Source organism: Vicugna pacos, chromosome 19, assembly GCF_048564905.1.
Source record: "Vicugna pacos chromosome 19, VicPac4, whole genome shotgun sequence".
Lineage (NCBI taxonomy): Eukaryota > Metazoa > Chordata > Mammalia > Artiodactyla > Camelidae > Vicugna > Vicugna pacos.
Window position 1 is genome coordinate 24,273,416 of NC_133005.1, and position 141,379 is coordinate 24,414,794.

The 141,379-nt window shown below is 54.9% G+C and overlaps 1 protein-coding gene and 1 long non-coding RNA gene across 9 annotated transcripts; one reads left to right on the forward strand and one right to left on the reverse strand.

The window, feature by feature from the left end:
- Positions 1-867: 867 nt before the first annotated feature.
- On the reverse strand, positions 868-118,610 carry NOL4L (nucleolar protein 4 like). 8 transcript variants are annotated; one of them, XM_072944013.1, is made up of 12 exons: positions 77,331-77,836; positions 76,936-77,120; positions 70,895-71,050; positions 64,788-64,899; positions 56,731-56,840; positions 25,143-25,284; positions 9,126-9,403; positions 6,632-6,817; positions 6,363-6,554; positions 5,972-6,094; positions 5,289-5,490; positions 868-1,538 (listed from the first exon to the last, which is right to left on the reverse strand). In XM_072944013.1, the coding sequence occupies exons 2-12, from the start codon at positions 77,005-77,007 to the stop codon at positions 1,318-1,320; spliced, it is 1,794 nt and encodes a 597-aa protein (XP_072800114.1). In that variant the 5' UTR covers positions 77,008-77,120; positions 77,331-77,836; the 3' UTR covers positions 868-1,317. The 8 variants fall into 8 exon arrangements, with proteins under 8 accessions (XP_072800114.1, XP_072800115.1, XP_072800113.1 ...); XM_072944014.1 differs by lacking the exons at positions 76,936-77,120; positions 77,331-77,836 and adding an exon at positions 118,112-118,610; XM_072944012.1 differs by having other exon boundaries at positions 76,936-77,836.
- Positions 9,983-10,976, forward strand: LOC140687410 (uncharacterized). The gene is made up of 2 exons (XR_012061689.1): positions 9,983-10,265; positions 10,772-10,976. It is a non-coding gene; the product is annotated as an uncharacterized lncRNA (long non-coding RNA).
- Positions 118,611-141,379: the final 22,769 nt, after the last annotated feature.

Below are 141,379 nucleotides of genomic sequence, written 5' to 3' on the forward strand. Positions count from 1 at the left end.
TTGTGAGGTCTGGGCAAGTCCCTGGTTTTAGCAGCACTGGTAGGTATTGCACTGAGCAAGAGGAAGTGCCTACTGGGGAGGAAGGAAACCAGGCCAGCCTTTTCTTTTTGCCCTTTCTCACACTCCAGGGTTTATGGGTTTCTTCCAGGATTGGCCCCTTCAGAAGGGCTGGTCCTAGGAGAACCCAAGTGGCTTCTCCACTTCTGCTAATCATCCCTTTACTCCAACCACAGTGGGAGGAGACCGGGAGCTGCAGTCCACTGGGAGCTCACAGCTGCCTTTCCTGTTCCATGGTTGCCTGACAGCCAGGACTCACCCTGGAAGAAACGGGCCCTTCCCGGCAGGTGTCCGAGGGGCCCGGACCTGGCTCCCTGGGGACAAGGTGAGGGCGAGGGCCCTGCTGACCGGCTGCTGTCTCCCAGCACTCTGTCCTGTCAAACACCGAGGCTGGGGAGGGCAAGCTGCTGCTCACGAGGGCCAAGGTCCTCTCTGGGCTCCAGCTCCTGGCCTCCCACCTGGACTTACCTCCCAGGAGACACACAGTGTGAGGGAGCTGGGAGACAGCCGCTCAGAACAGGCTCAGGACACATCCTGGAGAAAGCCCACGCTGGAGCGTGAGGTAGAATACAGGTGACCATGTGACTGGGGCATCTGGAATGGGGGTGGGGGAGCCGTTTGTTTGTCTTTGCTCTGCAGCGGGTGTGGGTGAGGCCCTCCTGCCTGCCGGTGCTGGACATTCAGAGGGCAGCCAGCCCAGTGCCCCCAACAGCCCCCCGCCCTGCCGGCCCGCAGCCCGCGCCAGTGTAGTGATATGGAATGTTAGGTCACAGGGACACATCCTTCTGATCAGACAGACACAGACTGGCAATCTGTACAAACACAAAAGAATCCATTTTCAGAAAAATAAATTACTAAGGGGAGAGGAAGAAAGGGTCCACTTTGTTTTTCTCAATAAATATGCAATTCTGCTCACCTAAGACTTGAAAGGTAATTATCTGGGGGTGGGATTCTAACATCAGGGTCCACGAAGATGATTCTAAATAGAGCTGCGGCCCCAGCGCCTTGTTGGGGGAGCCCCAGCCCTTCCAAAGCTGCCCCGTTGGCCTCTTCCAAGCAGGTCAGAGCACCTGTGTGGTGAGATTCCAAAAAAAAGTGTCCTTGTGCCCAGAGTCTCAGGCGCTTGGAGTGTGGCTAGAAACAGCTCTTCTGGATCCACCTCTTTCAAAACACAAAAAGTACCAACTGGTGAGGCGGGAAGCCGGTCCGGGGCTGGGAGGGCCTCCTTCCCTAGGGTAGTGCACTCCAGGTGCCGCGGGGTCAGTTCTGCTGTAAAATGAGGTTTTCCAGTTCATCTGCCGAGCGCAGCAGAAAGGCAGCAGACTCCCGGTAGCCGGCGATGAGCTGCCGCACAGCACTGATCTCCGTGGGGCTGAGCTGAGCGGTGGGCATGGTCCGGCTGGTGCTGTTGCTGGAGGGCGTGGGCGTGGGCGTGGTGGAGGTGGTGGAGGCCCCGCCTTTCATGCTGAGGTCTGTGGGCCCTGCGGAGAGGGAGAGGGAGGGTGAGGAGGGGAGCGGACACCTCAAGTGGCACCCTTCACATTATCCTGGGGGCCTCAAGCCCTAACTGTTGTACCCCTGGTGCCTAGAAGGGGGCCTGGTTCCAGCAGATGAGGTGTGGGGTTCTCCATTAACCCTCAGAGTTATCCTGCAAGGAAGGGGACATTATTGTCATTTGTGACAGGTGGCAGCAGCTGAGGCCTGGAGGTGAAGACGTCTGCCTGAGATCACGCTGCACACGTGCTCACACTACTCTGCAGGCAGGGTGAGGAGCGACGAGGGGCCAATCTTTGGCCTCAGGGGGAGAAGGACTCTGACCCCAGCTCCCTGGCACTCATCACACCTCAGATGCTTTCTGAGAACCGTCAGGCCCCCCTCGCTTTGGTCTCCAGGTGAGGAGGAGGCCTTGAGACAAAGAAACTCCCTGACTCTCCTTAATGTAGTGAGCAGAGCACTGAAGGGAAACTGACAGTTTGTGCAAACCAGGTGAGAGAGGCTGTGGGTGGGCCCGGGGGGCGGCACTCCTAAGTGTGCTACTCCACCCCCACGAGCCGGCTGCCATGGGAGATGGTGTTTAAGATGCCACCAGTAGGTGGGGACTCGATGCCCCCAAGAGGGACGGGTGTGTGGAAGGCCCTGGGGTCCCAAGTGGAAACACAGAAAGCCAGGAAAAGAAGCACCTGTGGATGCTGCGACAAGGAAGGAGCTTCTCACCCACTGGGGGAGAGCAAGAAAGAGGCCAGCTGCCCTGCTTGGTTGGCTATGGGACAGAGGCAGGGGCTGAAGCAGCCAGACCAACCACCTCTCACAGGAGAGGGACTAGAGGGGCAGGTGGAGGAAGGTGAGGGGAGTGCTAAGCTCTTCCTAACGGGCCATGGCACCTCAAATCCCCCTGACTCGGAAAGTGTCCAAGTGAGGTGGAAGGTTAATGCTGCTGGGAGAGAGAGGGGTGGGTGTACGGGGGGCAGACAGGTTAGGACAGGACCCAGAGGTGCTGTCTAGAGAAATCACCTCCCCTTAGTGCTTGAACTGTAGCAGCAAAGAGGGAGCTGAAGTCTTACTGAACCGTTCTCGGGGTGTGTGCTGGGGCCCCCAGGCTGGCTCCTCTCTGCCTTTCCTGAACAGCTCCACGGGGTGGGCCATGGCCTTGGGGCCAGGCGAGCCCGACTGCCACTCCCAGGCACAAACTCCTGTTGCTGAAGACATCCAGACCGGAAGCAACATCTTGGGAGAAATGGTGGAAACTTGACCACTGCTGAAAAGGAAGCTGGTGCAGCCCCTCAAATGGGGAAGGAAGTTAGAGTCTAAGATGGGGTAGTTTGTTACATGGGGTTATTTCCTCTCTAACCAGAGAATGTGGATGTCAAGCAGGAGGCCCAGTCATGGGAAGTCTGTTCAAATGAAATGCAGGAGGAAGGACTAGGGCTACGAATTGCTGGAAACAGCAGCCAAGCAGGTGGCCGTCTCCCACACTGGTGGCTGCTGGGATAGGCTGGGAGCAGGGGCGCTTCTGCTCGCTCCGGGTCCCCTCCGCACACTGCCTGGGATGGCAGAGCAATGCTGGAGCTGCCTGCTCTAGTTGGCATGAGCTGGCCCTGGGCTTTCTCTCTTTCCTCTGTCCACTCCCAAGCCTTGTCCGCTCCAATTCTGTGCTCAGAGGTATCCCTGTCTCTCCCCCGGGGCTACAGTTATAGGCAGATGCCCAGGTGGCCGACTGGTTGCTAGAGGGGCAGGAGCGGCACGGACTGCCCAGCACCCCAGGCAAGACAGGCAGAGCCCGAGTCTTTCTGGGCAGATGTGCGTTTCCAAACCCACCCATGAGGAGCTCTAAGCCACAAATATGGCCGCCCAGCCAAGGGCTGCTGCTGCGAGGGCAGTGGGACTGGGACCACCTGTGGTGTTCTTCCCACTGCTGGAGTCAAACCCAGTGCTCCCAGGACACGCCCTGCCCCAGGCGAGGAGGTCAGGAGCAGATCTCTGCCTCTGTGATCTCACTACCCACCTCGAAGGAACCAGAAGACTGAGGCACAAGAGCACAGCCAGTGGCCTTCCTTGCAGCCTCTTGGGCAAGTGTGAAGAGGGCGGGGAGGGCAGCAGACCCAGCGCCCTCGAGAGAGGCTGGTGCTGCCCCGGCAGCTGCACCCGAGACAGGCCCTGCTGCGTGGCACCAGGTGGGGCTTATCACCATCTCCCACCTCCTGGGAAGGACATGCCTGGTGCACAACCCGGGACTCTCACTTCCCTGCCCTGGCACCTGTCTCCAGACACACTCTGACCGGGTCCCCACTCAGCAGGGCTGTCTAGACAGTGCTGCTTCCTGGGGGGATGCAGCCTGCCTGGGGCAGCCATTCTACCCCTCACTGCAGCTGGCCACTCTGGCCTCAGCCTCAGGGATTAGGGCCAGGCAGCCTCTTATTTTAGGTTAAGAGGCATTAGGAAGGGATGAGAAGTTAAGCCCAGGCAGGAATCTTCCAGGCACCCGCACACCCTTCCTGGTGGTGGGGGCAAGGTGAGCGGAGGGTGCCTGGGCTTTCCGCCATGGGGAGGGAATGGCCCTCTCCCTCGCTGCCCAGGGATGGTGAGGGGTCTCCTGCAGCCAAGGACAAGGGATTGAGAGGAATCCTCAGGCGTGTTCAGCCAAGACCTAGAACCAGGATTCCTGGCCTGAAGGCAGCACCTTCCTCTAATCCACTCCTCAAGCAGCAACTTGCTATCACCCTCAGCATGACCCCCCTCGCCCTGCTCCTGCTTCTGCCTCTCGTCCTGTCCATTAAAACTCACCACAAGGACAGACAGCACAATTCACAGCCTACTTGGCTTAAAACCTACCTGTGTCTCCCACTGCCCACAGAACAAAATCCAAATGCCTGGCCCAAGAGACCCTGGTGTCACCCCTATCCATCCCCTACGGCTCCCTAAGGCCATCGGGCTGCTCTCCACCAGTGGAAGCCACTCTAACCCTGCCACACCCACCACCCCAGCCTCTGTATGAAAGGGCCTGAGGCCCCACTCAGGGCAGCACCTAACTCCATGGGGAGGATTGTATCTTTCGGGGACTTTTCTCCAATATTGGTTTGTGTCCTGTCTGCATCAGAGTCACAGGGAGAACCTGGGTAATCACCAGCTCATGAGGGTAGAGTTGGGGGACAGATGGCTAACCATCACCCCAGGTGACCTACATGGGGCCCCAAAGAGCAGGGAGGGGCAGGGCTGAGGCCCTGCACCCAAGTGAAAGAATCTTCATCTCACACGTGAGGTCGTGAGCTGTGACCTGGAGATGGAGGTGCCCAGAGTCCCTTGGCAGGCTGCCCAGCGCCAGATCCTGGCTCTGCCACCAACTCTGTGGACCTGGGCCATTGAGAGACTTGGTCATTGTGGTAAGATGGGGTTGTGAAGAGGCTCAACTTAGGTAAACAGCAGGGCCTTGGCCGGGACTCTGCTTGTGGTGACCCTGGGGTTGGGGGCAGAGGGGACTAGGGAGAGGCCCAGCCAGCCTCCTAAGAAGCAAGGAAGGAGTGATAGGCTGTTTGTTTTAACCAGCTAGTTTTCCTTGCCTTCCAATCTAAGGACTGGCTAAGACAAGATGATGAGATAGGGTGGGTCCTTATGCCGCAGAGGGTCACTGTCCCCAGCCTCTGCTGCCCTACCTGCCCCGCCCCTTTCCCAAAGCTGTGGTGCAGACACAGCCAGATGTTGGTCAGGGAGCCAGAGCCTGGGTCTCCCACACTCACCGTTACTGTGATTTCCTGTTTGGAGGGAGGCAGGGGGCTGCAGGTTGCTGCCCAAGGCCCCATAACTGCGGTAACTGTAGTTGAGGCCACCGTTGACGTAGACAGGGTCCTGGGAGTAGGAGGAGGCTGGCAGTGAGTAGGTGGAGTGGGTGATGGCTGCGGAGTCCCGGGAGTGCTGCTTGTCCAGGGCTATGGGCTCGTCCTGCAGACAGGAGGGAGGCGTTGTGGAACCACAGAGGCAGTAAGCCCTGACCCCTGTCCCTGGATGGGGGGTGGATGGAGGCTATGGCCCCAGATCTGCTGGGACCCAGTGTTGTGCCCTGTGGGACTCTGCCTGTCCCCCTGGTTGCCTTACCCAGGGCCTCCCCACAGCCCCCCATCAGCTCATCTCTCCTTAGGGCAGATTTCATCTGTTCTTGCCCCTCTGGAAACCTTCTCAGGGCTCGGGGTGAAGTCCAGACTCCCATCCTAGGTCTGCAGGGCCTTTGTGTCCAGGCTCCTCCGACTTCCACACCTGCCTCCCAGCACTTCCCCGAGGTAGCTCCATCACTGTCTGAGGACGGTCCTTCCCGTTCCCTCTGCACCAGGGGCCCATGCTACCTGCCCTGCAGGAAGTCTGGGGACCCCCTCCCACCCCCGCTGGCCTGGGAGTGGGCCGGCAGGGGCTGGCAGCGAGCAGGCACCTGAGAGGACTGGTAGATCTCCAGGCGCATCCTTTTGGCTGCTTTTCTTGTCTCGCTCTCACAGGCAGCTGCCAGGATGTTTTCTGCCATGGCCGAGGTCAGGTGGGGTGGTGTGGGTCTGGTCTGCAGGCAGAACGAGGATGGAGCCAGTGTTGGGGTGTGCAGAGACCCTGCCCTAGCGGTGGGCGTGGCAGGGCTGGGGTTGGGGCTTGGTGCTGTTATCTGCAGAGCTGTGTGATCTTTCTGGGCCTCAGTTCCCTCCTCTGTGAACCAGGGACCGCAATGCCTGCTTCCAGGGGTAGTGGGAAGGCTGTGGGTAAAGCATCTGGCTGGGAGGACACCCGAGGGCCCTGGGGCTGGTGGGTCAGCGGGCCAGGGTTGGGGGGCCTACCATCTCCATGCCGTTCTTCTTCATGCGCCGGCAGGACTTGAGGTACGTGCGGATGCGCTTGCGGGCCCGCTCCTGGAACTCAGGGAACTGCCGGCTGCACGACTCGATGATGGCCTGGATCTTCTCCTTGGGCTGCTTGGAGATGGGCACCATGCGGTCCAGGTTCTCGTCCACGAAGAGACGCACGAACATCTGCGGGAGACACAGGCTGTGGGCAGGCCGGCCGGGCTGTGGCCCCCAACCCGTCCCCATCCCTTGCTGGTGCTTACATTGAAGGCCTTAAGGCGCTCTGGGTCCATGCCTTCAGAGTCATTCATTTTGTCATTGTCCTCATGGTCGTCGTGGTCATCATCATCGTCATCTGCGGTGGGGGCCCGGCCCACCGTCAGGTCCTCAGGACAGCCACTGACTTCGGTTTTGATGGAGTCGTAGCTCCCCGAGCTGTACGGTGGGGACTGAGAGAGGGCGAGGGGCGGAGGGTCAGACCAGGCTCTCAGATGGGCCATGGGCAGTGTGGGGACCGGGATGGCGAGCATACCCAGCTGCCACATGAGCCAGGGCTGTGAGGCCCTGAGCAAGTCACTTCCCTACCTGCACCTGTGACTTGGGGAGAGCACCCGACCCTGGGTGGGGGGTAGGAAGGGCTGTCTGTGATAGTGCAAGCAGAGGCCTGGCACCTCAGAGGAACTCTGTGGAGGGGGTGGCACCCACACCAGGACTTGCCTCATCGTGCGAGGGAAAGGCAGATACAGAAAGAGTTCCCACCCCCAGGCAGCCTCTCCTGGCTGCCAAGATCTGTTCTGGCTTCAGGGTTTTCCTCCCTGGTCCCCAAGGGGCTGCAACTTTGAGTTGACAACTGAGCTGTCACGAAAGCAGCGAGTGTGCTGTCTGCTGGGGACAAGTAACAGATGGGCTGGGAGAGAACCAGCCAGGGAGACAGGGCCATCAGGCAGAGTGCATCCCCGCAGCTCCCGGCGTGGGCTTCTCCCGTCTGCCGCCACCCCCCGAAGTCACACTCGATGAGCGTGTGTGTAGACGGGAGGAGAGCGAACCTGGCCCAGCCTGCCGGGCAGTCCCCCTGTCCTACAGCAGAGAAGTGACCCACCCCAGTAGGCCCTCCTGGAACTAGCCCCTTCCCCAGTTTCTCCTTGAAATGCGCTTCCCTCGTCTCTCCCCTGCTTTCTTCATCTTTTTCACCCTCCGTGGCTCAGTTTCCACCCTGTCTCCTGCCTGCCACATGTGCTCTGGGAAGGCTGAGGACCACTGTCATTTGCCTTTTAGAAAACTGACAGCTTTGGCGAGTCCTGACTTCACTCGGTGGGACCCTGGCCAGCAGCATCCTGGATACACGGTCTCTGCCCTCAAGGAGGTGGGCAGCCAGCAGGCAGTCAGGCCCAGGAAACAAAGAACCGCAAGGCAGACCCTACGGGTGGCCACATAGGGGCCCAGACAGTAATACACAGCTCTTGCTGATGAACAAAGACATGAAGATGGACACTGCCTGGCGCCTGTTCCCGCAGTGGCCGCCACCACCAGCTTCCATGTAATCACACCCACTGGGGTTGACTCTTCCAGGTCCCCTGGCCTCGTGCCCATCTCTTGATCCACACTGACTCTGAGAGTGCAGGGACACCCAGGTCCTCTGGCCTCCCACTGGGCTGTGTCAGACACAGACGCCTTGGACAAGTCCCCTTCCCAGGCACTCCCCGCCAACCCTCTGCCGGTGTCAGAGGGGACAGCCGAGCTGCTGGTGGCACTCAGGCTTCCATCTCACTTCTTGGTCCATGTGGGTAGCCTGACGCCACCGTGGCAAACCCACCCTCTCCAGCTCTTTGCTGTGGCAGCAGCTATACCTGCACCACGGGCTCGGTCAAAGAGGGAACACAGCGCACTGGCCAGTACCTACCCTGCAGCCTGGGCTCAGACACACAGTGACAATCACACACCTGTCATTTGTGTAGAAGCTTCCCATGAGACATGCCATCGAAGGCCAGCACTGGCACCCACCCCACCCCTTCTGCAGAAGAGAAAACAGGCCCTGGGAGGGGAAGAAACCTGGGCAGGGGTCCATGGCTGGAGCCCAGGAGAGTAGGGCTCTGAGAAGGCATCTCAGGCCCCCAGACCCAGCAGGAGAAAACCGGCCAGGAAAGCTGCTGTGCCCCGTGCTGCTCTGCACCTGCAGGAAGCCTTAGAGGCCAAGAGGCGGCTTGCAGAAGCCAGAGGGGGAAGTGGCCCGAGTGCCAAATGGTGTGGTATCTGCCCACCCACCCTCACCCCCATCAGCTTAGTCTATTGAGTTTTGCACATCCACATCCCACGGGCCTCAAAGGCCTCACCCTTTTCTTGCACCATCTGTAAAACGGGGCAGGCATGCAGAGTAGCCAGGAAACGTGAGGCCCAGACTTCTGTGCTGGATGTGGCCACTTGCTGTTGTCCTTCAGAGCAGACTGCTCTGGAGGTGGAAGGACCAGGCCGCACATCACCCACCACCTCGGCCACAGCAGGGCCATAACCCCACTTTACAGATGGGGACGTGGGCTCAGAGAAGTGAGGGCCTTGCTCGAGGTCACACACTGACTGACTGACTGGTCTCCCAGAGCCTCCCCAAGAAAATGACGGCATACCAGCTACAGCCACCGCCCTGACTTAGTGTCACAACTCCGGGTACATGTGATATCATTTCAACCTCACACAACCCTGACATGTACAGGAGCAGCAGAGGCTCACAGCTCAGGTGGGCCTGTGGCCCGCAGCCCCACACACCTCGGGGGTGGTCTTCACCCCGTACTTGACGCGGCTCCGCAGTCCATCGGCGCCGCAGCCATCTGAGGGGTAGGAGGGCGTGCCGAGCGCCGAGCCCTGCGGGAGCTTGTCACACAGGTTGATGGGCTGATCCTCGGCGGTGGTGGTGAAGTCCATGGGAGCCACGGTGCCGTTGCCATTCATCTCGGGGAAGGTGGGGTCACCCTGCGTGCTGCTGGAGGTGGACGGGTTCAGGGTGGAGGAGCCATTGCCGCTGCCGCTCTCGGAGGAGGAGTCGTCTGGAATGAAAGGTCTGGGTATGAGGCCCCATCCCAGCATCCACTGTCCTCTAGGACCCCCAGGTACTGTGGCCACGGCAGCTGCAGGGAGTACTTGCCCCGTGCTGTCCTCAAGAACATCCGTGGGCAGGAGGTGAACGCTGCTGTCCCCACGAGGCGCCAAGAGGCTCTCCTTGCCCCAGACTGAGGTGGGGGCAGGGTCTCTCTGCCAGAAACCGGGGCCATCAGGAGTGGAGCAGCCAGGGGGTGTACAGGATGTGGTGGTCTCCTGCGCTCCACGCCCATAAATGCCACACCCTGCTTCAATGGCCTGAGAACAAGTGGCTGTGGTCCTAAGTCTGAGCCGCCTGCTGCCTGCCAGAGGTCCTCCAACATGCCAGGGGCTGCATGGGGCCTGACCAGCACCCTCCTCTTCCTCCGGCTCACCGCTGCCTTGCCCCTTCACACCTTCTCCCCACAGGACCCCCTCTCCCCAGCAGGCCCTGGAATTTCTCCATCCTCTGCCTGAGGAGGGAGGGATGGCTCCATTGTGACATCTTCAGCCCAGTTAGTCACTCCCTCCAGCAAGGAGGGGGCCAATCCTGGCAGACACAGATCTGCCCTCTGTGTGTGGCCATGTGGCACTGGACACCCAGAGCCGGGGCTGCAGGGTCTGGGGTCTGCAGCCCCTGCACCTCAGTGGGCCATCTGTGCTTTCTAGAGATGACAGCCTAACAAAGCTCTGTGGAGGGCGCCCCCTGCTGCAGAGAGCACAGCATTGCCTGGGAGATCCAGCAGGACAAACTTTAACCACCCGGCTACAGATTTCAGATAAATTCCAGGCCCCTTTCCCCGACCCTGCCCAAGACTCCTGCTTGATCAGGTGAGAAGGCAGAGGCTGAAGCTACACTCAAGCTCCCGGGATCACAGTCAGGTGAACATCGCGTGGTTCCTGGTCGCGCCCAGGTGCCAGAGCTGTTCTGCACCTGCAACCAGGGCCGGTGGGGGAGGGGCGGTCACAGTGAGCCCTGACCGCATCCCAGGCCACCCCTTCCCCCAGCCAGGGTCGTGAACGACCCCACCCCCACCCTCCAGCCGGCAGATTATGAAGATTTAGTCCCTGGTGCTGGGCACTGGGCACGCGCGCCTCCGGAGCGTCCCCATGGCGACCGAGCGGCTCTAGCGCCCCAACCAATCGCTGGCCTCCTGGTTGCCCAGGGGCGGGGCCGGGCTGCCCATCAAACAGCCAGGGCCCAGGGCAGAGGGGGATGGGAAAGGCCTCAACACAGTGGTACCCCTCCCCCTTGGCTGCCGCAGGTCCCCTGGGCCAGGCTGCCCCTGCTTCTCCTCTTCCTCTGGGCAGCCACTGCTCTCTCCAATCTCCTGCAGGGCAGCTCCAGACTCTACTCAAAGCCGCCCCACAGATTCCCATCCCTACCCCGCACCCAGCTACACCGCAGAATCCCCAGGCCGGCGGCAGGCTGGAAGCTCCTTCTCAATCACAGACGGGTCTGGTTTCCTTCTGGCAGTATCTCCACCGACCAATCTAGACATTTGTGGAATGAATAAATTACACAGCAGTAGTTCCTGAGCACCTACTGCGTGCTGGCCCTGTCCCAGGCTGAGAAAGTAGTGACTACAACCAAGATGCCAGCCCTCCTGTGGGGACAGATGCACACTACTGGAACACATGTAAAGTGAATGGGCCACTACCTTGCCAAACCACACTCACCCCCCCACCCCATCCAGCCTTCTTGGCTCCTCCCTCTTCAGCACCCCAGCTCCCCTGGTCACCTGTCTCCCCTTCAGGCTTTCCCAGTACCAGCCTCAACACCATTACCATGTTCCCCACAGCCTGCCCCAGAAGAGTCTGCACTCTGGCCAGGTGTGTTTTGGGCCCTTGGTCCTCTGCAGCCTCCCCCAGCCCAGATCTCACATACTGGCCATTGCTGAACCTCACATCTCCAGGCCTCTGCTTGGGCTCTGCTGTCTGCTTGCCATGTTGCTTCCAGCTCAGTAAATTTCACTCCACCTTCAAGGCCTGGCTCAACCTTCTCAGAGCGGGCTTCCTTCCTCTGCTGTCCCTGGGAGGACGTACTCACAGCCCTGACACCAGCCTGATGCCTGACCTTCCGAGGGATACTTCATGCCTCCTTCACTGGCTCAGGGTTGGTCCTGAGAGCTGCCCACCTCCCACCAGGGCCAGACCTGTTGCCGAAGAAGCCCTGACACCCAGGGCCCAGGAGGCTTTGCAGGAGAGCTGGAACTGAAGGGCAAGGACTGACACCCATCCTGGCCGACCGAGCTCCTATGAGCACTGGCTTGTGCCCACAGCCCACTATGCAGGTGTGACTTCACACCCTGGCACCACCCCCAAAAGGTCACTTACTTGACCTCAGAGGGCCTTGTCTTCCTCCTCTGGAAGGAGGGGTTGCTAGGCAGGTCACCTCACACCTGGCACAGAGGGAGCCAGCTGTCACTGCGCTCAGTGTGGGTGGCAGGCCACGGCTCCTTGCAGTGCCACATGGCGCATGGGCCCCAACCACCTGCCTCCAGATTTTCTCCAGGGAGCATGGACCTTCTTGCCCTATGTGTCTCCAGGCATGAGCATGAAGGAGGCTCAGGTGCTGTGAGGATGCGCATGCGCTTCCAGGGCCCTTCCAGCTCGTGAACCCAGGGTGCTGGCCCAGAGTCTTGAGCTGCCAACACCCTCACCTAGGGCTGTGCACCTGGGCTGCCCAGCCAAGGAGCCATGGCCACTGACTCCAATGGTGGCGCACCCCTCCTACTAAGCAGAAGCCACCCCGGTCTGGTAGGGCAAGTTGCTGGGTGGAGGGGACCCATGAGGCCAGGAGCCCAGATCTTGTGTGGCTATGCAGTCCACGTTTTTAGAAGAAACTGGAAATCTGCACCATTATGTAAATATCCAGATTTTTGAATACTGGTGACTAACATTGTTTATATTTTCAAAAACCTTGCAGGATAAACAAACAAAATGTGGTCTGCCTATGCAATGAAATATTACATAACCATAAAAAGTAATGAAATTCTGATACATGCTATCACATGGATGAACTCTGAAAACATTATGCTAAGTAAAATAAGCCAGATACAACAGGACGAACAGTAAATGAGTTTGCATGTATGCACTATCCAGAACAGGCACATTCACAGAGACAGAAAATACATTCGGGGTGACCAGGGGCTGGGGAAGGGTGGAATGGGGAGTTACTGTTTAATGGTTACAGTGTTTCTGTTTAGGGTAATAAAAACTCTATTTTGGAAATGATGGTGCTAGTTGCACAACTTTGGCAACGTATTTAATGCTGCTGAATTGTATGCTTAAATATGGCTAAAATGGCAAATTTTATGTTTTACAAAATTTTTCACCACAAAAAATTCCCCCCAAACAAAACAAAATTCCCTGAGCAGGCCATTGGGCCCCAGTTGACAAGCTCCATTTGCTCCCATTCCATTTACCCACAGTCCACGCCTCTCCTGCCTCCACACCGTGTCCGGGTTTAGGGAAGGCCAGCCACACACACAGCCTGCATCAGAGGCACAAGCGGGTCACAGCGCCTCACTCCCCAGTCCTTCTGCCCTCAGCCTGGCCTGCCTGCAGCAGGGGCCACCTCGTGCCCACGAGGGAAGCCGTGGGCTGTAAGCAGAATGCAGGGGATGGGAGGGCATGCATCCTTGAAGACACTGCTTCCCCTCCTTTCAAAATGGGTGTCATGTCAGTAAAATAGGATTTATAAGGTACAGACAATACTAGGTATGGAGAAAAGGCGCTTAAAGACTTGTTCCCTGCCCCCCACGCCTTCTCACTTCATACCGCACTTGCTTCCTGTGCTGGTCTTTTCCAGACTGAAACAAGGGAGCTCCTGGGGGCCCCCTGGAGCCCAGCCTGGTGCCAAATCTGAGGTGGGAACAGAGGGCAGAAAGTGGGGAGAGGACAACGCGTGAAGATGCTGTTCCTGACTTTGTCCCCTCTTTTCTTGAACACCTGCTGAGGGTGGGGCCTGTGCAACCAGGGGACAGGACACAGCGGTGAAAAGATAGGGGTGGTTACTGACCTGGGGGCTCATACTCTGGGACAAAGAAACCAAACATAAGGGTTCTAGAGGATGCGGGGCTCTGGAGAGAGAGTTTCTACCCTTGATCCATGCCTCCGGCCTCCACACCCTCTTCCTCCTTGGGGAAGCCCTCTGAGTGTAGCTCCCCAGTTTTGGACCACCCCTCTGCAGAATTCACCCCAGCGAGGGTGGGACTAGGGTCAACACTGTGCAAGACTGAGGGCGGAAGGGCAGGCTTTTTGGAAGAGACAGTCTATGGAAGCAGCCTCCATGGGCAGCACTGAGAAGGCCTGGGGAGAGGGATGAAGCTCCTGACCCCAGCAGGGCACAGGTGCTTCCCAGGGAGGGGTGGTCGTATCTGTCCATCAGCGCCCCAGACAGTGGCTCTGATGCAGCAGCAGCCTAAGGACTGAGTTCAAAGCTCCAAACTCTCCAGGTCCCCTGGGCCTTCCTGGCAGCCCCCACCCTCTGCCGTCAACCCATCCAGCCCTTGCCTTTGCAAATGCTGTTCCCTCTTCTGGTGACACTCCACATTCCCTCCCCTCCAGGGCTTTTGCTGAAAGGTAACCTTCTCAGTAAGACCTCCCCGCCCCCACTGTGACACGATGACCCCTTTACCCATTTTTTTTTCAGAGTATTTATTACCTTTCCACACATTATGTTATGTCTATGGTCTGTGCCCAGCCCCCTGTAAGCTGCCCCAGGTCGGTCCTGCCTCTCCGGAAACCACACCCCCTCCTCTGGGGAGGGCACCCTGAGTTTTCCAGGGTGAGCCTGGCCTGGCAGTCAGCACAGCCCATCCCAGCGATCCTGATGGGCATGTGACCAAGCCGCACCCACAAACATCAGTCCAGGGGCTTCTGCAGAAGAGACTGGGAAGGTGTACTCTCTCCCCACCCCCAGGGGTGGCTGAGCCCACTCAGTGGGAGGCCCACACCCAGAAGGCAGGGCTGCCAAGCTGACCCAGACAAATCCCCCCTAAATCCATCCATGCCTAAAGCCAACGGGGGCCCTAGACTTTCTGGTTATAGGAGCCAATGGTTTCCTTACTGCTGAAGCTGGCTGGAGGCAGGTTTGCATCACGTGTGTGTGTCGTTTGGTCTCTGAGTAACACAAGGTCCTGCCCCTCAGAGGGCCCGAGGGAATGGAGCCCTGCTGGGCTCTCTCCTTACCTCGGCCCACCCAACCCTAGGAGGGCTGGCTGTGGGGCCCTCTCCCAGCACCTGGCACAGCCCCAGCCCAGAGAGCTGCCAGCACTATTTGGGGAAAGAAGGACGGAAACCCAGACTGGGGTAACTTGGGTTCCGATCCCACCCCTCCTCTCAACTCCATCTCAAAAAAATGTGACTTAGGGAGACATCATCATGCACCCAAACCCATGCCCAAAGGAGTGGGTCCGGGGGAGCAGGTGTGGGGCCTCGCTGTCTCCCGACCTTGGGCACAGCCCGCCTCCCTGGCTCCTCTTATCTGCAGTCTAGGGAGTTGCCGCTGACGCCCTCCTGGGCTCTGACACTTTATGACCCTGTGAAAGAACCCAGCTGGCCCCATAGGCACCAAGCGCCCAGCACACGGAGTACAGGAGTCAGGCCTCCGGGGGCGCAGGCCTCCAGGCACAGGACCCAGAGCTAGACGTGACCCTCTTGCCTCCACCAGGTCCTTATCTGCGCGGCTGTGCTGGGAGGCCCCTCTAGGATGGGCACCCACTCACAGCCAGCAAGCCGGAACCCAGAACCATGTCACCAGGGCAAGGCTGCCCCCAACCTGTGACTCTCTGAGTGACAGGGACAGTGCACCAAGGGGCAGAAGGGAAGCGGTGGGGACGCACCCCTCTGGACCACTTCCACAAAAGCAGGCCTCCCCGGCTCTGGCGAAGGGCTGCTCCCGATCTGGGCAGGACACAGGCCCACCACCTGTGCTGGGAATGCCTGCGGGCAGGGAAGGACTGTGTGCCCATCTATGTAACGTGGGGCAATGTGCTGCTATTCCAATGGGGGAATTAGCAATGAATGGGGGAAATTGTTCCTCCCTCTGTCCAGTCTCCAGGAGGAGACAAAAACCCCTTTTACCTCGGCAAACAATGCCCTTATGTGGGCGCCAGCGCCCCGCAGCCCATACAAGCCCGGCTCTGTGCGAGCCGCCAATGGCCACACCGGGCTCTGGGGCCACAGCCAGTGGTGCCCTCTCCCAGGGGGCGACCCCGCCAGCTCCCGAGGAGGGCTGGGCCAGGGCGGGAAGGTCCCCCGGCCCTGGGACCCCAGGCTGCCATCCCGCCCAGCCAGTGCCCGGTGCAGCCCGCCCGCTGTGGCCAGAGGTGCAGAGGTGGGAGGCAGCACGTCCCTCCTTTGCTTCCAGGCTGGGGGGTGGGGGTGGGAGAGGGGACATCAATAATTCATACACACAAGAGATGAGCCGGGAGGAGGCGGGGAGGGGAGAGTTCTGGAGGTGAGGACACCGGGCAGCCCCCACTGGATGTTGAAGAGCCAGCCCTTCCTCCTCGGCCATGTAGCGCTGGGCTGCGGTCTGGGGGCACTGACTCTGTGCTGAATTTGGGGTGTGCCCCTCATCAGGCCTGGCCTCCGCCTACTCTGACAAAGGCCAGTGGTGGCCTTGTTTACATGATGCATGGTTCCCGGGAGCACCAGGCTCCTGGCAGGCTATCCTGCTCTTCCTCCCGGAAGGAAAGGGGAGGGCCCTGGGGTCAAACAGGGGACACTGAGGAGCTGGGTGCCACTGGGAGCCCACCATCCTAGATGGGGGAACCACACTGAGCACCTGCCCCAAGGTCTGGCCTTCAGACCCCACCACCCACAGAGCTGTCCCTCCTGAGTGCCCCGCTCCATTTGTCCTAGTGGTTCCAAAGGCTGGCCCGGCCCCTGCTCCCCATCTGGGCTCCACTCTTGCCTCCTCACACCCCTAGCACCTCCACACCACAGCATCCACCTTCCTGCCTGACCTTTTATGACTCATTCCTTAAGCACGCATTAACACCTGAGGCCCTCAGAGTCCAGAGCAGCGCTGTCCAACAGAAAGAATGTGAATGCGAGCCACATATGGAATTTTCAATTTTCTAGTAGCCACATTAAAAAAAAAAAAGGAAAGAAACAGATAGAATGAATGTTAATAATCTATTCCACTTAACCCAATATATCCAGAATATTATCATTTCAATAAGTATTCAATATTGTGTTAAACTGGGTCTTCGAAACTTAAGTGTGCATTTCACATGTACAGTACACCCTGACTTGCACACAGCTGTCTGTGGCTCCCGTATTAGGCGGTACAACAGCCCCAGGTTTTCATGACTCTCCCCTAAAACGGAAATCATTTCTCTCAGTGCAGTGACCCTGGGGTCTTGGCCCCTAGAGAGGTGTCCAAGATGCAGATGAGAACTGGGGTCTTGGGGCAGGTGGCCTGAGCGGGGCTGTGGTGGGGCACTGGGGATGAGCACACTCATTATGCCTGACTGGCACAACCACCCCCAGCAGACACCAGGGAGGAACCAGAGGATCCCAGAGGCAAGTCATCGGCCAACACCCAGTGTGAATGGCAGAGCCCAGAGGGGCCCTCGTGCTGCCTGCTTCCCCGAAGTACCCACCCCTGGTGCTCTTTCTTCTCTAGGCCTTGATTGGCCCATCTGTACTATAGGACAGCCTCCCAGCCCAGCCACTGCCCCATGTTCTGCAGCCCCTCCCCCAACACACATTGGCCAAATCCACCCCAGGGAAAACACTCCCGATATGGACTGCCTGGGTCCCGGTCTTCCCAGGCCTGACAGTCTCCCTGGCTCCACCCTCAAGGCCAAGCACAGGCAGTGAGAACGTGATGCTAATTCAGGGTGCAAAGCTCTAGCTGAGATGCCCACTGTACCCTACCCCTACTCCAACCCCAAAACAAACTGTATGTTCTGAGAGCAAATAGAACCACTTTGGGCAACCATGTGTGAATAATTCACGGGGCAGGGCCCTGGCCCCACAGCCTGTGTGCGTGTATGTTGGGGCCCTGAGGGCCCTCCTGGAAGCCAATCCAGGTTCAGTGCATCCCAGTCCTTAGGTCAGAGTGATGACGCCAACGTGGTTCTGGTTGGTGGGAAAGTTGCCCTTGGACAGGCTCGGCGGCGATGCCTCTCAGGTGCACCCCTCCCCTGGCCTCCTCTCGGGCACAGTGGGACTTACCTCCATAGAGAGTCAAGAGGCAGTTAGGTCTACATGTGTCCCGGGTTGAGGGGGTGGAGGGAAGGGCTGACTTCTCTGACGGCCCGGCAGGCCTCGGCAAACCTTCCAGGTGAGTGGCATCTCCCTCTCCCTTTCTCAGTAGGTGAACTTCACCTCTAGGGCCCTGGAGCTTGTCCTGCCCTAATGTCCTTACCAGGTGTCTGGAGGCCTGTGAGGGCCTAAGGCCCTGGCAGCCTGCACAAGGCCAGGGCTGTGCAGGCCTGACCCGCTCCTGGGATAAAGGGATCTCTTGGTGCTGTCTCCCAGCCTCCCTTACTCCGCGGCGGCCAGAGGCTGGGACAGCCCAGCATTGTCTGTGCCGTCTGCAGCCCAGCTGATGTTGGACACTTTCCTGTGACCTGGGACTGCCAGGGTGGCCCATGGCCAATCCCCGAAAGGGCTTGGGCCCTGGTTCTCTGCTCCTGGGGGAGGGGAGGGCAGGAGGCCGCCGCTGCCTCTTTGTCTAGTATGAATGTTTGGAGCCTTGAATAGGAGCAAACAGCGATTGCTCTAGAAGGAGGGAGTATATGACCTGTAGCCAGAAAATGAGGCCCAGACAGCCTACAGTCTCATCTGAGCCAGGTGGAAGTCAAGGGGATAAAGAGGACCAAGATAAACAGGTGTTGGGGAGAGAAGGCTCAGTTTAAAAGCCCCCTGCATGAAAAGTCCTTCAGAAGCCATCCCAGGGGGGCTGTAGGGAAGGGGCCACAATCGTTCCCCCGTGTGTCAGTGACCAGACATGATGCCCAACCACTAATGTCAGTTCCACAAGCAGCAGGGAGTCCTTGGGGCCCCTGCCGGGGAGAGAGCTGCTCCAACCCCTGAGATGGGCCTGTGGGAGGGTGGGCGCCCATGCGCAGAGAACACGAGAAGCAGCCGAGGTTCAGGAGTAACGAACTGTGTGACTGTCTCTGAGCCCGCATGGCCTGGTGGCCCTAACCCCCACTTGCCCCTTGCCTACCAGCAGGGCAGCCTCTGGCCTGTTCCCATGCACAAGCAGTCTCCAGCCCTGGCCTGGGACTCCTGTGGCATCCTCGGAGCCCAGGTGAGTGGCCAGCATACAGGAGGTAAGCTGCTGCCCGGGCATCTTCCCCTCGGACAGCAGAGTTAACTCAGCCTGCTGAGCCGCCTGCCAGCCTGGGACGGACCTGGGATTTGCAGATCAGGGAGCAGGGTCTTGGGGGACTTAGGGCCCCCCGACAGGCCCTGGCACAGATGGGTGGGATGAGAACTGATGAGATGCTAGAACAAGCTGGTCCTCCCAGCTTGGCTCCCTTTCCAAAGATGACTCTGAGGGGCTGGTCAGAACCCCACAGGGCTCAGTAGGTAGAGGGGACCAAGAGGGACCTGGACAGATGACGAGACAGGACTGGGCCAAGTGGGGCAGTAAAGGGTCCAGAGGCCTGGGGCGAGTGAGGAGGACTTCTCAGTCTTTCAAGGGAGTCCCTAATGCACCTACAGCCCCTCAGCCTACAATGGCCAATTGGTCATGGACCCCAGCCTCTCGCCTCTCAGCACAGCCCCCTGCAGCAGCCTGGCCACTAAGATTCTATCCCTGCTCACCCAGCCTTCTGTGTACCAGGTGTGTGCTGAGCCCTGTCCACACTTCACCCAGTCCTCACCCCACCATCCAGTGAGGGAAGGCCCAGGCCACACAGCAAGGAGAGAGCAGAAGCAGAATCTGAGCTGGGGCTAGGGCAGTGTGGATAGGTGTTGGGGTGCACAACCCCACGGACCCACCCTGTGGAGCCGGGGGAGAAGGGCACATGGAGGAAGGCCTGGGCTGGTGAGGACAGGAGGCAGCACCACTGTAAATACCGAGCCCTGGGCAAGCAAGTCTCACACCTGCTCCCCAGGTGACCGCCCCTGCCGCCCAGTTTGCATTTCTGGGCAGTGGAGCGCCCCACCCGAGGGCAGCAAGAGCCAGGACCTCGGTCTTCTCACAAACAGCTCCTGAGACACACCAAGATTAATGGCCACAGTCACTCAGGCCACAGTACAGACAAAGCCGGGATCAGAGGTGAACAACTTGCTTAAGACCACACTGCAGGGCCAGGGCAGGCCAGGACACACACAGGAGAGCTGCAGCTGGGTGCCAGGGACCACCTGCAAGGAGCCATGTCCCTTTGAGACCCCGGGCCCATAGAGGAGGACTCACTTCTCTCCATCCTCCCAGAATCCTTGCAGGCCAGCCCCTAGCCGGGCTGTGGCCCTCTGTCCTGGTTGGAGCTTGGGGTCACAAGGAGCTTCTGGAGACATGTGACCCAGGAAGCCCCCAGCATCTTCCTCCCTTCCGAGCCTCCTCCTGACAAGTGGCCCAAGCTTCCCAGGCTGCTGTACACCTGCCCTCAACATTGCACCAGGGCAACCTTCTCCGAGATGCTTTCGCTGGTCCCCTGTCTCCGCCACCACCTGCTCTGAGCTGAGGGCTGGGGAACAAAGCCCAGAAGAGGACGCTCAGGCCCCGAGGCTGCCCCATGCCGCACTGTTTGTGATGACAAAAAAGGGGGATGGAACATCCTTCTCCATGAGTGGCCCAAACGCAGGCTCTGGGGTCAGAGACACTCTTGTGGTCACTCGGGGTCCAGGCAAGTCACCTCTCCCTCAAGAGACGGCGTTTCCTCTTCTGTAGGAAAGGCCTAGTCATAGGTCTGAGCTCTCAGGCTCACAGCCAACCTGTCACCAGCTCAGAGCTGAGAACACAGAGGGCTCAGGGATGGGGCCTCCAGTCACTGGCATGACCCGACAACCTTTACAAGTGCCACATCTGTGACAGGGACAGGTAAGACATCATGTGGGAAAAAAGGTGTCTCTAGCACTACACTTTCCCCCTGCCCCTTTCCAAGAAAACAAGACTTTGATTTTACATGCAGAGAAGGCTGAGAAAAATATGCTCCAAACATTGGTTTTTTTGATTGTCCTTTTTTTTTTTTGCTCCTGTCTTTTTCTTAAACTTTCTATAATGAGTGAAATACTTGTGAAATAAGGGGAAAAAATTAGATACGTTTCTTCAAAGACACACCTCCTGCCCTCAGAAAGCCCTGCAGTTCCTGTGTTGCGTGTGCCCGTCCCTCTCCCACAGGCTCCTCGAAGGGACAAAGGCAGGGACAGGCTAATCAGCCGCCCCTGCCACGGGGCTCAGTACTCACAGGACAAAACAGGTGGAGAGCGAGCCCTGAAAGAACCAAAGGCTTAGCCAGGACCCTCAGCACCTTTGTCCGGCCTCAGGACATGGTGACAGGCACTGGAGGGGAGGCCCCAGGTGTCTGGTCTGCAGGCAGGAAATGCTGGCACCACGTCCCTGGAGGGAGGGAAGCTCTGAGGTCCAGTGGGTCCCAGAGGCCCGAGGCTGGAAGAACTTCTCATCTGAGAGGCACAAACAAGAGGCCCCCAAATGCCCCAGGACGCGACACAGCTCCTGCCCAGCAACCCCCACCATGATCCTGCAGGAAGACGGAAGCAGGACCCTCGGTTCTCCCCTGGCGCTGGCTTCCTGTCTACCCGGGAGGTGAGTAATGTCCGCTCCCCACCCCCACGCATCCCTTCTGGAGGCCAGGCCTCACATTTTCCGTTCAGGAAGGGGCAGAGCAAGAGGCCTAGTGAAGCACATCATGGGGAAATGGAGGGAGAGGGCCCTGGCCCGGCCCTGCCTGCTGTGGTCCGGACCCTGGCTGAGCCATGCATCTGATGTCCAGAGGCCCGCTGGCCCACCTGCCTGGCGTGTGCCCTCCTTCATTTTTCCCTTCACTTATTCATTTCATACTCTGCCCACCTGCTCTGTGCCAGGTGCTGTGCTGGGCCCCGGGGAATGGGCTCTCAGGGTGTTTACGGTATCTGGGGAAGAGACGGACGTCAATCAGATAATCCCACTGATGGGGTGTAATTACAGACTGATGTGCTGTTCCATCCTAAGTCAACGCCAGACTACACTGTCTGTAGGCAGAGTCTCAGCTGTTGGCTTCTTCCAATTGTCCTCTTTCCACCCCTAAAACGTAGCCCCTGGGCCAGAGTGTTTTTCTAGGCACCAATGATGAGACCAGGGCTCTGTTTGGACTCAAAAGAAAGCCCAAGCCTCAGCCAGGGCTCAGTGGTGGGTCTGGAGAGGACTTGGCTGTACAGAGGCTGGAGGCAAGTGTGAGTGGCCTGGGTCACTTGGCCCAAGAAGGCAGTGCTCTGAGTCTGGGGCGGGGAAGCCTCCTCTTCTTCCTCGGATCCCACGCCCATCTTCCGGGGAACCTCACATATGGCCTCGATGCCTGCCAAGTAGGAAAGACGAGGGGAGCAGCCTTGGCACTCCCTCAACTCTGGCCAGATCACCCTACCTAACTCTCTCACTAATCAGCAGTTCCCTCCCATGAGACAGGACAAGAGCCATGTGTTCCCCCACGGCAGCTCCAGCCCCCCAGAGAGGAAGCCCCGTGGTGGTCCTCGGCCAGCACGCGTGCTGTGGTTTCAGGGAGCCGGGAATGAGGCCCATAAAAGAGACCCGTGAAGTGAGGCCTCACAGGCAGGGGCAGGCTTGGGGACAAAGCACAACCGTGATCAGGGCAGGCACACTCCCACCCCTGGTGAGCCTCAGACAAGCTTCTGGGAGTGAGAGCTGGCCTGCTGCTAATTCATTCCTGGTCTCAGCCCTGGGACCTGCCCTGCCAAGGCCCAGCCTTCATCTGCCTTTGTTAAAATTTCAAAGAGGAAGACGAGGAACGGGAGGAGGTGACGGAGGAGGAGGGGGAGCCTCAACATCCACCAGCAGGCGTGAATCTGTGCAAACTGCCCAGCTTCTTGAAACGCTCATTGCTGGCCGGCCGGGGCGGGGTGCTCCCCCGGCCCAGCCTCGGGAGTCTCCACACTTCCTGGTTCCGGGAAAAGACCCAGGTGCTCAGGAACAAAGAACCTGACTTGTCCCCAACAAGGGGGCAGACCTCTCTCTCTTCTGGATGGTGTGCTCGGGGGTAGGTCTCAATAAATTTTTGTTCCTTTATTCATTCAGGCAACAAATATTCAACAGGCTCCTCTAATGTGCCAGGCATGCAGCTAGAGTCACCGGAGACAGAGCAGACAGCAAGACCCATGTGGTCAGCCCCTCAGAACTCACAGAGGGGGGCCTCAGACATGGAGGACCAAGGGCCAGGGACTGTAAACCAAGCCACCCTGGGCTTTGGTGGTGTTGGGGAAGCTTCTGGATGGAGACACATGAGCAGGGAGTGGAGACCATGAAGGGCTGTGGCTGGGTGTGAACAGAACCCCTGCTTGGCCTGTCCCCTGCCTAGTCCTTTGTTAACAAGAGGGGACGTGAAAACACTCTGAAGCTCCCGACAGTCTCCCACTGACTCAATGGGAGCGGGATCTCAGCTCGCATCTGCACTGGGACAGCGGCTGGCTGCACGCCACTGCGGGGCTGGACGAGGGCTCCAGGCCGGGTCTGTGTTCAGCCAAAACTCTTTGGGAAGCCACTGGTCTGGATAGACATGCCAGTCACCAACAGATCCAGGACCATAAAGGGCAGCAGAGACCAGACCAGCAGGTGTCTCAAGGCCCGTGACCCCCAGGTACTGGGTCTAGGTCGGCCAGCACATCAGCCCACAGCCTCCAGACACAGTCTCTGATTAAATAATTAAATTGATGGTATCGTGGTCAACACCATCCTCCCTGTCTCCAGCTCTGGCTGCCCGCCCTGATGAACACCCTCGTCCTGTCATAAGGCCAGCTTGCCTCGGCCCTGGCGCCCACGGCCTGGAGGGACCTGGGTGGCAGGAGTGGTGGGGGTGGAGTGGGGGATTTGCGGGACTACACCCAGGTGGGCTCCCTGATCCGGCTCCTGTTGGACCAGCTGCAAGACATGCTGACCCCAACAGCCTCATGGCTGAGGAAGCCCTGTGACCCCCCACAGAAACACTCCTTTCTGCTACCTGATCCTGAGGCCTCCCAAATCACCACATCTCCCTGGGAAGTGTCTCCCACAGAGATCAGACCCTCAAAGGATGGTTGTCAGCAACAACAACACAAGACTTTTTTGAGAATGAGTTGGGGGGACAGGGCGCCCATTCAGTCCTACTACTCTGGGTTTAAAAAAAATGTTCTGGATCCTTCTTGGGAAGGTATAAGTGACAACCCTGGGCTGGCATGGCCCTTGGGTGTGGCCCTCAATCAGCTCAGATGAGGCTGGAGGTCAGCTGCTGGGCACTTCCCAGCCCCAGAGCCCCCACAGCATGTGGCTGCCCCCACCCCCACCCCGGCTCCCCACCCCGTGGGAACGCTGGAAGGAGGTTTTGGTCTGGGAGGCTCATAGCACGAGGGGCTTGTGCTGACCTCACGAGTCATCAAGGGACAAAAGCTTTTTCTTTCCCAGCAGCCTTGTACCCCAGTCCTCACAGAACCACACCCTGGGCTCCCTAGCCCCTGGCCCAGCCACCCCAGCTGCCTCCATGCCCGGTCTCCTCCCAGACAAAGCCGGATTCAGGACTGCCAGGGCCACGGGGAGGCAGGCGCGCGGGTTCTGCCATGGAGACGAACTTTGACCCAAACTACAAGGCTCCTACCCCTTATTTACTCTTTAAGGCTAACCCGTTTCACAGAGTTAACATTACACCCCTTTTTAACCCTGCACCTCCCTCCCGCATTCCAGACCCCGACCTTCGACCCCTCCTAATTGCGGCTCTACACCCCAGTTCTCTCTGGCTCATCCCCCACCCCCATCATCTCCTCCCCGGAAATCAGAGCCTGGTCAGGGACACTCCAACGACAGGCGCCACTCCACGCCTGCAACTGCATCTAACTGAGGCAGACACTGGAGCCCCAGAGCCCAGAGCTCAGCCCCGTGGAGGGCACAACATAGGAGCTCTGGAGTGCACCTTTGGGGTCTGACTCTGACCCCAACTCTCCCACCCCAAAAAGGAAGCCTCTGTTCCAAGGGAGGCGGGAGGAAGCTTGGCAGGCCCTGGTGGTGGTGGGGAACCGGGCCAGGGAAGAGTTTGGACAGCTCCTCAGCTAGGTCACATCTCATCCCAAGGGGCTGGGGGCACACATGCGGTCGAGTGCACTGCCTGCTCACTCACCAGGTGGCAGGCAGGGACCTTGTCCCATAGCCTCACGTCTGAGCTGCGGAAGCCCAGCCCTTGTTTTCATTACTGGGCATCTGGACTGTTTTGAGTCAGGCACACCGTTAACCTTCCCAGACCTGAATCATGGTAACTTTGAAATCCATATCCCACCAGCCCCTGAGCATCAGAACAAACAGGCAGGACACCATAAGGCTGCCAGTCCCCGAGAGCTCTATCCGTTCACCGCTCTCCCTAGAATCAGGGGCTGGGGCCAGGGGGCTCATGGAGAGGCTGAGAATGCTGGGAACGGCTGTCAGCCTAGGCCTGGGCTACCCCCTAGAGGCCCCAGCCCAGATGCCACAACCTGGGATTCCTAGGCTCCTGCAGGCAGCAGGCACGGCCCTTCCCCCACCAGCCACGAAGGGACACTCACCGTCCTCTTGGCTGTGGAGGTTCTGCGGGCTCCGCATCCTCTCGTCCTGGCTGGGGCTCAGGCTGGAGGCCAGGTGTGGGTCAGCTGACATCCATGTGGAGTCGTTCATATCAAAATCTTCACTGCTCACAGAAGTTTCATCCTGATCAGGGACAAAGAAGGCAGGCATTCAATGGGGATGGGCTCTCTATAGCCCTTGGCAGCATTCTGGGTGGACCCCAGGGCCCATGGGCATTTGAAGTGCCCCAAAGGCCACAGGGAGCCCACAAGCCCTGCAGTGGGGGCTGGGCTACTCCCCCTTCCCCCCATGGAAGCAGTTCAGGCTCTGGTTCCTGTGGGAAGCCGGGGCTGAGGGCCGTGCTGTCTGTAATTGAAGACAATTACGAGGTCTTGCATCCTGTAGGGGCGGATAGCAGGGCCTGGCTCTTACCCTTGTGAGCCAAGGTTGAAACCAGCGTTGTAAACAAGGGCCACTGCTCCCCACTCCCTGCCCACAGCCTGGGGATGAGGGCTCACTCCACGCAGGGCCAGGCGGGCACTGCCGAGGACAGACTGGTGGCCCCCACCACGCCTGCTTCCCCCACTCCCGTGGAGCATGCATGGAATTCCTTTCTCCCACTCCCCCAGCCCAGAGGACATTTCTGTCTTCCTCCTTCCTAACCTTTGCTGTGCTTCAAAGATATGCTCTTGGGCGGCTTCCAGAGCTGAAAAGGCCAGCCCCAGAAGTACAGAGAAGGAAGGGCGTGCGGCCGGGGAGGGTTCGGAGCAGACCGCAAAGGGGGTTCGGCTCAAGGGCCTGGGGGGCCTCCAGGGCCTTCCAAACAGCCGGAGGGCCTGCTGGAGAGGACCTCGCCTGCCTCTTCTCCCTGCCTCCTCTCCTGCTGGCTTCAGTGAGCCCTTGGCCAGTCATCCGGGAACCCCCAGGGCGGGGCCCCTTCAACCCAGCCCTCCAGTGGGAAGGGACCCCACCTCCTTCTGGCCCAGCCTCTTTCAGGAGCAGCAAGCAACTGTGTTTGGGAGCTGGCTGTAAAACGCAAGAAAGATGACCCAGCAGCTCCCACACCCCGGAGCTCTGGCTTTGCCCCCTCCCCTTCCCCATCCAGCCAGATACAATGGCTTCTGTGGGCCCCCAGTAAGGACCTCTGGCAGAGCACTACCCCCCCAAAAGCCTCCCTCCTGGGGCCCCTCACAGAGGTCTCTTTTACAGCAAGCAAACACACTTTGGTCTGAACTTTCTTCGGCTGCTGTCCGAGGCAGACACATCTGCTCTCCAAGTGCTGGGGAACCAGCGTGGATTATCCTCCACTCCCTCCCCCACAGGCTGGCTGGCAGGGAGTTTCCTGGAATTTACAGCTTCTGTGCAGCACGAGTGTGTACCCTCTGCGGCTGAATCAGGAGGATGAGAGCTGGGCCAGGACGCCAGCTCTGCCCGGCGCAGGGGTCCCCCACGCAGCACACCCAGAGCCTGGCGGACGGAGACCACGTGTGCGCTTGTGTCCTCTCCCCACACATGCACTCACACTGCCTCCCTCCCACAGGCGGCCCGGCTCCTTATACACAAGCACTTGTACCCACAGCCTTCCTGGGGTGAAAGCATGCTCCCTCACACTCACTCTGACTGAGTTCTCACACCCTGAGGGATAGACACATGTTCAAAGGCTCTCTCTGCACAAAAGTCACAAAGGGGCAACAGGACTCTCCTCAGTGCTGACTGGACAGGACCTGAGAGTGAGAGGCAGCGGGCAAGCAAGGAGAAGGACCCTGGGAGGGGTAGGGCCATGGCTCTACGAGCCAGGAACAGGGGCCTCCTCACTTGGCCCCTGGCTCCTTCCTGGCTGCCCAGGGGTCACTGTGCTCAGGGTAGGACACAAAGTCCTGGCTGAAGTAGGAAGGCCCTCTCATGGCTCTTGGCTATTGTTAAAACACTCATGGTTTAAAGGACCAGGTATTCTTTCAACATCTGGAAGTATCACCTATTCAAAACACTACATCCATTTATTCAACAAGTATTTACTGAAGACTTACTATGTACCAAACACCTTTCTAGGTGCCAGAAAATTCAACTGTGGACAAGACATGTCCTGGCCCTCCTGGTGCTCACTGTCCAGTGGGGGTGATGGGTAATCAGCAGAAAACCGCATAGTGTCAGGGCTGATGAGGGCTACGAAGTAAAATAAAGCAGATAAGAGTGGAGAGGGACCTGCAGGACTTTGTTTGCCAGGGTGGCCAAGGAGGGCCTTGCTGGTTAGGACATCTGAGCTGAGGCCTGTAGGAAGTGAGGAAGGCTGCTGGGCGGGGGTCCACGTGGGGAGCGCTCCAGGCACCGCACATGCTGGTGGGTCCAAGCAGCAGCCAGGAGGCCTCTGTGGTTGGCAGATGGGTGAGCTGTGGGCAGGTGAGCCATACGGAGGTATCCTCTCTCCCCAGGGGCACATAACTCTGGGTGGGCGTCTCCAACTTAGAGAAAGGAGTGTTCCACTAAACATGCAGGTTCTCACTGAAGAGCAGGGAAATGTCAGAACAGCTAGGTGCAGTGCTGAAGGCACCCACGCTCTAGGCCCACTTGGCCAAAGTTTAAAACAGTGACAGCAGAAGCCAAGGTTTACCAGGTGCCAAGTGCACCACAGGCCCAATGGGCAGACACAGTTATCAGCCCCATTCTACAGATGAGGGAACAAAGGCTCCAAAGGGTTAAGGCTCTTGCTTGCCCAAGGGCATGAGCTAACAAGCGGCAGAGCCAGAGGTGTGCACATCTGAAGGCCCAAACACATCCCCTTCCCGCCTCTGAGCCTCTGCCAGAGCTGTGCCCCACAGCTCAAACTCCAAATGCCCGTCCCCGTGCCAACCAACCCGGCCCGGTCTCCAGTGCTCCTCTCCTACACTGTCTGCCTGCCTGTACGCGGGAGCGGGCACAGACCCCTCAGCTGTAGCCGGTCAGCACAGTGGCTCTCTGCCCTGTCTTTCCCCAGAAAAACCTTAAGTCCTTCCAAGAGCAGGGACCAGGCTGGTTGTGTATTCTCTGGACAAGGCCAGCAAGACCTGTCAAATTGGCTGAATCGCCTGCCATGATACTGGTGCTTAATGAGGATGCGGCATTAATTTGACAATCAGGGACTTGGTCCCTTTACACACAGTTCCTGAATGGAGACCACATGAAACCCAGACCCTGGCTGGCAGGCAGTGGCAACGTGCTGCCGTGTGGTGTCCCCCTCCTGTGGCTGCCAGCCACACACACCCGTCTCTGACATACAGCCCACAGTTTCTCTGGCTCAGATCACTTCACTGTCCCCCAGAATGGTCCCCTCCACTCCCCTGGCCTGACAGGTCAAACTGCACTGAGGTGGGCTAAACTTTACGTTGAATTGCAATCACCTGGTAATGAAGAGCACCCAGTGCCCACACATGATATCAGGGCAAGGGTTTTGTAAGATTTCCTCCCACAACCCCATAAAAAAAAGGCAGGCACTCAGGTCAGGCCTATCTCCAGATCTGGAACTGGCCCCCTGGAGACCTGCCTCAGCTGCCAAAGGGCACCACAGCTGGTGGCAGAGCTCTGATCGGAACCCATGCAGTCTGTGCCCAGAGCCCACATTACAGTCTATCACACCAAGAGGCCGCCTCCCCACACTTCCTCCCTGCAATCGAAAGAACCAGACTCCTTAACAACAAAGCTTCTCAGGATGAGACCCAAAGGAACTCGTGGGAGATGAAGCTATATTTACAGCCACACCCCGCTCCCTCTCTTCAATGAGTCGACACGCAGTTACGGAGCGTCTACTACATGCTGGTGATGTGTTAGGGGCACGGTGACTACACTCAAGCTCCTTTCCTCCAGAGCCTTGTTATTTAGGGAAAGAGAAAAATTCTGACCCACTTGTAAGCACCAAGAGAGGGGAGCTGGGGAAGCCCCTCCCCAGTTATCTGCTGACTCTCGGGCTCTCCCCGGTGGGTTTTCCCAGGGTCCTGCCACATGAATCCCGGTTTTGTGGGTGGTGGTTCTAGCTCAGCTCTTGACACTACCAATACAGCAATTTTTTAAAGTGAGAAATCAAGCCTATTAAACCTAACTTAAAAAAAAAAAACACTCTAAGTTCCAATCAAAATGAGTTCCCACCCCCTGACTTGCAGGGCTGACCTGGGAGAGGCGGCTTCTCAAGCCCCTCTGCCACCCACCTGCTACAGCAGCGCCCCCAGCTGCAGAGGGCAGACTGGAACCTCACCCGCTCACACCTAGCCAAGGCTCCAGGAGCAGGCCAATTACACAGGCAATTACCGGCGCACACAGTTCAGGGCCCATCAATGAGGGTGCAGAGAGCGGGTGCACCTGGGGCCGGAGGGACCTGCAGGGGGCGGCCAGTGCAGGTTTCCCAGGGGCCAGGCCTCAGGCCTGTGCACTGACAAGGGCGCTCCCCTTGCTCGCCCAGAGGTCACAAGTCAGGCACTTCTCCTTTGTCCCTTCTAGAATCTCAAGGGAATTTGCACTAATTTCTCTTTAAGTAAACAAACTTCAATGAAACTTTCATTAGAAAATAAAAGACTGGGTACAATCCGTTACTTCTGGGCACCCTCTCTTCAGACCCCATGTGACTGGCCAGCCGGCTCTCCTGGCTCCTCTTACCTCTGCCCTCAGACACCCTGAGGTGTCTTGCCCACCTGTTGATGAAAGCCCACCATTTATTCGGCACCAAAGGGCCTGAGCCACTTGTGGGTCACAGGGCGATCGGGCCAGCTGCTCTTCTGGAAAGGGAACTCAAGAGCTGGGGGCTGGGGGTGGAGGGGTAGGCAGGCAGATAGCACCCAGCCAGCCCCTGGGACACACCCCAGTCTGGGAGCCCTGACTCTGGGCAGAAGGAGAGGAGCCGACCAAACCCTCCCCCGCTCTTATCTGCAGTCCAAAATTCACGGGCAGGTTCAGTGTCTCTCCACCCAGGTTCTGAGGCCCTTCCTCCTCTGCAGGCAAACCAGCACCAACTGCTGCCCAGCCCAGGAGGAGGAGAAAATGGGAGACCAGAGAGGAAATGGTGGAAACGCGCCTGTATCCATGGCGTGTAACTAGGGGCAGGTGCTATCAGTAACCTGATTATTTTACAACTGGGGTCAATTTCTCGGGAACTGGGTTCCTGGTGCCTCTGAAGTTGAGCCATTTGCATCCTCCAGGACAGGGATCCTGGGGTGTGCCTCACACATTTTCCAGGCCTCTCCTCAGAGCTGTAACTCTATCACTATCACTTGCTTTGAGAGAGAAAAGGAGGAGGATTTGCTGCGAATTTAGAGCAGTTGTGAGCCATAAGCCCTGACCAGGAGCCTTGGGTGTGTGTTTCAGAGGAGCGGTGGAGGGCAAGTATGTTCCCGGGTGGGGGGGGGCGTTTCTGGGTCAGGCAGGAAACAGACCCCTTCTCGGCCTAGTCCCCGGGGTCTGTTGGATGAGAGGCTAAAGCTCCTGCAAGAAAAACCACCAGGCTTAGGGCAGTTGCCCTGGAACCCACTCTGCCCTAAGTAGGAGGGCACCAAGGTGGAGAAAGTGAGTACCTCCTTCTGGAACACCTGCAGGCCCTTCCAGGCCCTGGAAATTCTTCAGTGCAAGGCAATTCCCCTCCTTGTCTCCATGTCAGCGAGCATTACACACACAGCCTTCTGAGCATGCCAAGAAGGTACTGAACCGCATTTGACCCCAACTTAACCACTTCGGTTCATCAGATGGTTTATTAATGGAAGATGAAAACCCCCCAGGATCTAAAGCAACAAGGGTTCAAATCCCTGTTGGGCAGGAACAGCGCAAATGAAATCTTAGAGTGGTCTGAACCACAGCTTCTGCCTGGCAGCTGAGGGGTCCCAGGGTTGCTGCTTCAAGCTCCATCCAAGCCCACCTAGCCAGGGGAGGAGGCCAGCATCGTGGGGACACTCTCCCACAATTCCACTCCTTCCTGCCAGTGTACCTCCTGTTTCCCAGTCATATAAGCATGGGCTCTTCTGGGAAATGAAGTGGGGAGGGCTGACAGCCAATCACCTACCACACTTTGGGTATTCTCCCCGCTCCACACACATACAGGGTCCTTCAGAAACATATTCACATATATGCAGAGATGCTCTGTTGTCTTGGCTGCCATGGGTGCCTGGATGCTGGGGTGAGCATTTTCAACACCTTCTTCCTAGTGTATTGAGTGTAAAACGGGCTTTTGTTTCCCAAGCAAAGGCAACTGGCTGTTTTCCCAGCACTCCTCACCATGAGGGCCTCATTGATACCCCAGGCCCCGCTGTTAACAGGGGTCTCTTTAAAAGGGAAGCTGGAGAGATGAGCTTCAGCAGACAGGGTTCTTCCAGCCAAAACGAGGGCTGGAGAGAAACCACTCTGCACTAATCCCCTGCAGGAATTTCCTTCCAAGAAAAGGACCTAGACAAGACAAAAAAGTTCTTGAGCAACTCAGGGGCAGCTTAGCTCCACATGGCCTGAGGGTGGCTGAGGCCACACAAGTTCCCCAAATCAGCCTTGCCAGCTGGGAGGAAGGCTCTGGGTGCTCTGCTCTCGCTGTTCCTCAGGAAGGTGCTGAATGGGGTCTTGTCACCCAGCCATGGTGCAGTGGGTGTGGGAGGAGGTGCTGTCTCAAACCCCTACTGTACAAAGCTAGCCCACCTGGAGCCGGGATGAGACAGGAGTTTGATATTATTGAAGGACACATTAAGGCACTAATGGTTTTCCAATGTAGGGGTAATTTATTACCTGGGGGCTAAACCACCACTGGGGCCTGGGCGCTACATAGATCTTTTCCCCAGAACAACCCCACAGCCCAGAAGCAGGGGGTCATGACTCCGGAGGAGCTGTGAGAGCCCCACACCCGTCTTTCCACACCCCCTACCTGGTAGGATGGGGCCCAGGCTGGGGTTTCCAGCTGATTCTGGGATAAGTAGGGCTTTATCTCAAGGGAGAATCTATTTCAAGCCACAATCCTTCTCAGAAAGAGGAGGAAATCACAGAGTCCAAACACCATTTCAGGTGAAATCAGGAGGTTATTAATCTCCCCTCCGAGCAGACAGAAAGAAAAATCAATGTTTTAGTGGGGGGAAAAAGGTTCCATTTGAATTAATGGGTTTGTGGCTTCTCCATTGATCTGCGCCTCTTCACACTTTCTTTTTGTGCTTTTGTGCTCTTGGGGAGGAGAGGGGGTGGGCCTCCCGATAAGGAAAAGGACGGTCTAACCTTAACCTTTCTCCAGGAATAATGCTAATTAGCGAGGCTTAATGAGAACTTCCCCTAGGAAGCACAGCCCGGTAGGGGCGACCGGACTCGGGCAAACGCAGTTCCAGGTGGGAGTGGGGGGCCGGGGGGCGCTTCTGAGGCCGAGCATCTGGAATACAAACGCGAATTGCACTTCCCCACCCGCCGCCCGAAAAAGTGTCCAGCCTTGGAGGACTCGGTGGAGAAGTGGAGAGTGGCGGGAGGAGGTGTAAATCCAACTTAACCCGGGCGCGCGACCTCACTCTGGCCAGCTGCCCCCGCCCCATGTGTCCCGGTCAGTAAGGAATGCCCCTTCGCTTGGGGCCGCCGACGCCCCCAGCTTCCGCTCCCACAGTACACTTGACAGGGGCACCAGGTCTGCTCCGGGGAGGGACCAGAGCCTGCCGAAGTGGGCTCAACTCTGCAAATTTCGTCTCAACTCCCCGAGCCGAGGCAGGGAGCCCCTCCCTGCCACTCAACGCTTCCAGTCCTCACATCTCCAAACAGTCCACTTCCCTTCTCGAGGCAGCCGCGGTGGCGGCAACCCGAGCCCGGCCCCCACCCTGTCGCCTGCGAACGCCTTCCTCCCCGGGACGCGGTGCCGAGCCCGCGGCAAACCGTGTGGCCGCCGCACAATACCGCGGCGCGGCGCACACAATCACCGCCCCCCAGGACCGGCGGCGCGCACGGCCCGGGAGTGGGGTGCGCCCGGCGGCGCCCGGCACTCGGAGCCGGGCACGCCTCTTGGACACCCCGCGGCCCCCAAAGTGCAGGCTTCACGGCGCGCACCCCACTCGGTCACCCTCACCCGCCCCCCGCCCCAGCCCACTCCGCCCAGGGCGCAGCCGCTTCCGCGCGCCCCCCTCCTCAGCCCCGTCGCAGGAAGCTCCCCCGCATCCCCCTCCCCGGAACCCCCCCAGCCTCCCGCCCCCCTAACCGCAGCTCAACGGCCGGCGGCAGCGGTAGGAGGAGGGGGGCGGCGGCCGGGGGCCCGGAAACGGCCCGATCGCTGGGATCTGGGCCGGACTCCGTACCTGGGCGGGAGGCGAGGTGGAGACGGGCGGTCAGGCTCGGCGGCGAGTGAGCAGGGCGGGCGGCGGTGACAGCCCCACAGCTCCAGCTGCTGCTGCTGCTGCCGCCGCGGCCGCCCGGGGAGAGGGGCTGGCACCGCCGCGGCGCGTCACTGCCCGGCCCGGGGGCGGGGGTGGCCAGGGGGAGGGCCCAGGCGAGCAGCGGCGGCAGCGGCGGCGGCGCCGCGGTCGGGAGGGAGGAAGGGGGAGGGGGGCACCGGGCACGGGGAGGCGGGGGAGGGGGGCGGGACCCTGCACGGGGCGGGGGCCGGGGGGAGGGGAGCGCAGGGAGGGAGCAAGCTGGGGGAGTAGGAGGAGCAGCGGGAGGAGGAGGTGGAGGGGCGGACGAGAGGGAGGAGTGGGCACGGGGGGAGGGGGAGAGAGGAAAAGGAGGCACCCAGGGAGAGGAGAAAGGAGGGAGAGGCGGTAGGGGGGAGGAGGGAGAGGAGAAGGAAGGAGCGGGTGCTGGGCCAGGTAGGGGGGGAGGGATGAGGGCGCGCTGGACGCGCCGCGGTGCGCTCCGGGGGGGAGAGCGCTCTTAAGGGGGAAGCGCTTGGAGGAAGAGTCTTGCCCGGGGCTAAGCCTGGGAAAGAAGGCGGTGGGGTCTGTGCCCGCCCCTGCTCCGGAAGGCCGCAGTCTTCGGGTCCCGGGGTGGGCGGGAGAAGACACCCGGCCAGCTCTCTGCGTTCAGGCCAGGAGAGGAGAGACTTGGCCCAAAGAAAGTGACTCAGGCACCATTAGGAACTCTCGGTTCCCTGCGGCCTTCGAGCAGCCCTCGACCCCCGAGCATCTCCAGGTTTCCCGGGGACGCGGGTCCTCGCTGGGCAGGGCTGCTGGGCCATAGGTCTGGGCCCCCAGGCGGTCGGAGCAAGACCCTGGTCTGGGAAAGACAGGCACGTGGTCGGTTCTGTGCCGCCCCCCACCTCAGGACCCCCCTTTTCTCGATCAAGTTCAAGCTCAGGCTCCTCGGCGCGCTGCCCACCCACTGCCCCCTCCCATCCCCCCTCCCTCTATTCCGCACCATCTCGCCTCTTCACTCTTCCTTTGTCTCTTTCCCACCACTTAGTTTACACCCTCCCCTGCTCTCCTCCTTCCTACCGGCGGGCGCCTAAGAATTCAGGCTGCGCTCACCTGTCCGACCCAAACATTTCAGCGATCTTCAGCGCCTGTCGCTCGCCTGCTCCCAGCTCCCTCCCTATACCCCTCCCCTCCCGCCCGTCATTGTGCTCCTCAAGACCACACCGTTCGGGCTCCTTAAGGCGCGCAAGCTACAGTTGTAAAGTAATAGGCTAACATAAAGAATGCTGCTCCATCCAGGACCTGGGCGCGCACTGTCCGCAGACACAGCATCACAGTAAGGGGAAGACCCACGCGGACCAGAGTAGCGGTGCTCCGCGCTGACAGACCTCGTCCGCCTGGGGTGCGGAAGACTGCACCGGGCGTCGCGGGGTAGGGGGCGGGAGACCCTGGACCTCTGAGCAACCTCAGACTCAGCCTGAAACAGAACGCGCTTGTCCCCAAACAGCAGAATTAGACCCCGACAGAGAAGATGGGTCAGGGGCAGATTCCCCCCTCCCCAAATCCACGCCTGTGTTACAACAGATCAGCCTTCGGAAAAATCTCGTGCTTTAACAGGGATAGGGAGCTGCCCTTGTGGAATACAGTGAGGAAATGGCTACAAAACAAAACAGACCAATAAAGATCCCACCTCCTGGTCCCTCTGGTCGCATCCGAAGAGGAAGGGCAATTTCTACTTGACTTTACGCTACAACTCATTCACAGTGGAACCAGGAAAGAAGAGAAAATGAGACAGACACCGCGATTGTTTGCAATTTTGAAACAGACTGCCTTTAACCTTCCAACTTTTTTTCTGTGAAAAGCCTTTTTCTTTCTTGCACTGAAAGCTTTGCATTGTGAACAATCCGAGGTAAACAAGGCTCCCTCTACAGGTGCGAGTTGGAAATACAACACCACAGGTTCAGGGCTCCCTATTCACCCATTAGGGGAAAAAAAAAAAAGATGACAACACATCAAATTAACGCACATAGACTTCCTTCTGCACAGGCTAAAGATTTTACTGTCAATATAAAACTCACACTTTCTTTTTTAAAAGAGGATCTAAGCTAAGCATGTTACTCATTAGCGCCTTTTATCCCTAAAATCAAATGTTTTCATACCAATTCACTCTTCCTACTTTATTAGATCTTTATTTCTCATCCTCTGTGATGGGGGGCAGTTTGGAGGCTTTATTGCCTGAATGTCCACATACCCTGGTGACCAATAATGACTTTTAGAATTAGTGGCCATGACTCTTCAGTTCATACGGGGAAATGTGGGTGTTCCAACATAGGAACTGTCCTTCCTCACTCTGAAAATGAGATAATTCACGCCCAGGATTTCCTGTTTCTTCCCACCACATTTCTAGAGATCTTTCACGTCTCCTGTCCTGTCACTGTTTCACAGCGGTGGTGGACATCTGGGCTTGAAATATAAAGCCAAATCCAACTGATGTTCAAAGGTGGAATTGAACCCAGATAACCTACCTCTTCTCTGACTAATAAGAGAGAGCTAGTACCGCCCAGGAGGGCAGAGCAGTGATTTTCTCCAGGCATGAAATGTGAACTCATTTACCATCCCTGAGATAAAACAGTCCCAGCCCCACTCGACCCACAGGAAGCCGTTGGGAGCCCTGGAGATGCCTGGCTGTTTAGCAGCACTGCAAATTAGGGGAGTTTTCATGTGTGCTGAAGGCTGCAGAAATCTCCCGGCTCTTTAATTCCTGCAGGAGCTGCCACTCCTTGAGTAACCTTGTGTAGGTTGCTTTCTGTGTCTTTGTGCCTCTCCTTAAAGTGGCCACAGCATGGGTCCCAACAAGGAGTGGCATGACCCAGTTTTTGGCCACTAATTCTCCCAATGATGTGTCTCTTCTTCTAGCCCCAGTCTGGTGGGAGACAGAGAAAGGCTGCTCCCGTCTGCTTAAGGGGGCAGTACTACTGCCTTCATGTCCCCTCCAGGCTCTGCAAACAGTGGGTGCCTTTGTAAATGGCAAAATTGGAAGGGCATCTGCTCTGTGGAGCTTCTTAAGCAGCAAACCCCTCCAGGCAGATTCCCATATGAAATGAGCACTCCATGAGCTGGGACCTGGCCAAGGGAACCAGGAGTTTGTGATTAGGAATAACATGATCTTAGTGTGACCAGAATGGATACTGTTCAAGCATCTCAAAGCACTAAAAAAAAATTATCCCTACAAACTAATGATACAAGGAATATGTGCCTGTACAATGGAGAGACTGGCAGATACCCTTCAACCAAGTGATCAAATTCAGCAGCCCCCAAAGTGGGGCCACCTGACTTGATGTGCTCACGTCCTGAAGGGGTGCAGTAGGAGGACAAGCATCACCTAAGCTTTGTCTCCCTATGTCACATTCACTCCCCAGAATGCTTTACCTGAATCTGATGAAGAGACAACCAGACAAGAAATACTGAGAGGCCCTCCACATTTCCACAACACAAGTGTCCTGGACTCTTCCAAAGAGTCATTGTCATTGTTATTGTTTGTTCTCAATCAGGAGACTCAAGAAAAATGACAACTAAATGCAAAGTTTGAATCTTGGTTGGATCCCCAAGACAAGGAGTGAGGTGGAGATGGGGTGAAGGAGGGGCAGTGAGGGGTGGAGGGCAGACAGATGTTGACAGCAGAGACCAGGTGGGCTCGGGCTGAGTGGTCAGGGAAGGCTCCTCTCAGGAGTAAGTGCATGTGTGCTGACTCCCGGATGATGGAAGTTGACAGCTGGGTAAAGACCTGGGGGCTCAGTCTTGCAGGCAGAGGGAAGAGCTGGTGCAAAGACCCTGAGGTGGGAAAGGACTTGGCATGTTTGAGGACTAGAAAGCTACCAGTGTGGTTAGAGCGAGGTGTGCTGGGGGAGGATGAGAGGAAGGGACAGTGAGAGGGTGTGCAGGGCCAAGTACTCAGAGTCTTGGACACTACTGTGAGGTGTGTGTATTTTATTCTAAAAGCAAGGAAATCAGGCAATCTAAATTATGTTTTTAGATCAGAAGAGATGGGATTATAAGGAAACAAGAGTGGCATGGGGAGACATTGAGGAGGTCGAATAGAAGGAGTCTAGCCAAATGGGACTGGTTCCAATTCTGGCTCTGACCTCGGGCAGAGTGACATTGGGCCCCCATTTAAACCTCTCTTAGCCTCAGTTTCCTCATCTACAAAGTGGATAATAAGATAGTGTGTCTAACGTAATATTTGACACCAAAATTTCCCCTTTGAAATTGTCAATTGTGGTAGCCAGCCTCTCAGCTGTCCCCCAACGACCTTCACCTCCTGGTGTCACACCCTAGTCCCCTCACCATGAATAGGGCTGGGGAGATGAGGGTGTATGACTTCTAAGGTTCGGTCATAAAATACAGCTTGCTCCTTTCCCCTGAGAGAGTATTTGGTAAATGGCAGCTTTTATCACCATCAGGATTTTGAGTTTCCACAGTGCTGGTCAGAGCCCTCTCCACAAACGCCCTACCAGGTTATTCAGCCCCAGCAGCCCTGGGCAGCCCTCATCTCACTACACACTTGTCAGCACTCAGCATCAGCAACCTCTTCTCTCTCTGCTGATCTGAGAAGTGGAAAATGGTGTCTCTTCCTTTGCCATCCTCATGTGAGCATATATTTATGTGTATCATGTGTTTTTTTTGTTTGTTTATTTTTTAGCAATCTGTTCATATTCTTTGCCCTTTTATCTACTTAGGTTGGTGGTCTCTTTTTTTTTTTTTGGTAAGCACTCTTTAGAAAGGAAGGAAATTAATCTTTTTCATATATTTTGCAAATGTTTTCCTTTTGTTGTCTTCTTACTTTATGATGGGATTTTTCTGCCATATGAAAATTTTACATTTTTATATCATCCCATTCCTTTTTTTTTAAATTGAAGTTTATAATCCCATTCTATTTTTTTTTCCTTTAGGGCTTTAGGCTTTCAGGTCAAAACAAAGTTTTTTTTCCACTCTAAAATTATGAAAGTAATTCACCCACATTTTCTTCTAGAGCATCTGTAGCTTCTTTATGGTTATATTTTTATTCTATCTGTAATTCATCACCACGTAAGAAGTGTGGTGAAGATCTAGCATATTTTGTTTTTTAATGGCTATTGCAGTTGTCCCAATACCCTCTTTTATTTTTTAATTTCTCATTTTTATTTTTTAACACCTTTATTGTGGTATGGTTCCTACACAGCAAACTACACATATTTCAGATGTACAATTTGATGAATTTTGATAGATGTGTACACCCATGAAACCAATACCACAACCAAGAGAGCTAACATTTCCATCACTCTCCAAGACTGATACCCTCTTTTAAATAACTCACTTTTATCCACTGACTGGAAGTGCCATCTTTATACTAATTTCCTATTATTTTGGGAATTGTCTGTTCTGGCCTATTGATCTATTTATTTCTGTCTCGATAGTATAGCTCTAGGATATATATTTTAATACCAGGTAGGGCCAGCACTCACCTCTACCCACCATGAACTCTCTGCCCCCAGCATAATAAAGACAAAGGCTCACCACAGCAGAGAGGGCTCTGGATGCAGCATAATTATGGCAAAGGTCAGGGAGTGTTTCTGACTGAGGGGCTGTTGGTGGGGTGGTTCCTGGAAGAGGTGACATCTCCTCTGAACCAAAGGAGGCGGGAGCAATGGGACAGGTGGCCAATGCGCAGGGCATCCCGGCAGGAAGAGGAACGTGGATGGCTGCACCAGGGCTTCACACATGCCTGGATTTGAAATACCTGCTCTGTTGGTTGGGTAGTAACTCAGCTTATCCATTTAGTCTTCACATTGACTGATTCCTGCACAGCTGGCTGCAACCTCACAGTGAATTTGACACCTTTGCTGAAATCTAGGAGACACCGCCCAATACCGTTTCCTCATTCCTTCTCTGTTTAGATAAATTTCCCATGATGCGTATAACTAAGAGTTTGACTTGTTGAAATACACTTTCCTAACCACAACAAAAGGCAAAAATTACAGTTTGATCAATTGCCTTTTCAGAAATGTGTTGCTTTAAAATGTCATCAGTTAATCTCTGCTCATGTCACTCTCCTACTCTGGGCTAGCTGGCTGAATCTGGCCTGGTGTTGGAGGACTTCCACAGGCCTACTGGCCTTCCAGCCTTCTGTTTCAAACTGTGAACTCTGCTTCCGACAGACTAACCATCTTCTGTCTCTCAATAACCCACGTGTGACCCCCTCCATGCCTTTGATCATCCATGCTTCCAGACACCTTTTTTTTTTCCATAAATAGAGCCCCCCTACTACATGCCATGCACCATGATGAGTATGGCTGACACAGCAGTGAACAACACAGATACAGGTCGGCCCACTCAGAGCCTGCAGGCCAGCAGAAGAGAGAGATTAAACTAATGACCATAGTTTCTGGTCACAGGTATGTATATTCAATTTGTACTTGACATTCATGGTAACTGCTAGGAAGGAAGTGCCTAGTATGTGAGAAGGACATAGTACATCCTGGAGGGCTCCACTGAGGAGGTGGCATTTAAGTTGGGCATTGAAAGATGCAGGGTGTTCATTAGGTAGAAAGATGCTTTGGGCCATCAACAAAGACATCCTCCACCCCTGCCAGATCTAGGCCCCTATGAACACACAGATCACCCAGCTGGCTCTGGGGGCAGCTCTCTGTCAGTCTTACATCACTTAATGCACTTGTGGTACTCCCCATGTCCTGCGTTATGCATCATTGCCCCAGTTGGACAGTGAGCTCTTAGCGGCTGGGACAGGCTCTTAGGTAGCAGAGTCCTCAGCAGCATCCTCGGCAGCATCCTGCACACAGCAGGGACTCTCCACTGCATCACTCGGGACCCTGTCCTGTCTACTGCCCAGCACGGCCCTAAGGTCCACAACAGAGCTCTGAATTAAGCACACCAACCTCAATGTGGGCCGCATTTTGTAACTCCCCAGAGAATGCACCTGCTTGCTCTCTCTTCCTTCTTTCCAACACCTTTGGAGAGGCTCAGCCAAAAAGCTGAGGCCAGCCGCAACCGGACACTTCCGCTCCTAGGTGTGCACATGACAGAAAGAACTATGGAGAGTCCCTAAAGAACACAGACACCAGAATGGTCACTGCAGCACGATTCACAGGAGCCCTGGCCTGGAAACTACTGAAGTGTAGTTTGTAGAATGGATGATTGTGGTCCATCTACACTGTGGAATACTGCTCAGCAGTGGGAAGGAGCAAACTAGTGGTGCAGGTCCCAACACGAGGATGCTCACCCTCATGCTTGTGGTCAAAGAGCACATGCTGTAGGATGCTGTTTATGTAAAGTTCTATAACAGGCAAAAGCAATCTTTATTAGAGGTCCAGATAGTGGTCGCCCTTTCTGGGGTCAGTGACCATAAGGGAGCACAATGGGTCTTTAGGGGGCTGACAGTGTTCTGTCTCTCGATGTGAGAATTGGTCACAGGAGGTGGATTCAGTTTGTAAAAATTTACTGAGCTGTCCACTCAATGACATGTGCTCTTTTTTGTATGCATGTTACACTTCCATAAAAGTTGGGAAAAGGGAAAAAAGGCTGAGGCCAGTGACCATGGCCGAGCAGCTGAGAGCCTGGTGTAATCAATTCCTGCCACCCGTTCTACACTGGGCACCGGAGCTGAGTGGCAGTGTATGTTACTTTATTCAACTAGTCAAAGAACAAGGTTGATGTGAACTGCCAATCTGTACATAAAGAGTAGAGGCTCTGGGAGGAAAATTAAATGACACATCCAGTCACCCAATAGCTCAGAGATCAGGGGACACACCCACAGTGACAGAGCTAAAAGCTAGTGGCTGTGCTGGGGTTTGGAGCAGGTGCGCTGGTCTCCAGAGTGGGTGGTGGGCTCAGTGCTGTGCTTCACCGACTGCCAGCTGAACAGAGAGAGGAACCCACCAGAGCAAGTGAAGTCTGGGGTGAAGTCAGTTTTGGGGTCAGTTTTCTCATCTCTGAAATGGGGGCACAATCACAGGAGCTTAAACACAGGGATGCCTGCAGGGGGCTGGACTGGCGCCTGGCATAGAGCACCTGCTCAGATCTTACTTATCGTTAATGTTGATGATGAAGATGTGAAAAATAAGTAATTAATGATACAGACATCAGTCAACGAACAGTTATTGAGCCCCTGCTATGTGCCAGGGCCTGACCTGGGCTGCTGACCCGGGCTGTGCCCAGGAAGCTGCTGGTGCAGAGGCTGCTGGGGACCTTGGCCTAGCCCCACCCTCACGGTCATTTTTTTTTTTCTTTCCCTCCCCCCCTCCCCTTCCCTTGGGAAATCACAGCATTAATGTGGGAGGGAACAGGGCTCTCCCTCTCACACACTCCATGACTTTGGATGGGTTACCCGAGCTCTCTGCTACCGAGCCTCAGTTCCCCATGTTGTCTGTGAGGACCCGGCACACACAGGGCCTCAAACAACCCTTCCTGTTCTCCTCCTCACCTCCCCCTCCTCTCTTCTCCTTCCGCCCTGCTTCCCCTCTGTTTCCTTCTTGCCTAAGCCTTCGGCAACTTAATGCCCAAAGGCATTGTCAAGCTCAGTTGATGGCACCCAGGCCATGGCAAATACTGTGGACTACCTTACCTGATACCCAAACTCAACATTTCTCTCTTCCCTCTCTCAACTACAGAGGATGAGAAACGAAATTCTTTCTTTCCCAGGCCCTCTTGCAGCTTAGGGTAGCCACGTGACCCTTTCCAACGAGATGTCCACAAAACTCTATTGGCAACTCTCTGGGAAAGCTTTTGCACTGCTGAACTAGGCTAATACCACCCCATTCCCATCTTCCTCTCACCTTGAATGTGGACAAGATGGCTGGAGCAATTGCAGCCAACTTGCAAGCATGAGGAAAAGTCAACAACATCACAGAGTCACCAACCCAACATGGCCAATGTCAGCTGACCAGCAGCGGCTCCTGCATTCTTCCTGTTTCAGGTGTAAAAAAACTTTCATGTTTTGCTATACAGCCAGCTGGGTTTTTGGACCTGTAGTCAAAAGCATCTCTGGCCAATTCTCAGGGCTCCTATTTGTGGATGGATGGGACAGCAAGGCCCCCCACACCCCTGTGGCCTTTTCTCTAGAGAGTTGACTCCTTAAAGAGACTGAGGAGGGGGCTGTGTCAGGGCCCCTGCTTGGCCACTGTGGTACATGGGGCACTCTGTGGGGAAGGGACCAGGCTCCGCACAAGTGTGCCCGAGCACTTCCTGAGCCGGGGTAGTGTTCCAGTTAAAGAGGATCTTTTGTTTCGATCCTGTTTTTTTCTTGAGGCACTTTGAGCCATTCCAAACATCCAATGGCCTTAAAATGACCATGGGGCAGGCAAGCATGGGCTCTGTTACTCACTTCTACTGAGGAGGAAGCTGCAGGAGAGAGAGGAGTGGCCAGCCTGAGGCCGGGCTGCCTGTGGTCACGCTGGGCTGAGCCCCTGTCCCCACCTGTCCTTAGCACCCAGCCCAAAGCTCAGGGCTAGCCAGGCCCTGCTGTTCCCTGCTGAAGGCTGGAGGGGGGCTGGCTGCAGGGAGGAGGGGCAGGTGAGCAGACCTGTGGGTCTCTTTGCCAGCTTTGCCAGCGACATGCCTGCCTACTGCTGACCCCTGACAAACTGACTTCCTCACCAGAAGAGTTTCCTTGAAGAAAGGGGCTCCTCTGTCAAAAAGCAAACTTTGAAAACCACTGAAGTCTGACCCAAACCTGCTGTTCCAGTAACAGGGAAGCTGCAATGTGGAGAAGTGAAAGTGAGACAGCTGGTGCGGGGCAGGGCCACACCTAGAGTTGGAGTCGCTGGGCTCTCTCGGGGGCTCATCTCCACCTGCTGTCACCCCCATTTAAGCCCCTGCCCCTCTGGCCGAGGAAGGTGGGCTCTGAAGCTCCACATTGCACACGACTATGTGTAACACCAGGCGGGCCGGGGAGCACTGTCTTCTGCAGGCTGCTCAGGCTTATCCCAAGCACATGTCCCTCGCTCCCCTGTTCTAGCTCTGCCTTGCTATTCTTACCCCAGGGCCTTTGCACTGGCTGCCAGCTCCACCTGGAAAGACTTTCTCCCACAGGACTGGCCACTTCTTATCATTCAGGTCTGGGCTCGGATGCCATCTTTTTAGAGAGGCTTTCTCACCGAGAGGCACAGTCTATCAACAGATTCTATTTTAATACTCTGCCCCAAACTTCTCACTTTTGAGTATTTTTTTTCCTTGTTGATTTGTCATCTCTACAGCCTGTGAGCTCCTTGAGAGTGGGCTCCTTGTCTGTCTCATTCACTGCTGTATCCTGTGTTCAGAACAGGGTCTGGGACATCGGAGGTATTTAAATGATTTTTGAATGGAGGAGGAGATTTTTTGAAAAATTATACAAACACAGGGTCGCAGGGAGGGCAAGGGGTCTAGAGGGCTGTGAGCAGAAGCCGTGGGCCTCTGTCTCCTTCATCTGAGTGGAGGCAGGGGAGCTCCCAGCCCAGCGGGGGTCGATGCCCGGTCACACTGTAAGCTAAGTGAAGCCGCAGGCACAAACTCACAGTGTGACACTGTGCGGGGCCACCCTCAGAAAAAAAAAAGGGGGGGCCTGTTAATGAAGTAAACACAAGCACAACCAGGAAAAATCTTGGCCATGGTTCTTCGAGTCCACCCAGAGCCATTATCTCTAATTGATCTCCAGACATCAGCTGCTGAAGCGTCTGAAGCCCTCCTGCCTTTTCCAGGTCTGGTTACAAAGCCCTGGCCCACCCACCCACCTGAGTGGGGTCTGGTCTCCTGGAGCAGCTCTTTGCTGGGGGCCGAGACCTGTCTGGGCTCCACCTGAGAAGGAGCCATCAGGCTCGCAGGGTTGCGGGGTCTGGAAGCTGTGTAAAAGCCATGATGCTCGCTGCTCGGCTGCCAGAGCCCAGCAGCCTGCACTGCGGTGCCTGAAGCCGAAGGCTCCACAAAGCCACTAGGGGTCTTGTCCTCAAACAAATGGGACAAAAAATAGGAAGGGCTGGAGAAAGCGCCCTGCCCAAGATATCCCCCCAGCTCGAGAGGAGAGCCTCCGAGAACTGGAGCAGGAGAGGTGCTGTTAGAAACAACAGCACACAACAGGACTTGGCCACGAGACAAGAAGGCCCATCTGGGTATCATGCCAGACCCAGAGTCGGGGGTCACAAGGTCAGCCATCGGTTCAGTGACCATCTGCATGTTTTGAGCTGCTCCTTCCTGCCCAACCCGGGAGAGAGACGCCTTCTTTCCTGCTGGGTCTCTCCTGTTCTTAGAGACAGATCAGGGAGTCAGCCACCTAGGGTGCCTGGAGGGGCGGTTCACAGTCACAGCACCGAGAAGACAGAGCTGCCCCCCATTTAAGAAGGCCCAGGTAGCAGCTCCTGACTTTGCCCCGCCATTCCCCTTGACATAGATAAAGCCTCCCCAGGCCAGCTCTGCATGCAGGATCCTGCTCTGGGCACCAGGCAGCTCTCCTGCCTGCACCAGTAAATTATGGGCACTGCGTGCATTTAATTTTTCCCCGGATAATGAAGTCGAAAGGCCACATCAGCATCCTCACATGCGTGGGGGTGGATCTGGCAGCCTGGAAGGGGACTGAGACTTTAGGAGCTGATGGGGACAATGAGCTGTTTAGGTTCGGGGTATCTACCAACTCCATCAGGCCACTGGCTTTGGAGACAGGATGTTGGTTGTTTTCTGCTTTTTTCCCACACAGCTTCAGGGAAGCAGGCGGAAAGAAGAGAGACGGAGACGTCTCTGAACCCAGGCTGTTCTGGCAAAACAGCTGTCGGGCTCATTTTCTTTGAGTGTTTGTAAACTGCAGCAAGTTTCTTGAAAGCCCCCAAGGATTCTCAATGATATATACTGATCCCTAAAATAATGCCCTGTAACAAAGATGTTCGACAATAGGGCTTCTCACTCCCCTTTTTGTCCTCTCAGAAAAGAGGATTCCCAGAAAACTTTCCCTCTCAAGTTTGGAAATGCCCTATTTTTGCTTGACACCATCTTTAGGAGGGTGGGCACACTGGGTTGTCAGTATTTATAGCCCCCAGATTCCAACACAGAACCATGATGCTCCTGGCTCACAGTCACTCTGTTTTGGGGGCGAACAGAAACCTGCGGTCAAAGTGTCTCAGCTTAATGTTTATGTGGTCTGATCAACGGTGCCTCCTGCATGTCTCCCTCACCAAGAAGGGGGTACAAAATTTTTTAGGCATTAAACATTTCTTTCAAATAACTTTTTTTTTCAAGCCAAGAGAACTTTTAAAAAGAAGGACAACAAGGAGGGGAACCATTCCTGCTGGACAGTAAGGCATCTTAGTCATTAGACATACGAGTTATTAAGACATCTTAGTCTCAATACTTAAAACAGTGTGGAGCTGGTACGTGAATAGACAAAGAAGCCAATGGACTGAATAGAAGTAGATTCTGTTTCAGATGGAAATTCAGCAAATTATAAAGATGGCATCTCAAATCAATGGGAAGAAAACAGATTCTTTAACAAATCATGTTGACACAGAGGGGTAAAGCAGGATCTCTATCTCCGAATATACCAGGATAAATCCCAAATGGATTGAAGATTAAATACGAAAAATGAAAACATGTATTTTTTTTGCTCTATCAGCTGAGTGCATCTAAAAGAAAGTATACCCCAGTACCAATAAGCACACTGAGTACCCAGATCTTGGTTTTCAATATGATTTTACAATAAAAGGAGTCAGAGCTCCTTAGATTTATGGCTGATTCTAGGATTGGGGCCGAAAATATGTAAGATGAGCCTGGAGGACCTTGTAGTGCCAGAAAGTAAAGAAACACTAAAACAAAACGAAGTCCTACAAAAAACAACCCCCCCCCAAAAAATTGGTGGGGATATGTCAAAAGATCTCCCTGTGATCAAAACTGAAATAAGTTTGAGCATCAAAATAGATAAAGCAGTATTGAATTACAATTACAACCCAAAGTATGAAATAAATAGCTGTATAAATAAATGATTGAATAAATTTAAAAATGAGGAAGGAGAGACAGATATCCCATGTGAAAGAATTCCGAATAATGTATGTAGCTTCTTCATCCTCAAGGAGAGAAATTATAACCCCCACTCCTCAGGTGTGGCTGCACATGGTGACTTCTCTCCCAAGTGCACGGTATAGAGAGGGTAAAAGAACAACTTTACACTGATGAGACCTGACACCAAGGCAACACCAACAGTCCTGAATCATGGTGACAGTATGTACCCGTAATATGATGTGGTGACAGTGGCTCTCGGTGTCTGTGGTCTTCCTCCTAAAAACCCATAACCCCAGTTTCATATTGAGAAGAAACATCAGGCAAATGCCAAAATTCTACAAAATACCTGACCAGTATGCTTTAAAACTGTCAAGGTCATTAAAACCAAGGAAAGGCTAGGAAACTGTCATAGCCAAGAGAAGCCTGAGGAGATGTGACAAGTGAATGTAATATTGTATCTCAGATAGGATTGTGAAACAGGAAAAGGACATTAAACTAAGGAAATCTAAGTAAACTATAACCTTTAGTTAACAATAATGTATCCATATTGGTTCCTTAATTGTAACAAAGGTATCATACTAATGTAAGCTAGTAGCAATAGGGGTAAACTGCATGTAGTAGGGGAGAGTAATGCGGGAATTCTATACTATCTTCTCAATTTTTCTGTAAATCTAAAACTATTCTAAAAAATAGTCTATTAAAAAATGAAAATACTAAAAGAGAACAGGGAGGCAGAGTGGAGTTAGCCTTTTACAGATTCAAATACAGAAGCTATTAAAGAAAAAAATGATAAATTTGAGTACATAAAAATAAAAATGACAAAACACACACTCCATAAGCAAGATCAAAAGATAGAGGGCTACCAGAAATTAACATAACATTGTAAACTGACTATAACTCAATAAAATTAAAAAAAAGAGAGAGAGAGCTAAGATTGGGGAGAAAAAGGCAATGACTAACTCTGGGGAATCAAAAGAAAGAAAATGTAATCACAGTGGGCTAGTTGGCTCAGCTATGAATAACCTACACAGTCATAATAACATAAATATAATAAGTTATCTAAATAGGGAGGTATAGATAATATTGAGGAATGGAGGAAGAAGAAATGATACCTGTGTATATGAGAGGGTGTAATAGTGTAAATACTTATCTCTTACAGCAAGGAATTAAACAACAACCACCAAAATAGCCCAAATTGAAAAATCAAGAACTAGCAGTGTGATCATATGTTATTTAGAAATAGGAGACAAATTCCAGAAGAGATAGCTAAAATATAAGAAAGAAGAGACACTGTCTCTGAAGGGTAGAAATTGAAGTGGGGAGGCTGGGGAAGGCTCTGCTGTTTTTCTGTATGATTCATAAAATATGTATTTTATTGATAAAAATAAAAATGAATACAAATAAACAAAAAAGACAAAGGGCTGCTTGAGAAGCTGTTTCTGAGGGTTAGCTGCTCTGGGGTTATGGGGGAGGGCCTGAAGGGCACCGGGTAGAACCTGAGAGCTGCTACCCCATCTGCACATCTCACAGCAGAAATGTTCCAAGGATCATTCGTTGCCTGGAGAAATCCAAACATCAGCCTTGGTCAAGGTCAGTATTTCAGTGGCTTTTTGTTTTTCTTGCCGCAGTACAAACCTTCCGCAGTGCCAGGGATTTGCTGAGATGGGAAAAGGTTTGTGCTAAAGATTCTCAGATCTTGAAAATGGGGCCAGTGGCATTTCAGACCCTTCTAGAGCTCTCCTGGAGGCAAGCTAGGCCTCCCTGTCTCAGCTGCATAAAAGTAACAGGCCGGCTGATCCCAGAGGACTGTTGGGGATGTCTGAGATGAGGAGGGACAAGAAACAGAGCAAGAGAAGAAAGCCAGAAGTGGACCAGGAAGGCCAGGAGTTGGGAAGAAGGGGAGGAAGCTGGGAATTGAGAAAGTGGACCCATCATACGTTGGTGGGTGGGCCCAGTGGGGAGAGGAAGAGAGGGACTAAAATCCAGGCAGCTAAGGCAGCAGACCCCACTTTCTCCCAAGTTCCACAGGGTCCATCCCTCATCTTGCTTCCATGCACATTTCCAGAGAGCAGACACTGATGCCCAAAGTATAAAGATACTGGTCTAGAGAAGTGGTTATAGAAAGTAACAAAAATTGCAAAGGTGAAGAGACTGACGATGGGGAAGATGCTGAGGGCTGAGAAAGAAAGATGCTGCCTCTCACAATGAAGCCCAAGGTACTCTTTGTGTCCTTGGGACCTGCTGCCCTCCTCAACCTCCCCTCGGAGGCAGGCCTCTGAGATCAAGAGGCTCTGAAATCTTACTGGGAAACTGTGACTTTGATTAACATAAAATATCTCACTTTGCCTATTAATGCTTTTTTTGCCTGGAGTATGTTTGCCTTGAATTTGTTTGACATCAATAGCAATATCTTTTCTTTCTTATGTTTTCATCTTCATTTTTGTGACTTTTAAAAAGTGTTTTGTAAATACCGAATGGATTTTACCATCAAAAAGCCTCATCTGAGCCTTTCTGACTCTTTGTAGTGGAATTTAACCAATTTACATTTATTGTGATTTACTGGTGTTTGATCTTGTTCCTGTTAGGTTACCTATGTTTCCTATTTATTATATCTCTTTTTGGTTGTTTCTTCTTTTATGCCCTCATTTAATTACTCTTGCTGGACTGATCACGTTTTCTTTGTTTCTTTTACTTTTCTCTAGTGGCTTAGAAGTTATATGTTCTATTTCAATTCCATGAAGATTATTGCTTAATTTTCAAGAAACACACCCAAACCTCTCCTTCCTTAAGAAACCATTAAAGGTTATACAACATTGTGAGCCACAGCTGTGGACGTGGCAAAGTTCCCATTCTGCTATTTCTCTCCTGAGCTCACACCTCACCTGGGCAGCAGGACAGCCTGAGGAAGGGAAGGAGGAACTCATTACTGCTATCAAGCGCTTAAATCTGGAGGTCAGAGTCAGCACTCACAGGTTCCCCACAGGTAAAAGTCCTGTGAGTCAGGGACTGTTCAAGTAAGTGACAGGCTCTCACTGTAACCCATAAACTGTGCTTCTTCTTTGGGTCTGCCCATTTTCTTGGGGTCCTTCTGAGCAAGAAGGAGGTTGAGAATGTCCATGAGAAAATAAAGCCACAAAGAGGGGTAAGACTCAGAAAGAGAAGGAGCAGATCCCTGTTTTAATCCTTCCCTGTCCCACAATCTGGTCTAAAAGATTACAGAGTGAATGTGGCTAGCCACTAAGTGGCTAGGGTGGCTAGCCACTCATATGTCCATGAATGGATGAAGGGATAAACACAATGTGGTCTATCCATACAATGGAATATTATCCAGCCATAAAAAGGAATGAAGTTCTGACACATGCTACAACACAGATGAACTTGGGAAACATGCTAAATGAAATAAGCCAGGCAAAGAGGACAAATATTATGTGATTCTCCTTATATGAGGTACCTAGACAATCAAATTTATAGAGACAGAAAGTAAAACAGTGGTTACCAGGGGCTGGGGGTGGGGAGAATGGGGAATTATTGCCTAATGGTTACAGAATTTCTGTTTAGAATGATGAAGAAATTTTGGAAGTAGACAGTGGTAATGATAGCACAGCACTGTGAGTGTACTTAATGCCACTGAACTGTACAGTTAGGGAGAGATTGTCAAGATGGCAGAGTAGAAGGATGCATTGTTCATCCTCTCCCATGAATACAGCAAAAACTACATCTACGTACAGAACAGTTCTCACAGAATACCTACTGATCTTTGCAGAATATCTCTTACAATTGGAAATACAAGGAAATCCTCACAGAACTGGATAAACAACACATTTCCACTGTATAGCACAGGGGACTATGTTCAGTATCTTATAGTAACCTATACTGAAAAAGAATATGAGAAGGAATATGTGTACGTATATGTATGACTGAAACATTATGCTGTACACCAGAAACTGACACAATGTTGTAAACTGACCTCAATTTAAAAATGGAAAAAAATGGCTAAAATGGTGATTTTTATGTCACATATATTTTACCACAATTAAAAGAAAAGTAACTGTGGAGTGGGCTTGTTTCCTCCTCCACTAAGGGAGCTGGAGCCTGAGAAACTTCCGCACTTGGAATGTGCTCGCTTCCTGCCCAAGTGCTCGCCTGGCTCCCCGGGGCCGACGGAGGAAAGGGCTCTCTGCTGGCCTCACTTCCAAGAGAGGCACGTGCTCTGAGGCCCCTCTGCCGCTTCTTTTTCCTTCCTTCTCCTCCTTTCCCCAAACTGACCCTGGCCTTCCCCAGCCCAGGTCCTCCTGGAGCTGTCACCCCTCAGCTGCCCTCACCTGGGCACTCTGCTGGTCCAAATCTCATTTTAAAATAAGTGAGTGTCCTCTGAACCGCCTGGCAGCTTCCTGGTCTCTCCTTGTTTCTGTTGTCTGTCCTGGGTGACAGTTCCACAACTGTTATCTTGTCCCTTCTACTACGAAGAGTTCCTTGAAAGCAACTACGCTGTCTTATTCATCTTGGTGGCCCTGGTCTCTCTGACAAGGTCAGTCAGTGTGTCTGATAAACCGAAGTTGCATAATAACATTACCATCAATAGTAGCAGAGGTCACTGAGATTTCTTCCATGCTTCTAAGGTGCCCAGCACTGTGCTAAGCACGAAGCCTGCTTTGTGTCATTGAACTCTTGGAATAACACTGTGAGGTAGATGTATTGTTATTACTCTCAAGTAACATGAGGAAAAAGAAGCACAGAGAGGTGAAGCAATCTGCCCAAAGTCACACAGCTGGGAGGTACTAGAACTGGTACTGTCAGCCTAACCCCAGGGTCTGCCGTGGATGGGCTGGAATCCTGGCTGAGAACAGTGCTGCTCCACCCTGGCCCGCTGAGAGGAGCAAGAGGGCCAGGGCTCTGGAGACCCCAGAGCTCTGGGCAGGGGCTACCCTGCAGGCCTCGCGTGTGTAGGGGGAAGGGAGACCTGCCCCCCCAGCCCCCAACCTCCAGGACCCAGGAAAACTCTGGGCCAGGAGAAAGCAGCAGAGGAGAGGGAGGCAGAGGTTAATGGAGGCAAGTAAGTGCCTCCATCACGCGGGTTTAAACAATGGAGCAGCGCACCGTTTCACAGGCTGCTGGGAGAACCATTAAAACCATTAGCGGGACATTAGCGCTGCTCCGAGAACTGGAGAGAGGGGAGGGGAGGAAGGTTCTGATTGACAGCCTTCCCTGCTCTGGACAGAGCAAGGAGTGGGGGCAGGGTGAGGAGGGCGGTGGGAACCAGAAAAGAGCCGAGCCAGGGGTTGCCCTGGGAAAGTTGCTGAACCTCCCGGGGGTCCCAGCCTCTGCTTCTATAAAATGAAAGTATGTGTCGGGGGAAGGAATATGGATGATTTGTCTCTCTTCTCTCTCTTCTTCGGATCTGGATCTGATTTCTGATTTCTACAACGGGGTCTTGGTTCAAACACTGCGATCTCAGGAAAGATCAGGATAACGTCACCCATAATGTGGATATCAAATTATACATGTATCCCTGCAGATAACTGAGCATTCACAAGGTAGGGGGTGACCCCACCCCACCCTGGCCCCCTAACAAATCCCTCTTCCCTGTATTTCCGTGAGCATCGTATATGTAAGGCGGTTCCCAGTTCCCAAGCCAAACAAAGCTCTCTGCCTGCTCTGCCAGCTTCTCTGCCGAGGACGTTTTCTCTCCACTACCCTGCCGGTGATCCGGCACTCAGGACTGCCTCGGATTCTAACGAGCAGGTCCTCATCCAGGAAGTGTGGGGAGAGGTAGGACTTGTGCACAGGTCTGAATGGAAGAGACCTGAGTTTCAACTCATGTTAGTGGTTGTGTGACCTTGAGCAAGTCTGTGACCTCTTTGAGCCTCAGCTATGGAACCTTCCAGATGAGGATAACAGCGTGACCCTGCTGAGCTGTGAGGACAAGGGGTAAAGTGTGTAAAGTGCTGGACACAGAACAGGTGCCTGATTAATAACCCACCTGCCTGAAAAAGCGCCCATCCTGCTCGCTCCCCTGTCCCTCCTCTGTTCCTCCTCTAAGCTCATCCTACAGACCCCAGAGTGTTGATTTCTGTTTTCATTGTCTCTCACTGAACTGTGAGAGCTGGCAGGGCAGAGACCCTGAACAGTCAGCTCTGTTCACCACTGTCTCCTTAGCACCTGGAAACCTGCCGGCTCAGGTGCAGGATGGACAGATGGATGGATGGATGGATGGATACGGGTGAGGACTGAGTAAATGATAGAAAAACTATACAACCAGCTTATCTGGTAGGTGGAAACATCAAGACCTAGAGGGAAAAGGGGCTGAATAATATGGGAAATCAGCACCAGAAGAGCAAAGCAGGTGTAAAATGGTCCATACAGGATAATTCTCTTTCTACTCAATAGTCTGCAACGGTGGACACCAAAATATTCACAGTGATCAGAGTGCTGGGATGATGGTGATTTTTGTCACTGTGCATTTGCTTTTTGGCTCCTGAGGCCATGTGTTAGTCATGTAATTTTTTTTTAAAGTATGAAAGAACATCAAATGAAACAGAAAACAAAACCGGTGGCCAGGGGAGGAAGAGACCAGCACTCCTCTTGGTGCGTCTCGCACTCAGCCCCGAAAGGAGATTTGAAAGCCCAGCGGCTGGGGATGGCCCTGGCTAACTGCCTCTGGCCCTATGAACACAGCCTGCACCCCTCCCTGGGACCCCATCTTATCAGAGAATGCTACGGAACATTCTCCAAGACAATAGACACATCTCATGAAATCTTCTCACCCTGCCCCCTAGAAGAAAAATGAATTCATCACCAGTACAATGAAATGTGATTTCAGTTTTATATCTTTATGACTGTTTTCCCAAGTAAGGGGAAAAAAACCCCCAATTTTATCAGGCTACTCTCTCCCACTATCAGCTCAATGTGGCCACCGCAAGGACAGCTCCTGGGGGGAGGGTGGTCTGTGTCTTAGAATGGAGATCCTGGGAGGGTGCAGTCTGACCCCTAAATGCCTTGCATGTTGAGGACACCTTCAATATTTGCTGCATTGGATCAGATCTCAAGAAGAATCTTTTTCCTTTGTGTGAATATGGTTATCGGATTTTCATATCACCGATATGCTCTGCAGAGAAAGATCCATTTCTCAGCACAGTCATCTGACACAACTGGACAAAAGGGAACATGATTCTGCCCAGTTCGCAAGCAAACCCCACCACCTGTTTGTTGTCTGCTCAAATGAAAGTGAGAGGAGAATGTTCTACTTGCCTTACTATTTGTCCCCTGGACATCTAACGCTAGAAAAAAATGAATTCTTGGATTTTTTTCTCACCCAGAGTTTTTAGACATAGAGCTTTGTTCAGCACGACTAAACCATCATTTATCCCAGCTCCAGTTACTTTAGAATGAGTTTATTTTCCATCTAGCCTGCACAAGTGATTTACAAAACATGGCAGGTGTCCTCTGTCGGCATTTCAGGGTCAGAGTGGCGCTGCGAGGAATGAAATCACTTTCAGAGCCTTGTGCTGGGACATAGGGTTTGACAGCAGCAGAGCCAGTCCCATGGTGGCATTTGGACAGAGGGCCATTCGCCCACCCCAAGGGGAGCCCTGCTCTGGCTTCACTCCAGGAAAGAAGCTACCAATTCAAGTGTATGTATTTTTAGTTCCAACTCAAGCTGAAGAATCAAAGACTTCTGGGTCCTTGGCCCTTCCTTGCTGCTGCAGATTATTTATCTGGTGAGCAATGTGGTTTCTTGTTTCGCCATGTGCCTGGCTATAGAGCAGGGATAACGGAGCTGGCTGAGAGGCTGAGGCCTGCAGAGCTCACTGCTGTGAGTGAAGCACTGGAGGCAGACACGTGAAAGGCCCTAGGCATGGGCTGGGACGCTGCTTCTCACGCCAAGTGTCTGCACATTTCATCTCCTACAGCACACTGGAGAAAGCCAGGAACTTTCAGAGGGCCTCCATCTGGGAAATGAGGAATGGAGGCGAAGAAGACACAATCAACTCCACTGTTCACTGAGACCACCCTAATCTCAGCCCTAGCCCCGGGCCCAACTGGACTCTGGCATCACCCTGGGGACAGACACCTTCTTACCATCCTCCCTTTCTTTGGGAGCAGCCTGAATCTCACCAGGGCAACTTATTCATCTTGTTTCATGAACTTCAGTTCAGTCACAGATACCCATCAAGTGCTTATGTGCCCAACTCTGTGCTTTCCCCGTTTTCTTCAGCTACAGAACTTCTCCCGTTCCCTGCACCAGCCACACCAGCCTCTCACATCCTTGCCAGCACTGTCCTCCCTGGAGCCACAGGGCCTTTGCACAAACTGTTCCTCAGCCTGGAGCCCTCTTCCTTTCAGATCTTGATCTCAGCTCAAGCATCCTCTTCTGAGGCAAACCTTCCTGATCCCTGCCTCGGCCCACCCTCACCCCATGCCCATCTGAATACTCACAGCACCAGGTGTCCTGCCTGGCACTTGTCACAGCTACACCATGATGCACAATCATTTAACACTACCTGCTATGAGCTCGGCATTTGTGTGTGATTTTTCATTAGTGTCTGTGTCCCCCTAGATTATAAGAAGAGCTAGGAATGGTGCTGTCTTGGCTCATCCCAGAGCGTGGCTCATGGAGCGGGGCTCCATAAATATTTGTTGAATGGTTGAACACTTGCTAACGCACCCAACCAACAGTCATAACACCCTGCAGACAGTAAGAACTTGTATAACCAAACAAAACATAACAGGATCCATTGCTGAGGGATCACAGTGTGGGCTACACTGAGCATTACTGGTTTTGGTTTTGGTGGTGAGCTGGGTCTAGTGCCATCGCGTAGGAAGGAAAGACCCAGGGGGCTGAACTCCCCGGCTGTTTGGTGGTTCGAGTGTCTCTGAACTTCACTTATGGTGGCAGCAGACCGACCAGTGATAAGAATGTGTGAGACACCAGGTGCCCAGGACAGTGTGGATGGTTATAGGAAAAGAAAGGCCACCAGTTACTCTGCAGTGAAAGTCAGAGGAGATCTCATGCTGAACCTGCACAGCGGCGTTTAGATTTTATAACAAGAGCGACACCCTTGTTCCCGGCATCCCTGTACAAAAACAGCCTTGCTGTCGTGAGTTAGAAACCCCAACTCCATTTCCCCCATTGATGTTATTTTTGATTATGTAACGTTTCTTAGGGAAGCAACCATCATAGAACAGACAATCTCGGGTGAAAGGACATGAGAAACAAAGAGTCGCAAACAGCTCTACCAGCCAGGGCAAAGCTTACTGCATTCGCCCTTTAGACACCACGCCTCCTCCTCAGGAGGGAGCAGAACTCATGCCAATCAGCTGAAATCCTCAAACTGGGTGCCACGGCCCCAGACGCTACCTGAACACGCCCTGCTCCATCACCTCGGAGCTGACTGCGAAGCCATCGCCCTCCTTGGCGTACACATGCTCAGGTTGTCAAGGAGACCAGCTGTACACGGGACGGCATGCACCCAGGGCTGGAAGTCAGACTTTCAACGGGGGAGAAAGAAATCATTCCCCTAGTCAGGCCTCAAAGATATGGTAGGTTTATATGTCACAACAGATGAGAAAATTTGCAGCGGGAGGTGAGAAATTATTACTCTGGTTTTGGGCAGTGGCAGAGGGAGAGGGCGGCGCTCACCTAGGCCTTCTTTGAAAGACAGTCAGACTCCTTGCTTTGCAAAGGGCTGGAAGGTGGACTGTGTGGGGAGGCAGGCAGGAGGGGTTTTCTTTTCATAGCCTGTTTCCATGGTGCCTGGCAGCCCCTGGCAATCCATAGCTGAGGAGTCTTGGACAGTGGGGGGGGGGGGGCGGGGGCGAGCGAGGGCCTTATCTCATCCGGGCCACTCTCCAAGGCCCATCCTACCGGCCAGTCTGGGCCCCAAGAGTGACAGAGGCCACAGGCAGGCGGCCAGCTCCCCCCCACCCCCAACCTCCCTGGGGAAAGGAGACCAAGGACCTAGCAGACAAAGGGCAGAGCAGAGAGAGAACCACCCAGGAGCCAAGGGCGGCAGCTCTTACCCACCCCTTCTCTCACCCCTGCCCTTAAGGAAAGTTCACTGAAGACCTGGCAGGGCTGTCTGCCCAGCGGACCCTCTAACTAGGAACACATTCTTTCGCTCCCTTCTCAGCCTGGACTACACGGCCCAGATAACCAGATAAGGGCCTCTTTGATTTCCAGTGTGTTTACACAGGCTGTGGCCCCACGTCTTGGAAAGGATCAACCACATCCAGGCAAGTCAGGACACCACTAGGTGGGGGAGGGGGCCGGACGCCTTACCTGCTCTTGGGAATTCATCACACGCAGCTTCATCTGCTTCAGGTACGTGGAGGTGAGGGGCATGTTGTAATCGATGATCCCGGAGACCAGAGGAGAGGGAGGCTCGTTTTCTGGTGGAAAGAACAAAAGGAAGCCCCTTTCAGCCTGTGCTGTGGGCCCCGGCACCCTGGCACCCATGTGGGGAAATCAACAGAGTCCGAGGAAGATGGGGGAGTGGGCTGGAGGTCACTGACCAGGGTTTCACCCACGGAATCTGGCCTGTGGATGCAGACTGCATGGCACTTAAAGTATTTTTCAGTTAGGTGCCGGTGTATAGTAAGAAAGCTCACATTTAAAAAATTAAGGATTTCTTCCTTCTTGGAAGATCTGGCTGCAGAGGGTCCTTATTCCCTTACAGCAAACAGTCACCACAGCTGAGCGATGGCTGCTCCTTTTAGACGGGGAGTGGGCTCTCCGTTTTGCCAGTCCCCACTCCTTCCTATTGCTCTGCACACTTGCATTCAATTATGATGCTTGCCAGGGTCCTGAAAACATTTAAGTTTCCAACACTGGTCCTAAGCCCTCTCACATGCCACGCTGCAACACCCCATCCCCCACCCCCTCTCCCCCAGCAGCATTGGGTACCACGTGGCTCACAGGTCTGGGCCAGGTCTCCAGTACCCTCTAAATTCTAGTTCCTTTATAATCACATGGAGAGGAGCATTGTTCCTCCCATTTCTTGCTTTCTTTTCCTGAAGATCAAAGTAGTGCATGTTCTTTTTGTAGAGCATTTGCAAAGTGTGGAAAGATGTAAAGAAAATTTTTAAAAAACCATAATTGCACCAAGCAGTTTGGCATATGCTTCTGTTTATTTTTTCCTTGTGATTTCTCTTTACATACTTGATATCATAATGCATATAGAGAACTATAGGCTGCTTAAAAAATGTTTTTTGGCTTAGCATTTTGTCATAGGCATTGCCCCCACCATCAAAAATCTTGTTTTGCTTTGCAAATATTATTTTTACAGCCCTGTACTATTTCATCATATTTTCCTTAAGTCATTCACTTATGACTGGACACTCAGGTTGTTTCCTATTGGGGGCTATTATAAACATTGCAGGGAACATCTTTGTGCATGAATATTGGTCTGTATTTCTGATCATTTCTTTAGAGCAGATTTCAAGATGTGGGAATTCGTGGGTAAAAGGGTAGGAATACTCGATAATTCTTAAAATCTCTGGCCATGCTGCCTTCTGCAAAGGCTGCTGCAGGGGACACTGCCCAGCACCTTAGGTGCCACTGTGGGTGCCATATAGGAGGGACTGCAATGGCACAGGAATGTCAAGAGGACAGGAAGCATGATTCAAAGGGAGCCCATCACCTCTCTCCCCAGCCCAGCTTCCCCTTCAGATGTCTCCTGCTCTGACCAAGCTCGAAATCCTGCAGCCACCTGCTGGGACCTGTCACACTAGGCGGGGCCTCCTCAGATCATTTAGTCACTTGACCCGGCTTCGAGCTCTGCCCGGGGAACAGTCTTGCTTATCTGTTCTCTGGCTGCCTCCTCCCTCTGCCGCCAAAGGTGCCAGGCCTTTGACCCAGAGTTCCCCTGGTGCCTCATTCTGTTCGTGGGCTGGGATTTGAGCAGTGCTTGGAAAAGTGGGAGCGACTTCTGGACGGACCAGAGCCTGCCTTCCACCATCAGCACTGTCAGCACTGTGCCTGAGAGATGGGCTGGAGGGAACGTGGGTAAGGGGGCCAAGGTGGAGGAAGGCATGGATTCACTGAATCTGCTGCTCCAGAGCCAGAGCCCCGGCCAGAAAGGAGCTGGACGCCAAAGGACAAATACCGTGTGAGTCCACGTAGATGGAATATCCAGAGTAGGCACATTCGTAGAGACAGAAAGTAGAACGGAATAACCCAGGGCCGCGCCGGGGGCAGGGGTGGGTGGGGGTGGGGGTGGGAAGTTACTGCTTCACGGCTCCGCGGTGTCTGTTTGGCGTGATGGAAAAGTTTTGGAAATTGATAGCAGTGATGATTGCCCAACGGTGTGATATAACTCACACCACAGAGCTGTACACTTAAAAATTACTCATGTGGCAAGTTTTATGTTATAAACATTTTACCACAATAAAGAAGAAAGGCCTCTGCAAACAGGAGGGTGAAAATACCCAAAGGGCACCAGGGAAGTTCCTACTTGGCACCAACAGGAACAGCCTGCAGAGAACGGGGTCTGTGCAGTCTGAGCTGGTCTTCTTCTGGTGACCATGCAGCTCAAATAGCATTTCTTATCAAGTTTCGTAGAAGTGTAGAACTTTGTTATGCTTTTTAAAGCAGAATTTTTATTCTTCCAGAAGGAGGTAACTCTCACTAGTAGAATGTCTCAGACTGTATTGAAATGGGCTACACCCGTCTCTTTTTTGAAAAAAAAAAAAAAAAAGAGAACTTCTCTTGGTTCTGCGGCAGGGGGGTTCTCTGACACGAGTGCACATCAGCCCCTTTGGCCCAGATGCTCAATGCTGTGGGGAAATTAAATGTGTTTTGTGACCTTGAGCCCCGCCATCCACCGACTTGACCTCCTGCAACCTAGGGGCACACTGGGACCTCTCCTCCGAATCGATGGGGTTGGATGCAATACCTGAGACAGACATTGTAGCCACACTGAGACAATGTCACTCAAAAGAGCCATGGTTCCTGTTTTCAGATCTTAGGTCTTCAGATGGAAAATTCTGCTGTTTCCGTTTCATTTCCTCAAAGACGTGGTTGTCTGGTGAAGAGTTGTTAGATGAAATGGTATGTGAGAAGGGCTCCCTCACTCTATAGGTCCTGGATCAGAGCCTCAAATGAAGGCTTAGTTGGGTGCCAGGGCGATGCTCTGTGTTCTGTTGTCCACAGAGGCCCGACACTGTGTTCCTTTACCGAGGGTCACCCATGTCCTATCTGAAATGCTGTGTTACTTACAGAAAGGTAACTTTTAAAAAGCCAGGTACAGCTTGGTTTAGGGAAGAAACCCACAATGGCTGAGATGGCTCTCTTAGGAGGCAGAAGGGGTTTTCCTTGGCTTGTTCCCACCCTAGCATGTTCATAGATCAGAAACTGCTTCTGGTGCCCAGAGGTGAGCAGGGAGAGCTCAAGAAGAGGGGGTGGGATGTCCTCGTCTGAGGAAGTGGGGACATCCAAGCACACACACACAGATCCATCAGAGATCAGCGTGCAGTGAAATGCTTGCATCTGCAGTTCCAGCAGTGAGTTCTGTCAGGGAGGCAGGACCTTGGCAGGCGAGAGACATTCCAGGTGAGGGGATGCGCCAGGGAGCTGGCTGTGGGAGGTCAGCGCTCGGCCACACCACAGCAAGGAGCAGACAGGCAGGGTTTTCCGCAGCAGGGAGCTGCACAGTTCTGGGGGCAGTAAGCACCCCACTCGGAGAGGGTCAGCTTAGTAGGAGGAAAGGGCTAAGGGGCAGGACCAGTGGGGGCTTGGTGGAGTCGGGAGCTCACAGGGATGGGGATGAACTAAGGTGGACACATGAACAAAGAAGTGGCTCCCTTGGGCTCTGCTGAGACGGGACAGGACACCGTTATGGTCAACAAATACAGTGGCCACGCCCGAGCCAATACAGATAACCTGAGACCACTGGTGGGTTAGGAGCTAGTAAGGGTCATGCAGCCGAAACAATCCAGTAGGTTACTGCTGAGAGAGGCAGAGGAACCACCCAAAGAAATGTTTCAGCACCACTTTGCCGAGGAAAACTGAAACCAGCCCAAGCACTAGACCTAGTTTTACAGGCCTTGAAAATAACCAGCGATGCAGAGGCGCTCCCCGGGCCAAGCCGAGCGCTGACCTCCGGGGCTGGGCTCCAGCAGCATTCATCAGTCAACGCAAATTCCAGCTGAGGTGGTGGCCCTGGTCCCCCGGGTGGAACATAAGGGTCAAATTATCATGAGTTTCTACCTACAGTATGGAAGAACTCCTCGGTCTAGAGACATCCATAGCTTCTGCGTGCCGAGGAGAGTTTTCGGGGGCAGGGCCGGGGACTGAGGGACAAGCGACTGATGAAGGTCTGGCACAGTGGAGCCTAGAGACTGGCCAGCCTGCTTCAGATTTGGAACCAGAGATCACAGGCCTGGGTCCGGCTCAGAAAGTGAAGAAAAAAACCTCTGTCGCAGGGAAGCGAATCAATATAGGTCAGCAAGTCTTCAAGGAGCACTCATGTGTGCACATTCAGGGTGGGGACAGTGTGAGGAAGCACGCAGGTACGGCCCTGTGCTCAGCAGGGCGGGACTGATGGCGAGTGCATTAGCACTCCGAGGAGGAACAGCCTGGAGGGCTCTGGGATCCCTCCAGGCAGCTGTGTGGAGAGGGGACCCCAATGGGACTTAGGTTCAACCACTCAGATGACGGCTATGAGCCCCGCCAGGAGTGCCACGCAGACCCTCCTGCAGGATGGTCCCAAGAACATCTGTTAAAACCCCCATTTTACAGATGAGGCAACGGCTTCTGGGGAGGCTATGAAACCTCCCCGTCACACAACAAATGAGTCTGAGAGCTGAGAGGACAGGCCGGCATAGGAAAGACTGCAGGGGCAAAGGAATGGCCGGAATGGGGTCCTCTTGGGGAAGGACAGCAAGGAGGGGCCTCTCAGGGAGGGCGCTGGAAACCACACAGAGGAATCTGGGCCTGGCTGCAAAGGTGCCGCCCCCTGAGTGGACAACTCTTGCTGAGGAAGGGACCCTTCCATGGGTAACTGGTGTTGCCCGCTGCTAACTCCTGGTCTGCGGCCGCGGTATTTTGTCACATCAAAGAAAAGTGAAACATGTCCTGAGGCCCCTCTCCCAGCAGCCAGGGCTGGGCGCAGGGACATCGTGGTCTCATCTCCGTCTCCTCTCTGCCTGGACGTGGACCCAGGGACTGGTTCGGGGGCTGATGGAAGAGGAGCGTGGCGCCCCCGGGAGGCCCTGGAATTTCCCATCCTCGGACTTCCTGATCCTCAGCAGCCTCCTTTGTTTGTGCTCCTGGTGCTGCCGGCGGGGAGGGGGGTGCACAGGACAGTCCAGGCCCCCGCTCCCTGCCGGGGACAAACCACTGAGCAGGGGACGCTGCTCTGCTTCCTTTCTTTCTTTATAACACGAGGCCAGGAAGTGAGGCGTTCTCCCAGCAGCCCCTTGAGAAGTCTCCATCCTGATCCCTGTCTCCATCCCGCCCCACCTTCCTGGGACAGGAACACAGGGCCTGCCTCTGGGGCCAGCTCCGATTTCCCAGAGGGCGGGTGAGGGAGGAGGGAAGGCTGGCATGGCAGGGGTGTCTGTGAAAGAGGGGTCGGTGCAGCTGACCGCATCCAGAGAGGCCTGCATGGCGGGTGGAGATAGGATCTCCAGGCTTTCAGCTGGGGCAGGAGAAGGGAGGACCTGCCAGCTGGCGAGTCCCGATGCTAACGCCTCTGGCCATTAAGCAGACAGGGGAGCCTTTCAGCCTCTAAGGCTTTCCACTGGCAGCCTCCAGAGACCAAACCCTTCTCTTTTGTCCAGCAGCCAGGTTGTGGGCTCAGGGTGCTCACCTGGGTGAGTGACTGACTGTGTCTCCCCCGGGACACCTTGACATTGGCAGTCTTGTGCGCAGGTGCAACAACGTGGCAGGGGGTGGACAGGCTGATGTTCCCTAGGCACCCAGAGGACCAGGCGCCCTACAGAATGGGCTCGTTTAATTCAACTGCTGTCTCATGAAAACCCCAAGAGGGAAGTCTTACTCCCATTTGTTGATGGGAAGATAACTTCTCCTGCCTTCTGGGGACCTCGGACAAGTGATTTCGCCACACCACCTCTGTGTGCCTCCTTTTCTCAGCTGTAAACCCAGACAGACACCTCAGAGGATTGTAGGAGCTATTAGGAGCAGTTGATGTTCAGAGAGGTCCCTGAACCTGCTGAGGGACACACAGCAGGGAATAGCAGGCACACCGGGCCTGCCAGACTCCCAGCCCGCATTTTGAGATACTGAGGCCACAAGTCTCCTGCTCCCTCAGCATCTCCTCCCCTGCCTGCGTAGGAAGCTCCACTCCCAGGGACATGGAAGTGGCATTCCATCTGAGGACGGGCAAGGATGGGCACAGTGCAGCCTCACTCCGCCTGCCCTCCGTTCTGCTGGAGCAAGCTGGTGCACAGAGCCCACCAAACCTCTCTCCCCCTCCCTCCCCTCCCGTCCCCTCCCTGGGGTGGGGACACTGTGGTGGCAGCCAGAGAAGAAGCAAGCTGCTGCTGTGCTCAGCATCCTCCTCAGACGAGAAGGAGTGAAGATGCAGCCCTGGAGACCTCGCAGCCTTCCCTGGGGAATGGGGGAGGTGAGGCCCATCCTCCACACCAGCAGGGAAAAGGGAGCAGAAGAGATGGAGCCTGCAGACCCCAGAGCAGCCGACAAACCAGCCCCTCTTGGTCTGCTTCAGTTCCCCTAGGGGAGCGGTCCTGTGCTGGATTCCACCAGTTGCTATGGAAACAATTAGGACAGCACAGGAAGGGACAGACAGACGGGTGGGCAGGGACCAAGCAACCAGCACCAGAGCCGGCGCCCCTGGGACCCAGAGCTGGGCAGCGTGGGGAGAGCAGCAGGGAAAGCCTCCTGGCCCACACACAGGCACCAAGTGCCGTCTTGGCCCAGGGGTTGCAGCTGCCCAGCCAGGGCCAGGCCACGTGCGGCAGGGCCTCACTCAGGCCTAGGGCGGGCGTTACCACAGTAACTGCCACAGCCACGGCTCACAGCACCAGCACAGCAGCCCCGTGCCAGGTACAGGGATTAACTGTCGGATTTCATCACCCCGCCCTCCCGCTGACCTAGGTGCCACTCAACTCCATTTCACAGATGAGGAAAGCGAGGCTCAGAGAGGTAAAGTCAGTACACATAGCTGTGGGGCTGCGGAGCGGGGGTTTGAACCCACCCAGTGTGGCCCTGGAGCCCCTCTCTTAAACCAGGAACCCAGCACTCATGAGGGATTAACTAAATTAATTCCTGTCCCTCTTACTTCAGCAGCTCTCTGCTGTGCTCAGTGAAGTGGCCGTGGACGAATGGCCCCACGGACAGGAAAGCCTCTGGATCTGTGAGTGGGCCAGGAGTGGCATCAGGGGCCACTCTGATGGAGGAAAACCCCACCTGACACTATGCTTCAATTCCTTTGTTGTCGGCGGCCTTCATTGCCGGTGTTTCCCTGTGTCTGGTGGTGTTTCCCATCCTCAGGCAAACATGCGCCGACCTCAGCAACACCGGCAGGCCTGATGCCCAGGCAGGGCCTAGAAGCCCTTGACAAGTCACCTACCTGGGCACCATTTCTCAGGGGGCCGACTTACAATCACACCAGCCAAACATATCGGTCCGTCTCACTGTGCCAAAGTCACCTGCGAACACATGGCCCAGGCCTACTGGAGGCCCCTGGGATGTTCAGTTGAGGTTTGGGTGGGGGACTGAAATAGGGGTCCTTGCTGCATCTCACTGGGCAGGGCGGAGCTGGAGAGAGTGGACATCGGTCCAGGGATCAGCTTCAGCTGGTCACAAGTACCCTGGGCAGTTTAAATTCTCACAAATCCCCACAGATTTCCTGGGTGTGCACCAGGTGGTGGGGGGACAAACACTTAGGGAGGCCTACTAACGGGCAGTGTGTGGCCACCGGGGAGGAGGGTGCACGCAAAGAGGGGTGTGCTCCTGTCCTCAGAGAGTGTAGAGTGGGGTCAGCGAGAGTAGACCCATGTGGACACTAGCCGGGGTGAGACCTGGGTGACAAGAATTACAGAGCTCAGGGAATGGGAGGAGGAGGCAACCATTTCCACCCAGGACCTCGCTGAAAGAAGACTCTTGAAGGGTGTTAGGAATGTACTGTTGGTTTTTAGTGAAACTTGACATTTTAAACAGTTAAAAAAAAAAAAAGGAAACCTAAAATGAGGCTCTCTGGGCAGTTCCATGGACCTACACTGGCCTCGGAATTGTGACAACCGCTGGGCGTGCACTTTTCTGTCCTTGCCAGGAAAGGGAAGGCCCTTCTGGGGGGAGAGCCTCTCCCCGCACAGCCTCCCCCGAGCCTCCAGCACACCCACCTCCTTCCCTACCTTTGGGCTCCAGGCCGTTGGAATTAAAGTGCATCCTCTTCTGACACTCCGTGCAGCTCATCAGGAACCGGGTCACGGCTTCTCGTGGAAGGAAGGCATAGGTCTCCGCGATCTGGGGGAGAGAGGAGGTTCGCTGCTATATGGATCTGTGGGGAAGTGGCTTGGCACCGGGTCACCAAGGGCTGCGCTTTGGTGGCAGGCACTTGGCCTTTGCCAGGAATGGCAGGGATTTGAGGAGCAAGTGGCAGATGTCCTGGAGTCACAGCCATGGTAATGAGTCAGTCCTTTTGCAGAATACCTTTAGTTTTAAAATTCTGAATTAAAAGAGCTTAAAAATGGAAAAACCCGAACACTGAAACATTATCTCGCATCTAACCTATGTTCTAGTAAGTAAGTGATATCCCTCTCAGAACATTTCATTGCTGCTACTGAGGAATGAGCTGAGGAGGAAGCAACTTCCGCTCTTAGAGACAGGTAAACTGAGACCCACTTATAAGTCCGCCAGCTCCGGGCCTATAAACAGAACCACGGCTCTACAAGCTGTTCCCACCGTAACTCACAGATCAAGAGCGCTGTGAAAGGCTGATGCCAAGGGATCAGATTTTTCAAACTGGACAGGTTCTCAGGGACCCCAGTGTTCTAGGCAAGGTCAAGAGGCCCAGAGAGGTCAACCAACTGGCCTCAGGTCACAAAGCAATTTAGATCAGTGCCAGACTAGAGCCTGAGCTCTAGGTCACCTCCCCCCGCCCCCCGTGGGGAGGAGGAGTAAGCAGTGTGGGAGGGGAGGTGAAAGAGATGGGAGGGGACACAAGAAAGAGACTCGGTGGGGGAATAGGGAAAAGGGGGTGTGGGCCCAGATACTCAGCCCTCTCTTCCTGCTCTGGCTTTTGGGAAACCCACTGGCCCTGTTTTGACTGCGTGAGGTGGCCAGAAGGACCTCTTGGGCCCAGGCTCCCTGGCTGAGGGAGCCCAGTTGCTGGTTTTCACAGGTTTCCCAGAGCCCAGGCCCTCCCGCTCCTCTCCACTAAGGGGCAGCATCAACCCAGCGTTCTGCCGTCCTCGCCGCAGCCCAGCCGGGAAAGTTGGCCGAGGGCGCCGTCAGCTCACAGCAGGAGAGGGCTGCTCTCCAGGACGGCACCTGGTCTGCTCCTCCCGGAAGCGCGAGCGCCCAGCTCCATCTCTGTGCTGGCCAGGAGGCGGGGTAGGGTGGGGCAGAGTGAATGGGTCTGGGGGATGCCCGGAGGCTGCCTCCAGCTTCAGCCAGGCCCTTGGAGGACCAGCTTAGGCTGCACTGCCTATGGAGCTCCAGGGGCCACTCCTGCCTGGCGGCCGGCTGCAAACGCAGAGTTAATTTTGGTGACACAGTTGTTATTTCTCAGCTGATTTGATGCTCTGCGGAGCAGGCAGGCTCCTTGATGAGTTATCTCCCTTCCAAATTCCCTGTCTGATTGCCTTCCTCTGGAGGTCAGGGACAAGGGCAAACCCCTGCTCTCTGATTGGAGCCAGTAGATGGGAGGGTGTGTGGCCCATCCTCCTCGGGTGTGAGGGCTGAGGCATGGGGCTCTCCTGCCACACACACGGACATCTTCATCTCCGGCCCAGAGCTGCCTGGAAATCTCAGGAGTGGCATGTCCCTCTCGGGCCTGCAGGGTGGGGAGGGATGGGTCCTGCTGAGGGGCTGGTGGCTGCAGGAGTAAATGGGCAAGAGGCAAAGATGCCCACTGGGGCAAGTAGAAGGCTGAGGCTGAGTTGGGCCAACAGATGAGCTCCTAGATGCCCAAGGTGTGGCATCCCAGGTCAGGCCTCAGAAGAGCTGAGCCGAGAACGTGGGGGAAGAGGGTGGCAGTCTGCTGGGAAAGGAAGAAAGGTTGATACTCTTGGGACAGTCCTACTTCACTACATGAGCTCACCAGCCGCTGGGCAGAGACAGAGTTTCCGTAGGGCTCAGGGGGAGCCTTCTGGCCTGGCTGCTCTGTGTGAGGGCTGCCTGTGGCATGGGCCGAAGTCCTGCTTGCTGCCTGGCCCCCCTGAGGGTATAAAGATGGTTCCCAGAGAGGGCCCTGCCCAGAGGCCAGCGTGGCAGCCCTAGCTTCCTGGCCTTGGTGGGGACCAGCAGTATGCAAAGGCTGGCTGGTGTGCCACAGGGTCGGGGTGCACTGGGCAAACACCTGGCCTTGTGTCCCACGGAGGGGCAGGTGGGGTGGACCGTAGGCAGGTAAGTGAGAAGTCCTTGGAACTATCTGAGGGCCAGGGAGGGAAGCCCTGCCCTGCATGGCTGGAATGTCTGCAGCCTTGCTAAGAGCTCCCTGGGGAGTCAGTAGAGTGCACAGTCCAGCTCCATGCTGCTGCTGGGACCGGTGTGGAGGAGGATGCCTTCCCCGACGGGGGCCTTCAACCTTCTGCGGGCATCTTTTGGTTCCCGCCCCTGCCTTGTCCACGTGAGAAATGGGACCTCCATTTCTGTTTGACTGCACGGATGCCCAAGGCCACAGGACCACAGGATGAGTTGAAACGAGGAGGACAATCCCAGCTGATGCCCTAGTCAGTAGGATGGCGGTTTTCAGATAGTGTTAGAGCTACAGACACTGTTCTGGAAATAGACTCTTATCCTGAAGCTCAAAACATGAAACAGATAAAGACGGAGCTGTTGCATTTAAGGGGAAACTCCAGGACCCCTATCCCCGCCCTGCTGCCTTTGGAGGCCCTGGGCTGTCTGTTGCCTTGTTCTCGGGCCTTCTGCCTGGACATTGAGACCTGTACATGAATCTGCCTTTTACGTTTTTCTTAGTGGTAGAAACTGAGAGCGATTTTGCTGGCAGGGAGAGCAGAAGCTATTTGCAGAGTCGCTGACTTGCAAGGCCCCATTTTCGCTCCTCAACTCAGAGGCCGACAAAGACAGATGAGGCCAATTGGGGGGATTTGCACCACTTTACAAGATCCTCCTTCTGCCCTGCGGGTGGATTAGCACGTGGTGGGCCTGGAGCAGCTGCTGACCACATCTGGTCCCAACTCCAAAGTGATCTGAGCAGCCAGATCAGGACTCCAGAACCCGATCTAGCCTACCAGGATCCTGGGCAAGGGGAAGGAAGCAAAGGGGCTTGTGCTAACTCAGATGGGTGCAGACACCTGAAATGCGCCTTGAAAAGGAACCAGTCCTCTACATGGGTTCAGGGAATTTGTGGAACCCAGACTTCCCCTCTGCCCGGCACTGGCAAGACTCCCTGGGATCCTGGGGCCACACTATATCAGAGGCAAAGTAAGGCAGGGGCTTCCTGCCCAAGATGGGAATTTTCTTCACTGTCTGTTGTGAATGGCCACCTATCCCTGACTCATAGACCTCCAGTTTCAGAGAGCTCATTATCTGCCCTCTCTGATCCACTGCTGGACAGTGGGAGGTGCAAGAAAGTTCTTTTCCCACTGAAGGAAGTGCCTCTTTTAATTCCCTGAACAAGCCTGCCCATCCCCTTCCAGTCCCCTGCTCCCTCAAGTACTCCAGGCTTGTAAGAATCTGGAAGGTTCTAGGTGCCCTAGAGATAGCAAGGCAGTCCACAGACTCAGGTTTGCCAGAAGACACACAGACAGGTCCAAAAACCCCTCACAAGGTCCTGATGCAAACCCCGCAGTGCCAGGCTGTGCCTCTCTGCAGCCATCAGCACGGAATTTCCTTGAGGGGGTCTCCTTCCACAGGCACAGGTGGGGCTGAGGAGCTAGGTTTGGGTTGAAGAAAATGGGAGAAGGTGAAGAGAGGGGACAAAAGCATCCAGGCACCACCCCCACCCCCCAGAAAGGAAAAAGGTGGCATGAGAAGGGTGACAGATGGGGAGGAGGAGGAGGGAAGGGAGGGGAGGCACCCAGGGGAGGAAGGAGGGGAGGCTGCCCCCTCGGCCCCACACCCCCTGCAGGAGGACCTGGCCTGCTCCCTCCGCCTTGGCCCTGCTGCTGAAATTCCAGCTCTGTGCGCAGCCCAGCTGGCTTGCCGCCAATCATGTGCCAGCTCCAGGCTGGGCAGCGGGAAGTGGGGCACGCGGCGGGCATATGGACGAGAAGCCAGGAAGTGCCGAGCCAAGGGCTGGATGTCCGCTTCGCCCGGAGACGCAAAGCCTGGGGGGACCAGCCCAGCCCTGCCCTCTCCACAGCATGGAGGTCGCGGACCTTAGCCTTCATAAATACCCAGGAAGTGCCTACCGGTGAGGTTTGGGGCTGGGCACCGAGGGGACCAGGGAAGTCACATGGTCCGGTTGGCCCAAACCTGTCCCCCTCAAAAAGCAACTCGGTAGGCTCACTAGCTGCCCACAGGAGGTTTGTAGAGAGGCAGGACGTGAGGTGGTCAGGGCTTGGGCTCTGGGGCCAGCTGCCTGGCTCCGAACATCGGCTAGGTGACCTCGAGGCAGGTGGAATCATCTCTCTGGGCCCTATTTTCCTCATCTGGAAACCGAGGTTTAACAGTAGCACCTGTTTCATCCATATAACCTTCATCTGCGTGATGGCTCAGAGAGCTGGTGCAGGGGAAGTGCTGAGCGCAGAGCCTGGCACGTGCAGCTTCCAGCACCGGTGGATTCAGTGCTGAGAAAGTGGGCAGGGCCTATAAGTACCAAGGGGCCCACACGGGCCCCAGCTTGGGTATCCCTCCTTTGGTCCACGACCCTCCTGTGGAAATACTCTCAGAACTGCCTTCCCACAAGTCCTTTCCCAGCGCGCAGGTGCTGGGAAGCAGGAGGGCTGGGGGCAGATGGTACAATCATCTCCTGCTTCCCTCAGCCTGACCCCTTATCTCTCTGAGGTCCTTGGCACATGGGTCTTTCCTTAAGGCTCATTTAGGGCAAAAGCCATCTTCTGAGGACAAGGACAAACCAGATTGTTGGATTTTAAAAAAAAAAATCAGGCCATATGGGGAAAACGATAGACTTATACACCTCTGCTGCACTCCAAGGCTATTTATAAAAGAACTTAGGGCGGGGGGTGGTTCATGTCTGCCTTGGATGAGGAAGCCCAGTCACTGCGGGGCAAGTATCTAGGAAGCTGGAGAGCAAGTCAATGCAGAGGGGCGTGAGGACACTGGCTGATGGCCATTTCAGTGCTGTGTGACCTCAGGCTAGTAGCTTAACTCTCTGGGTCTCAGTTTCCTTTACTGTGAAATGCGGCCACAGTGTCTCTGTCACAGGACTGCTGTGAGGCTTGAATGAACATAAAGTGCTTGGCTTTACTGGTTTAGTGGTGTACGAGTGGTTCAGAGCTGGGCGTGAGCCATGGCAATGGGGGTCAACAGGGAGATGGCTAGATCCCGGGAAGGCCCCTCCTGCTCCGGCCACCATCCCCTCCAGCTGCTCCATGTGGGATGTTTCCCACTCTAGACTGCCATCTCTGCTCCCTACTGCCTACCCAAAGCTTAGAATGCCAGCTTACCTGCCACCTTCTCCATGAAGTCCCCTTGGCTTAGCACTTCACGTTGGTGCCTGGAGGTGCCTTTGCTGAACACCCAGGAACCTGGGTCCTTGTTCCCTCAAAGCTTATCTTGGAGACATTTCTGTTTCTCGAGTCTTAGTTTTGCTCTCAGACTCCCCAGCCTAAATTGAACTGTGATCTCCTTGAGGGTGGAGACCAGGTCCCCAGACTTCCCCTGGGGAACTTCTAGTACGGACCTCACAGGGCTGTTGGGGACTGAGTGAACTCCCACTCAGGAGGTATTTGGGACAGGCTTGGCACACAGTGAATGCCAGGGAAGCTTTTACTGTTATTATTATCTAGCCACTCCCACCCCCACCTGCGGTCTCACCCTTGGCCACGGGCTGGAGCTGAGGGGATGGAGTGAAGCAGAAGCCAGGAAGAGGAGGGCTTCCCTCCTGCGCCCCCACCCCAGTCCCTCTCCTTCCCTCCCTTTCACACCCTTCAACCTGCTTCTCCTTTGTGCTCAGACCACAGAGCCCGCCCCCTCGCCCCGAGAGCCATCTCTGGCTGCCATGCCCTTGCCCTGTGCCCCCCTGGGTCCCCAAAGGCCGTTTCATCACGCCTCAGCTCCCCGCCCCGCCCCCTGCCCAACATGTGCGGAGCCCATGGCCTCCTGCCAAGGCCTGGGGCTGCCAGCAGAGGCAAAGAGACAGAAATCTCACCGCTCGGTAGGTTTTCTTCTGCCCAGCGTGCTTGGGGGCTTTGCCTGGCTCCGCTGAGCTCTCCACATGCATCGAGTAGATGATGTCAAAGAAATCTTCCACCACAGCGACCCGCTTCAGAGAGATGCCCTCCGGCTCCGACAGGCCATCTGCCCCCTGCGACAGGGTGGACAAGCTGTGTTAGTGTCAGGGATGATGGCGGGGTGAGAGCTGGGCCCTGCGGCTGGGCACTGGGTCGGGCGTAGGGCTCGCTGACCCCGCAAGGCCTGTGATGGTAGGTCTGGGGGCGGGGGGGTCTAGGGGGCAGGAGCCTGCTGCCAGGGCCGCAGGAAGGGAGCTACCAGAGTCGGGGTGGCGGCTGCTCCTAAATCCATCAGAAACAATGGGCAGAGAAAAACAACGAAAATACAAATTAAAAAACCAAGAGCCTCCATGTTCACAATTTCAGACAGATTGTGCCAGACTCAGGCGGGGAGCATTCGAATCACAGGCTGTGCCAAGACCATCCTGGAAGTCTCTGGGGAAGTGGGGGTGCTAAATAGATGCGGCCCCATCAGGAGCTCGCCAATTAGCAGTAACCTTTCACTGTGGTCCTGCCTGGGGTCCTGGGGGAATGGCTCAGATCACCTGGGTGACTCCTGCCTCGCCCTGGCCTTTCAGAAAAGCTTTTCACTGCGGCCTGCCTCCCCACTCCACTCCAGCAGCTGAGCGCCAGCCACAGCACCCGGGCTCTTTGTGTGCAGAGATGTAGAGAATAACAGACACAAGGCCATGGGGAGGTGGCAGGGCCACGTGAGTGGGGTGGCCATGGGCCCCCCGAGCCTCCTAAGGGGCTGGCATGAGTGCTGTCAGCTGGCCCCGAAAAGGTGCAGCAGAATCTCAGGGACACGGGGCTCTCAGCCATCATCTCCCTCAGGGGAGACTCGGAGGGCTCTGGGGGTGCTTCAAAGAGGAAGAGCAAGGAGTAGGGAGGGGGGGATTCGGGAAGAAGGAGGCAGGCTTTTCTTTAAAAGTGCCTGAGACACAAATCTCACAAATCTCCAAGAGAATTCTTCCCCAAAGGATCCTGCTCAAGAACGCTAGCCCTTTGTGGAGGCCTTGGGGGGTTGAAGGGGGGGTTTCTCTTGGCTCACAGTTGTCTCACCAGAACTGAGAACAACGTGTGGCACACAGTAGGCTCAATAAACAACTGCCAATGACTGGCTGGTTATCAGTGGCAGCCAGGCAGGGTAATTTGGACACACTCTTTCACTGGGGCCCCATGCATTTAAGTGGCTGTGTGACCCTGAGCAGCTATTTTGCTTCTCAGAGCCTCAAGTCCTTTATCCAGAAAATGGGGATAACAGAAGCATCTTTCCATGAGCTCCGAAGAGGAGTAAATGAGACGTGTGTGCAGTATTTAGTGTCCAGCCCGGCCCATAGGAACTGCCAGATAAATACTGTCATTAAGCAGTGCTTTGCCAATGGCCAAGTTTCCCTAGTGAGGAGAGGGCTGAGCATCACAACGAGCCTGGGAGATTGTTAGGGTTGGGACCTGCCTGCCGGTTGGTGGCTGGTAAGTGGCAGAGCTGGCTGAGGACCTCTGTCTTTGTCGTCCGGGGAGAATAGAGGCCACGCTGAATGGGACACTCATTCACAACACATTCCAGCCACAGACAGGGTTTGGTTTTACCCAGCAACTTTCTCAACATGCCATGACAGGATGGCAGGGCTGTTTCTTTGCCAGCAGCCCACTGGAGAGCAGATGGGAGAGGAAGTGCGTTTGGGGCTTAGGGACCAAACCCTAGTGGGCAGGTCAGTGAGCGACAACCCTGGGTGGTGACCTCACTGGCCCTGTACAGGGGCCCTCTTGCCAATGGCTTTCTTCCTAATCAGGATCCATTTCAATGGGGACTTCTCAGCACGCATCCCGGGTGTGTGTGTGTGTGTGTGTGTGTGTGTGTGTGTGTGTGTGTAGGAAGAGCTGTGTGTGTGTGTGTGTGTGTGTGTGTGTGTGTGTAGGAAGAGCTGTGTGTGTGTGTGTGTGTGTGTGTGTGTGTGTGTGTGTGTGTGTAGGAAGAGCTGCCTGCTGGTCCTGCCTGCTTGCTCTGAGATTGTGGGCAAACTCGTCAACCTCCCTGAGCTTCACTTACGAGATGAGCTGTAAAATTCCATGACTCTTCTATTCTTAAAACTCTCTCAGAAGTCACTGTTATCTTTCTTGAGGGTATGTTCAGAAGTCCCCCTCTGAAGTCCTGGGCTCATCGGTGAGTAACTGATTTATTCATTAGCTGACTTGTAACTACCAGCATTTTGGGGGTCTTCAAATACTGCCATGATGGAGTATTTTGACGGGTCAGTTACAATATACTTCTAACCAGAGGTTCGCATTGGCAAAAACAAAAAAAAGAACCTTGACGATGAAAATATAAGTGGGTTTCTATTTCTTGATCTGGGGTAATGGCTTTACAGGTGAGTTCAGTTTATAAAAAGCCATTGATCTGAACACTTACAATCTGTGTACTTTTCTGTGTCAGTTAATTTAAAAAGTATATTTTTTAAAAAAGTATAATGGGGTGGGTAGTTCCACAACATCTTTATAGTCTGAGTCCAGAGGCATAATGATGGGTTTAGCTGCTTAAATGCGAATAGACCTCTCTGTTCATAAAACCGTTTCACGCCAGAACACAGATACTTCCGGAAAAAGTAGATCAAGTTTGGTGGGAACGAATGGAGAAAGAAAACAGTCTGATAAAAGATATTTTAGATGGGTGAGATGGAAAGTGCCCCCTAACCAGCCTGGTGACCTTGGGAAGGTCACTTCTTGACTTCTTAAAACTCAATTTCCTTACACCTGTAAAACGAGCCTAAAAAGTCCCGGTTTGATGTTCCAAGACTCAGGTAAGAATGTAAGTCAGGCATCTGCCACATACAGGCTAGTAAATGTTCATCTCCTCCCTAAGACCCACAGAGTTTAGACATTTTGTGTTTAGGAATCTGTTCTTCTGTCCCTCTGATCCATTCAGGTTACAGAAGAGGTTCCCTGAGATAATATCCGCCATCAGAAGAGATGCAGAGTCTTATGCAATTCCTAAGTAACATACCAAGGGCTGTCACACAGACTGGGAATAAGCTTTCCTAAAGTCAAGGTGTAACTAACCAACCCAGACTAAATAACAAAACACACTGCCCAGTGCCTGGCCTGGCGCTGTCTGGGCCTCCCACCTCCATTCATAGGCAGACGTGGGTAACCAACAGCGTTAAACCTGGCCCAACGTGACCATAAAGTTATCCCAGAGAAATCCTTCAGGGATGCTCCCTCTTTAAAAATTGGCTGTGATCTGCCCTGCTGTTTAAACCTGGGTCCTGTGATCGGTCTATCCCAGCTGCAGAGATGTACACAGGAAAGGAGAGGGCCTGTAGCAACCAGAATTCAAACCATACAAGGTCTGCAGAACCACACCTTGAACTGTCCTCTGGTGAGCTGGGGCCACCTGGACACCATGTGTATGACACCCTGAGGGAGGAACACCAGGATATCTGTGTGGCCTTCAAGGAGAGCCGTGAGAAGAGGACAAAGGGATCCCACGGCAGTCATGTGCCACAGACAGCTCTGCCATGCCCTGCATCCATAGAGGTAATAACCTTCATGCTACATGCTGCAGGAAAGGCATGCCTTTCCCAGCTGAGAATCCAGACACAGTACTACAAGGCAAGAGCTGCTAATTAAGGGAGCCAAAAGCACCTTCTCCATAGCCTTGGGATGTCCCTGCCAACCACCTCTGCTTTGTACCCCAATTAGCTTAATCTGATCCATAGCCCTAAGCAAGCTGGGCCCTGGGTTGACAAAGGAAGCTCACTTCATTTACAGGCTGGATAAAAAGGGGGGCTGAAGCCTCCAGACGATCCCCGTCTTCCTAGGAATGCCAACCAGGAGTGATGGAATGGAACCCAGCGGCACCCCATGGGAAAAGCCATGAAAAACACACGGTCAGTTGTGCAGGACCGACCTCTGGGGCCTTCTTGCGTGGGGAAGAGTATTGCCATGGTAACATACTACATCCTTTTGAAACGACTAACTCCAAAACAGCCAGCCAGACTCTGGCCAACAAAACCAGACATGGCAATAGTTTTTAAAGATTCATGGAGCTACAAACTTTCTTGGAGGTCACCATCTTCCTTAAAATCAGCCCATTTGGGTTCTAAACTAAAGGCCAGGTTGCCAGCCATTGAGGAAATCACCAAATGTCTACTGAAGTAAGGCTGGTATTTCAGAATATTTATAACAATGGTCCATAAAGTGTGGTCCCTAGGCATTACCTGGGAACTTGTTAGAAGTGAAATTCTCAGGTCTCACCCCAGACCTACCAAATCTGACACTCTGAGGGTTTTAATAGGCCCCCTAGATGATTCATATGCATGACAGATTTTGAGAACTGCTGATTAGAATGTCTCCATGATTGAGACTGGGAGGTAGCCAGTAAGGAAACTGGCATTGGATAATGAATGCAGACACGTTCTGTGCTGCTAGGCCTAATATATTAGCATTTTCTTCTCTAGTGAAGGCCCATTTTCCTAATGGGGGGAACAAAGCAATATTATTGGGTGACATTAGTATGATTTCAAAACACCTGCCCAGAGATGCAATGTGATTTACGGATAGAAAGAGCAGGAGTGCCCAGCATCCTGACATCCAATTTTCAAGTCCTCTCTGGTAAAATTAATTAATGCTTAAGCAGGTCATCCCTTTACAGGTCTTTTCTGGCTTCCTCAGTTTCCTCAAATGATCTGAATTCTCAGCACAAGGAGGACTGCTGCGTCCAGGGCTGCCAAACCTATGAGGGAGATGAGCGTGTCTTCCCAGGTCCTGCCTGGGTGGCCTCACGGGCTGCTGTTGGGAGTCATCCCTCAGGTGAATCTTGCCTGTCTCCCCACTAAGCCACTTAAATGGACTCCTGCCCTTGAAGGCAGGTCCAATTGCTAATGGATCACAGTTTTGTCATCACCGGAATTCTGAAGTCACTTGCTGGTAAAAAGTTATATACTCATCAAGGTGGGCTCACCATTTCAGGACACCAGGGTGTCGTTTGGTGCAACATCGTCACTATATTAGTAGCATATGCTTTCCAGCAACAATGGGGACCCGATTAAGAGAATGTGGCCAGAGAGAGGGGACATTTCTCAGTTGGGTTCCTATGGTAAAGGAAGAAACCACAGAGAAAGTCCTGAGGGTGAGCCCTTTTGGTGCAGCTTTCAATAAAGAGTGAAAAGCAATGAGACTGCCATCAGAGAAGAAAGTCAATGAGCAGAATCTGGGGAAACACACCTTTGGCCACCACTTGTATGGGAGCCCAGGACTTCAGGGGGTTGATTGCACAGGCAAATGTGATGATGTGGCTCCACCCCAGTTGGCTAAGTGGCTGCGATTACAGGCAAAAGCTACTGCAAATATTAGCTGCATGCTCCTCCCAACTTGTGGGAGTGTGGCTGTTCCTCTTGTGCCCCAAACCACACTTTAATAAATTCAGGCAGGCCCAAGGTTTTGAAAATGGGGGTAGCAGTTTTTCGGGGTCCCCACAAAGTCTTATTCCAACTCCTGGTAGGGCTGGAAGAAGACCCAAGGGGAGGAGTCAGCTTCCTGCAAAAGGTCCTCAGAGGGAAAGGAAAGTGGTGGAGAGGAAATTTAAAAACCAAACTAAATTGAGAGAATGAAAAGAATTGAAAACCAGAATGAAGACCCTCACCCACATATCCAGAAATTCTCTCCCAAGAATCCCCAGGAGAAGCCAGTCACAGTTTGTAAAAGGCAATCAGATGACTGACAGAGGCAGGACAAGGACAGTATTTGAATTTTTCTCCAGTATGATCACTACCTACTGCAGACTGGAAACCAAAACCAAAGCCAAAACCAAAAAACTCCAAAATAAAAAAATCAACACCAGAATTTTTGGACCCATAGTTGCATTGCGCTCTGTTGGCCTGGATGGGGCAGAGGGATGAGACCACCCCCCCCCTTAAATAAATAAATACATAAACAAGGCAAAGAGGACTCAATGTAGCACCTGCCTCTTCTCCACCCCTGTGCACAATCTCCAACTGTTAGTGCGGAGCCGCCACCGCGTCGCACCTGCCATCTGGAACAGGCCTCACATATTCCAAGACCTCCTTTCTGCTTCACTGAACCTCCATCTTCTTTCAAATCACGCCGGGGACGAAAATGCACACCCCAGGCCACAGGAAAAGGTGCCTGGGATCAGCCCCCAAACAACAGCCATTACCTTTGAGGGATACCATTCCTTTAAGTAGCTCTGAATATTTCTTTTTCCCCTGTTTTTTTTTCTTTTTGGTTTTGCTAACTCTGAGATGTCTGGAAAGGGTGGTGGTGGGAAAGAAGTGCAAAGAGAAAGGAGTGCAGTGGGCCAAAGTGTCCCCCTCTTGGCAGGAGAGGGGCACTGACCTTGGTTTAAGGGATGGAGGGAGGAGCAGCTAAGGCACTCTCAAGCACGATAGGGTGGGGCCTGGCTGCGGGATTCCGGCCTTGGGGGTGCCAGGAGAGCGCAGGTGCCCCAGGTGAAGTCACAGGCCTAAGGACAGTCCAGCCCTGACCTGAGCAAGGAACTGCCCTACTTGGGCCTCAGTTTCCTCCCGTGTCGAGGGGCCACAGTATGCACAATGCCTTTTGCCACCTCACTGGAGAGTTGTGGGAACCCAAAGGATGCAGATAGCGCCCACCCTGGGCGAAACATCCGTAAATGACCTCTGTCACCACTCCTATGGAGGGGCGCGCTCTAGGACTCTGGGGACCCGCCTCCCTCGGCCCAGCGGCCAAGAGCAGGGAATGGGGTCGCTGAGGGGGGGTTCTCGGCGGAAGGGTGAGGCCCTGAGCCAGACAGGGCCCGCGGGTGTGTCCCTTCGGGGCCGCGGCGGGTCGCCCGGCGCGCTAACGAGCCGGGGCCCCAGGTGCGGGCCCCACCCCGGACTCGGGGGGAGGAGGAGGAGCTGGAGGGGGAGGGGGAGGGGAGCAGCCCGCGCTAATGACTGTTGACAGCGCGCGCTGGGGCTGGCCCGGCCGCGCGCGCCACTGACAGCTGCTCCGGCGGGGGGCGGGGCGCGGGGCGGGGGTGAGGCGGCTCTCGCTGCCCCTACGGCGCACGCGCGTGCGCCTGGGCGGGGAGGGGCCGTGAGGCGCGCGCTCGCCGGGCCCGGGTTCGGAGGGCCTGCTGGAGCGGCTCGCGCGGGCTCCTCGCGGGCAGGCAGGTAATGAGAGTAACCATGGCAACCCACCAGAGGAAGTGTATTCTGCAGGAGACGTTAATCCCCTCTCCCCGGAGCTGGGACAGCCTGACTTTCCATTCTCACACAGTAATTAGATACCAGCTGTCAGTGCAGGGGGGACGGCTCCGCCGCTGCAGCCCGGGTGGGGGGGACGCGGGGCGACGGGCGTTAAAGACACAGGGACGCTTTCCGGCGGTGGGCCGGAGCAGCGCGCTCCCCCAGTCTCGGGCCACCAGGCGCGCGCCCGCTCACCTGGAGACCCCGCCCGCGCTGGGCCCCGCCCACTCGACACGCACCTGCTGCGCGCGCGTCCGCCGGCCCTTGCGTTCCCCCTCTCTCGGCCCCGCCTCCCCACTCTCCGCGCACCTGCTCTGCTCCCGCCCTCCCGGGACGCTGCCCACCTGTCCTTTGTGCGGGGCGGTACCATTCGATCTGGCCAGCTCTCCTTCAGGGAGCGCCCGCTATGTGCCAGGCGCCGTGCCAAGTCTGATCTGTGTAATCCTTACAGACCCTCTGCGGTAGGCGCCTCTGCTGTTCCCCGCCCAGGGAGCAGCGGGGTGTGGCCATTTGCCCAGGGTCACGCAGACTTGAACCAGCATCCCGATTCCCATTTAACCACCAAGCTATAGCGCCTCCCCATCGCATCCACACCCATTATAGTTCCGGAGGCTTCCCAACCGCTCTGGGAGACAAAACAGTCACACTGGTGGCTGGCATCATAGTGCACTTAATGTGTGCACTACCTCTTCACTTTCCCAGCAGCCCGGGGAGTTTTATTACCCCCATCTTACAGGTGAGGAAACCAAGGTACAGAAAGCTGAAGCAACTTGCCCACAGTCATGGAGAACAAAGTGGTGGAGCTGGGATTCAAACCCAGGCAATCAGACTCCAGGATCCATGCTTTTGGCTACTGAGAACTGTTAACTCCACCCCCCAGGTTCCCGGTGGCTGTAATCCAGCCCTGGTCTTCTCCTTTCACTGTTCAGACAACCCACATCCTGTCCCAGCAACAGTAAAGGGCTGCCTCTCTTAGCCATACCTGAGAAATCGAAGTTCTAGGCCTAAAGCCACTGCCATGTTCCTTATTTCTGCCAGACCTCCCAGAAACCCTTGGTCTCAGCAAGAATAGCCACTTGGAAATCATTGTAGGCCAGCCTCTCCATTTCCCAGGTAGGGAAATAAAGACCACCAAGGTGAAAGGCTAGCCCAAGGAGATAGCCTTATGGAGCCTTTTGGGGAAGATTCAGTCCCTACAGACCCAACTATGCCTCCTGCCCCCCACCCCACAATCAGGCCTGGGGGGCATGCCAAGGAGGGGCAGGAAGTGCTGAGAAGCAGAGCAGGCTCCTGTCCCCAGTGGCGGCGGGTGTCTGGGGCAGGAGGAGGCTATCTGATCCCTTCCCCACTGCCCTGGCCATGACCTCCTCCCTCCCTCCATCTCTCCCTCCTCTCTCATGGCCAGGGTAGCCAGCACCCTGGGCTGCAGCTGAGAACCCAGCGTTCCCCAACCCAGGCCGCATTCCTGTGGGAGGAGGGGTGGGGGGAGGTTGGGCCAAAGGCTTTAGGGACAGGGGCACCCCTGGGGCTGCCCCACCCTGCCTGGGCCAAGGCCGGGCTGTCTCCAACCTCACCATTTCCTGCCTCCACTCTCCCCATCTCTCAGTAGCAGAGCTGCCTAAATTTGGCTCCAGGAGGGAATGGGGGAGGCGGCAGCAGGCGGGTGCTGTCAGAGGCCAGGGCGCAGCTCCCTGTCTAGCTGGCTGGCATTTTTGCTGTCTGGAGGAGGGCAAGGGGGCCCAGCAGCCCTCTCTGGGAAAGGGAGATTCGTACCTTCTGACATGCACTGAGTAATGTGCAAACGACATGCAAACCAAGCTTCAAATCAGCATCTCAGCCAGAGAACAGCTTGGGTGCTGCTTTTGGGATGAGAACAGAAGAACTGGTGGCCAACTCCCCAGGGGCCCCAGTGGGGATGGGGGTAGGTACAGGCTATCAAGGGCTGGGAGTTGGGAGACTCTGTTTCTTGCCAGGTAGAGCTTTTGGGCTTCAGATCAGCAGCTGAACCCTCTGGATCCCAGCCTGAGGGCAGGGCCATGGCTTTCTCTGCCACTCTGGCATAGTGCTTGGCACATGCTATCATGTGATCGAGCACGTGAGTTTGCAGCCACCCTGTCCAGGTTTGAACCCTGGCTCTCCATTGGCCAACTTGTGAGTTCCTCAACAGCGTACTCAGGCAAACAGCTCGTGTGATTGACGTCCCTTTTAGGACTTCCCTTCCCTACAAGGTGGGCACAGGAGCATCGCCCAAAAGAACACAGGGTTTGGAATCAGACCTGGATTCCAGGTCTGGCTTAGCCAGCGAGGCTCTGTGGCTCTCACTCCCCTCCTCTAGGAAATGAGTTCAGGATCTCAAGGTCAAGGATGTCCACGGGAGGGTCTGGCATGCCGTGGGCACTCCAGAAGTCTTCCCACTGATGCATTCATTCAACTACCTTCTCCATCCCAGTCCCATCTTCCCTCTCCTCTTTGCTCTGTCTTGGTTTTTCCTCTTGTCTTGTAGATTTCTTGCAGTCTTCCCCCACCTCCCTACCCTGGCCTGTTCTCTCCACTTGTCTTAGTGACCTCGGGGAAGTCACTGCCTCTCAGAGTCTCAGTCTGCACATTTGTTGGGGGGTAATGGGATATGGGTGATGAGCTCTGTCTAGGGTCTAGGGCCCAGGAGGTACTTGATGGGTGGCAGCTCTTTTCATCCCAAGGCCCATTTACATCCCAAATGACCAGGAGGGGTGGGCTGTGCCCTCAGCTCTATCAGGTATGGAGTGTTGGGGCCCCGCTTCGGTAACTCTGTTTAACCCCAGATAACTACTCTCTTGCCCCTTGGCCGGGGCTGATATGAGCTGAATCCAGCTTCCTGCCACCCAAAAGCCACTTCCTGCCAAACTCGAGCTGATACCAGAAGAACTTGTTTTCTGTGCACAGAGCAGTCCTGGTAGGGCAGCCACCTGCCCGCCTCGGGTGTGAACATTTTTTCCATTTGCTGGGCAGTGGGGAGGATGGGGACTCTGCCCTCCTCACCTCTGAACCTGCCTGTCCTGTCCTACAGTAGCCTCCAGGCCTTCCAGCCACCCCAGGAAGGGTGCCAAGTGGCCCTGTGGGCCCAGACAGACGCGTGTAGGCAGCGATACACAGTCTGACACAGCCACACACACAGCCGGCTTGACAATCCCCACAGCCACCAGGCGTTTGGGTGAGGACTCTGGGAGCCAAGTGTGTGACCCTGTCAGACAATCACACATGCTCAGGATCCCACACAGGCAGATACACCCAGTCTCAGAGCCACTCACACACATGCACACGGAGCCCCCTACACTTGTCCAACATCCCCCTTCCAGGTGTACTCACTAATTCAACAAATACTCTGTGCCAGGCTTCGGGCTAACCCGTAGTAAAAACTATTGGAAGAGTAATAGCTGACCTGTGCTGTTCTTAGTTTCCTTCTCTGTGAAATGGGGATAACAGCAATGTCCCATAGGGCTGTTGGGAGGATCAAGGAACTAATGCGTGCAAGGCCCCTGTCCCCGTCTGACCCATAGACAGCGCTGTATAAGTTAGGCTATCTTAGTTAGCCAGGAGCATCCTGTGCCTGGCTCCGCTGAGATCCTCCACACCTTATCTCCCTGAGTCCTGGCCTAAGCCCCCAGTGCTTCAGGACCTCATTCCCATTTCCACCGATGAGGAAACTGAAATTCAGGGAAGAGGCCCACAGGTCCTCGGGGTGTCCCCACTGATCTGGTCTCCTGCCACATCAGTCTGCTGCCCCAGCCTGCCTCACTACCTGCCCCACCACACACACACTGTTGACTCTGCCTGAACACCCTTGCCCCTTGCTCTTGGCATGACTGGCTCCTTCCGAGCTGCCTACTTCCCCAGCTCCTCCCCAAAGCCCATGGCAGCCCCTGTTCACTTCCTTCAGAACACCCATCACTTGAACGCTGGGCCCCCACTGGACTTTAAGGGCCAAGAGTTAGGACCATTTTGTCCCGTCCTCTGGCACACAGTAGGTGCTCAACAACTTCAGAACCAAATGAATAAATGAAGCGGTCTGCTCCAAACAGCTACTGAGGACAGAGCCTGGAATCAAAGCCATGACACCCGGAGATGGAGCTCACTCCTATGCTGCCCTGATTCTCACACCGCCAGCAGGCACTTTTTCATAACGTGTGAATGAAGGAATGAATGAATGAAACCAAGATTTGGGGATCCCAGTCCAGTGCTCTCTGGGCTAAACATTCACTTCCTAAACCTTCACTTCCTGGCAGCGTGGACATGAGCCAAGCTCCAGCCGCCTTGGATGGTGGTGGGGCTGACAGGCTGCCTGAAGCCGGCTGTCAGGAGCTCGTCTGGCCACAGCCGCCAGCAGGGGAGACCAGCTGGCGGTGCAGGGTCCATCGGCCCAGGCCTGGAATCTGAGCCGCCCTGAGAGGCCCAGCTTCTCTCCAGACCCCCACAAACTGGCCTTTGTTCCCCAGGCCGGCCAAGACCCAGCAGCTTGGGCTTTCTCTCTGCCTGCGGCACCCGCGCTGAGCCGGCGGGGTAAATGGGCCAGCCTCCCCTCTGTCCGGGCCCAGGATGTCGCTTCGGGACTAAATGGAGATGTAATTTTCTATACAAATCCATGACAATTTAGATGGAGTGATTGTAATTGGCTTTTCAATGGGGGTTTTGTCCAGTGCTGGTGGCTAGAACTGGGTGGCCTGTTTGAGGCAGGCTCCATTTAAATGACAATAAAGCAATAATATTGAGGACTTGTACAGTGCCCAGAGCCCCTCCTGGCCCCAAGTGGAGCCTCATGTTTATGGATCTGGTCTTTCCCTGAGGCTGTCTGGACAAGTAGGGGGTGGGCGGCATCGAGCCTGGGAGAGGGGCTATTCCAGACACGAAGGCTCTGGGGCAGCCAGGGCAGGGTCCCATGTCCACTGGCTTACCTGCTCCCTCATTCATTACATGACCGCTAACAGGTGCTGCCCGAGGGCTGGCTGCTATGCCAGGTGTTGAGGGCGCTGAGAGACAGAGAACGCTCCCAGGCAGGTCGGAGGCAGGAGGGAACAGCGGCTAGCACAGCGTGAGGTTGGAAGGAGAGCATGACCCACAGCCAGATGGCACGGGTTCAAATCCTACCACACTCCTTACTAGCTTCCTGGGCTTCCGCAAGTTACTTAACCTCTCAGTACCTCTGTCCTGCCAGCCATAAAACAAGAGTTGTAGTAAAAGTTACTGTGAGGAGATGACACCTGACAAGGGCTCAAGCCCAGCACCCGGCGTGTGCGGAACGTGCTGTCGGTAAGTTACTGCCGTTGTTCATTAAAAGCTCCAGTTCTGGTGTCAGACTTGTCAGGTGTGACCGTGGGCTTGTGACTTAACCTCTTTCAACGTCCACTGGCTTCTCTTTAAGGTGGGGCTCTGAGGAGCGCTGACCCCACAGGGTTGCAGGGACCAAATGAGAGGCTGCAGGAAGCGCCTGGCACAGAGTTGGCGTTCGCTCAGCCAATGTTAGCTCTCAGTTACTCGGCCTTGAGGAGCTCGTCATTCAGTGATAATTACACTGTTAAGTGTTGGAGACAGAAAGGGAAGAAAGCTCACAGGAAGCCACGACAGAGCTATCTCTAGTGTGGGATGATGCACCCAGAGGGGGCCTCGGGGAACAGGGTGCGGCTGCAGGCTGTGTTGAGGAAGGAAGGCTTCACAGAGGAGGTGACATCTGGGCTGGGCCTTGAACGATGAGTGGCATTTTTGCCAACATAGGGCGGATCCCAGTGCCCGACACTGTGGCCACAGTCACTGTAGACCCTGCAGCCGTGCCTCCTGAACACTTGCCTTGTTCCTGTGGGTGGGGCCAAGGTCCTGGAGATGCGGGCAGGTGGTCAGGAGGCCCTCCGGAAGGAGCAGTGTTGAGAGCTTCTAAGAAGGGAGACCACCTGTGCGAAGGCCCGCAGGTGAGAAGGTGGCTGGCATCTCGGGCCTTGGTGAGTGGACAGCAGGCAAATTGCAGAACGTGGCCAGAGGGACTGGACAGGGGCTGCGGTTTTACTCACAGTGAAGTAGGCAGCCACAGAGGGATTTTAAGCAGACGGGTGACCCCATTCACATTACATTTTTAAAGGATCCCTTGGTGGCTTGTGGACAATGGGCTACAGAGAGAAAGGGGTTAGAGGGAGACCCTGGAGAAGCGGTTGGGTCACTAGGGGGAGGGAAGCAGTTGGATCCAAGAACTAGCAGGCGCTCAGTAACTGCTGGATGGATGATGGACAAGCAGAGCGGGTGAGGGGCTGGGCACAGCTGGTACAGAAGCAGGGTTGGTGAAAGACCACGAGAGAAGGGTGAGGACCGCCTCCCACCTCCCCTCACCAGGCTAGGGCTCTGGGGCATTTTCTTGAAGGCAGCAGGGAGCCAATAGGGTTTTTCTCCAAGCAGGGAAAGACCATGCTGGGATTTGTGCTTTGGAAAGATCATTCTGGCTGCAGGGTGGAAGGGTGGGAGGTGGCGGGTGGGCGAGGCTGGAGGGAAGGAGGCAAGGGAGGGAGAGGGGTTGGTGGGGGCTCCGAGGCATCCTGGCCATCACCAATGCCCAGAGCAACAAACTCCCTCTTCAGTGAGGTCTAAAACCTAGTCCTGGGTCACAGAGTCATCAAGGCAGAGCTGGGATCTGACCCCAGGGCAAATGCAAAGCCCAGAGCTCTGTTCCCCTTTGGCATCATCTGCCTTGGTTGCTAGTAAAATCCATCATGAATAGCTGAACTGTGCTTCATTGTAACTATCAGCTCTGGAAGCTTTACTAGGAGCCCAGGAGATGGGCGCTGTGTCATTCCCATTTTACAGAAGAGGAAGCCAAAGCTCTGAGAGGCTGAGTCACTCTTCTAAGGACACAGAGCTGGGAACTGAGATCCAGGCTCAGACCCAGGCAGTCTGACCCCAGACCCATACACTGGAGGTCCTAACCTGTATTTTGGGGGGTATGCAGAGGTTTATTACATTTTGAATTTATTGCTAATACTTAAAAGTTGGGAAATTTCATGGAAGAGGAAAACCTGAACTTTGTACAGAACCTCCTGATGTTGGCAGCCCCAGGACCTAGCCCTTGAACCTCACCCACCTAGTTGCCCCCAGGTTTACACCTCCAGCTGGGCCTCTCTGCTGCCTCTAGTCAGCCGACTGGACATATGTGAAAGCAAGTGTGTGTCTAGGGCCTCACTGGAGGGCCAGGGAAAGGCATCCATCTATCCAAGCAGCAAGCACTTGGACCACTACCACCTCCTCCGCCGGCCATCATCACCGAATCTCCTCCACCAGAAGCCTTCTCCATCTCCACTTACTCAGGCCAAACACCCAGGAATCATCCGTGATTCTTCCCTCTTTCTCTCACATCCCCCGACACCCATCCCATCCGTTAGCAAATCCTGTTGGCTCCCCCTTAAACTTTATCCAGAATCCAACCACATTCCACTACTTCCCCTGCTTCTGGCCTCCTGTCCCAGGACCTGCAGGGACATCAGGGAGAGGCATGTGCTCGCACTGACAGCCCTGGGACCCTCCTCCCTGGGTCTCAGTTTCTTCATCTGTAGGAAGGGTGGGATACAGGAGGTCATTTTGATTCCCATTATCCTTTTGCCCAGATTCTGGAGCTGGGAAGAGCCTGGTTCACAAGACACTCCATGTTAAAATCCTAATTCCTTTCTGGCTCTGGCAGAACACAGGAGGGACAAAGGAGAGAGTGTCGGTGTCTGAGACAATGACTATCTTGACTTTCAACACCCTGAGGGCAGGTCAGGAGCTCCGTGGGGTGGAGGTTGTCTTGCTCACCACTGACTGGATCCCCAATATCTACTGGAGCCTAGTACAGAGTAGGTGCTCAGGAAACATATGTTGAATGAATAAATTAATGAATGAAACTTCCTGGTTCTCCAGAGAGACCCTGGGCATTCACTCACTTTCAGAAGGCCTTGATTTTCCCATCTGAGAAATAGGTAGAGTAACCTAATGTCACTGCCTTCCTTCTCTGCAACGACTAACATATATTGAGTGCTTACTATGTGCCAGACACATAGTAACTCATTTACTCTTCATTGTAATCCCAGGAAGTAGGAACAACTCCCTTTTATGGTTGAGGAAACTGAGGCCCAGAGAGGTTAAGTGACATGACCAAGGTCACACAGCCCATAAATGGCTGAGCCAGAGACCAACCTAGTCAGCTTGGCCCTAGAGCTCTCATTCTTAAACATTACCCCCAAAGAAGACAGGAGGTTTGGGGAAGCCTGCTCCAAGGAGGCAACTCAAATTGTAGATGGGGATATGCTGAACCAGGATGCGAACTCAACAACCCTTTCATGGCTCCCATTTAAAACCAGTCCAATGATATCCAAATGCCCACATCTGGGCTCGAGACCCCTGGAATAGCTGCATCTTCTCCTTCCATAGGCCCAGTGCAAACTTGCAACTCCAGCCACCCCAGCTGCTTCTCTTCCCCATCAGCCTTGGGGCCATCCCGCTTCTGCACCTGGACACACACTGTCCCCTCTGTGTAGAATGCCACCACCTGGCTCCTGAGCCATCCCTCCTCCAAGTTTCATTCAAATGTCCTTCTCTCTCCGTCCTCCCTTCGAAGACTTCACTGACCCCCAGCCATATTTCTTGGTTCGACTTCCTGTAGCATTTTGGCAGCAAGGATAATACAGTTTAGCATGTCTCCATATGCCAGTAGGTATTATTAACAATGCCATTTTACAGATGAGAAAATTGAGGCACCAAGAGGAGAAGTAAGCCACCCATAGTGACATGGATGGAGTCAAGATTGAGCCAATGTTTGCCTGACCCAAATCTAGATCTCCAAGCCCTGAGTCAGACCACATTTCCCTAAGTGCATCTCTGAGTCTTAGCTGCCTTACTAGCAGGGATGCAGCCTGAGGGCAGAGGCCCCTTCTCACCAACCTTGGCACCCTCGTTCTGAGCACAGTGCCAGGCATACAGTAGGTGCTCATTCGAGATTCCCTAGTGACTGAACAGCCTTTGCCTTCTGCGTGAGTAAGTGCAGTCTTAGATTTTCTGGGTACTACATACTGAATCTGCATTCTTCCAGGAGTTATTTTGGAAGGGGTCCGAGGCACTCTGAAGGCACAGGGGTGGGACGGGATGGTGGAAAGTGAGCAGGGTCAGGAGTCAGACAGACCATGTGACCTTAGATCACTGTAGGGTGAGGGTTTTAATTCTAACCTTCAGGGTCATGGTGAGAATACACACAGTGCCAGTATAGTAAGTGTTCAATACAAGGTAACCATGACTACTAATTAACGATTCATATTCTAGACATTGCTGCTGGGGAGTGGAAGGCAATCTGGCATCATCTATTAAGGACCAAAAGCCTATGGACCCAGCAATTCTACTCCTCGGTATAAACTCACGTGTGTCTGACATGGCCATCTACATTCAAGGATGTTCACTGAGGTCTGGTTGTGAGAGAAAAATGCTGGCAACAACCTAAATGTCCATCCGCAGAGAACTGGGTAAATAAATTGTGGTACATCCATAAAATCAAATACTACACAGCTATAAAAAAGAATGAGAAAGTTCTTTATGTCCTGACATACTTATGCACTGACAGCACTCAGATTTACTGTCTAATGGAAAAACAACTTGAAGAATGTAGGAGCGAAAACTATAAAACCCTTAGAAGAAAGCATAGGGATAAATCTTTGTGACCTGGGATTAGGCCATGGCTAGAGATGACACCAAAACGCAAGGAACAAAAGAAAAATTAGACAAACCGGGCATCATCAAAATTTGAAACTTTTGTGCTACAATGGACATCCCTCAAGGAGGTAAAAAGACATCCCGCAGGCTGGAAGTAAATAATGGACAATCATTTGTCTGATAAGGGACTTGCATCTAGATATACAAGCAGCCAATAAGCACAAGAAAAGATGCCCCACATCATTTGCCATCAGGGAAATGCAAATCAAAACCACAACCAGGTACTATTTCACACTCACCAGCATGGCTCTAAGCGCAATGACAGATAATAATAAGCGTTGATTAGGATGTGGGGAAATAGGAAGCCTCCTACACTGCTGGCAGGATTGTAAAACGGAGCAAAGATTTTGGAAAACAGTCTGGCAGTTCCTCAACAGGTTAGACAAAGAATTACCACATGACCCAGCAATTCCGCTCTGAGGGAAAAGAGGACTGATAACTTGTACATGACACAAAAACTTGTACATGACCATTCACAGCAGCATTATTCGTAACAGCCAAAAAGTAGAAACAACCCAAATGTCCATCAACTGTTGAACAGATAAGTAAAATGTGGCACATCTATACAATGGAATGTTACTCGGAAAGAAAAAGGAATGAAGGACATGCATGAACAAATCTTGAAAAAATTATTCTAAGTGAAAGAAGTCAGGCACAAAAGACCACACATTGTATGATTCCATTTATAGGAAATCTCCAGAGAAGAAAAATCTCCAGAGAAGGCAGTGGTTTCCTAGGGCTGAGTAAAGAGGTTGGGGGAAACAGAGAGTGACTGCTCTTAGGTACGGGGTTTCTTTTTGGGGTGATGAAAATATTCTAAAAATTGATTGCAGTGATGCTCGCACAATTCTGAATATACCAAAAAAAAAAAAAACACTGAGTTGTATTTTAAATGGGTGAACTGCATGGTATGTGAATTATATCTCAATAAAGCTATTATAAGAATAAAAAGCAACCTACAGAACAGCGTACAACATATTTTGTGTAAAAATAGAAACAAACCCCAGAAATACATGTGCATATGTGCTTATACATATGTATAAAACATCTCTGGAAAGATACCCGAGAAATAACAGTGGTTGCCCCTGGGGAGGGGAACTGGGTGGCCAACAGGCAGAGCTAGGAGGCAGGCTATTTTTCCACTGTACATTGGTACCTGACGAATTGTTGTTTTTTTAAAATAATGAGATTCTATTACCTTTTCAAAATGTTATACTTTAGAAAAACCAAACCAGTGGTTTATTACTGGCCCTCAGCCAGAGGATGGGTTGGGCAAGGCAGCTCTGAAACACAGGAGATGGATGGAGAAACCCAACTTTTCAGTTTTCCAAGCCTTGCTAACATCCATCATCTCTTTTATTCCTCACACAAGCCCTGCCAGAAGGTTTCAGCACAAGCCCAGTTTCACCAGCAAATCCTGCAGCTTCCTTCAAAACAGGTTTAGATTCTGCCCACTTCTCACCCTCCTCGGGCATCGTTCTGGCCCAGGCTGCCACCCCCTTCCTTGTGGCTCACCTGGGTCATGGTACCAGCCTTCTCCCAGCTTACACTCTCTCCAGTCTATGCTCCACACAGATCTCCCTGGCCTCCCACCATCTGCCCCCACTGCCTGGGCTGCAGCCCACTGGCCTCCTCACTGTTCCTGCCTCAGGGACTTTGCACTTGCCTTGCTCCCAACCTATACTCTCCCACCAGATATCCACCTGGAGGCTTTCTTACCTCCAATAGTTCTCTGCTCCACTGTTTCCTCATAAAGAGGCCTTCCAGACCTCCCTATCTCAGATAGCAGCCACCAGCCTTATCTTCTTTCCCTGCTTTATTTTCCTGTATAGTACTGACATATTTAATATTTACATTTATTTGTCTGTGATCTGTCTCCCCACCCCCAAATACAGGCTCCATGAAAGGCAGGATTCTGTTTCTTTCCCTAGCACCAAGAACAATGCACATCGCAGGAGCTCAGAAATATTTGTCTAAACACAACTCAGTCCTAAGAAACTGTCATAGGCCAGAGGAGGTTACAGAGGGATGAGGACGAAATGTAGAGTGGTCTCTTGATTGAGATCCTGAAACAGAAAACAAACATTAGGGAAAAACCAGTGAAACCTAGGAGAAAAAAAAAAGCATAAGCTTAGTTAATAGTGATGTATCCGTCTTGGTTTCTTAATTGTAACAAACATACTATAATAGTGTCAAACGATAACAATAGGGGAAACTGGGTGAGGGACATATGGGAACTCTCTTTGCCACTTTTCTGGAAATCTAAAATTGCTCTAAAATAAACCATTTATTTAAATTTTAAAAATACACTGAATGAAAGCACACATGTGCAAACTGAGGCTCAAAGGCGAAAGCAATTGCCACAGGCTGCACAGCTAATGAAAAGCAGTGGCTCATGGGCAGACGTCCCCCAAGAGAAGGAGGCCCCTGTCGCTGGAGAGCCATTTTATTTTGCAATGAGAGGCAATGTTACATTGTGTGAGGGTGGAGGTTTTCTTTCCAAATATCACTGGAGGCTCAGACATTTTACTGAGGATCCACGCCTGGCCCTGTAGAGCTCAAACACCAAGCACATTCTCCCAGCAACTCCTCAGGAAATTATCCTTTTCTCCTTGGCTCCCAGGAGGCCCAAATGGCCTCTCCAACTCATAATACTGTTTGTCAAGGGTTCTTGGCTTATAGCTCAGCATCTCAAACAGGAGCATACAAATCAGGTTGGGGACAAGGAGGGGGCTAAGGGAGACAAAAGGGGGCCCAGACGGGAAGAGAAAAGGGACAACACTTCTTGAGCACCTATGAAGAGCTGGTGCCAGCCAAGACATTTTAGGCCCACGTGACTCCATTCCAGCCTCCCAGCCCCGCAAGGCAGTTTTGGTTACTCCTATTTTACGATGAGGAAACCGGTGACTGGAAAAGGATGCAGTTACAGGGCGATGAAGCAAACGCACTAGGATTCGACCTCCTGGGCCTCATCTCAAACCCCTCTCCTCACCTGCCCTCCAGCCACACCAGCTTCTCTCAGAACCACATCTGTGCCATGAGCTCCCTCCTGCAACCTGGTCTTTGCCTGTGCTGTGCTCTCTGCCTGAAACACCCTTTCTTCCCTGTTACTACGTTAACTTCCATTTGACGTTTAGGCCTCAGGGCAGGTATAACTGCCTCTTATGGGCTGAACTGTGTCCCCTGCACCCCATCCCCCACCACACTCCTCCCCACGGCAAATTCCTATGTTGAAGCCTTAACTCAGAATGTGATTGTATTTGGAGACAGGGTCTTAAAAGAAGTAGTTAAGTTAAATGAGGTTATTGGGGTGGGCCCTAATCCAAGATGGCTGGTGTCCTTATAAGAAGAGGACGTCGGGACACAGAGACACACAGAGGAAGGCACTTGTGAAGACTCAGGGAGAAGACAGCCATCTGCAAGCCAAGGAGGAGGGAGGCCTCAGAAGAATCCCACCCTGCTGACACCTTGACATTGGACTTGTAGCCTCCAGAATTGTGAGGAAAGTAACCTCTGTGGTTTAAGACCCCCTCGGTCTGTGGTACTTTGCTTTAGCAGCCCTAGCAAATGAACAGACTGCCTCAGAGAACCCTCCCTGACCCCCATGCCCGGGTCAGAACCAGGTAAGCCCCCCTGCCTTCATGGTGCCTCTCAAGATGGTGAGACTCCTGACTTTGTGTGACTGTGAGGTTAACAGCTACCTCCCCCAAGAGACGGTGGGCATCGTGAGGGCACAGGCGGGGTCTGCCGTGGCTCCGCCAGGGCCTCGCACAATGCCTGCCTGCACACAGTAGGAGCATGTACTGCATGAGGCCATGAAGGCATAAAGAACAGCAAAGCTCTATAGTCTTGCCCCTCCCTTCGTGCCTCTGTTTCCCTGACCACAAAATGGCAAATCGAAGGCTTCTGGAAATTTTCAACTTCATTCTTCTGAAGCAAAATTTTTTTCTGGGGGGAGGGTTGGTTTTTAGCTCTGTTAGGCTCAGTTTCGCCCAGCAACTTTCAATCAAATCTTGGCTGAAAAATGTAAAATTTACTCCTGGAGTCAGCAAAAGCAAAGGTGTCTCACTCTCGGCTACCTGTCCTGGGCCTCTCTGAACCCTGTTTTTCCTTCTCCCCAGTTCCAGTCCTGCCCAAATCCGGCCAATTCCCTGGGGCTACATCCAAAAGATTCCCTCAAAGAGCTCACCCCGCCCGGAGCCTAGAGACATGAAGTGGAGGCTCAGAAAGTGAAAGAATGTAACCAGAGTCACACAGCCAAGCAGAGGCTGTGCACCTGTGAAGCTCAGCTCTGGGCCCAGTCCCATGCCTTGGGGCATCAGCCATGGCATCTGCCCACATAAATGTCATCAGTCCCGGGGAAATTGCCCTGCCCCTCCAACCTCAGGCACAGCAGAGGTCCTGGGGCACAGAGAGAACATGACCTGCCCAAAGCCACACAGCTGGGAAATAGTGAAGCCAGAGCTGGAAGTCCCAGAGCCCAAGCTGCCAACCGTTTGGCTGCCCTGCCCCTTCCACATGGGCTGCAGGAGCCAGGTTATGTAATACTGATCCAACCCCCACCGCAAGGCGGGTGGGGAATCTTAGGAATCGGGCAGACCTGAGTTCAAATCAAACCACCATGGGACCTCAGACAAGGGATGTTTCCTCAACTGTAACATGGGGTTGATCGAGTCCACCTGGTGGGGCTACGGCGTGGGTTCAATGAAACAATGCTAAGGTTAATGTTCATTCCTTACTGTTCACGTTAAGGGGGGAAGCCATTGACACAGAGCCTGTCCACCTGCTCAGCCCATTCCACAAAGCGGGGTCCGGCCTCCCCATCCTGCCCCTGTGGAGGGGCCCCCTTCCTGCTATGCTGCCCTGGGGTCCTGTCTGCTGAGTCAAGGCACCAATTCTCCTCATCATTTGCTTTGTGGGTGATGCCGAAGGCGCTAGGGAGTAGTTAGTCAGGATGTTTTCAGCATCTCCTTGGTCTCAACTTACCACCTGTACAGAGACACACTCTGAAAGCAGCATCCTCGGCCACTCTGCAGAGAAGTCAGGAGCAATCCAGCCAGCTTCCCAAATCTCCCCATGGGGCATGCCCAGCGCTCAGGCAGCGGGAGGCTGGTGGGACTCTACCCCTCAACCAAGCTCTGCGACGTCTGGCAATCCCTTAACGGGGGACAGAGGGCAAACTCTGACACCAGCCATTTCCTTCTAGTTCTAAAAACAGGTTGTATACACTAGCGTTCGCCTTTGTGTGCATCAAATATCTCTGGAAGGACTGGCTGCAGTGGTCCCTTCTGAGAGGGGGACTGAGCAGCTGGGATAAGAAAAGGGGGATTTTTACCACACTTTTTTTTTTTTTGGCTGACCAGCTTTTTAAAATTGAAGTACAGTTGATTTACAATGCTCTGTACCATATCTTTTTAAACTTTTAAAATTTAAATCGTATGAATGCTCTGAGTATTTAAACAAAATTAAAACTAACAATAACAGAACCTAGGATTTATAGAAGATTTAAAATCCCCAGCCTCCTGAGTTAGCCTGACCCTTCTGCCATGACTACAGAAAAAGGATGCTGGCCAGAGGGATGTGGCTCCTGCAGGGTGAGGTGAGTGAGGGTCATTTCACCTTATGGGCCTCCGAGTCCCCCTCCAGATCAAGAGAGCTATTGAGAACCATGTCCTAACCTAACCTCGATTTGCCAGTCTCTTCTTTGGATCAGATCTGGAAAGGGCATGAAACAGTCCATCACGAGAGCTGTGGGGTAAGGGGTGGGGGGTGAGCTCCTGAGAGCCCCACTGGCCCAGGACTCTGAATGAAACTACTCAGCACACCACCCAGGCAGACCCCTTCTTTCGGGAAAACTGAGGCATGGAGCTTGAAAGGGACTTGGGTCAAGACGACACTGTCAGCCTGGGCACGTCATCACCCCATTGGCCTGCACCCTGATAGTCACAACCGGGGGGCTCCGTCTGCATTAACTTTGCCCCTACACCCTCAAGAGGCTGCATGGGCAGGTGGAGGATCTGGCCCGGATGTGGCCCCGTCCACAGGCTGGGGAGGCTGGAGGGTCGGCTGCGCCAGCCTGGCTGGGCTTCTCGGGCTGCGGTATGGAGTCTGGTCTTTGTCCTAAGAGCCCCTGGGGAGCCACTGAAGGGTTTTAGGCTAGGAACTGATGTTGTCTGATTTATGTTTCAGAAGATTGCTCTGGCTGCTGGGTGGAGAATGGACTGGAGGGGTGAGAGGGGGAGCAGGAGACTGATGCAGAAGCTGCCGCAGTTTAGACCAGAAGGGGAGCAGTGGGAGAGCCGTGAATGGGTCCCAGGGAAGATCAGCTGATCGTGAATGGAAAAACTATATTCCTCTTCAGGTAGTGAGTCCCCTATCCCCGGTCACATTTAAACCGAGCCTAGACCACAACATGACAGAGCTGTTACAGAGGGGACTTGATAAGTTGGACCACATGGCCAAAGTTCCAGGTCACCTCCTCCAGGAAGCCTTCCCTGACTCCTAAGGTTTGGTTGGCAGCCCCCAGGATATCCCACATTACAGTACTGATGATCCTGGGTCACAATCATTGGTTTCCAGATTTCTGTGCCCTTCCCCACTAGCAGGGCAGGGGCCACTTTGCTCCTCTCTGGATACCCAGAGCTTAGCAAAGAGCCTGGCTCACATGAGCACGTCATACATCACTTCCCCTCCCTTCCTTATCCTTCTCCCCCAACGCCCTTTCTCCCAGGTCTTTCATCTGGTTATCCCCAATGCCCAGCCCAGATGCTAGCATACAGCAGGTGCCCAGTAAATGTTTCCTGAAATGGATTGTCTCTCCAGTGGCTCTAACACACAGTAGAAGTTCAACTTGCATTCAGCCCCTTACTCTCAAGAATCAGTCAACAACAGCGCAGTAACACTTATTTGAGTGCTTCTTCGACACTGACTTCGACACACTTCAGTGGCTCCCCAGGGGCTCTTAGGACACACTGACTTCAGGTAGGACTACTGTCATGTTTATTTTGCAGACCAGCAAATGGAGGCCTAGAAAGGTGTGGGAATTTGCCTGGCCCACCCCACTGTCAAACAGCAGAACAGGGATTAGAACCCAGGCTGTCAGGCTCCAGCCTGGACTTCGTGGCCTTGTTCTGAGGGCCCAGCTGCTCCCACCACTGTTCCTGGCACATAGTAGGTGCTGAGACCTGTCTGTAGTGGGCCCCAGAAGGATGCAGTCACCCCAACCCGGCTGTCATGGGGAGCACCGGCCTGATCCCACTCTCCTCCCAGGCTTGGGAGTAGGCCAGGCCATCCCAGGGGGCCGCTGCCAGCCCAGGCCTGCCCAGGCCCCACCGCCCACACGGCCTTCCCTGAGCCGCCAGCAGGCGGGCAACGTGGCCTGCCCCGGGGGACTGAGCCTCGGCCGCCGGGCAGCTCAGACAAAGGCCGGCAGCGTGCCCGATCCCCTGGCACTTGGGCTGCTGCCGCCTCCTCCTCCTCCTCCCCTTGTCCCTCCAGGGCCTGGGTTGGGGGCACTGGCAGAGGTTGTTTTCAAAAGGGAGGTGGCAGGAAGGATGAGGAAGGGGGCTGAGCAGCCCCCAGGGCAGAGGCTAGAGCAATTAGACTGACGGGTTGGAAGTGGGCCGTCCTGCAGGGCTGAGCTGCCCAGAAATCAGGTGGGTGGGGGGCTGGCGAGGGCACAGCCAGCAGGTCTGACTCCTCTCCCTGCCCCCACGCTGGCCCCCAGCAGGCGCCAGCCCAGGTCTGTTGAATAATGACCATGCTCGCTCAGTGCTGAGTGCTGTCAGGGTGGGGCCCTGGGCACACGCATCGCTGATCCTCCCAACTTGCCCGGAAGACAGCAGGTATGGAAGCAGCTATTAATTATCTCCCCGATTCAGCCAAGAGGAAACTGAGATTCAGAGAGGCAAAATGACTAGCCCAAGGTCATACACAAACCCTACCCATTTCTATCTGATTGCAGCAAGCCACGCGTCCCACTGCTCTGTCTCTTTACAATCAATTAATAATAAAAACAGAAATAACAGCTAGTATGTACTGAGTATTTAATATGTGCCAGGCACTCTCCCTAGGGCATTGCCTGTATTAAGTCATTTAATCCTCACAACAATGCCGTGAGGTAAGAACAATTATTGGGACCATTTTACAGATGAAAAAACTGAGGCCTGACAAATAGAGTAACATACATGACCAAGACCAAACAGCAAGTAGGGTTTCAACCCAGCCATCTGGAGCCTGCACAATAAACCAGTTTTATCCTGAATGGATGGATAGATGGACGGACTAATGCATGGGGACTCTGCCTTGTGTGCACCAGGCCTGCGGCTGGGCACCCAGTAGGTGCTTGGCCAGCAGTAGCCATGACAACGCTGTGCTTTCTCCTGCAGCCCCTGCCAGAGGGGCCTCATGTCCCCAGCAGGGCTGGAGCTTGGGGGCCATGGGCCGTGTGCCCGGGCTGCTGGGGCCGCCCGAGCTCCCTCGCTGAGCCGAGCAGCGGCATGACGGATGTGCCCGCCACCGCGGGGAGCCCGGGGTAGAGCAGTTGCCTGGAAACAGGCTGCTCTGGCGGCCCACACTCAGACCTTTGTCACCATCTCAAGGACCTTTTTTTCCTCCTCTTCTTTTCTCGCTGGAGCCAGACCCGGCACACAGGTGAGAAACTGCAGCCAACACCACCAGCAGCCCCTGTCACGGGGGACCCACGGGGGGGCCGTGGCCCCAGGTCGGGGAGAGGGAGGCAGATGCGAGAGAGACAGGGGAGCCTGTGGTCAGGGAGACAGCTCCCGCCGGTGGCCCAGCCAAGGCTTGGAAAAATCCTGCTGCCGGGATGCTTCTCTCACTGGCTTTATTTCTCCCAGCTTCTCTGACAAAAAATGAGCCTCAGTTCTTTTTCTAAATGGCGCAATCCTGGAAGCATCAGCTTCTAGAACTGAGGGTGGTGCCTGAAGAGATCTGGGCAGGGCTGGGCCTCTGTAGGGCCCAGAGCCAGGGGACAGGTGTGGTGCTCCCGCACAGCAGGCACTAATTGGCTCTTGTCCTGGTGGGCCCTGACGGGGATTAACTGGGCCCTGGGGACTGGCTGGGGACCGCACCACGCCCCAACCAGGGCCCCGCTTGGAGACAGGCGTGTGGTGGGGCTGAGAGCAAGGATGCTGCGGCCAGACCAGCCTAGGCTCAAACCCCAGCTCTATCCCTTCTCTTCTCTGTGCCTCAGTTTCCTCCTCTATGAACGAGGAGGGCCTGCCAAAAAGGGCAATTGTGAGAAGGCAATGATATAATCTATATAAAAAACCCAGCATACAGTGAGAGCTCAATAAAAGATCACGGGGACCTATTTGCTGAGATGCCTCAGGGTGCCCGGCCCCAGGAATATCATAAAGATGATTTCCTTCCCGCTGCAAGCACTTGGGGAGGCAGGTCTAAAGCCCACTCGCTGGACACACGCAGAAGCTGAGGCTCCCGGAGGGATGGGGTTTGTGCAGGTTGGATATCCCGGAGGGTAAGATGCCAGGCCGATTCTCACCTCTGTCCAGTTTACAGTTTGCATAACCAATATCTCATAATGGGGCTGCACCTTGACTTTGAAAATCAGATCTCAAGGCCACCTGCCTCAAATCTGCCTTGGCTCCCAAGTGCCTGGGTAAAATCCAGGCTCATTTACCGGGCATTAGAGGTCTCTGTGGTGTGACTCTGCTCACTCCAGCTTTGAAGCATGCTTCGTGCCTCTGCAAGGCTGTCTCCTCTGTCTGGGATGCCCACCCTCCACTCAGCTCCTTGCTGAGTCTTGGCCCTATGGTATGCTCTTCCAGAAAGGCTTCCCAGCCCAGCACTCTCCAGGCCAAGCTAGGGACCCCTTCACTTGTGCACCAACACCCTGGTCACCAAAATCCCTCTGCCCTGTAGCCCTGGAAGATCTCCTCTCTGGAATCTGGGGCCAGAGGGAAGAAGGCACCCGACCTGGCATCCAAGGCTGCATAGTCTGACCCTATCTACCTCTCGAATCTCTGCTGTACCTCAATCTACCACAGCTGCTCGGCTGCAGGCTTTGTCCTGGGCCACCAGCCTCAAAGCCTCATGGCCCCTGAGCAGACTATCCACTTGTGCTCTACTTCTCTGCTCACACAGAACCCCCACCGCACTGTCCCAATGTCCCCATGTCCCCATGCTGCCTAGCAGCCCCTGTCCCGTTGAGTCCAGTTCAGACTCACCCTCCTCTGGAGCTTTCCTGACCACCCCAAGCCACAGGCAGCCTTTTGACCCCAACTTTCCCGCAGGAGTTGCAGCTGCCTCCCTCCTGTGTGTTCCTGAGGCATGGGGAGGGAGGGGGCGGGGGGGGAGAGGTGGGAAAGAGGGAGAGAGGTGGGGGGAGGTGGGGGGGGAGAGGGGAGGAGGGAGGGAGGGATGGGGGAGGGAGAGCTGGGGGAGGGAGGAGGCAGCCTGGGAGGGAGGATGGAGAGGGGGAAGGAGCTCCACCTTTATTAGCACTTGCTCTGGGACAGGCCCTGTTCTAGGCACATGGCCACACAGCATCTCAATTATCCCATTCCCTGGGGGAACAAAAGGAGGCTCAGACTCTGGGAGATTAAGTGTGTCTCTTGCTAAGGGCCTGAGGTCCAGCTGGGCTTCTCCTGCCGCCTGTGATGCGGAGGCGGCACCACAGGGCTGCCAGGGGCTGTCGCTGGCCTTGTGCTCCTCGCACCCTCCACCCGGGCCAGCAGAGTGCCAAAGCAGCGGCAGCAGCAACACGGCCTGCTGATTACAGACATCATTTAGGTGCTGGGCTCTAACACACACAATCCTCAAGTTCAAGATGAGGAAACTGCCACTAGAGAGGCAAAGTGCCTCACGTAGGTCACCCAGCCAAAGAGCCATGGAGCCAGGATCTGAACCCCATGATTGAAAGGCCATGGTGTCCCGGAGCCCGGGACATTGCCTGGCCTCCCAGCCGAGCTGGCACTAGCCTCAGGCAGCTATAGCCCCAATTCCAGCCACCAGGTCCTGAGCTTGTCCCCAGAGGCCATCTGCTAATCAGCCAGGTGGCTTCTGCTTGCTCTGTGGCTGCTTTGGAGCAATTCTCCCAGGAAAGACCAAGCTTGCAGGAGCAGGAAAGTTACTTGTAATCTGCACAAGATGTGACAAAGGGGACAAAGGCGCTCTTGGCTGCCCATCACAGCCTGAGCTGGCTTCACGTCCACGTCCCAGGATGACTGGCCACTTGCCACCACCACAACAGGTTCCCTGAATGTCTGCTGTCCACAGGACACATCCACACACAGTCCCCATCCAGTCTGGGTCACTGGCCACGCCCCAGGAAGAGCAAAAGTGAGCAATGACATGCCCCCTGCCATCCTCTCCAGTGCTGCAGGGAGGGGTGGACAGGACGCTCAGTGATCTCAAAGCTCACTACACCTGTGCGTGCCTCTCAGCCTCTGGGAGCTCTGCATGGCAGCTCCCTGGACCTCATATCAGCTTGAGGGTTGATACTGCTCTTGGTCCATTTACAGAAGAGAAAACCAAGGCACAGGGAGAGGCGGTGACTACCCAACGACGCGAAGGACCCAGGGTTCGCATTCAGCCTGTCTCACTCCAGAGCTCATGCTGTTTCCAACGGCTCTAAATTGAGATCGTCCAGTTTCGGTCTGCCAATTTGCAGCTGTAGAAACTGAGGGCACAAGGCTACTTTATAGAACGAGCATGGGCTTTGGAGTCCCAGCTCTGCTCTCATGCCCTGTCTGCTTCAGGACATAACCTTTCCTCTTTGCGCCTCAGTTTCTTCATCTAGAAAATGAGCCTGGAAACCCCTGAGTTGTGTAGGCGCTGGACAAAGGCAGTCTGGGTTCTTAAAGGCACTGAATAAGGAAGGGGGGCTCCCTGACCTCTTCTTCAAAGGGTCGGATGGCCGGTCCAGTGCCCACAGTGAGCCGATGCAAGGCAGGGCTAGAACCTGAGGCCGTGAGCCCCATGAGATGAAGGCTGAGGCTGCAGCTACTAAGACCCTGGTGGGCAGGGTCTTCCGTCAAGGGTTAGGAGGCCAGATTGTGGCCAGGGAGATGGGCAAGGGAGGAAGGGGTCCTCCTGCACCAAGCCCGCCTGCTAGCCCCTGGTGAGCTCTGACCAGCTCCCTGGGAAGAGCAGCCCACACAGGGGCCAGGTCAGGCAGACCTGCATCCATATCCTGGCTCCCCTCACGCCAGCTAGGCACGCCCCTGTCTGAAGCTCTGCTTCCTTATTCGTAACACACCCCGCCCCCCAGGGCTGTCCCAGGGCTCAGAGACTGATCAGGACAGGCATCTGGACAACAAAGCACCAGGGGCCAGGCTGCTGGGAGACCAACCTGGAGACCCAGCCCGCCCTGCCCAGGAAGGCCAGACACCGGATGGACAAAACAGACCGAATGGACAATCACATGAGCCCAGACCTCTTCCTCTTCTCGGAGACCTGCCCCAGACTCCACCCGCCTGTGGCCTGAGCTTCCCCACGCTCTGGGCCTTTCAACATCCTTACAACAGACCTCCCACCCCACCGAGCCATGCCTTACAAAACCAGCTCAGGGACCACAAATCTGAAAGTCGCTATTGTTGCTTGGTGTGGGTGATGTGTGCGCATGTGTACACTCAAGCTCATGAGGGAGGGCGGGCTCTGGACCATCTCCACTCCCCCGGCTCCCCGGGGTTCCCTGAGCCCGGAGACCCACATCTCAGCCTTCTATCGGCCAGACCCCACTGTGACCTTGGGCAAGTCATTCACCCTCTTTGGGCCTCAGTTTACCTTATGAGTCGGGGCTATTACTTCCTGCCCCCTCTTCGCATGGAGTTCTTAGAAGATTCAGGTAATATGACAAATTCTCAACTGCTATGAAAACAGTTTGAAGTCATACAAATGTTAGGTTCCAGTTTTAAACATTTAGCACCTCCTTCTGGAAAGCACAGGCTGGGCATTTATACACATGCTCCCAGGTGTGTTTCCTGCAAGTTCCATCCCACCAACCCTGATACACAGGCACTGTAGCCCTCATTCTGTAGATGAAAACACTGAGGCTCGGAGAATGATTTGCCTAACATCACATGACCGTGGAAAACAGCGGAACCAGGATTTGAACCCAGGGCCATCTGATTGCCAGCTATATACATTGAGGAGTCAGGACCATGGTGTTCTCTTTTCCAAGCCCCACAGGTCTTAAAATGCACCCTTCAGGTTGAAGAAATAGGCAGCAAGGCCCCTGCCCCAGCCCCATCCAGGAGGCTGGCATCACCAGCTCTCCCTAGGATGGGCTGTGAGGTATAATTTTGTTCTGGGCCCTAAGATTCTGAGTGGTAAAATATGGTCTTTTGACTCCCAAATACAGGGGGTGGGCGGGGCTAAGACAGTGGCCTCCTCACTATTCCTCAAATCCACCAGACACACTCCTGCCTCAGGGCCTTTGCACTTACTGTTCCCTCTACCTGGAATGCTTTTCCACCAGATACCTGCAAAACTTGCTCCTACACCTCCTTCAGGGCTTTGCTTATAACATTGCCTTCTCAGTGAGGCCCTCTCTGACACCCTGATTAAAATCCAATACCTCCTACCCCAGCACCTCTGCTTCCCCTCACTCATTGATTTTTCTCCACAGCATTTACCAGCATGTGATGAGCTGGGAGCTTTCCTTGTTTATTATGTAGCATCAGTTCCCACTAGAATGTCAGCTCTCCGAGGGCAGAGATTTTCATCTGTGTCTCCAGAGCCTGGCACAGGGCCTGGCACAGAGCAGCCACTCTGTAAACATTTAAACAAGTGGATAAAACTGAGGCCCAGAAAGGGATAGCAGTGGGCCCCAGGCCACACAGGGAGTGCAGAGGCAGCATCTGTGTCCAGGCCTCTGTTCCCAGCCCCCACCTTCTGTCCTGTCTCTTCACTGCCATGGGATGGCTTGGGTTTGCTAGAATTGAGTGTGCAGGAGCCTGGGTCCCAGAGGCATGAGAATCAGCAGTGGGTGGGAGAAAAACAGCCCCTCTCCTAGGGCCTGCGTAGGGAAAACAACAAAGGGGGTGTGTATGGCGTGTCCATCCAGGCGCCCCTGGCCCCCCCGACACCCCTCCCTATCCCAGACCCAAGGCAGACTCAGAACAGAACCTTTTCCATCCTGCTTTCTGATTAGGGGATGGGGTCTCTACCTGGAAACATCAACTGCACCAGTGAGGCTGGCGGTTCCTTGCCTGTCCGGGGGCCATCCTGGAGGACGGGTCTTGCCTTTCACAGACGAGGTGCTGAGGGCAGAGGAGCCAGGGTACCATTTGCCCAAGCTTGCTGGGGCAGAGCCTGATCCCAAATCCTGTTCAGGCAAGTCAGACATGCACTTTCCCTGGCACTGGACCCTGTGCTAGGTGCTGGGTCCAGAAGGCAAGGAAGGGACCTGACAGTGATGGCAGCAAGGGGGGAACTGCCAGCTGGAAGGGCCAGGTGGCCACAGCTGCTGGTCAGCCTGCCTGCCTGGGTTCACATCCGGGTGCCGCCCTTGGCTCACAGGGGGCCTCGGGCAAATTGCATAAGATCTCAGTGCCTCACAGGGTGATTGCAGGAACCCAGAGTGCAAACACAGGAAGCATTTAGAGCAGGCCAGCACCTAACGAGCCCTCAATCAATGTGAGCTGACACACCACCAGCCTCACTATCACCATCACCACCACCCCCATCACCACCACCCCATCACCACCACTACCACTATCACCATACCCTGTAGCATCTGTCTCCCAGCATGCACCCCGAGCTCGGCCAGGGCAGGAGCCACATCTGTGAGGCTCGCCACTGCACCCCAAGAAGCTCTCTCCAAGTTGCTGATGAGTAAATGAGTGAGTGGATGAAATGCATGATGAAGAGGCTTTTATGGAGAACAAAGCACTAATACGAGGAGGAGACAGTTACATCCATTCCTTCCGCACCCCTCCAGCTCTCTCCACCTCATTTCTGTAGCTTCTGCTCCCATGTGGACTGTTGTGCCCTAGAACCCAGAGCCTCCCTGGGTTCCAGCCTCTACTCTGCACACACTGGACCAGCCTCGGCTCCCTAAACACCTCTCCCCATGTTCCCTGCCCTGCAATACTCAACAGCTCCCACTGCCTGAGAGCTGGCTTTCTGGGCCCCATTAAGGGTTCATCCAGCCACATCCCCTCAGCCCCAGGCCTCCCTTCAGGCCAGTTTCTCTTCCCCTCTTCCCACAGCTGTGTCCCTGCCCTGCCTGGGCTTCACAATATGGCTAGGAGTGAGTTCAAATGCTTCCATGTGGGGCTTGGGGTCCTCTCTGACCACCTGCTGACCCTGCCAGCCTCCTCTGGCTCTCTCAGCCCCAGGAGTGGAGGAGCCTGCTCCATGGGCAGGTCAGACAGCCCCTGATGGGACCCTGGCCATCACGCTAGCCTTCATGTAGGCCCCGTAATAGCCTGGGTCCTCCATTTTGCAGAGGAGGGAACTGACATACAAAGAAGAGAATGAAAAGGGTTAAGGCAGTCATTTAACAAATATTTTCTGAGTGCCTACTATGCATCAGGTGCTATAGGGGGTATGTAGGACTCCCAGGTCTGGGAGGGCAGGGATCAAGTCTGTCCTATTCACCGCCCCCGGCACATAGTAGGTGCTCAGTAAATCTTTGTGGAATGAATGAACAGGACCTGGCACAAAGCAGGTGCCAATCAAAGCTTGTTGAGGGAACCAGTGAATGAATGCATGGTGCCAGGAACACAGCAGTAAGCAAGACAGCACATGTCCCCTTCCTCATGGAGCCCAGCCCAGAGGAACACACACAAATAGGCACTAGCCAGGTGTCATGAAAAGCTCTAAAGTTGGAGTAAGGGGCTTGAGAACGATGGGGGATAAAGGGTGTTTTGAACAGGCAGTCAGGGAGGGCCTCACTGAGGAGATGACATGTCAGCAGGGCCCAGTGAGGGCTGGGGAACAGCCTGCAGGCTAGTGTGGCCGGAGGGCAGAGAGCAGAAACCTTGAAGGTGGAGAGAGGGGCCGAAGTAGGGCTGGGCCTTGTGGGTCTTGGTGGCTTTTGCTCAGACGGCGATGTGGACCCACCAGAAGGGTCTGAGCAGAGAAGGAACATGGTCAGGTTGACATTTTTAACACAGCACTTTGGCTGCTGTGTGAAGAGGCAGAAGGTCGGAAGGACGGCGAGTGCTGTTGCTGGGGAGGAGGGGCCAAGGACTGGGGTGGGAGAGGGTGATGAAAAGGCCCTGCACCCCCCACCCCCACCCAGTTCTACTTCCCTGGGAAAGGGGGAGTCGGAGGAGCCAGATATGGGGGCAGCAGGGATAGTTTGGGGATACCAGGCAGAAGTGGCCCCCTTGGGCTTAGCAAGTCGGTCACAACGGGGACAGGGGCCCGGCTGCCTGAGCTGACCAGCTGGATGGCATGTCAGGCCCTAGGTGCTCCCTGACCTCAGGCTAGTGGGGGTACCTGGGAATCTCAGGTCTGGAAGGGCAGAGATCGAGTCTGTCTTATTTACCACTCCTCGCACATAGTAGGTGCTCAATAAATCTTTGTGGAATGAATGGACAGGACCTGGTACGTAGCAGGTGCCATTCAAAGTTTGCCGGATGAATTGGTGAATGAATGGATTGCCTGCAGCACTGTATTTTGTGCTATGGTTTCTCAGTTACGTCGTCTGAGCTCCTTAAACTAATCACAGTTTCTGCCAATCACAGAGCCTTACCGTGAGCCTGGTCTCCAGCTCAGTCTCTTCCTTGCGTCCAGCAACCCCACGATGCAGGGTTCATGGCTATGCCCATTTTACAGAGAAGAAAACTGAGGCCTAGAGAGGCTAATTAATTTCCCCCAAGGTCACTCAGCTACCAAGTAGCATGGCCAAATTACACTTCAATGCCTCCCAAGCTGGGATCTTATCAATGACACCATCAGCTCACTTGTAAATCTCCTGGGGGGCAGAAACCTGCAGATGGGGTCTTGATAAACAACCCAATGCTCCATCACATCTGAGGTGTTTCCCTGGCTCCTCAACACAGCATGGTACCACCTTTCTGATCAGGAAACCAAGTCGGGGAGTCAGGAACTTTTTTAAGAACTGTAGGAGTCAAAAGTGGGTAAGAGAGCCTAGAAACCCCATCTTCTGGGGCCTGGCCAAGGGCTCTCTCTACATCCCCTCATCTCATCCCTCCTGTCTCCACCCCTACCTTGTGTCCCCAGCACAGGGACAGAGGATGGAGACCCCAAATCAGAAGCCCTGAATGAGGGGGTGGCTAGTTCCTAGGTCCCAGCCAATAACATCAGAGGCCTGTCTCAAGATTCAGGGCCATTGGGATGACCTCTCATCTTTGCCTCTTACCTAAATGGAAAAAAGCAATGGAAACTGAGCTGCAGGACCTGCCAGGACAGCTGGGCATTTAAACCTCCTGCACAACGGTAATCACAGCATCAACAGCAGGGGCGAGGCAGTGCTCAGCCCGGGGCCCTGCCCTCCGCTAGGCTTTAGGAGCCCTGAGCTACACGACAGTCCAGAGAAGCAGGTCCTATGATTGCCCCCTCTTTTTAGATGTAGAAACTGAGGCACAGACAGGTTGTGCCCAAGTCACTGTTAGCATATGGTTCCACAGCAGATGCATGATTCAAATCCAGGCAGTCCAGCTCCAGGACCAAGTATATCACGGAGGACACATAAGAGACGGGACCCCTCTGGGCAGGTGAACGAGAAGGGAGTGGGGTGGGCTGGGCACTTCTCGCCCTCTTGGGGGCTGCTGTTTGGTGGTTGTTGCTGCTTTAAGTCAGGTGTGTGTATTACCTTGAAAACAAACCCCTCCTGCTTCCTTATCCACAGCGCCCCTTTTCCCCTCCTGGGAGGCCCGATTCCCCTTCTCCTATTTCATGGCTCACCTCCCCCTAAAAGCCCTCCTGAGTTCCTCCCCAGCCTCAGTGGGGGCCGCCCAGACCAGGCACTGATCTCCCATATCCTTTCAGGGTTGCTGGTAGCTGGCTGTGACTTGGGCATGGAGCCATACCTGCCGGCGGGCACAAAGCCCCTCCTGACTCAGCTGCAGTGCAGGGGGCTGGCTGACTGGCTGGCTGGCCGGCTATGGGGCTCCATGCCACAACCCCACCCTCCCTGAACCATATAATCCCTCGGTGACCCCCAAAGGTCAACTCTACCAGTAGATTCCATTTACACCTAAGCAGTGTGTTCCAGGGTCGGTACACTGCCAGACAGACTCATGCCTTCCTCCCCATCCTAGGAAGAGCCACTGTCCAAGCCCTGGTAATGCCACAGGGGACCCCAAGATCCAAGCCTTGCTGTCAAGAGAACGGGTGATTTTTAGGGAGTAGAGGACACGACACTTCTCCACTGAATGGGCTCAAGTCCCTGCTCTGCCGTGTACTAGCTGTGTGGCATCAGGCTTGTTACTTAACCTCTCTGAGCCTCAACAGCCTCATCAGCAAGATGACAATCATAATGGTGGCTATGTTTGGACAATCACATGGAGGCTTGTGCATAACGTGTTTAGCAAAGCCCCTGGTACTTCATAAGCACTCAATAAATACCAGCTGTGTCACAGTTGTCATTGTTTCTGCTCAGCAGCAGGCACTAATTATCCCCACAACATCCCTAAAAGGCAGTTGATACCACTGTCCACATTTTACAGATGTGGAAATGGAGGCTTAGAGAGGTTGAGATGCGTCCAAAGTTGCACAGCCAGTTGGTAAGGCAGGATTTGAACCCCTGGCTCTCTACCCTGGGGAGAATGCCCATTCTTAGTCTCATAATTGTCATCCTGGGCTCTGGGAAGCCCATTGCCCCTCTTGCCCTCCTTCCCTGACAGCTGACTGCTCATTAGATCAGCAAGACTTCTGGCCTCTCCTTCCCACCTGCTTTGGCTTGGTGCCTTCCCCCTGCCCTCTGGCTTCCATCAGGGCCTTCTCTCATCCAGATCTGGGGGTGGGGGTGTCCGTCAATCCTCCAGGGCAGACCCAGCTGACCACTCTTCCTCCTAGAAGTCCTCCCCTCTAGTTTCCCTGCACACATACTACTGCTTCGTTCTCTCCTGCCTCTGTGCATCCACTGGACTGCCCCATGCTCCGTACCCCCAGCTCTAACTGCCACTGGCCACAAGTTGAGAAAAGCTCGCACCTGACGTGGAGCCTCTCTTCACCTTCCCACAGCAACCCTGTCTGATTTTACTGGGCCAATTTTACAGAGGAGGAAACTAAGGTTCAGAGAGCGACTTATATCAAGGTCATCCTGCTAGTGAGTCGCAGAGCTCAGTTCAATCCTGGGGCTGGTCTGAGCTCCAAAGCCCAACTCAGCAGCACTGCTTGAATGGCCTTGTCACGGATTTGAGGATTATTGATTGGATCACAATCATAATCCTAATTATAGCTCCATTTTATTGAGGGCTTGATGATGGCCCTGGTATAAATGCTTCTAGTTTATAGAATACAGTAAATAGTACAGTATATATACATAGTATAGAATACAGTATAGAAGGAGGATATAAGTGAAGCCACAGCTATCATCACCCCATTTTACAGATGAGGAAACCGAGGCTCAGAGAGGGGAAGTGACCTACCCAAGATTGCACAGCAATAAATAGCAGAGCCTGGACCCAGCCCCTTCCTCCACACTCCCTACTCCCCTGCTGACCTTCAAGGGCCTCACATTCAACCCTTTGCCCTTCAGCCTGCTCCTGTCCAGTCTGGGCCTCCAGATCTCTCAGGGAGGCCCCCAACCCCTGTGGAGCTTCCCAGCCTGATCTCTCCATGCTGCCTCCCCTCCCCTCCTCCCCATCTCTGCCTCGGCCCAGGCTCTCTTGTCATCCCACAACCACCTTCGGGAGGTTAACAGCTGTCTGGTTGGGGGATCTTCGCACTGGGGTGGGGGGTGTCCTCCAAAGGACCCTGAGATGGAGCCACAGCCCCAACTGGGTAGCCTGTTCGTGAGGCTTAGTGTTATACCATCTTCCCGGCCGCCCCCAGGGTGCAGGTCATCATCCACTTACACACAAGCAGATGGGATCTGGGCAGGTGAGCCGCTTGCCCAGAACCAGGAGCTGGTGGCAGAGCTGGGATCCAAATGCAGGTTTGTTGTTGGCCATGTTACCCTCTGGCCTGCCCTATGGCTGCTCTGTCCAACAGAGATCTCCTATTGCCTGGGCGGACCCCTCTCCACACCCTCACGAAAATGATGATCCCACTATTTCAGCATTTCATGAATCCCTCCTTCAGTTTTCCCAATCCTGCAGGGGAGGGACAATCATCAGACCCATTTTGCAGATGAAGAAACTAAAGCACCAAGTGGTTACCTAGCTGGGTGCCCTGCAGAAGCTGTGCCTTGGTTTGCTAACCTGTAGAATGGGGTCATGACGTCTGCCCAGGGTGGCTGAGGTCTGTGAGATCGCGGAAGCCAGGGGTTCTTGGAGACACACCCTCGGGATGCTCTCGGACAAGGCCTGAGGCCCCAGTGTGTTTTTCTGGACCTGCCAGCATTCAGTCAGGGCAAAGCCTGCCAAAGGAAGGGCCCCATGTCTCCTTGAACATATCCTCAGCCTGGGGACGCAGAGAAAATGATGAGTCATCCACCCAAGCACTGGCCTCCTAGGAGCCTGTGTCGGGTCCCAGCTGGGGCGGGGAAGGTTCCACGCTGGGAAAGGGGCCCCGTGAACATGCTGACTCCCAAGCTGATCCCACCGAGCCCCGAGTCACCAGGTCTCTTCCACGGCCTCCCATGACCACAGGCCACCAGCCTTGAGGACAGCTCTTGGATTCTACCCACTGGACCCTGCCCCTGGGCCTTCACCCCAAATCTGTGTGTCCGTCTACATTCCTGGTTTCCTAAACACCCCACCCAAGAATACTAGGTCAACTGTGACCCTTGAGATTCCCTCGTTCCCTGACCCCCAACCTCCCATGTCACCCAGTCCCTGCCACTCAACCTCTTGTCCTACGAGGGAACCAGCCCCTCCTCTCCGTCTCAGGCTGGCCCCCTCTCTCCACACCTCACTCTTTTCCAGCCTCCTATTTCTCCTTCTCTGTAATATACCTCGCTCTTGCCATAGCATTCTGAGGCTCCTTTGAAAACCCAAATCTGACCTTATTTCCCCTCTGCTTAAAAACTCAGCTGCCGACTCCCAGCTCTCCTTGATGGTGATGCACTAGCCCCTCTGAGTGGCTTTCCAGATCCTTCTCTTCCATTTGGCCCCCACTTTTTTCACCAGCTCATCCCCCTCAGGATCCCAAAGTGGTTCTCAAGCTGATTTGACCATTTCCCCATCCCCACCCCATCTGAAATGCTCTGTAGAACATGCTTCTCCAGGAAAGTGGCCCCCATCACCACCATACCCAGCCTGTGTGACCCCCCAAAACCTGTCCCACCCCTGGCCCTTGCTCACGTTCCCACCCACTGGAACGAGCTTCCTCGTGCTCTGCTCTTGCTGAACAACTTGTTTTGGCCTTCAAAGTCCAGCTCAAATGTCGCCTCCCTGAGGACTCCTTGGACACCCTCAGGCAGGGGGTGGGTCTGGACCTTGGGGCTCCTGAAGTCCTGAGCGCAAAAAACGATGGCTGGTTCACAGACTCCAGCTCTAAGGCACCTGCTCCCCCCATCATGGGGAGTCCCTTAGGGGCAGGGGCTATTCTGGGCCCTGGGGATTCAGCAGTGAACCAAGCAGACTGGTCTACCCAGAGATTATAGTCTTGTGGGGAGGAAAATATTAAACATGTAAACTAGTAAAATATATATGATATCAGAGGGTGGTAAGGGCTCTGAAGGAAAATTAAGTAGAAAGAGAACAATTAAGTAGAAAATTAAGTAGAAAGAGAGAGGGTCCTAAAGTGGTTCTGGCTGGGTGATCAGGGAGGGCCTCTCGGAGGAGGTGACATTTAAACAAGAATCTGAAGAGGAGAGGAACCAGCTATGTAGAGATCTGGGGGAAGAGTGTTCCAGGCTGGGGAAACAGCCAGTGCAAGGGCCCTGGGGCAGGATTGCGTTTGGTAGTTTTTAGAATAGCAAGGAGGCCAATGTGGCTGACATCACATGAGCAATGAGAGGGTGGAAGGCAGTGAGGGCAGCAGGCAGCTGGGGCCTGTAGGCTTCTGGAAAGACTTCGGCTCTTGCTTTGAATGAGATGGGAATCTTAGACGATCCTGAGCAGAAGAGGGAGAGAATCTAATTTGCTTTTTGCTTCTGCTGATTTGCTGGCTATGTGAGACAGAGGGTCTTCCAGTGGGGCCAGAGTAGACACAGGGAGCCCAGTGGGGAGGCTGATGCATCTCCAGGCTTGGACAAGGTTGGAGGCAGTGGAGGTGGAGAGAAGGTAAAATTTAAGATGTATTTTGAAGGTAGAACCAAAAGGATTTGCAAATGGGCTGGATAGGGAGGGAAGTGGTAGTGAGAGGAGTCAAAAATGACACCCAGGTGTGGCCTGAGCAAGGGAAGGATGTAGCCGCTGTGATAGGGAGGACGGTGGAAAGAACAAATGAGTGAGAGAACGAATGACTCCTGGCTTTGGAACCAGACAGGCTCACACTCAGCCCTGGTACCCTGTGGGACTGCGCTCAGCCTTAGTCTCCCCATCTGCAGCAGAGGAGCCCCGTGTCCCAGGGTGGCTGAGAGGACTGGATGCTGAAGGAGTCAATGACCTTGCAGGGAGAGGATCACTGCTCTCTCTCCCTGTCCCCTGCCGCCTGTGTAGGCAGGATGAGCAAGGGTGGTAGCCACGGTTGAGGTGAGAGGATGAAGATGTGGACAACAGGGAGGGCATCTGTCTCCCCCAAGGCTGGGTCCAGGCAGGTAGGACTGCCTCGAGCTCCAGGAAGCTTTTGTAGTGTGTTCTTAGATGAGGAGCCACCGTGAGCCTGGGGTGGGAGGTGGGGAGAGCCAGGGCACCTGTGGGCTCAGCCCTCCGGCCTCTGGGGGTTAGGCGATCAGACCAGCCACAGAACCCAGGCCCTGCCACTTGCTCACTGTGGGGCTCAGGAAGGTTCCCTGGCCTCTCTGATGCCAACTTCTCATCTACCTCATAGGATCCAGGGGAGATTAAATGAAATAAAGTGTCTGGCACATGGCAGGGGCTTGAAAACATAGGAGATGTGTTCAGACACCTGCCCCGGGACAGGGGCAGTCATTACACCAGCCTCACCATGTTCTAAGAGCCCAGAGCAGAGAGCTCAGGCTTCTGGCCAGGGAGTGCGGAGGCTTGGGGGGTTGTGGAGCCGGGGGGATGAGAGGCCTCTGGGAGCCTCATCCTTCTACTTTCTACCTGGAGAGTGCCTCCAGGCCTGGGTGAAGCCCCCACTCTCACTTCTCCAGCACCCCCTCCTTGACCTCTGGGATCTGGCATCCCAAGCACCAGGAAGGGATTCAGAGGCAGGAGGGACCACAGGAGCCTTCCCTGAACAATAACTAGGGAAACTGAGGCCCAGAGCAGAACAGGAGCCTGCCAGGGCAGAAGGGAACCCTGAGTCTTCAAGTCCCCAGCTCTGGGAGCTGATGCCATACCCATGGCCTTCGCCAAGACTTCTCTAGTGCTCTCTGCAGTTCAATACAACATTAACCAGGCCCCCAGTGGCACTGGAGACACAGAAATAACCCAGACACAGTCTCTAGGGAACTAATAGTTGCTTCCCACCAACTATGTGCCAGGGATTTGGCTGAATGCTTTATTTCCATTATCCCATTTAATATCCATGACATTTCATTACCATTCCCATTTTCCAGATGAGAAAACTGAGGCTACATTCTTCAGGCTCTATATGCATTGATGCATTAATCTTCACTCCAGTCCTGTGAGACAGGCTTATCAGCTCCATTTAACAGATGAGAAAACTAACGCCAAATTGGTAAAAGGGCAGAGCTAGGATTTGAACCCAGGGCCCTGTGGCTTGGCACCCTAAGCCCTTCATCTCCCCTCACTGTCAGGGTGAGTCAGGGGCAAAAAGTGGACTCAGGAGTCCTTGTTCTAAGAAGCCACCCACCTTGGTGGGCCCTTTCTCTCCCAGCTTCCTTCAGTTCCCTCTCCTGCTTTGGGGCCCAGGGCCCAGGCCCGGCTTTGACAGAAGTTAACAGAGTAATCTCCTAAAATGACAACAGAGCGTTTTCCAGTTTGCCAAGCCGCCTGGAAATGGGGCTTTGAAGCCCATTTTCCAGATAAGTAAACTGAGACTTGGAGAGGTCAAGCAGGTTACTTGCATGAAGTCACATGGCAAGGAAGTGGATGCATTGGGATCCCATCCATCCTGGCCCCCTCACTTCAAGTCCAGAACCTTTTTTCCTATCTCACTCCCATGGTGCTAGGCTTTAAACTCAGTAAGTGTCCCCATGGCAAAGGTCACAAGCTTCTGCTGCCCTTGTAGGGCAGGGAGTTGAGGGGCAGAGGAGAAAGGCTGGAAACAGGAAGGTGCTTTGGCCACTGTCACGGGGACAGTGACATGGCACCACCTCTTGTGTCCACTCCCTCCCTCACGCTTGGCTTCAGCAGCTGCTGAGACCCCAGGGGCAGCAGGGGCCAGGCCAGCAGCTTGGGGAGACTCTGTTACAATGAAGGACACTCCTGTCAGCTCCGCACTCCCAAACAGACAGGGTCCTTTCACTATGATCCTGAATATGTGTCATGCACACACGGTCATCCTCGTGGTCTGCCAGTGCCCACGCCCCAGGTGCCGGCACATCTGCCAACACAGACGCTCAGTCACACACACTCACCAGCATGTAGTCTCTCCTCCACCTGTACACACACACCCACCCACCCACCCACCCACACACGTGCGCACTGTCCCAGGGAACACAAGCATCCCCAGCCTGCACATGGAAAGGCACATGTACACTCACGTCCACACAACCACACTTCTGCACGCACATCCATATGCACACACACTCTCTAGCCCAGGAGTGCACGTGCATGTGCACAGTACTTAATCAGTCCCACAACCTCCAAGGTAAGAGAAGCCTAGGTTTGCCTGAGGCTGGGTCAGACACTTGACCTTTGTCTCTAGGCAGCCCCAGCCACAGGCTCCCCACCCCCTAGTCCTCCCAGCAACATTTTCAGGGTTCCAGATGGGCCTTCTGATTCCCAGACACTCAGGGAGGGGAAGGCAGCCTGTAGGGGCCAGGGAAGAGAGGACATTCATGCCAGGCCTCGCCCAAGGAAGTAGGGGGGCATGCTGTCCCACCTCCTGCAGAAAGTGCCCCAGCACCTTGCGGGACGCAGGGAGGCGGTGGGAAGGCCGAACCTGATCCTGCAGCGTCACCCAGGCTCCAAACTGCAGCCCCCTCAGAGTCCCCAAGACTACATTCACCCAAATCACCAAGGCTTAATTAACAAAATAGCGCACTTCTGCCACTCATGAGAAATCCAAATAGGGCCCGTGTCATTGTCAACTTTCTCCCTGAAAGTCCCCCAGGACCCAGGACAACAGAGACCTCCTCCCTTCTCCTCACCACATACCCATCTTAGTGTGCCCCAGGAAAGCCCCAGATACTTCACACAGAGCCAATCCTGCCTCAAGCACCAGCCTATGATTAACAGACATCCTGACTAGAGGAAGACTTCTATACTAATTCAGACTAAAGTGTAATGAACTGAAAGCTTGCCATGAAAAGACCTATGCTTTCAAAGTGGATCAGGCTATAAAACACCTCGGACAGGATCAGAATGGAGGCATGCACAGGCGGTACCCACGTTTAGGGTATCCTGTCAGTGGTGTGGCCTGAAGGAAGTTCTGAACCTCCCTAAGCCTCAGTTTACTCATCTGAAGGATGGCAGTGATAACAGTATTGCCATATGAACCTGATGCACAGGGACAAGCACACAGTAGGTGACTCAGGAAGGGTCACTAATGTGACAGTTTAGAGAAAAGTAGGAAATACTGAGAGATTCAACTGAAGGTCACAGCATGTACTATGTTGTGCTAAGTCAGAGGCCATTTCCCGCCCAGGGCAGCGGCCGCAGGTGCCAAAGGTTTACACAAAAGCTCTGGGGAGAAAGGCTGAAGACAGTGAAAATGCTCTCTGCTAAATGAACGTTGTCTGCAAACTGGGAAAAGACCACCATTAGTCAATCTGGCTAGCGGAACACCTGGGGTCTGGCTCGCAAAAGCCTGGTGCCGAGAGTGGAGTTTGGCAATCTGGCATTTCCCCTTGGGGGACGGAGCTCTAATGGGGGGATTCCTGGCATGTGATGGACCCAAGGGGAAGCCTCCATGGAGCACAGAGGTCTGCATTCTAGTCCTGGCTCCCCACCAACGGAAACACCCTCTCTCGAGGCCTCAGTTTTCCCATCTGGAAGATGGCACAGTTGGGCTGAGAACCTTCATTTCCAAGGATCCCAGGGCCCTGCCCCAGACACAACCTGTGGCCCCTGCAGGCCCCGGGACAGCCCTGTTTTGAGAGACCAGAGGAAAAGGAAAGGGGTTGGTTCATTTTGTGGCCGACACTGGAACGGAATCGGAGGGTCTTGCCTCCGAGGGGTTTGCTTCCCCTGCTTGGCAGCCCACAGAGGCCCAAGCAGGCCCAACGCAAGAAATAATAAATCCTAACCAGGCTTTGCCCCGTTAGGAGGGCCCGGCTGGCTCCTGTCATAGAAAGGTCTTATCCCCAGAGCGCCCCATGCAGCGCTATGGAGGACTCCGCCCTCCTCCCCTCAGCCCTCAGCCCTCCGCCTCCACTTCTATTTCCTGTGACAACCTGCAAACTGAAGACCAACTTGCCTCCCCCCACACCAACACCCGAGCTTCTACTCGACCCCCGCCCTGCCCCACCCCCAGCCAGGCCCCAGCTGCAGGAGGCCCCGGCAGAGTGTAATTCCCCTCGCCCTCCTCTCCGCCCTGGGCCCCTCCGGACAGATTAAGCCTTTGTCACATACACCCAGAAAAGCTCAGGGCCAGATGGGACAGGACAAGTGGTGTCAGATCATCGACCCTCCGCGGCCGGGACTCGGAAGGGCCCCGACCACAGCACCACATATGGCTGTGGGAGGAGGAAAAGGGGCCTACAGAGGGGGCAGCCAGAGAGCAACATGGAAGAAAGATGACACACCACGGCCACCCTGGGGACCCAAGCCCACACAGGGGCCCAGGGGGCCCTGGTTCAGCGGCTGGATGCCCCAACTCCCACACCCTCTCTTCCCTGAAATTGTTCTGCCTGCCTGCCTGCCCTCCCTTGGAGTCTCGGTGGGCTTCTTGACCAGATCCTGAGCTATGCCTACCACCCCCACCAGCTGGGTGCCCTGGTGCCCCCGGAACAGGCTCAGAGTCCAACCCACTCCAATGCCTCAGTGCCCCCACAAGGCCTGTGGATGCTAAACAAATGTCTCAGACAAAGGTTTATGACCCTATGACCTTCACAAAAACCCACTCAGGACAAAACTACAGGATCTCTCCCACTGCCACCAGAGTAGAGGCAATGATAACTTTAACTTTGTGTGTGTGTGTGTGTGTGTAAGCCAGTCAAGGTAGGAGATGTCCTTTGCACCTTTCAAAGAAGGTCCCATTCAGCCCCTCCCAGGAAGAGGCCATGGCTGCCCCAGAATTCCCAGCAGGATTTGTTCCTCTTAGATCAGTGAAAAGGAAAATGAAAATGTAAAAATAATAACTGAGCCCCAGGAAGGTGCTTGGAGCTGGGGGTGGCAGGACTAAGGGCATCTCCTGTGGCTGGCTCCGCTTGGCTGAGGGAGTAGCAGGTAACTAACAGGCTCTCTGGGGACCAGCGGACCAGGCAGGTGGGCGTGGGTAGCTTGAGGGGTGGGCTGTCGCAGGAGGGCATGTCTGTTGTGTTTGTCATCCCCCTGGCAGCCTGGGCAGGGAGGCTTGGGTTCTCTTTCTCTGCCTCCCAGGCAGGTAGTCCCTTGGGAGGGCTTATTATTGGTCCAGCAGCCAGGGTGGAGTCTTTTGAGGCCCCTGCTGCCAGGCAAGGCAGGTCAGCGTGGGCCTCACGGAGGATCTGAAGGGACTGGCTGGGCTGGCAGGACCTGGAGCCCAGGCCTAGCACCCAGTTTGCATGTGGCCTGGATGGGCATGTATGCACTTGCTCCGCCTTGACAGCTGTGTGGCTAAGCGGGTAGGGGGACTGACGGCCCCATGACACCCACTCCCTAGAGGAGAGGTCCACCAGCACAGAGAACCGGTGAGCCAGCTGCCATGTCTGATGGTCACCTGCCCCCCAACTCCAGGAGTGGGGGCTCCTGCCTGAGACTAACAAGGAGGTTGGGCCAAGTCTTCCAGCTCCCTGGAGAGAGATGACCAGAATGGGGTGGGGTAGGGGGCACTAACTGACCTGGGAAGCCTGGATATCTGAGGGCAATGACCCAGGGTGAGGGGCATGGACCCAGCCAACCATCTGGTGGGTCACTGACCTCAAAAAAACCACACTTAGGCTGGGGACACTAGCCCAAGATGGGGGAGAACAGAGGAGGGTGCGGAACTGGCAGGATGGGGACGGCTGACCTAGGCAGGGGAGAGGCAATGACCCTTACTGCCCATGTGGGAAAGTGGGCACTAATTTGGGCTGGGGGAGGGGGTCCCTGACTCGATGGGGGAGGGGACAATGACCCAGACTCCCTTGGTTTGGCAGAGAGCACTGATTTAGGCTGGGAGGTCCCTGACTCGAGAGGGTTGGGACACTATCCCAGCCTCCCCCTCCGGGAAACCGGCCCCGGCGCGCCCCTCGGCCCGGCCCCCTGCTTCGGGTCCGGCCGGAGGCGGCAGCGGCGCAGATGGGCTGCTGGCGGCCGCAGCGGCAGCGGCGCGGTTATCAGCGCTCCTCGCAGATGGGCCGCCCGCCCTCCGCGCTCGCGGCTCCCCACTCCCCGCGGCCTGCAGCCCCGTCCCCTGGGCGCGGGGGGAGGCGCCTCCGGATCCGCTCCCCGGCTCCCGCCTCCCTCCCTCGCGGCCCCCTCACCCCGCGGGCCGGGCCCGGGCGGCCGCCGGAGGGGGAGGGGGAGGGGACAAGTGCACTTTTCGTAACGACCGAATCAATTGTGTGTGAAGAGCCCGCTCCGGCCGGGGACTGGGCTGAGCGCGGGGCGGGCCGGCCGGACGGGGGAGGAGCACGGAGGGGGGAGCGGGGGAGCGAGGGAGGGAGGGAGGCCGGCGCGGGGCGGCCCCGCTTGCTCGCTCGGGCCGGGCGAGGCCGGGGAGGGAGCGAGGGGGGCAGGGAGGGAGGCTGGCCCGGCCCGGCCGGGCCAGGGGCTGAACGTACTAATGGAGGGTCTCCGCGACGGAAAGTTCAAAGCTCAGCAGCGCCCCGGGAGCAGCCGCCCCCCCCAGCCCCCACCCGCTGCAGAACAATGAGGTCCCGGCGGGGGAGCCGCGGGGCCCGCGCCGCACGCCCTCTCCAGGGCGCCCCGGGCCGGAGGGGACGCCCCCGCCCGGCCGCCCGCCTCCTCCCTCTCGGCGGCTGCGGTTCCCCGCCCCCTACCCCACGCCACCCCGCCCGGACCGGGCCGGCCCCGCGGACGGGGGAGGGGAGGGGATGGATAGGTCAGGCCGCCCCCGTCCCAGGGAGGGGGGAGCTAGGGGCCCGGGGGGCGGAGGGGGCGCCCCACCCACCCGCGGGAGGCTGCTCCTGCGCCAGGCTGCGGCTCGGGCTGCCCCTCCCCGGGCCAGCCCCGGGTGGGGTCGGGGAGACAGTACCCGGGCGGGCCCCCTCCCCTGGCGCTGGGAAGCCGAGCGGACTCCCCGTCCCGTGGCTGCCCCTGTCCCCCCCTCCCGCGGCACCACCCTCCACACACACACACACACTCACATACACACACAGACACACACACACACAGACACAGACACACACACACACCGCCCAGCCGGCCCGGGGGCGGGAGCGCGAGGCGCCCGGGACAGGCAGCCCCGGGGCGGGCGGGGGGAGGCTTGGGCTTCGGAGCAGCCGCCTGCTGGCGGGGGGAGGGGACGGGAGGACGGAACATGCTGGGGTGAGCAGCCCGGGACAGCCCGCCCGGCACGGCCACGGCCGGGGCAGCGGCGCAGAGGGGGGCTGGGACGCCCCGAACCCGGAGCGCTGCCCGGGCGGGCTGGGGCGGACGGGTGAGCAGGGACGCGTGCGTCTCGGGCGGGCCAGACCCACGGACAACCTCAGGGACACACGTTCGGACACACATCCACACCCCCACCCCGCCCCCGCCCGCCCCGAGCCCCGCGGCGGGACTGGCCCGCGGCAGCCGCGCGCGCACTCACCGAGCCCGTCTTGACCGGCACATACACCACTTGGCCCATCTTGGGTTCCCGGCCGCTGCCCAGGCGGAAGCCCTTGGAGCGCACCCAGAACTGGAACTTGCCTTTCTCGCCGGCTGCCGGGCCGCTGCCCGCGCCGGTCCCGCCACCGCCCTGCAGGACCTCGGCGATCCGCTGGTATTTGCTGCGTGTCACCGTCTTGGTTTTGGCCGAGTCGCCGTAGGTGCGCAGGCACCAGTCCCGGAACTGGCGGCCCAGCTCCGAGTCCCCGGGGCTGCGCTCGCGCTCCCAGCCCCCGCGCAGCAGCAGCGTCGGCTTCGGCATCCTCCCGCCGCGCCCGGCGCCCTCGGGGGCGGGCCGGCCGCCGGGCCGCCCGGTGCCGGGACTGGGCTGGGCTGGGCCGAGCCGAGCCGAGGCGCGCCGCGGCCCGGGCTGTCCCGCGGTGTGGCTCCGGCGCGGCTGCTTGATGGGCACGGGCGGCGGCCGGACGCGCGGGGCTGCGGCGCGCTCTGTCCTGCTCGGGCGGCGGCGGCGGCGGCGGCGGCGTTGGCGGCGGCGGCTCCGGCTCGCCTCCTGCTCCGCCTCCTCCTCCCCCCTGGCCGGGATGCAGGAGCGATGGAGGCAGCTTCGGGCCCGGAGGTGCAGAGGGGGCGGGCCGCCCCGCGGGCGGCCGGGGGAGGCGGGAGGCGGGGAGCGGCCCCGGGCGCGGGGAGCGAGACCGAGCCTGGGCGCGGGCGGCGGCGGCGGCTGTCAGCTCGCGCGGCTCATCCTGCTCCTGCTCAGGCTCCCGCTGCCGCTGCTCTTCCTCCTCCTCCTCCTCCCGCGCCCGCCTCCACCACGCCGCGGGATCCCACCTGTTAGAGCGTCGCAGCCTTAGCCGCCGTCCCCCCTCCCGCGCCCGCCCGCGGGGCCCAGCCCCCGCCCCGGCCCGGCCCCTGGGGGCGCAGGGGCTGCCGCGCCCGCAGCCGCCAGGAGGGCAAGAGCCGCAGGCGCGCAGTGCCCAGCCCAGGGACCGAGTTCCCTCTGGCCGGGCCTGGCCCTGAGCCTCGCAGGCCGCTCTCCGCCCGGACCGGGCGGTCTTGCAGGGAGTCGGGCGCAGACCGTGCCGGGCCACAAGCGTCCCTGCCTTTCCAGGCGGCCCCGCCCGATTTTAGCCCGGCGCGGGTGGTACAGGGCAGAGCCCCTTCCCTTCCTGTGGGCAAACTGGCCTGACCGCCCCTGTGCGAACCCGGCGCCAGAGGAGCAGTGTTCCCCTGGGGAACCCCAAACCGCCGCCTTTCGGGGGCCCCCAAACTTCCTCCCCTCTCGCTTCCCATCGAATTCCCCAAAGTTTGGGCGGCCTTGCCTCTGTCAGCCCCACTGCCCTGGGACAGCTCCAGGCCCCAGGGAAGTCGTCGACGTTGACCAGTGGCCTCCCTCAGGCCAGCCCAACCAAGGTTTGGGGCAACACTCAACACACCCACAAATTCATCCCAAGACACCCTGCCTCTCCCGGAGCACCTTGGCCTAGAATCTCTCTCTGAGTAAACTCAGGTGGACCTGCCATCCCCCCTTCTTCCTAGGTGAAACTGACCTTGGGTAGAGCCAGCCCCCTCCCTCTTAATGAGATTACTAACATAAATAAAGGCACAGGCCAATTCCCCAGGATTTTTGCCCTCCTTTCTTAACAGGTCTGAAAAATAGCTGTGCTTCTCTTCCTGCTGTTCCCTGGGGTCCACTCACAGTATCCCTAGGCTGCCCCTGCAGGCAAATCACTGTCCAAGCCTGAGTCCCAGATTTTGGCCTGTGCAGGACCATTTTCTGCCTAGGAACAACTGGCTACCCTCATCCCAAGTCCTCCCACTCTAGTACCTACAGAATGCCAGGTCCTGGCAACTCTGAGAGGCAGAAGGGAATGGACCATTTTACAGATGAAGGCCTGGGGCTTGGAGAGGTGGCCTGACCTGGTCAAGGTCATGCCAGGAGGAGAGGAGGGTTCCAGCTCAGATCTGTCTGGCTCCTGCTACAGCATCACACAGGAAGTCTCCCCCTGCCATTCTGCTGGGAGGGATCCCCACACTGTGTGTGGCTGGCTCACTTCTCCCAGTGGACTGGGAGCTCCAGATGCTTAGGGCCCATGTCTGACTAATCCCTATATCCCAGGCCCTAGCACAGCACCTGGCACACAGAAAGTGCCAATAACTGTTGAAAGAACCCAAGAGGTCTTCCAAGTCCCAACCCCTCTCTGCATTTCACATAGATTTATTTTTAGATAATTTACATTTCCATGTTACTTTATATATACTAACAACTCCACAGTCATTTTTCCTCTTTATCTTCCTAAGAGCTCTTTTTGGTTCCATGCTAGCATGCCCATTTGTCAGAGATGACTACTGGGGCTCAAAGAGGGCAAGGCACTACCCAAAAGGCACAAAACTCCAGGTCAGGGAGGAGGTTCTGCATGCTTTGGAAGCCCATGCCCTGACTTTTCCAATATGATCCCTTGACACTTACCATTGCAGCTGACTCTTCCTGAGAACAAAGGTGCTCTAGCCTAGCAATGCTAATGATCACTTTCAGCAAGTGTGCTTTGGTGCCCTTGGTGGGCCCCCTGTTTAAACCTGGATCTCTATCCAGTTCCAAGACCCACTTCAGTCACCATTAAGCCAGACCACCTCTCCATGCAATCTGGGTCTTTGCCTGCCGTTCAGAACCTGAAAACCTGGTTGTCCATCTTGGGCTGAGTTCTAGTGTGGCCAAAGGTGTAGTACAATGAAAAGAACATGGGCTTTGGGTAGAGTCAAACAGACTTTAGACTACCATTTGCCATGGCACAAAGAATGCTTTCCAACTGAATGAACCCATCAGTCTACTCTTTGCTGGTTGACCTCAGGCAGGTCACTGAACCCCAACTTCATCATCTGTATAATAGGCAGACCATCATGGATATAACGATTTAGCAAAATAATTTATGTGAGACAGCCTGGCATATATAACAGGTGCTCAGTAAATGCCATTTTTTATTTCATAGAGGCTCCAAAATATTCAAGGAGGAAGATGAACTGTGTTGATACTTTTTATGTTTCATTTATTCAACAAACATTTCTTGAGCAGCCGTTATGCACCAGGTATTGGGGATTTAGCTATGGGATCCCCAAGGTCCTTGTCCCCTCAGAGCTCGTCAGTGGGTGGGGAAGAAGGCCACTGAACAAACCAACCATCAATAATTGCAGCTTAGGGAAAGGGCCACGATGGAAATAGGGAGCTGTGATAGCAAATAATGGACAAGAGGGACCGCTTTTCTTAGGGGGATCAGGAAAGACCCCTCTGAGAAGGTAAATTTGAGGAGGGACTTAAATGACAAGGAACCAGCCATGCTACAGTGTAAGGGAAGAGCATTCCAAGTAGGGGAACAGCATGTGCAAAGGTCCTGAGGTAGGAAAGAGATGGCATTTTCCAGAAATTGAAAGGCCAGTGTGGCTAGAGTGAAGTGAGTAAGGAGGGGTTGGAAGGCAGGAGACCATGGGAAAAACTTTGGATTACATTTTAGACATGATGGGAAACCATCAGTGAGTTTTAAACAGGGGAGAGGAGTAGAGAGGGGATGAGGCATGGAGGGCAGCTACAGGAGCCAGGGGTCTGTGGTCAAGGGGCTTAGGTCAAAGCCTTGGTTTCTCCTACCACATGTCAGCTCACTTTACACCAGGCACATCCCAGCCTCTTGCCCCCCTTGGTACTAGGAAAAGATGGAGGTGGCTGAGCCAAGGATGAGAATGGCCTACTGCAGCCCATCCCCCCTTATGCAGAAGCAGATCCCTGGACCTCTGGCCTGTTCATGTCAGTGACATCCTTTAGCAGGGGTCCTGCCCCAGAGCATGCTGGATAGAAGATAAGTTTCTTACAGTACCCCACTTGTGGGCAAGAGTGGGACAGCGGATGGGCAACCAGTCCTAGGGGGCAACTGTCCTCCTTCTTCCCATAGTTAGTGAACTGTAGGTCAGTGAACTCCTGTTTTTTTTTTTTAACCCTTCATCCAGATGTCCAGGGGCGGCTGGGATTGAAGCACAGGGAGTCTAGACCCCCAGGACTCTTGTCCACTTCCAATACTGATAGTAATGTATGAGGTCACAGGAGGTTAAGTAAGGAAGGGTCTACAGAGAGTGTACAGTCTAAACTCAGCCTTTACAGATGGGTAAACTGAGCCTCACATACGGGAAGAGTTTCAGGGCTATGAGCGGGGCACATGGCTTTGGCCTGATTTGGCCCAGATCACCTGCTGTTAACTGAGCTCTGACTCTGGGCCCAGATGAATGAAACTCAGAGGTGAGGTAGCCCCAGCCCAGCCTGGGGTGGGGCAGAGTTCCAGGCCTGGGGTGGGGCAGAGTGACTCAGGCCCCCACAGAGGCCAGTCCACCAGAGGCTGGGAGGAGCGGCGAGGCCCCAGAGGCTCAAGGAGGCTTGGTTTCCACTGACAGGCACTAGTGCCACTTCCATCAGGGGCTGTGCACTTACTGCCACCCCTGCACCCAAGCATCTTCCCCTACAGTCCACTCGGCCACGGTGACCAGCTGCTCCAGGGCTGTCTCACCCAGAAAGGCTTCCTGACCCCTCGGGTTGGTTCAGGGGCATCTGTGGCCCTTCACAGACCCCTGGGCTTTCCCCATCCTGGCTCTGACCACACAACATCATGATTGCCTGATTACCTGTACCTACCAGTGCCTAGCGCCGGGGCTGAGATTTAATAATTACTGAATAAATGAGCGAATGAAGAGATGAATGGAAGGGCTGGTTCTCAAAATACACATCTCAGACTGACATCTACAGCATTTTGCCCCCTACTACTCTGCCTCCCCCGAATCAATCAGTCAGCATTTAGCATGCTCCTCCTGGCAGGTTCTGCCATTGAGTGACCTGACATGAGTGCCTTGATTTCTCTGAGCCTCAGTTTTCAAAATCAGTAAAATGGGGATAATAATTATATCTCATTCACAGGGCTGTAGTGCGAATAAACACTCAATTAATGTTAGCTTCTATTATCACCGTGTCCATCTGCCACTCATTCCGATGTTTGTTTGAACAGCCTCTGTGGGTCAGATGCCATGCTTAGTGTTGAGATCACTGCCGTAAACAAGCTGGACCTGGCCCCAGCCACCATAACACTCAGGGACCAGCTGCCTTTTAAAAGATCGTAACAAATAGGCTGAGAATTAGAAAACAAAAAGCTGCCATGAGGACACATAAAGGAGGCTCAGATGATCATCTCAGAGAAGCCCTGACCTGGGGTTTCCTTGGACAGAGGCACTCAGGGTGAAGACAAGAGGAAGGAGAGCAATGTCTCCACTCCTATAGTGGCCCTCGCTGTCAACCACACCCAAGTGGGAAACATTTGGCCCACCTTGCAGAGTTTGAGAAGCCCTTGAGTCCAGCATCTCTGCCAAAAACCAAAGCGGAAAGAGATAAGGATTTCATTCAAATGTCATTGCCCCAGCTGAGCCCTCCTTGACCACCCTTTCAAAAATAGTCCCCAGTGTCTCTCTATCCCCTGTCCTGTTTTATTCATCTTCACAGAATCAGCACCACCTTCTATTATAAAGTGTATTCGTTTCTTGTTTCTGTTCACCTCATGCATTGCAACCTACGTATCAAAAAGGCAGGGATTTTGTCTTGTGGACTGCAGTATCTCCAACACTCAGGACAGCCTGGTCTATAGTAGGTGTTCAATATATATTTGTTGAATAAATGAATGAATGAAGAAACCCTAAGTGTGTTTGCATGTGTGTGTGCGTGTGTGTGTTCACAATTGCATTCGTTGTAACTAAAATTCGCAATGAGATCCAGGAAGATTTATGTTGTTATTCATTTTGTCTGTTGCAAGTCACTTCCCTTCCTCAAGCCTCAGTTTCCTCATCTGTAAAATGGAGCTAGTACCTACTTTGCAGAATCTTTGTGGGTGCTAAGTGCCCAGGTGGAACCTGGCTCACAGTAGGTGCCCTGTGAGCAACACTGTTATAATGATGGAGCCTTTCGTAGGGGAGGTTCATGGAGGGGGATCCCCAGAGCCTGAGCCTTCCTGCAGGACACAGAGGAAGCTGACACTGGATCTATCCCGTCACCTGAACTCGCCAGTAATTTATTGATGCTGGATGCGGGCACTTAGCAGCTTGCTGGGTCAGCCTCAGAGAGCAGGTGTGGGGCCATGGGGCCTACTCCCAGCCTCACCTGGGAGGGGAGGGCTGGGGACAGTGGGTCTGCACAGCCCAGGAGAACTGATAGGTCAGCCCTTACAAATCCCCTACTATGTGCCAGGCACTGGGGCACTGGGAAAAAACCATATGTGGTCCCGGCCTGACCAAAGCCAATAGAGGGTGAGACAGACGTAATTCATAATTTGAATACCCACAAAAATAGTGAGAGCTGCGTGGCTGCGTGAGGGCCTACTATGTGCCAGGAATACTTTGTGCACATAACCATATTTTGGCCTCCTATGAGGCCTTGTTCATATTCTATAGGTCAGAAAATGTCACCAAGGGGAGGTCAGGTGATGTGTTCAAGGTCACAAGGCTAGTGAGTGGCAGAGGGAGAGTCCGAACCCAGATCTGACTGGCTCCAAAACCCGTGCACATGTCACTGCCACCCTGCCCCCATCAGGCCAGCTGGCCCAAGGGGCATGTCACTAAAAACCCTAAATAAAGAGCTCTGTGAGGTCAAAAGTGAGCAGAGGACCATCCTACTGAAGCTTCCTGGGGGCCAAGGCTTTTAACTGGCCTTCAGAGGATGGGTGGAAATACCAAAGGAGAGTGGATTTTAGGGCAAGGAAACAGCCAGAGCAGAGGTTTGAAGGTGGAAAAGGGAATGGTGTGTTTGGAGTGTGGTGGGCTGGCCCACTTGTGAGAGCCGAGAGGCCCTATGGGGGCAGCGGAATGCAGGGCCTTGAATGCCTGGCCAGCTCTGGGCCTCACTGAGTGGGCAGTGGGCAGCCCTGGGCGGTTGTGGAAGATGAAGCCACCGTTTCCCCCTGACCTGTATATTCTAAGAGGGCGGCCAGTTAGGCCACAGGAGGCGTGGCACTCAAGGACCTCTAACTTCTAGTTCCAGCCTCGCCTGCCTCCACTCCCCTCCACCAGCCCTCCGGGCCTGGCACGCTTGCTGGCTCCAGAACACATCCTGCTTTCTCTCACCTCCATACCTCTGTTCTCCCAGGTCCGAACTCTCGCATCACCCCTAGGCCTGTGTCCTCCACGAAGCCTGCCCTGACCACAACAGCTCTCGGTTATGTGCCTCAGCCTCAGAGGCCTGGGCTGAGCAAGGGCCCATCCTCCACTAAAAGCCACAAGCAGTCCCCAACCCGAGTGGTGGGCTGTTGCTCTCACCTGCCCAGCAACATTCTTCTCCCGGTCATCTGAAATGCCTTTGAGAAACTCCCCCTACCCCTTCTCTAGAGCATGTAGCTGAAGCAGGACAGACCTGAACCCTAGCTATCAAAATCATCCCACCCCATTGACCACTGTGATGGTGGCTAGATTTCTGACAACATTGTTTGAGCCCCTTGATTCAGGCATGCCTGAAGGCCCTTTTTATTTTCACTTAGGTGTCTTGGTGCTGGATTTCTTGCAACCAAAAGACCCTTGTTAGATACACTATCTGTTCAATGCAGTTTGGGCCTCCTCTGGTCTGGAACCAGACAGCTTACCAACCTCCTCACTGGACTCCCGGCCTGTACGTCTTCCCCACCACCCCAACCCAAAGGATCTCTTATCTCAGTTATGACCTCTGTTATTCCCTAGAATAAATTCCAGAGTCCTCAGCTTAGCATTCAAGGCCTTTCACTATCCTGTTCTGGTCTATCCCTCTCTGTGTCAGCCACACTGAGCTCTCCATTCCTCTGAACAACATACCCTTCACATGACTATAATTTATATATGCTGTTCCCCTCATTGGGGCTTCCCTGCTCCCCTCTGCCTTCAAGTCTCTTCCTGGTTTACTCATCCTTCAAACCCCATTTGACTGTCATCCTGTCTGCCAGATTTCCCTTGACCCCCAGTCTCTTCTCCTGGCACCTTGAGCACCCCAGGTGGTCTCCTTCAGAGCAGTGACCACACAATTTGGTTATTATCATCTATTTGGCTACCTTCTCTCCAGATGAGGAGCTCCTCAAAGGTAGGGTCACGCTTATTCACTGCTTATCTCCCAACAGGCCCATTCATGGCTGTCAACTAACTTACTAACAGGGACTCAACTCAAAGTCATACTGCCTTGAGGCCTTGTGAACCATTAAGTAAAGATTTTTGCTGGTCAACTGGAGTCAACCACCCACTGGGTTTTGTTTTGTTTTGTTGTTAACTTCAGGACTTCTCAAAGCCTTTAATTTGCCAACAGGCACAGTGAACCTATGCACCAGTTTGCTCCATTTCAGGAGTGGGGAAATTGAGTGCCAGAGAGGGACAAAGACTCATGTAGACAGTTGACAGCAGAACTGGACCTAGGGTCCAACCTCCTACCCCCTTACCCAGTTCTCCCCACTACACCTCTGGCCCCTTTTAGGCACAAGTCATCTCTGCAGCAAAATGTTAGCAGTGAAGGCACTGCCTTGTGCCCCTCTTTCCAGCAGTGTGTCCTTAGCCAAAGGATTTCAACTCTCTGAGTTTCAATTTTCTCACTTGTAAGGTGTTGGCAGTAACAGCACTTACCTCACGGGAGTGCTGTGGGGGTTGAAGTGAAGCAGTCCATGTAGAAACACTTAGCAGAGCACCCAGCACACAGTAGGCCCTCAGTAAATCACTGCTAGCATCTCTATGACCTCAGCTTTCTCAGGAAATGCTGGGCACACTGAGCCCTGAGATGTGGGTCTCTCTGGAGAAAGATGCCAACTAAATGCTAGGAGCAGGCTGGGCTCCCCTCCACAGGGTTTGAATCTAGGTCTCAGCACGGGGCTGGCTCGTGTAGATGCCCAGCTGTCAGGCCTTCCTCCTGCCTGATTTGCAAAGAGGCATTTTTTGTTTAGAGGGATTTCCCCCATTTCCTATTGGCTCCATAAATTGGATTTTGTTGAGTGGTTTTTGACAAGCAAGTTGAACAGGCATGTGTATGAAGGAAACGCAAGGCCGCCTCTGACCACGGGGGTGGATCTGAGGCCTTGAGTTCTGCTGGTTGCTGACCATGAGCTCAGCCCCTGGGCAGCTGCATTCTGGGGAGAGTGTTGTCCTTGGGGTGATCTGGAAGGACGTCTTCCCCAAGGAAGTCTTTCCAGAGGTTTCCCAGAAGCTTCCCTTAGAGAAAAGGCCCCAGTGGCATATGGGCCTGGCTACCGCCCCACCTCCAGCAAACCGGTACCCTGGATTCAGATTCATGGCAGACAAGGGCTGTCCCTGAGTCTCCTACATCAGCTCAGTCCTCTCCAAGATGATAGTCAAGGATCGTGAGGAGCATCGCAACGCTTCTCCACATCTTCAGCCAACCAAACCAGGGGAAATTGACAGAGCAAAGCAGGAGAGATTTCAGATAGACAGCAGGAAGGACTTCCTCCCCGCCAGATGGCTCAAACCTGAGCTATGAGTGACTTCAGAAAGAGCACTAAACTAGGAGTTAAGATGCTTTGGCTGATGATTACTAGGGGACTTTAAATCAGTGCCTCACTTTCTCCTTCCCTTGGTTTGCTCACCTACAAAATGGGGGTTGCAATTTCTATTCACCATGGAGGATTTCAAATGAGGCAGTGGAATAAGGCCTTGGGGCCAACGGCAGGGGTCTGGATCAAATGACCTCCTACGTTCCTCTTCCTCTCTTTTTTGAAAGGGATTCTCAGGGCCACGGCCCTGGCCTTAGGCTCAGGGACCCAGTAGTGAAATGTGCGTGTGTGTGTGTGTGCGTATATGCATGTGTACATGTACACAGGACCCTGGGTCACATTGTAGGTGCTAAATTAACATTTGGTTTTCTCCCACTTCTCTCGGGCCTCTCTCCAGATGCAGAAAGAGCCCTGGAGAGATGTCAGGAAGCCTAAATTCTAACCCTGGGTCTGCCCCAATTTGCTTTGACCTTGGCCAAGTCCCTCACCCAACTGAGTCTCAGTTTCCCAGTCTGTACCATGAACAGTTTGGGTGGTTTCCAAGACCCCTTTTCTCCTGAAACTGTGAAAGCCACGGCTGACCCAGTGAGTCTGACCCTGCTCCCCCATCGCCCCCACCAGCCATCACTGGAGGTTTCAGACACACTGACCTTCCTTTGCTTCCTTACATTTGCCAGGGTCCTGGGAATGGCCTCAGGCCCCTCTCACAAGCTATGTGACTCTGGACATGTCACTCCCTCCCAGCCCAGGACCTTTGCCCAAACCCTTCTCCTCTTGCCACAAGTTCACCTTATTAACTCCAACTCATTCTTAAAGTGCTCAGCTCAACCATCACTTGCTAAAAACCCCTCCTTCCCTAAGATCCTCCTCCACAGCTTGCTCTCATGGGGTACACCCCTGCATCCCTTCTTTGTAACATTTAACCACCAGTGCTTTTCACATGTATGTGGTTTCCTTATTAGTATCTGGCCTTCCCCAGACTGTAAATTCTACGAGAATTCCAGATCGGTCTCAGTCTCTGCTGTGCTCCGGTGCCCAGCACCGAATAGATGCTCAACTAACAGCTATTGAATGGATGGATGGATGGCCTCCCCATTCTTAGTCAGGAGCTGAGCTGCTGACAGGCCCCACCTGCAGAGGATGGGCTGGGGGTGTCTGGGGAGCTCCTCACAGGCTTTTCTGTGGGGCTCTCCCAGCCACCCTGAGACCAGGGGAAAGGCAGATAGGAAGCATTAGCTCCAGTTTTCAGACAAGGGAAGCAGCCCCAGGTGGCATGCTGGCTGGAGGAAGGTCACAGAGCAAAAACACGGCAGAGCTGGGGCAGGACCCCAGGGTGAACAGAGCTGGAAGGGTTTTCTATTCTCCATTTGACAGAGGTAGAAACTGAGGCACAAAAACGGAAGAGATTGGCCCAAGGTTTTCCTGGCCTGGCAGCAGCAAGGTGAAGATGGGAATCTGTGGTTCTTGAACTTAGAGACCTTTCTCCTGCTGGGCTGAGGAAGAGGATCTCTGGATTTGACCCTGGGATGACCACATGGCTTCAGATGACCGATAACACTGTGTGGCAGCCTCTGGGAGTGGAGAATGCTGGTGAGAAGCACCCTAAGGGTTTGGGTATCTGTATAGAATGAGGTTGCCTGGGTTTGAATGCCAGCTCTGCCCCTCACCAGCTGTGTGACCTTGGTTGGGTCACTGTACCTCTCTGTGCCTCAGTTGCCTCATCTGTAAAATGGCGGAAACCTGGGTTAACGGGTAAATAGAATAGAGCACTGAGAGCAGGAAGTGGTCTGGGACAATTTCTGACACACGTGAATTGCAGAGCTGACCTGGCCAGAAGCAGGAGGAAGTGATTCATCCTCTCTGTGAAACAAGGGACTGGAGCTAAGACGTGTCAGGCCCTTGCTTCTTGCCCTCAGGTCCACAGAGAAAATGTACCAGGAGGGCTTCAATCAGCATGGTGACCATTTTTCGGGTCCTGTGGTACTTTACAATCCACTGAATCCTCAGAACCACCCCAGGAAGCAGGTCCTGTCATTACCCCATTTTACAGATGTGAAAACCAAGGCCCAGGCAAGTCACCCGTCTAAGTCCCACAGTTTGTGACTGGCAGAAGTGGGGCTCATACCCCTGTTCTTATGATTTCTTGGCTCTGAAGGGCCCAGGAGCCAAAGGATGAAAAGAGATGTGTTGGCCTGGGGAGTGGTGTCTTGGAGGGAGATCCTGGCCGGGTCTTGCCCACTGAGGAGACCTGGGCAGTGGGTGTTGTTGGAAAGCACAGCTAGAGGCCCCACCTCCCCTGCGGTGGCACCCTGGGCGTGTCCTGCTTGGTAATCACGTCATTTGCCAAGTGCCCGCTGGGCAGGCTCTGTGAGGCCAGAGCTGACTCTCACCCCCGCCATCGGGCAGCCAGCCCAGCCCCGGGCAGGCATTGTGAGTGCTTGTTGGATGAGCAGTGTGCCAGACACCCTACCCATTGTGGCCAGACCTCTCGGGCATCACAAGCCCCATTCTACAGGTAAGGAAAGTAAGGCTCAGAGCAGGGAAGGACGCGCTCGAGTTCATACCGTTCTGTCCAAATCTCTACTCTCCAGGGATGTGAGCCCAGGGACCACGTCTCCCTCCCTCCAGCAGCCAGTACCCTCGACAGACCCCAGAAGTCAGGTAAGCCTGAGGAGGTGGTGAGCACAAAACATCCTCCCAAGGTCTCACCAGGCATGAACAGAGCAAAGAAGGGCAGCTTTCCCATGGCTCCCAAAGCACCAAAACATGGAAATGTCAGGACCATCTTTAGGGCTCGAGGACTCCGAGCTTCCCCTTTTATAAACAGAGAAACTGAGGCCCCAAAAAGATTGAGCCATATCCAGGGCCATCAAGCAGGTAACGAACAGATCAGAACCCAGCAGAGTAAGCAGAGCAAGTTCAAAGGCCCTGAGGTTGGCACAAAGTACAAACTAAAGCCGGCAGGCTGAAGAGAGATGAGGCTGGAGAGGTGGGCTGGGACCAGCCTGGGCGAGGAGTTTGGACTCTAGGCCAGAGCAGTGGGAAGTCATTATACTGGAAAGATCTGTCCACAACCTGGTTTCAGTTCTTAAGAGACCTATCTGGCAGCCAGGGACTGACTGGCCTGCAGGAGGCAGGATGAGAATTGGAGACCTGGGAGCAGAGGCTGACCCTGAGCCCAGCCTGCCCCTTTCCCTGCCCTCCAGACCTGTTTGCCCACCTGCTGACTTGGCCTCACCACTCAGAGGGCTGAGGGCATCTTAGCAGCATGTGTCCAAGCCTCAGCTCCCAATTTCCACCCCTACACCTGCCCCTCCACTGCCTTCCCATCTCAGGAAACACAAACTCCATTCTTCCTGTTGTTCAGGCCAAAAACCTTGGAGTCATCCCTGCCCACCTTTCTCCCACCCCCACACCTGATCTATCAGCAAATCCCTTTGGCTTCACCTTCAAAATACAACCAGAATCCGACCACTCACCACCGTGCTGCTGCCCCTGGTCACCAGCAGGATGGCTGTGCCAGCCTCGCCCCACCCCAAGGTACCCCTTCCATCAGGCAGCTGGAGGCAAACGGCTCACACACAAGTCAGATCACGTCTCTCCGCTGCCCTCAAGCCTCCCCAACTCTCTCATAGTAAAGTCCTGACCTTGGCCTTGAGGCCTTCAAGCTCTGCCTCCCTGTCCCTGCCTGGGCCTCTGTCCCCAGTCTCTGGCCCTCAGTCCCTGCGGCAGCAACTCTCTGCCTGCCGTGTTTGTATTCTTACCTCAAGGCATTTGCACATGCTGTGCCCTCTGCCTGCATGTCCTTCCCAGAGGGCCAGCTCCCTCACCTCTTTCAAGTCATCAGATGTCACCTTCTGGGGAGGCTTCCCATGACCACCCTACTAAAAACGGCAAACCCCTCCTCCCATCACACACACATTCCATTGTCGGCTTCATTTTCTCCATAATTTACATCATTTTCTAATATACTGTTTAATCGACTCATTCATATTGTTTTTCCCCCAGCTCCCTTGACCCCCCTCACCCCACAGTAGGATTTCAGCTTCCTGAGGGCAAGAATCTTTGGACCACCAGTGCCTAGAACAGGGTCTGGTGTATAGCTCTTAAACTGGATTCACTCTCATGTGGTTCTAACACCTCCGGGTGGGAGACCACCTTAGTCTCCTGTCACAGGCAAGGACACTGAAGTCCAGGGAGGGAAACAGTTTGCTGGGGGTCACCAGGCCAGGACACAGTGGGGCCGGGACTTGGATCCGGCCCAAGCCTCCCACCCTCACAAGCTCAGGCTGAGTGGGGCCTGGGAGCCGGACCGCTGAGCTAGCTGGTGGGGGAGGAGGCTGCCGGGCAGCAGATCCCGCCAGCCCCCTGCGGTCAGTGCCCTCCCCCAGGGGCCAGCAGGGAGAAGGCTCCAGGGCTGTGGTGTAAGACAGGCGTTGGGAAAGGCCCAGGGGCACCAGGTCCATCCTATGGTTGCCCAGTCCTCAGAGCCTGAACGGCCATGGGTGAGAAAGGAAGTCAGCAGGATCCAAAATAGGTCTGTGTTTTGGGAAGTGAAACCGGGCTCCGGGGACACTCGACCAGAAGAAGACCTGGGCCTCCTGGGTTGAGGCTGTCAGGCTGGGGGCGAATTCCCCTGCTGCCTCAGCCTGGGGAGGGTGGGCCTTGGAAATGGGCTCAGGTCCCTCTGAACATGCCACCCCAACTCTCTGATCCTCAGTCTTCTCATCGGTAACAGGGGACTAGAGGAAGTACCTGCCTCCATCAGGACTGGGAAGGTGTGATGAGACCACGTTCTGAAGCCTTAGGCTATTGCTCGAAAGATGGTGACAGTTACTAATGGTGGTCCAGATCCATTGCGGGTGCCTCCTCTTCCAGGAAGCCTCCCTAGATGCTTAGGTCAGAATTAATCTCTCCTCCCTGGTGTCCCAGCCCCTCTCAACTTCTCTTTGTTTCTGTTCACATGTGTCTTTTCCACTAGAGGAGGCCAGGACCTCATCTGAGTCCTCTCAGTGTCTCCAGTGCCCAGGCCAGGGCCTGACACATGGGAGATGCCACATACCAGAGCTGCATGGGAGAACGAAGGGCAGAGGCTGATGTATGCCCTTGAGGATCTGAGGTCTGCACCCTGAGAGCCAGCTCCTCAGGAGTGGCCTGGCGTTGTGGCAAGAGATGAGTAGGTGAGCTATGTTTCCTTTGAGCCTCAGTTTGCTCATGGTATAAAATGGGGACAACTAGAAAATGGGAGCCATAGTTCCTCTGTCTTGAATCAATGAAACACAGGCCAGCCAAGATGCCATCCAAGATGCCACCCCAGGCACCTGAGAAATTATGCTTGGGATACGGCTGTCCCAAGGTGGGGCCCTTCAGACCCAAGTGGCCCTGCATTCTCCTTGCTCCAGCCCCTGTCCTGCTCTGGTGAGAAGCAGGCCTTTGAAGCTGAAAAACTCCGCAGGTATCGCTGAGGACTTGCCACCTAATGAAATCGGAAAGCTCTAAATCACAATGGAGTCAATAGTCTGCAGGGGCCCTCACATCATCCAGGTTTTACAGATAAAGCCCAGAGAGGTCAGGCTACTTGTCCAAGGTGACACAGCAAATTAGGGTAGAGCAGGTAGGTGTCCAGCCCTCCTAACTCTTGGTCCCAGGGCTCACTCAGCACGTCTTACAATCACCACATCTGCACAAGGTGAGAATCAAGACACCCATTCTATAATGAAGACCTTTGAGAAAGGAAGAAATTTTCCCTGGACCATCTTCCAGATGCCCCACCCTTGGAGCTTCTAAAGGGCTTTTGGGGTCCTTGGAAGGCTGGGCCTTCAAATGCAGGGACTAAACTTGGGGTTGAGGCTCCTCCCGGAAGGACCCCGAAGGGTCCATGTAGTCCTGAGTTTCCCATCAGCCCTCTCGTCCTGCCAGGCTCACCTGTGAGCCACCTGCTCATGCACAACTGAAAGCCCTACTGTGCATCCAACTAGGCAGACTCAGAATAATGGGACCCACAGGACATTTCCTCGGTGCTGTGCCCGGTTCTAAGGGCTTTAGTACGTGGACTCATTTGAGTCTCAGAAGAACTCAGTGAGGTCAACTCCATGATCAGCCCTATTTTACACAGAGGAAAACTCATGCACATTGCAGACAAGTTCAACATCCTCTGAAAAGCTGCTCCTCTCCCAATTCCCAGGCCAGGGAATGGCTCCTGAGGCCCCCAGGGAACCATGCTGAGAACAGGAGTTGCTCTTGGCCATGCCTCTCCTCCCCAGACTCTCCAAACAACATCCTCTCAGATCAACCTCCTAACCTGGACAATGGAACTGAGCCAAGGAACTGAACCTCTCTGGGCCTTATCTGTCAACCAGGATAACAACCCAGGCCCATGAAGGGAACCAAAGAGTGGCAGAGATTCACCCAGCTGTGTGACCTGGGGCCGGAGAACCAACCTCTCTGTGCTGCCATTTCCACATCTGTGAAGTGGAAAGGATAACATTGCTCATCTCCTGTGGTCGTAGGGATGATTCAGTGGCCCCTTCCCTCTGTCTTCCCTGAGATATTGCTCCAGCAACTCTCCCCTCCTCTTAGAACTCCTCAGCCTTTCCCTCCCTGCCAGATAGACCTGAACAAGGCTGATTTGTTTCTCTGAGCCCACGTCCCCTCCCCTGCCACCCCGCTCTCTCTGACCCTGTGATGGAGCTCCTTGAAAGCGTGTGTATCCTCACCATCCCCACTCCTCCCTTGAACCTGCTCCCCTTGGGTTTTGACCTCCCCTGCAGAACACTGAGGACCACCCTGGTCCTAAACCAGTGCCATCCCTAGCCCTCCTCCTTCTTGACACACAGCAGCACTGACGCAGTAACTCTCCCTGCCTCTTCAACGCCTTCCTGGCTGGCTGTCCGAATGTTCTGGTTTTCCTCTGACTTCTCGGCTGCCCCTTCTCAGCCTCGTTTCTGCTTCTTCCGCCATCCCTCCCCCACCTCTCAAGGTTGGGGGCCCCAGGCTCAGTCCCAGTCCTCTGTTTCTCTCTGTCTACCTTCCTCTCTGGCCAGCTTTAAAGATGATTTCTCTGCGGGTCCCCCACACTGCTGTCGCCAACCTAGACATCTCCCCTGAGCTCCCAGCGCAGCAATCCACCTTCCTCCTCCACAGCGCCTCCCTCGTTTGCCTCATTCCAATCTGCTCTCCCGATATTTGCACATCGACCTGTTCTACCCTCAACCTTCCTCGCTCTTTCCAGTGCCGGGCCAGAACACTAGCTCCCGCCTCGCACTTCTCCCTCTCTCTGACTCGCTCTCTCCCTCCTTCTCTCTCTCACATCCCACAGGAGATGCATCAGCAAGTCCTGCTGCTCTAACTTCCAAATGCATCTCAGTTTTCAGCACTCCTCACCTCCCCTGGACCAGGCTCCATCATCTCCTGCCGGGATCTTCGCCCCAACTGCCTCCTGTTCTCCTGGCTGCAGCCCCGGCTGCCTGTCCTCTAGTCACACAGCAGCCAGAGGGACCCCGCTCCTAGGAGAGTGGCACGCAGCCTCCTGTGCTCTACCCTGCAGTGGCCCCTCACTCAGAGAAGCCCCAGGTCTTATAAAGACCTCTGAGGCCCTCCATGCTCCCCACCCTACAGGCCCTCTCCCTCCTTGCCTGCCCCCCCCAACCCCGGTTCTCCCCACTCCAGCTCCTGCCTCACTGCGCTGGCTCCCTGGAATGTTCCTCCCCCCGCAGCACGAGTGCAGAAGGCTCCTCCTGGGGAGAACTTCCCGGTGTCCTGTCCACAATTTCATCGTGCCTCCTGCCACCTGCCACTCCCTGTCATCTTCCCCACTTCTTTCTTTCTTTCCCCTTCACACTTAGGATGATTTCACACACTATACAGTTTACTTATCATGTTTATCGTTGGTGTCTCCCAGGAGGGCAGGGATTTCTGTCCTGAGTTCTGTGTTCCTGCCGTCTCCTTGGTCTGGAATGGGGCCTGGTGGGCAGCCAGGGGCTCTGCGGGGTTGGGGGCGGGGGGCGCTGTGTGGATGCTGGGTGTGAGAGCTCACTGAACCCGGGTTCTTCTTGTGATGAATAGGTCCCCCTCCCACCCCCAGCCGTGCGGGGTTGGGAGGCTTCCTGCTCCCCCAGGCCCCGTTCTGTCTTCTCACTGCCTCCCTGCCTCCGCTCCATCCCCTGGTCCCACTGAGAACCACTCTGTTCTCCACAATGGAGCCAAAAGGGTTGTTCAAAGCCTAGATCTAATCATGTTATCCATTCCCCAGACCCTCCTGATGGCTGCCCTCAGCCCTCAGGATAACTCCTGACTCTCTACACAGCATGGGAGTCCCCTGCAGACCTGCCCAGCTACTGTCCCTGCCTCCTCCTCCCCTGCTGGCTCTCTCGGCCTCCCTGTGCCCTGGGAGGCTCCTCCTGCGGAGGGCTCCCCAGCCGGGTCCCTCACACCCAGGCCAGCAGGCCCCGTGCGCAGGCTGGGCCTGTTCAGAGGCTCTGCACTGTCTGTAATCCTCCAACCACCCACCGTGACAGCAATGCCAGCTTTTCTCAAGCACCACCCATGTGCTGGGCGCCCAGAATGGAGCAATAGGGAAGACATGCCTTGTCCTCACCCACTGGAGGCACGTTCAAGAGAGGAAGGTAAAATGCCTCCTCAGGGCCTCTGCCCCGACCTTTCCAGCAGAGCCCCAAACTCTGCCTCTGCTTCTTCAGAGCCTCATGCTCCAGTGTGACTGTCTCTGTAACCCCCACCCCACCACCATAGTCCCTGCAATTCCCCACCCCTCCTGCTTTCTTTGTCTTACTGTGTCTCACGCACTAGAATGTGCCCTCTGGGGAAGGCGGGCGGGGGTGTGTGTTGAGTTCTCTGCTGTCCCCAGCACCTAGGACAGTGCCAGGCACAGAGGAGCTGTGTGTCAAATAAAGGAATGCAGTCTAGAATGACCGTGAACCCAGACAGAATGGCTCAGCGATACGGAGGAGAGGGGCAGCTCTACTGTGACTGGGGTGGTCCTGGCGGCCTCTCTAAGGAGGTGGCATTGAGCAGAGACTCAGGGCCGTGAAGACTGAGCCCGAGCAAGCAGTCCATGGCAAAGGCCCCAGACAGGGTGTTACGGAGGAGCAAGGGAGGCAGGAGCTGAGTGGACCTGCGGAGAGCTGGGCCGGTAGGGGCCAGGGGAGGAGTCTTCTGAAGCCCTTTTCTAGGAGGGTCCACTGAGACTCAGTGAAGCTAAGCGACTTGTCCAAGGCCACAAAACAAGGAAGGGGCAGAGGCAGGCCTGCTGGGGGAACATGGGGCCAGAGACTCAGGGCTCCCCACCCCAGGTGGGGCCCCTCCCTGGGGCTCTCTGGGGCTCACCCATGCTCTGCTCATTAATAGCTAACCCAGGTGGGGCCCTGCCTCCCGGGCAAAGCCCAGCGAGTGAGGGAGTGAGCAAGGGGCCCACTGGGGAGCAGCTGTTGTCCCCTGCCCGCGCCTGCCCCGCCCCCGGCCCAGCCATCGCCACTCAGGGGAGGCTCAATTTGCCGGAGTCGAAGCTGACTGGCTGGGGCAGGAGACATCACAGCCAAACGCTGAGAGACTATGCAAAAGTCAGACCAGGTGGCCCCTGCTCAGAGCCTTCCCAGGGCAGGTGGGCCCAGGATGTGCTGTGGGACTGCCTGCAGCTGGGACTCCAACCTCCTCCCCTCTCCTCACCCTTGTGCTCAGGCCCTGCAGGCCACTGGGCTTCCTTGCTCTCCCAGGCTGTGCAGGGCCATGCTCACTCATTCCCCCGACCCAGCTTCTGCCCTTGCCTGTCCCTCTGCTGAGGACTCTCCTCCCCCAGAGCTGTGTGGCTGGTTCCTGCTCAGCCTCAGGCCTCAGCTCAAATGTCCTCTCCCCAGAGGTCTTCCCTGGCCCCCTGTCTAAAGCAGGTCAGCCCCCACCGTCTCTTATCCTCTATCAGAGGGCATTTTTAGGTCTTTCATGGCCCTTAACAAAAATGACAGCCATCCTGTATGTTGTTTACATGTCTATTGTCAGTGTCCCCATTCCCACATTGGGGTGTGATCTCCCCATGCACCTGGTTCCCCGGAGTCTCCTTAGGGCCTTCCCAAGGCTTGGTGTACATTAGATGATCAATAAGTATTTGTGGAATGAGAGCATGAGAATCCTTGTACAGAGGTAGCAACTGAGGTTCAGAGAAGGAGAGTCATTTGCCCAAGGCCACAGAGCAAACCAGAGGCAGACCCAAAGCAAGGGACAGCTCAGCTCTCCTGACTCAGTGTCCAGCTCTCTTCTACTTGCATCATAATGAGCACTCAGGGCTCAGCCAGTCCCACTCCAGCCTTGCGGATAGGACCTCTACCCTCACCACTATCTTTTACTTCTGGAGAGGAGGACAAGGCGGGTAGAAAGGGTAGAATGGAGCACAAAGTGAGTGTCAGAGATAAATGGGTCCTCAGGAGTCACCAAGCCCACCCGACTGGCCTCAGCGAGCTTGGGAGCCTGGTCTGGGGCTCCTGGGCCCACAGTCCAGTCTTGCCCTTGCCTGCCTGAGCTGGAAGGGGTTAAATTTTGTGCTTGGCTCCTGGCTCGCTGTGGACCGTGGCTGGGACAGAACATCTGTCTGTTGCTATGGTTGCCGTACACTTGAAGGGGATGGCTGGATAATTACAGCAAATGCTGCTTAGCAAGTGAGCGGGTGCCCAGAAGAGGCTCAGGCCCCTGGCCTGGCAGGTTCACTGTGCGCCCTGTCCCCAGGCTTCAGCTCCTGGGCCAGATGGAGGGGAGTTAACTGGAGCCACCTTGACCTTTGCACAATGAATGGGCCTGGCCACAGGGCTCCTGAGAAGCCTGGAGCAGGGCAGACACTGGCAGTCTTGGGCACTGGAGCCTGAGGCAGTGGGCCGGCTGGCATGCGGGGGTGGGCCCTGATAGTGTCCCAGTGCCTCTGTGACCTCCCCCCGGGGAGAAGCCCTGGCATCTCTCCCTGCCTCCAGGGGTCCCATGGGGCCCAGGAGGTGGCAGGCAGAGACTGGCTGCCTCAGCCCCAGCCTCTCGGCTCTGTGCACTCTCTGGGCAGCGCACGTGGCCCACTACCCCCCTGGGCTTCGGTGTCCTCGTCTGCCCGTGGAGGCAGAACTGAAGGAGCTCTACTTGGGGCCAGGGCAGGGCAGAGGGGGCTCTGGGGCAGGAAATGGTGGCCCCAATCTGGCTCGTCGGGCCTCTGGTGAACCTCACTCCAGCAGCCCTGGATTCTAATCTGCTAAGTGTGGTCTGTGGAAGGGCTGGAGACAGCCCAGCACTGTGGCCAACCACACGGCTATCCTTGGATCCGACCCCTGCCCTGCCAAGCTGTGGGCAGGGCGGAGGGGCTTGCGCCAGGGAGGGTCACTCCCCACACTCCCCCCTCCCCTCCCAGCCTAGGGCTCAGCTTCCAGAAGGCTCTGTGCAGACTCACAGGCCAGCAGACCCCAGAGGCCTGAAATTTCCCTTTGCAGTGGGCCAACAGGAAACAGAGGCCTGGCACCTTCTTCAAGGCCACCCTTACAGGTGCCTGGGTTTCCCCATGCCACTGCCCCCTTCTCCTGGCAACTTCTCTCCTCTCCCCCATTGGCTTCCACCCCATAACAATTGTAACAATCGCAATAACAATAACCAACATTGTGCAGGTGCCGAGATCTATGTTCATCAGCTTCTTTACTTCTTTGAACAACCTAGGGGGACAGGGCCATTTCTAATGATGTTTTCAGAGAGGGATATAGAGGCACAGAGCAGGAAAGAGTTCCCCTGGCTGGTAGGTAGTGTAAGCTCAAAATGGGGCCACTTTTCTGTCCTCTTCTGTCTCCCTTCCCTCTGAGGATGACCTCCTCAGTGTCAGAAACGGGTCTAGGTTTCTGTTTCTCCAGCTCTGTACAGACAGGAGACACAGACACACGTTTATCTTTCTGCTCATTCATTCATGCTTGCGTTCATTCATTCAACATGCGCTGAGCATCCCTTTTGGGCCAGGCCCTGGGTTGGGTGAAGCAATGGTCCCCTTCCCCACATCGGTCAATGCAGAGGTCCCTGAGGACATCTGACTTCAGTGCACAGAGGTTGATTCAAATGAAGGCTCAGAGTCACTCTGGCAGCCCAGACATTCCCGCTGGCCTGAGAGGGGCAGGGCAGTGGCCACGCCCTCAGGTTACAGAAATTCACAGGGATTAGGGGCCCTGCCCAAGGTCACATAACTATGTCCCGGGTGGGGCAGTCCCTGGGACCCAGGACAGTTGCACCCCAAGGAGCTGTCAGGATGGGGGTGGCTTTGGTCTTGGAGTACTTACAGTAGCGCTACCTATTTGTCCCAGCTTGCCGCCTTTAGGACCAGGCAAACTGGACAGTCGGTGATCCTTGCTCAGCACCTCCTAGGTGCCACAGACCCAGACCTTAGAGTCCGGCTGCCTGGTCTGCGATCCAGGCTCCCCCCTCACTGGGGGGTGTGATCGTGGAAAAGGGAGGGCCCCTCTGTGCCAGGTTCCTCCTCCCAGCTCCTCCCTGGGACTTGTGGGCCCCGCCCCAGGCTGCCTTAACAGGTTGGAGTCCCTAGTTTTGTGTCGGGAGACACCAGGCCTGCCCAGTTCCTGTTCCTCAGGGAAGAAGACTGGGTAGGGAGGCCCAAGCCCGCCTTAAAGAGACAGGCACAGGCCACAGCCAGGCTCCTACTTAACAGGCAGCTCCTGTGAGCCATGAATCAGCATCCCAGGGGCCCTCTAGGCAGCACCAGAAGCATTTTCCCAGCCAGGCGCCTCCTGCAGGGGTGGGTGGGCAGTGGGACAAGGAGGTCTGCAAGGAGGGGTCTGTAGGCCCTGGAACGCTGCTCCCCTCCCAGCTGCAGGGCCTCCTTGGGGATTGACAGGTCCCAGGCAGGGCTTCCAGGAGACCTGCAAAAAAAGACTGCAGTGGGAAGCACGAGGGGGACTCTGGTACTGAGCCCAGTCCTTGTGTTCTGGGCCATGCAACCTTGCACGGGGACCTGAGCTTCTCTGGGCCTCAGTGTCCCTCGAGCCATGGCATCTGGCCTCTGTGACCTCTCTGGCCCTTAGCCTTGCTAAGATCCTCTAACTGAATCTGGACTTCCAGATTCCCAGTGACAGCTGGCTGAATCTGGGCTTTCTGGTCCCTGTGTCTCAACATTCGGCCTAATACCAATAGGTGCTAAGAAACATAGAATAGAAAGATGGCTGACTGGCTGGCTGGATACTGGGAGATTGGGTGGGAAGATAGATTTATAGATGGATGGAGGAAGAGAGGGACCTCTGGGCCAGTAGACTCCTCAGTGCCTGACGCTGCTTGGGTAAAGGATGACTCAGTGGGTGAATGAGTTCTTGACTCCTCCCCTGTTCTTAGCCTCACATCCACTCCACCCTCAGGGCATCTATTTTACCTCTAACTTCTTCGCCATCTGTCCTGGCTAAGGTCACCACCCTCTTAAGCCAGGACAACTACAGCACCCTTCTCACTGGGCTCCCTGCTGCTTGCCTCACCCACTTCAGACCATTCTCCAAGAGCAGGAGGAGTTAGGGTGTAAATTAGCCCCCATGTCCTCCTGCCTCAAATCTTCCCCAGACCCTCCTTACCTGGTCCACAGACGTCATGCAGTTGTACCCCCAATCACCGCTGGACCTCATCTTCTGCCCCTTATACACCCCAGCCCACCCCGATCTCTCCGAGCTCCTTCACACTGACTGGTCTCCTCGAGTTTCCCCACATGCATCAGG

Bases quoted from the DNA above. Each gene is read 5' to 3' on its own strand.
- NOL4L (XM_072944014.1), bottom strand. From the start codon at position 118,432: ATGCCGAAGCCGACGCTGCTGCTGCGCGGGGGCTGGGAGCGCGAGCGC. The intron at 6,555-6,631 runs GTAAGCACCAGC...TGTCTCCCGCAG, and splicing joins AGCGCCTTAAGGCCTTCAAT to ATGTTCGTGCGTCTCTTCGT. The intron at 5,491-5,971 runs GTGCCTGCTCGC...TCCTGTCTGCAG, and splicing joins AGATCTACCAGTCCTCTCAG to GACGAGCCCATAGCCCTGGA.